Source organism: Alosa pseudoharengus, unplaced genomic scaffold, assembly GCF_046254945.1.
Source record: "Alosa pseudoharengus isolate Yale_2024_CS ecotype anadromous, Long Island Sound unplaced genomic scaffold, YU_APseudo_1.1 YU_APseudo_1.1_scf_9, whole genome shotgun sequence".
Lineage (NCBI taxonomy): Eukaryota > Metazoa > Chordata > Actinopteri > Clupeiformes > Clupeidae > Alosa > Alosa pseudoharengus.
In genome coordinates this window covers 14,462,872-14,566,318 of record NW_027468881.1, presented here as the reverse complement: position 1 = coordinate 14,566,318, position 103,447 = coordinate 14,462,872, and the positions used below count along the sequence as shown (strand labels likewise).

The window sequence follows — 103,447 nt, the reverse complement described above, 5'->3', positions numbered from 1 at the left end:
ATAGAAGTATTTGCTTGGGAGGAATGAGCAAAGGTATTTATGAGGATATGATGGTTATTGCTTTGGATTGTTGTTGATAGTGTGACCGTTTTATGTCACTTTGGATAAAAGTGGCTGCTGAATACCATAACTATAACCATATACTCCACTCCATGGCATTTCTTATCCAAACATGCCTTTATTTTCATGTTCTGGATATAAGTTTGTGGTACAGTGTCTCTGCTAAAGATGAAAGAAAGGAAATTGTTAAAAATAGTTTCACATGCACACTCAGCCACTGAGTTTCTTGGATGACAAATTTAGTTTGAAGGATAATCATGCTCATATGCTCATACAAACTACATACAAAGTTTACTTTCAAGGCTGGTTAAAAAAGTGACTGAGCATTTATACAGTTTATTTTAGTGGGGATATCTGTGTTTGTGATTTTTTTTTAAATGAAAAGAGCCATTTAATAATCAAATGGAGCGGTCCCTACGCTTCAGTTGTATCCATGTCATCATGAATTTCTTTCTGAACATTATTTGTTTGTACAACTGCAATTCTTATAATGGTATGGTAGCATAATGTTCTGATTTGAATCTGATGTTCACAAATAACATTAGTGTTGCCTCAGGCACCTTATTTTGCACACTGACACAGCAGAAGGCTGATAGCTATCCAGTTGCCCCAGAGTTACAAATCAGGAATCAATTTATACTGTCTCCTTCTTGCTCTGGATTGATTGTTGGTCTAAGTCTAATGTGAGGTGTTTGCTGTTAATGTGGCTACATGAACTGAGAAGATCTGAAAGGATGCATGTTAACTGCATATTAAATGTAAATGTAAGTTCATTGTATCCATGGATTCAAGTTTGTGACAGTTCAAAGTAGGCCAACATTTATAACATTAACAGTCTTGAGATACCTAAGCTAAAGTATATAAAGATATCAATGTGTACATACTCAAATACACACACATGGAGAGAGAGACAGAGTGTGTGTGTGTGTGTGTGTGTGTGTGTGTGTGTGTGTGTGTGAGAGAGAGAGAGAGAGAGCGAGAGAGCTGCCATGAAGTGTGTCCTTATTGAATAGCTCTGAAAGAAAACAATGTGTTATAAGGCCTCTCAAAGCCATATAAATGTTTAAATATTGTGTAGAGTTATTTGAATTCTAAAATGCATCTAAAACTAAAGCACCACTATTACATAAGTACAATTAAGGCACAGGAGCGTAGGCTACGGTTAAGATAAAGAAGCACTGAGCCGTCGTTTTGAATAATCCACCAAGATGTATGGAATATACTGTATATGAGCAGTCACAAATACCGTGGGATCAGCCGACAACACATTGGTTCTTTTTATTGTATCGTGAAGCCTATATAACAACTTTACCAATCAAATGGTATAGGATAACGTGAAAAGGCATGGACATTAAATCTCGCGACAAATCAACTCACTGCAGCATGTATCCGGGGTCTACATTCATTGGGGCAACCACGTTTCTGTGAGCGACAGCGCTGTTTTGTCGCAGTGCGAAGAGGCATATATCGGCTTACTGATTTTTAATAGGACATAAAAATAGCACAACATTCACAACATCCATGGTGCATACGTTATATCACCCTCTTTGTCTCCTTTATCGCGTCTATCCATGGAGATTCCCTTCGTCTGCGCAGAAAATGTAACCTTATTTAGACATTTTCTGCCTCAGTCGTGCGTTCAAATACTCTCGTAGGTTTTACTCGATCACCCGAAACAACTGAAAATGAAGAGCTTTGGATTCTTACTAGTGTTCCAGTTTAAAACCTTCCACCTCTGCAACATTCACTAAATCCCAGCGGAGCTGTCCAAGACATGGTGCTGAAAGTCGGCGCAGATGAGTCAATGCACCAATTTGAGCAGCGGAAAAGGAACTGACTGATGAAACATATACAGGCAAATTCGTTTACATCGCTCGGCAAAATAGCTGCATTTAGCTTATGAACATAACACTGAGAATTTTAAGGGTTCTTATTGTCTTCATTAGTCTTTGTCAGACAAACAGGTCAAATGTGTGGTACGGTAGAAAAGTTCAATGTGGTAGGCTACCAATAAAGTAATTATTTGAACTATGGTATGATGAAGGCCTAGCACATGACAATTGCATTTCGTGGGCTGCTCTGGTGAATATTAAAACATGATGATGTGGGAACTAATAAGCATACTTCAGAAAATTATTTGAATAATGCTCAGCAGGGTCATAATGTTACGAATTAAAGTAAAAGACTACACATAGGGTATATTTCTTCTTTTAATTATAAGTGAGAACATTCAATGACTGTCCCACATACTTCTCCTCTGTGCCAAGATGCTTTTGAGGTCATTTTGTAATTTGGGTTTTAATGAAACAGTAATTGAATAGGACTCCTTCTATTTTACAAGTGATCTCTCAGTTAATTATCAGAAGGCACTCAGGTCAAAGCCTTTAATCACATCAGGAGATACAGCAGCTAACTGAACACAAAAGACACACAAAATACTCCAAAATGGGGTCTTCAATTAAATATGTCTGTCATTCATAATAAGGAATTAGCATATACCTATAACATGTTGTTGTTTTCAAGTACACAGGATAATTTGCAGTTCCATAAATTGCAGCGACATCTTAATCTGTTAGTGTCACTGAACTCACCCAGAGTGCATTCCAAATCACAGAAACAAACGGAAATCACATGGCCTGTGATATTACTGTTCTGTCATCCCTGTTTATCTTGCTTGCTGATTTGGAATTAACTGGGCTATTTGTTGGATCTTGAGGAGTAGGGCACTGGTTGCATGAGGGATTTCTTCCCACTGCAAAGGACACAATTCTGGCAGAGCTGTTTCTGAACTTTACTGAGGACAGGTATGATGTGAAGGACTGTAGATTAATACTCATATTCTGTATTAGATCAGGATGCTGTCCATTGACCATTTTAAACAAACTGATCTAATCTTTGTGTGAAGTCTCCCATTTAGGCTGCATACAATATATCCTACTGTGCTGTATGTTCAAGCAGACATGTTACATCAGACTCACACTAATGTGCATATACTTTTTATTCTAAAACAGGGAATAATCTAATTCTTACTGACTCCCTGGCTTGCCATAATGTAACATGATAAAGTTGCGGTAGGCCTATAGTAGTAATGCATTTAAAAACCCTATTTGCCTTGGGAAATTGCTTCTGCTCGGCCCTTTAAAAAGTATTGACCAGTCACTTCTGTACAAGAAACCAGTTCCTTATCCACAGCTACAGTAGATTTATTCATGGGAACTGGCTCTCTGCTGTACGGCCGATATTCTTATGTACTCCTCGATGTTAAGCATATAATTCCGGGTCAGTGTGCAAGCAAATGCAGGCTGCTCTTGAATAATTGATCCTCTCGGAAAATCATGTGAGCCTCCCCAAAGACTCGTGGCCTCCACGCTCCTCTCTCTCCCCCCCCCGGCTCCTGCCTGCCTGCCAGCCAGCCGTCTGCACCTAACAGCCTGGAAGCACGCGGCCGCGGCCACCCGTAACAAGCCAGGGCTGCGCAGTGTGGCGGTGGCAAAAAGGGGAGAAGCATGTAATGAGACTCTGACCACTTACACAAACCCAAATCCTGTTAGCTGTGCTGCAATGCAGGGGTGCTATATAGAGATATGAGGCCTAGCCATTTGAAAACAGTGCGGTGGTATTGTAGTGGACTGGGAGTTTACTGTACCACTGTGTGTCCCCGAGGTCTCAATGTCCAGTGCAAAGTTGTGTTTTGAAATACAACTCTGAAACTGCTAGCAACCTTTACTGTAGAATAGACATGCTTGCAAGCTGATGTATTGTGGCACTGAAAATTAGTGTGCCCAAGTTTTTTTTGTCTGTTAAAGTCAAATTCCTTACATTATAAGCCATAAGGGTCTAAATAGACTCGTGCCCATCAGTACATCAGTGGGAACAGCAAGCTGAGCTGGCATGGCGGAACAAAACAGCATCTTTCAAAAGCTAATTCAGAGAAGGCCCACAGCGTCAGGCCACATGGCAGATTGCTGACGGTGGGGGGGCCCTGTCTGTCAGCAGAATCCTTCTCTGTGTTTTCCTCTCTCTCTCTCTCTCTATCACTCTCTCCCTCTTTATCTCTCTCTCTCTCTCCATCTTCATCTCTCTCTCTCTCCCTCTTCATCCCTCTCTCCCTATCCCTCTTCATCCCTCTCTGTCTCTCTCTTCATCTCTTTCTCCCTTCCTAGTTCTCTGTCTTTCTCTGAAAGTTTGCTGATATGCAGTAATGACTTTGCTAAACAAATCTGGGTGTGACAGCCTTTGCAGCATACCTTTTCTATGTGGATACTGCACTGCTGAAGCATCAAGCTTATCTTCCCTGTATGTTGTCTGTCCATGTTTATATTTTCATGTTTAAAATGGAAACATTTCACACTTGAGACTATTGAGTCATCTTAGAGACAATTCATTTTCCACCATTACATTTACTGTTTTAGCATGGTTGCATTTAACTTCATGTTTTTCATTTTAATTGTTTCCTATTCTCTTATGCAATATTTATAAACACTGCCAGAAATCTAAATGGCTGTATGTAATGTAACAAACATATTTGGTCATGTTTTGTGTTGTAATTATGTTTGGGCAGGAGTTGATAACATCCAACCACTTGACAATAGAAAGCTTAAGATGTTCATATGGAATAGATAGTAAACCAGTCTTGCCAAAGCATGTGCTCTCATGTATAGACCCTGTCAAGAGAGTTCCATTATCAGCATCATAGTTGGCCCCACAAGACTTCCTTTTTAACATTCCATATGTTATCTTAATGCAGAGGAAGTAGATTGGGACCCAAATAGAACGTTCAAGCATTGTTTTTGTTTTTATTGTTGAAAGGGTCTACAGTATGCAATATACTTAAGCAAATGTGGCTAATATCCAACCACTTTATAATACAGTACAGCAAGCATGAGATCCCTATATTGAAAGGATAGTAATCCGGTCTTGCCAAAGCATGTTCTCTCATATACAGCATTTTCACATGTTTGATCTAGTTGCCATATTTAACTGACACATGAGCATCAAAAGCACATTCTAATACTGCATCAATATGTGTGTGGGAGACAGCATATGTTTGGGTCCAGTGCCACACAGAGATAGTAGCTGCACTAAGGAGATGATAGCACAAGGCTACTGGCGTGAACAGACTGCCAACGCACAGGGATCGTCGTCAGTTTCGCCATTACCACTGAGTCGCAGTGTCCCACAAACAAGCCCAAGCACTGAGACAAGCAGCTAAGTGCAGAAAAGGGCAAAGCATGGCATGGGTATCCATCACACATTAAAGCATTCAGACTGTGGACACCACATTATTTTTGTAGATTATCAAAATAACAATATGATTGGATATCATACAATTTGGCCTTGAAATGCCAATACCAATCAGACATACCCACAATCAGTCAGAAACTGACCCTTAGTGCTTTTCCGACATCTGAATAACAAAATGGTCAAATGACAAAAGACACCTATCAGTCAGAGTAAATCTGGGTGTCGTCAATCAATAACCTACCCAGGGAGAGTTTTCATTAACACAAGAATTGACACTTGTGTATATGTGTATAACTGAAGAAATGCGGGTCATTTAGCAGTAGGTGGAGGCCAGGTAAGGAGTTTGTGCTCTCAGATTGCTCACCTGCTGGGTTTAGATGAGAACCTGCTTTGGCCTCTATGGGGGTGCCTGTGGGCCAATACATGCTGAAATGTATTTCCAGTCCCCCACATAAACTGTGTGACATCTCATTTGTAGTTCAATTTCCATCTTTGCAAAAAGCACTGAGATGTAAGGAGAGAGAGAGGGAGAGAGAATTAGAGAGAGAGGGAGAACAGAAACCTATGTTAAAAAACAGTCACACTGTTTCACAAAACAAAACAGTGACACTGGTCAGATTAATCTGTTTTAAAAGGCAAAGAGTTTCAAAGTATCTATTGCAATCTATATTTACATCAATCCATACTAAACTGCTGTATACTTTCATGGATATCTGAAGCTACATGGGCCAATTTCTATATAACATTTTTCTTAGAAATGCACTACTGCTTTTCTGTTTGCAATGTGCCATGAACCCCCCTGCCTAATGGGCCCAAAGGGAGACACATTTGGGACACTTAAGCTGAAGAAGGTGATCCAATATTAACAATTTAAAGAGGAGTAGAAAGACAACTCTGTGTGATTGCCTATTTGTTCCGTCACACTCCTTTTATGTTATTTTCTCTCCCCCCTTGTTTATGAGTGCTGGCAGACAAGCTAATTTCATTAAGGCAGTCATTCTGCAGACCTGGATTTCCGTGTGCGTCTAGGTGTGTGGGTATATATATATATATATATATATATATATATATATATATATATATATATATAGTGGTTGTGTTTGTGGATTTGTATGTGCCTGTGTGCAGAAATTGTTTGCTTCTCTCCTTGAACAGCCTGGTGCTGACATATTGGTGGTTGATTAGATTCAGGTGATAGAGTATGTGAGAAATAGTGGCAAAATATTGACTGTCTATGGCAGAGCTTGAAAATGTCATTCCAGTTGCTGCTACTTATGAAATATGTGTCACTATCTTCTGTCACCACACATTCAGAGTAGTCCCTTTTGTGTAGATGAAGCAGCATATACACCATTTTGACTCTATAAAATGACCATAATAAGGCCTCTAAGTCTCTAAGGCCTTTTCTGTGAAATAAATAAATGTAAAGCTGCCTTTAACTGAAATTTAAAATCACTATGAAAATACTTCATTCAGCTAAGTGATAACAATGCAAATAGTCAACAGTCTGCATATGTTCACTCAATGTAGAGAGGCCCCTTTAGACTCTTGAAATCTTATTGGCAATTCTATGATGCCAATATTAAAAACATCAATCTGAGCAACAACTGGATACTTTGCAATGAAGTGGCCTCTTGGTGGTGTAGTATTAAAATGTACTGTAAGTGAAGTCTCAATGTTTTCTGTCTGAAGAATATTTCCACATGATTCAGATAATCTGTTGATATTCCATGCACAGGGAGATTATGCATAGCAAGGGGATTGTCTTAATTGAAATGAGGAAGCAGCTAGAATTTAAAATCAAAATGGTTATACAATATAGCCATATGATGCAACTCAGTCCCTCATTATTGGATCTTGCATACAATCATCAATCAAGATCTTGATTATGTTTTAGAGATATTATCTTCATACATAGATCAACAGACGTTCATGCATAGTAAATTATGCTTATTGAAGGCATATGCAGTTATCCAGGCCTGATCTGACAGAATTGTTCTGTGCATCTATGTCACACAATTGGCAGTGCCCAGATGAGCATGCCTCGGGTGCAGAACCATTACTATCAGATTGCTTTGATGTTGGCTTTTAAACTTATTTGTAGCCCGACTATGACAGATATTTAGATTTTTATAAATATTCTGACATCAACTGTGTCATGTATAGTTGATGTGCTGCTGGTCATTAATGGTTTTGTCCTTTTTTCCCCCTCCAGATTTCACTGTGATTATCCAACAACCAGGGATCACATTCCATTGTGAGTACTTGTCTGTCCATGTTTAGGTTTTCACTATCATGTGAAATTTATCCTGACACATTATACATGCACATACTAAGCAGCATACTGGCTGATAACAGGAAGGGCTTTGCGGTCTCTCAATTTATGTTATATCATTATGCTGGTGGGTAGCTGAAGCAAGTCTCATTTTTATTACTTCAGACATTGAATTTATAGCAACATGGGTTATTCAACACATTTCCTAGGTTTGTGCCAGCAGGAATTATCTTGCCTGTGTTGAGAAATTCACAGAGTTAAAAGGGCATTGTTGTCAAGGTGTCTTGCCATATCTAAAAGGCAGAAGAAGTGCCTTATCACTGTGCTTAACAATCTGACTGTACCCCACTGCACCCCTTCTCTCTCTGTCACTATTTCCATTCATATCTAGAAGTCTTTCATATATATTTATCAGACTCACTCCCATTTCCCAGATGTGCATTCTGTCTGAAAGAGGACAATACATCTAAACACAGCCAGGTGTAAATTTATCCATTGCAACATTTCCACTCTAAATTGTTCAAAAGTTTGGCGCTGTGATGTAGTTTATTGTTAACCTATCATTTTCATGCATTTGACAATGCTGAAGTTGGAGAGATGTAGAAGTTTTCTTTTAATATAATAAAGCATAAAATATATTAACTCAAATCAACATCCAAGCAACAATGGTGGTGACACCAAATCACGTAGAGCAATCACCTTACACTATGTTCTAAAATATGTAAATCATTCACACCAAGAATCAATTCTCCTTGACAACATGTTGTAATTTATCCAAGAGCAAGACTCCCTATTGGCACTGCAGACTAGCAAAGCCCCATTATTTATTATGAAATTTGCTGTGTAGGAGTCTGATTAATTAGAGTAATTTCAATGATGGATAGTTGCCTTCACGCCATATCAGGTTAATAAAGCTCAGAAGAAATATTTTCCAGAGAGAAATTTTCTCCGCCATGCTTTATGATGCTAGACAGGTTAAAGTTTCTCTCTATCCTGGAGCTTGAGTAGAGAGGCCACCATGGTGAATATGCTTTGATAGACTGAGAGCTCTGCCTGGCGAGTGCATGTAATGTAGAGTGTTGATGTAGGACTGTATGATACAGTATATGACTTGGAGAGGTGTGTAGGGATAGGCAGCCTTTTTCTTCCAGAAAAATATATTGTTCGCCACACACAATCTAAGTTATGTCAAGTATGGTCTCACATAGGAAAGAAATAGATGTTTACTGTTCGTTCCCATATGACATGGGTGCGCCAAGAAAACAAATTGGCTGATGTTGATGTTGCTGTTTTTGATGATGCTGATGATGGTGTTGATGATGATGATGATGGTGTTGTTGTTGATGATGATGGTGTTGTTGTTGCTGTTGTTCTTGATGATGATGATGATTAGCATCATGATCAGTTTTGTTCATGATAGTGCTGCTTAGAGGACAGCGATGTTGACAAATTGACTTTGAATGTTTTTAAAATATCAATAAGGTGTTTGTAATACCCTAGTAGACCAAGATGCCCTTGGTGTGAGCACACGCTTGCTGTAGCAGAAACGGTGGCTGTGAGCTCCATCTAAACCGTCTCGCTTCATAAGTTCTTGCACTCAGCTGGGGCTGCCCATGTGTGTCACAAATCCAGCGGCGCTCAATAACCCTTAGTCACTATGATGCCGCACTAGCCCAGGCATGCAGGGCTGTTTGTCATTTCAACACCGAAATAAGAAACTGGACACAGTAATGGATGTTTCTACATTTTGCAACAGTTTTCATTTTCATTCACAGTACAGAATAGCTCTCGAGTACGATAAACCACACAAACCAGACATTACATAACAACTCAAAATATAAGAACAGAAAGCATTAGTTTATGTTCCTCCGAAGCGGTGAGAAAAACGAATATAGGTCGGCCCTTAGCAGCTTTCCCCATTTGAAAGTGGCAATTAATTATTGAGTGATTTCTCTACATTGCAGGGATGGAGGCACTACCGTCAGTGTCATGTTCTCTAACGCCTTGGTTCATTCTTTGTCAATAGCTGAGAAAATCTTTTAAAATGCAGCACATGATCAAAGGATTGATTTAAAAAAAAAAACTCTCATACAGCTCTTATCATTTAACACAGAGGGCATTCGGAGAAAAGCGATCTCATTGTACTTTCTGGTACGCCTGTAATGGCCAAGCCATTTATTGATTCCATTTTCAAGTGCTCATTGCGAGCTGTTAAGAAAGCCATCCCTCTTAAGGCAGGGATGATCATTTTTCGTGACACCATGGAAGCCTGAAGGAAGCCCTCTCCCTCACCCCTTGTGTGGCTGCTCTGTTAATGTGATGAGATCGTAGTAACAAATGCAAACCCCATTGTAGAACGAACATTTGATAGAAGCAGTATGTCTGCAATGCATGTTACATGAGCAGTGATGAAGTGCGGAGTGTGGAGTTTAGATCACACATAATCTGAATTGAGGTCAGTCACACAGGCTAAAATATAACCAGGAAATGTGACTACATTATTTAACATAAGACATGTATAGGTGTATTAGATTAACATTCCTTTAAAAGATCATAGCCATATGGTCTGAAATGCAAAAGGATAATGGAAATGATGAACCAGTGTGAGGTGCATAATAATTGGTCTGTTATTTATGTAACACAGTCATGCTCGTGTCTTCAAACATGGGAAGCATCCCTGTGAGCGCTTTCTTGCTCTTGCTCTCTCTCTCCCTCCATTCCTCTCTCTCTCTCCATTCCTCTCTCTCTTGCTTTCCCTCTCTTCCTCACACACTGCTGCACAGGCTCTTCTGCTGCAGTGAGTTCCCAGCCACTCCCCTCCCCCTTTCACTTTTTTTTTCCACGTCCGACACGGTCTCTCCCGCCTGACTCCCTCTCTATCCTGCTCTCCTCTTAACAGTCTGTCCTCAGAAATCCCCCCTCTCTCTCTCTCTCTCTCTCTTTCCCTTGCAGCTCAGTTTTCAGGTACAGTCCATCGTTTTGGGGTGGTTACAGTTCCCTGTATTTCCCTGCCATGTCAGTGGTCTTTTGACATTTGGACAATACTGAGCGGGAAAAGACTGGCTACTCAACGTGCCTTGTGCCGGTTTTAAATATTGATCCGTGTAAATTGCCCCTCGGCGATGGACCATTTCGGAACACTGCATTCTGAGCCGTGTGAGCGGCATCACCAATAAGAATCCACGAGTAAGCAAACGGGGGATGAGAAAGAACAAGTGGAGGAGGAGAAGAGAAGGGGGGGGAAAAGTCGAGAGAGTGAAAGAGAAAGAATGGAGGGGGGGGAGAGAAAGGGAGGAGAGCAGGGGAGGACCAGAGAGAGGGAAATAAAAGCAAGCAGAGGGAAACGAAGAGAGGAGAAGAGAAGAGAGGGGAGGGGAAAGAAAGGGTGGGTGGGTGAGTGAGTGGGGGAGGAGGAGAGCGTGCGAGTGTCGGAGCGTGTGTGTGTGTGTGAGAGAGAGAGTGTGTGTGTGTGTGTGTGTGTGTGTGTGTGTATGGGAGAGGGAGTCCTGCTGCAGTAGAGAGGAGTGAGGCTGAGGCGAGGAGGAGGACTGCAGTTGCTCAGGCTGATGGGAGAACAGTCAGAACACGGCGAGCTCAAACACTAAACCCCCCCAAGTGCCTTCTCTATAGTGGATGGGCCATCCTGAGACAGACGATAAGATCACAGGAAAAGGGAAAAAACAAACACTGTGGTAAGGACCAAAACCATGCTGCAGATGCTTGTCTTTGCTAGTCAGTACAGTGCAAACTGAAAGCTTTCCTTAAAGCTAAGGGGATACTGTGTCTAAGGATATGGCATAAGGGTCTGATTTTGGCTAGAGTAGCATGGCAATAGGAAGAGATTTAAACTGGCTGTTCATCTGCATTTCATGTTCATACCTACAGTACAAATTGTTTCATACAATCATAATGCATGCTGTATCAACTTGTTTGTTTTGAGTATGCTCGAATGTTATGTTAAAGCACCAAGCTTGAAATGGTTTGAACAATGACATGAATATTATTTTAACGCAAAGATTCCTTTGAACTCTCACTGTTTACTTGATACTCCTTGCATGCTTCTCTCTGAAGCTCCAGCTGGTCACTCTCTTATCTGTCTTACGGCGGCGTTTTCCGACTTTTTGCATTATGACATGTGGTCCATGTGTCCGCGTGTGAGCGCGCGGCGTAAGGCCTGACTTTAAAAGAGGAGGGTAGTTTGTCTGTCTACACATGGGTGCCTTTTTCCTGGAGAGCGTCCAGCGTGCAGGCCGCTGACAGCTGCTCAGCTCACCTGCCGGGTGATGAGTACCAACAAGCCCAGAGCCGTGAGAGCTGTGAGCTCCAGTAACAACCGAGCCAGTCCCAATCAGCACCTCTTCCCTAAGAGTGAACCAGCAACCAGTTAGTGAGAAAGGTGCATAGTGTTTCTTTACGGTTGTGTGAGTGTGTGTGTGCGTAAATGTGTGTATGTGTGTGTGTGTGTGATATTTTTCTATGTGTAATAGTTTTTGGGGTGGCTTTTATCTGAGACATGATGAAACCCCTCTGCAAGAGTACAAGTGCAGTTTGAGGCCATGTCAGATCGTCACATTTTTAATAGACAGACGAGAGGCTGTCTTGTGAAGTGTGTTGCAGCTCAAGATGATTTCAATATGGCGAGAATTAATTAATAGAGCTGTTAATATTAATGACTTAATCAACGTACTTGTCAGAAAAATAACAGATGATCTGGCTCCACTGAGGGAAAAAAAAGAATTCTCAGGTTTGCTGTGCCAGTCTATTCTGGGTGAAATAAGGCTTTGGGAGACCTTTGGTTCATGCATGGATGAACATCAGGGTATGCCAAATAACAACTCAAAGCGGAAGGCCTTTAAATAGTCCCAAAGGTGGGGGTTTACATACCCCTCCCGAAAGGATTGAGGATAAGGTCAAATATCAATGTGAAATAACTATTAAAAAAAGAAAATGTCAGAAAAGCCTTAGGCAAGCCCTGTGCAGAAACAGGAATGTCAAATCTAGGTTGTTTGCAGCACAGCCTATGCCATAGTTTTCATTAGCAATCAATCTTATCCGCTCTGTTCTGCATATTAATATGAATTTCCATCTTTAAAATATATTAGTATCTTGTGAATTGAACAGTGAGTTAAAATAACCATCCAGTGTAATATACTTTGGCAGTCCTGGCAGGAAATGAGCAGCACCACTCCTCATTATATGGTACTTCCATTTTTTTTCATTTCTACTTTGGGAAATTTAAGATGAATACATTTGGACTCACATAGACACACTTTATGCACTCTGTAGCAGAGTTAGATGAGTCATTAAGAGCTTTGGAGAAAGAAACTTCCACTGTGGACTGGACAGGACTCCTGTGACTCCTCCTTTGCACCTGATAGAAAAAGAACATCCAATGTGCCCCAAAGACAGAGCTGTCTTAGGTACATGTGTCCCATACTGTGGGGCACAGAAGAGTCCAGCTTCAGGAACATAAATATACTAAACACAAGGGGACATCTACCTCAGAGCTCACACAAAACCAGCTTGCATATGGGTAATATTACTTTCTACTGATGTGTAAAGCAACTCCAAGAGGACCCGAACAACAGAGGAACTGTTTATTTTGTTACATAAGCCAGCTATAGATATTTCTGCACGAGAGGTCCCTGGCTGTTTAAGTAATGTGCTGAATAGTAATTGTAGCCATTTCAGCCCTTGAAGGCAGGAACGTCTCTGTGATGCTCTAATGCACACCAACAGCCAATCAATCTCACGGTCATATTCACAGCGCCCCCTCGCAACAAACGGCCATGTGTATTGTATCATTTAATGTAAATCAAATATCAGTGGATCTGGCTGTGCATTCAAGACTGCCATGTCAGTTATTTTAATGGGACATTCACATTTTAGATTGGGCTCTCCAGTAGGGTTTGAAGGGTATGAAATGAATGCATATTCAGGGACTGTCTACCATGCAAACATGCAATCTGCAAAAGCAAATCAATGACTGATCGACCCACCAAAATTTCATGGAAAGTAGTGCAGCATTTTGATTCTGGAACTGCCTAACCTCTTGGATGAGTGTTCTGTTCCAATTTAAACCGACTCCTGACAACATGTTGTCAAGAAATACTTTAAATGTGCAAGGTTTCCTTGCGCCTTTGTTTGTTTTTGACTAGATAAAAAGATGTCTATTGCCATGTCTTTATAGACTGGCAGGGGCATTTTCAAACATCCTGCTCTTAACAGAGCTTAAAGGTTTCCTTTTGTTCTAACCTTAACATTTGACTTTGGAAAAGACCTCCAGTAGTTCCTTCAGTATTGTTCTACTCACTCTGTCAATGGCATTTCAATCTCAAAATGCACATATACATACAACATGACATTCTATAGAATATAGGGACTTGAGTGACTTACAGTACAATTTGAACTTGCATGCTATTACATACTCCAAGGCATATGCTTACAGTCTACAATCTTTCACACCAACTCAGGGAGTAATCAGGTGCATGCACTAGCATTCAGCGGTTCACAGATTATGATGCGTGGCACTTTAAAACTCAGTAGCACCAGTGCATATTGATATTGCGTTATGCAACGCTTTTTGAACAGCTGACACACAGACACATGCTTTGAAGAACCAGCAATTTGGTTTGGTGAATAGTCTCTGCATGTGTGAAATTCATGTGGGTGCAGAAGCTGTTGTTTTTTTATGAGCTACTGACTGCTGCCCAGCATGTGGAATGGGGTTGGTAATGGAAAAAAAACTTCTTCTTGGCTCACACCACTTTCAGAGCTAACAGCAATGGAGAGTGCTTGACACCAGTAGAGAAAGCAGCCTTTCACTTTGGGGGAGGATGTTGTCTCTTTGCTTCCTACATCCCCGATCAAAGCAAATGAGGTTTCTTAAATGCATTGAAAAATGGGTTTCATCATGTGAGCTTGATCTTTCATATCATCTTATATAAACAGTTAGTATGCATTAACCACTATCTGTTCTTTATAATTCTGTAACATATGGAATGTGGCTTCATATGTTTAATACTATGCATTTTACTGTCATTAAATCCTTCCTTTGCTAAGAAATTACGGTCTATGCAGACATCTACGGTAGTGCATCCTGTAGCATTTATGTGAATTTGTAAACCCTACTAACATTCTCCTCGTATAGCCTCTTTACTATTCGAGCTATCTTCATTGCTGCAGAAGTAATGCTCATTTGGCTAGCTTCTCCCAGCTTTAAATGAAGATTGGTTCCTATCTCTTCATCTGATTGATTAATCTGCCTGGGACAAAAGAGGGAGGAGGGAACAGTGCATATATCACTGTGGACGTCACATTCAAATGGGAGCACACCCAGCCTTACTAATGGGCCCTGATAACAGCTGCGTCACAAGCAAATTTAAGGAGCGCTTATTGTGTCTTACCCAAAAGAAAGGCATACAAATGTTCCTTTTAGGGTAATCAGAAGACAAGTGTCTACCATTTCTGAGAGATTTTTTGGGACCTGTGCCCAAAACAATGACGGAAAGCTGTCTATGTAGTGATTGCCTTCACATCGGTTGTCTTGAGTTGACACATCTATTTTCAGTCTGGAAAAGACTTTCTGGGCCTATTTTGCTGTATGCATTTCAGCCATACTCCAGGGATGATTGTGCATGTGCGAACCATTAGCTGTCATCTCAGTTAATTAACAGTAATACATTAAACAGTATCAATATGTTTTAATCTCTGGTGTGCAAAGGGACTTAAATCTAATCTGATGTGATAGGAATGTCCATTGGCTGTATTATTGATTTCAAATGAGCTCTATGCATTTTTCACTGGTCTGTCAGATGAAGCTAGCTTCAGATTTAGGATTTCAGTTTTTCTCTGAAATGGAGCCTTGCTAATTCTGGCCTTCGAGCAATTTCTGTGATTTCTCCTCTTATTTTTATTTAATCATGTCACTTGATGAAACATATGCATCTTGTGCATGTGCATCTTTTTCCCTCGTATTGTTCATTTAATCCTGTCACTTGATTGAACATGTGAGCATGGGGGGATAATCTCAATCTGTCTCACTGAAGCATATATATTGCTACTGCAGTGTTTGTAAGACCTACACAACCCCACTTCCATTGTTTACCCCCTCTATGTTGCCATGATTGCTCTTGAGCCAAATTAAATCATCATTGTGAAAGGAATGCCCTCCAGGTATTGCCATTCCAAGCCTCTTTTCAAGCTCGATTGCATCTGGAGTCAGGTGATTTACTAAATCTCCTCTTGGAGTCAGAGCTAACCCTTGAGTAAACCTCTAATGTTTGCCATTTTGTTGTAAAGCTTCACTCGTGTTTCATTTGGGTGTGCACTTGGAACGGCTGTCTGTTCCCTATATAGTCATGACTATCTTAAGTCTTCCAGACTGCTCACTGCTGCAGATGTGCATTTTTCTTTGTAAAGTATTCTCTTTATCAGATATTTCCAATTTTGTGTAATATATTATAAACAGCATTGAGGGAATATCTTGAGGGAACAGAATGGAGACAAATCCAATATCATGTCAATCAGCCAAATGTATCCCCCATCCCCCCTGTGGAAATTGGAGAAACAAAGAAATAAGATCTTTGTCTTGGTGCTCTCTAAGCACCTTGTAAAACTGTCATGACGTCATGTAGAGCCGAGTCAAATTAATCTACAAAGTGCTCCCATTGTCCAATATCATTGTCAGCCATGTCATTGCCAGGTTGTCTTTGGTTCCAAGGTTATCATTGGCCCCTCGCTGAGCAAGGTCATATTTGCTTTCACCTGCTGTTTGTTTGGTGGGTTGACTTCAGGAATGGAGTTGGTGGCACTGTGTTGTGTTTACCAAAACCCAACCACCTTTGTCTGGCGCTAGTCAAAGAGAAACCAACCAAAATGCAAACATTGTTATAGCTGTGTTTCCTCTAAATGTCAAGCAATTTGTCATAGACTGAACAGAGAACGCTGTGCATGTACAACGAAACTCTCTTATATGAAAGGGTTAAGTCTTTCATCTCTTGTACTGCAATTCACGGATAACACACTTGCAAAAATATCAGTACAATGTATGATCTCTGTGTATATAGAGGCTATTATACTTTACTGTACACTAGTACAGTTAGCATGAGTTGTAGCAAAGGCAACACAATTTGGCAGCATGCACGCATCCTTGTCAAAGATGGGTGAGAAAACACAGAGGATACCAGAAGCCTTTGGTGGGTTTGCAGCGGTACATTATGAAGGTAGGCTATTGCAGAGGACAGGCAATGACTTTGCGTAGGGATGGTAGTGCAGAGGTCAGGCAGTGATTTGTGTAGGGGTGTGATGTCATGAAGAGGAGGTACTGCAATAACTTGTGGGTGATAAGAATGAAATGTGAAATTAACTATGACGTGTATTTGCAAATGAACATGTATATTTTGCCACACAGGAAAACATCAAATGAGCACTGAAAATAAACAACTACTGACCAAATGGCCAGTGATGATGACTTTCTTAGGGAAAAGCTTGCTAGAGAAATGCTGGACTCATTTTGCTTGAGTAAGTTATTATATGACAGAGGTGAGCTTTAGTTAGTGTGTGACTGGGACCATGGGGTAATTACCGAGAAGTAATTACTACTTTTAATTAAACCAAATTACAGCTCCCTGGCTTAATGTTACTAATTTGGTGATGGGCAAAAGCCAAGGAAAGCCATAAAGGCTACATTTGGTTTTATTTTTAATAGTTTAGTCCATGAAATTAATTATTTAGATCTGATTGTAGATATACAGCATCATAGTAGTTGTAACCTTGGTGCATTAATTTTACACATTCAAAACACCACTGTAACTTTTCCTAAGCTCTGAGATTTATACGGAAAGATGAGGCTGCCAAAGCTGAGCCTTTATTCAAGTCAGAATATTTCACATCATGTTCATTTATATGCAGAATGTGTCACAAAACTGATAAACCTAATACCTGATGAAGCTTTCCACTGCGAAATAAGGCTCATATGTAAAATCAACTAATCCTCTCTCTCTCTCGTTCACTCTCTTACTCATACAGACACACGCATGCGCACACACACACACACACACACACAAATACACCTCCCTCACTGCCTGATTTATTGAAAATAGGACAGTGCCAGATATACTGTAATCTATCAGTCATTAAAATGCAGGCGTTGCACTTGTTATTTCTCCTACAACAACCCTGTGAGACTTTCCTAACAGCTGTGATGCAGAACCGGAGGCTAGCTGCTGAAACAGAAGGACAAAATGCCCAGCAGTCGGGTTGTAGTTCCTTAATTAGCTATTGTCAGGGTACCTGCACTGTAATACAACAGCTGCCCAGGATCACTCGGTTTTCCCACGGTTATGAGGGGAACCACCTAAACGAGAAGTAAACATATGAATCCTTTGGCATCTTTTTATTTGTTGGTATGACCAATAGGTCTATGTCGATTTCAGTGTGTCCTGATCATCTGCTTTTAATAAGTCTTATTGCAGCTGTTGCATTTAGTCAAACCATGCTCAGTTTGAACCCCATTGATTCAGAAATTTTGCCATTTCAGTCAGCGGTGTTCTTGTTGGCCTGAGGTGTCATTATTTTTTTACTGATTAACAAAGACAGAGTAATGCTGGCCAACCCATTCCTTGATTGTGTGTTGTTTTGTTTTTGTGCAATAGTTAGATCAGGTTAGTTCAGCTCGAGAGTGAAGCAGTGGTTTGATGAAACCATTAAGCCAGTTATTGATTGCTTGCCAACGCTGTTTTCTCAATCACCCTATACCTGTCTCAGCTTAACCTTCAGGGAGTGAGTTCCCTTGTGACTTTGTCCTGCTTGGTAGAAAACCAGAGCCAAAGTGACAGGAAGCAGTCGTCTGCACCATCACTGAGCATGTTGCTGTGGAATAAATAGGATGAAACTAGTTTTCTCGTTGTTGTTGTGTGGAGGTCATGTTGAGTCTGCTTGGAAACTTTGTCATTTTGGGTCACTTCTTTGGCCTGTGGGCCAAGATGAGTCACTCAGCGTGGCTTCCAGATGAACATCACATGATGCCTGACCATTTTCATCAGCCATTGCTTTACACACGTACATATAAAAGGGTACAGATGTACCACATAGATAGAACATGTGCCTGCAATTGTTAATACATGTAGATACCTATGAAACATTTGTTTTATAATACATGTGTTGTAATACTGTGTAATATTATATCACTCATACAAATTTACCAACATATGCTTTCCAACAATAGTTGTCAGCATTTATTCAAGCTCTGGACAAACAAGTTATCCATCACTGGAGCAGAGAATTGACAGTTGGAAAAAATGTGGCATCCATTTTGTTTGCTCATATGACTGTCATTTCAGTGGACTAGTGGGGAAAGTGGCCTCTCATTACGTTAGTCATCCCTACTTATCCTACTCTTTCCAACTCATTTACATACATTAAAAAGCCCTCTGCAGTCTAAATGAAGTTAAGTTTTTGAGCCCTTCAGTGCTCTGTGAAGGCGTCCTGCAGGGCCACACATTAATTCCAGTTATTTAACCAAGCATGACCCAGCATTTAGGACTTTCCTTTTGCCCACACTGAAAACTGCCCCTATATGCACTGGTGTGTGATTTTATTCTAGATTTTCAGTACATACAATACAATATTATCAATATCAATCTATCTATCTATATCACAAAGCTTTGGTGATTCCAGCTAAAACAGCTATACCCCAACAGATTAACATCCAGCTTGACTCATCTTCACTGACCCCAGCTAGATTGGCACGTAACCTGGGCATCGTAATTGATGACCGACTTAGCTTAGCTTGAGCATGTAGTCTCAATTGCAAAATTATGTTGGTTTATCCTTTACATTAGGAAGATCAGACCTTATCTGACACAAGACTCCACACAACTTCATGTACAGGCCATGGTTATCTCCCAGCTGGACTATTGTAATTCACAGTTACCTGGCCTACCTGCTTGTGTAGTGAGATCGTTACAACTGATTTAGAATGCTGCAGGCGCGCGGGAACCTATTTTTGACCAGGGGTGCTGAATAACAAAAATAATGGATGTCCGACGATTTCTCCCCTCCTGGACATGTTTCTGATTTTGACTGCTAAATACATCATTTAGTCACATCAGCCAAAGAGGACACATGTAGGGGTGGGCGATATCGTCTGCGATAATATCGTGATTGTTGTTTTAACGATGTGCAAATTGACATTATGGAGTATTTAAATTACTTATGGGGAAAAACACTCGAAATAACGCATTGAAGACTCATACATTCCCAGGATGTATGTGGGAGAAGCCCCTGGCTGCAGCAGAGCAAGTGTCACGTGATCACTAGTGGGTCACAAAATAAAACCAGAGAATAGACTTCTCCAGAATATATCCCGCCTCCTAACTTCCGTATCCATCCAACTTCCGGGCGTGGATTGTCTATGGGAAATAACATGGCGTTTTGAAAGATCGTACCTGTCAAACTCTGTAAGTGACAAAGTAGAAAAAGCTGCTGGGCAGATTGGCCTACACACTTCTGCCATCTAGTTTCCACTGGATTTTTTGATTTTCGGTGCCGTTTAAGTAGTATAGTCTATAGTATACTACTTAAACGGCACCGACAATCAAAAAATCCAGTGGAAACTATATGGCAGAAGTGTGTAGGCCAATCTGCCCACCAGCTTTTTCAACTTCGCTACCTACAGATGTTTTACCGGTATGATATTTCGAAACGCCATGTTATTTCCCATAGACAATCCACGCCCGGAAGTTGGATGGATACGGAAGTTACGGAGGCGGGACTTATTCTGGAGAGGTCAATGTCTAATAAGTATCAATGCTAGCGTGTTATGGGCAACAACGACCCAACCTGTAAGAAAACGAAAGGACATGACTCCCGGATTATTTCACTTTTGATTGATAATCCATATCCATTTTGCAAAAAATAAAATAAAATCTGAGGGTTTCAGTTGTTAAATAGGTGAAAACAATAAATGTAGCCATGTAGCTCCATAGGACCCCATGTATTTTGGACTCGCCCGCGATTGCCATCTAGGTGAACTCTGGTGAACTGCAGCCAAATTTGGTTTGTATGGGATTAATAGAGAGTGGGGAGGCTCTCCGTAGACGGGCTCTGCTAAAACGTTGTCTATGGCAAGCGATTTTAACATTTTCCCGCTAGACTGGATATGTATTGCAGATATCTGTAATTCAGTTTTGCCTAGTCAAAACGAACATTTTAGATATCTGCAATTGAATTGTAGATATCTGTAATTCCAGTTAGAGATATCTACAATTTGATTCTGACTAGTCATAACTCCAGTTGAAGATATCTTTAATTCACCTCAATTCAAGATATCTACATGTTCCTTTTCAGATATCTTGAATTAAGTTTTGACTAGGAGAATGACATTGTAGATATCTGTAAATGGAAATTTGACTAGTCAAAATGACGTTGTAGATATCTCAAACTGGAGTTAGGGATAGTCATAATTTGATTGTAGATATCTATTATCAAGTTATAGATATCTTGAATGAGTTTTGATTAGAGATATCTGAAATTGGAGATATCTATAACTTTCATTCTGCCTAGTCAAAATGTAATTAGGCTATAGATATCTTGAATTAGAGTTTTGACTAGGCGAAATGACGTTAGAGATAATCTGTATTGCAATGCAAATTAGGCCCGCATCCCACTTTAGGCGGAGAAGACCGTGTTGTTGTTCAAATCATCAAATCGCATATCTGTTAACTGTTAACTTTGTAATTAGCACTAATTAGCACCATGTCAGAGCAGCCAGAGGGCGAAGGAGTTTTTAATCGTCTTTTTAATGCTGCAGCCTATGCAAGACAGGAGCTGGCAGCAAAAATTGATGATTCAATGTTGCTTTAATTTTTTCGATTACAGCCAACACTATTATAAATGGAGTTTCCTGTAGATGGTGCTTGTGCATTTAGTAGCCCTACTAATTTATGTAGGCTACGAAACAGAGATCAAGCCAGTTGATAACGAGAGTCTAAACCACACGGTGTCCCTGAGTTTTAGTTATTTTAGATGTCAACAAGACATTACAGCCATGACTGCTTATTCTTCTTCCATTCATAGAAATAAGGAAATAAGCCCACTTTTTCTTCGATTATGTTGGGGAGGGGAAATTAGCTGACAGAGAATGTCTAATAAGTAGATGGGCTCTGCTACGGAACTAAAGAGCAACGTCTTGCACAATAATTTGCACTAGTCATAATGACGTTTGAGATATCTTCACCTTTCATTCTGCCTAGTCAAAACTGAATTAAAGATATCTGCAATTGCCATTTAAGATGTGTGACGAGTTGAATATTGTTTTCAATGACGTGATGACATAGGCCTATATCTGTAATTCAGTTTTGCCTAGTCAAAACTAAATTACAGATATCTCTATCTGACGTTTCGACTAGTCACAATTACGTTACAGATATCTTGAATGACAATTCCAACTATCCAAAATGTAATTGCGACTAGTCAGAAAGACGTTGTTGATATCTACAATGTTAATTCCAGATAGTCAAACTTAGCGGGTAAATGTTAAAATCGCTTGCCATATTGTCCCATGCACGCCTAATGTTTATTTTGTGCAGCGAGAGTATACTTGGGATTTTATGCGGCTACTTCTGTTCAAGTAGCATTGATGAGACAGTCACGTTTTTTCCTACACGGTATTATATGGAGAGAAAACATTAGCCTTTGAGTCAGTTGTAAACAAAGAACTATTCTCATGTAACTCTTTTGTAAATGGACTGAAGTTCGCTCTAAATATCTACGTTTACCGATTATGCTAACCGTTAGCATCTCTATGGAATTTCTCATATACATTAGCCATAAGCTAACGCATTAGTTTCTATTCTGTAACTTGGAATGCTAGCCTATATGATTGCTCTTAAACAAAACATAGAAGGAAATAACTGAGATGTACTCTGTTGGTCTGCTTAGTTTTACAGTGAATCTTATGTAAAGGTTTGAAAGGAACTTCAGCTTCAGACCATGTCATTGCCACACACACAAGTGGGGGCAGAATTGGAAATGTGTCAGAGTGACAATGCATTGGTTGATTTGGTTAAAAAGTCACAGGTTAGGTTATTGGTTATTATTGTAATGATGCTATTCATAAATAATGAGCTGTAAAGTAACTCAGACTTTAACAAAAAATATTTTTTAAAGGATATCGACTAATTATCGTTATCGTCAAAATCACAAAAAATATCGAGATATTATTTTTTGTCCATATCGCCCACCCCTAGACACATGTACTGTAACTCCTCTCCTAGTTAGTCTCCACTGGCTCCCTATAGTGGCCAGCATTACATTTAAATCTCTCACTTTGGCCTATACAACACTGACTGGATCTGTTCCCTGCTATCTTAATTCAATTATCAACATATATATCCCTAACCATCCACTGCTGTCTTCACGGCGTCTGTTGTGTCGACCAGTCATAAACGCTAGGTCAAATTCAAGACTCTTTTCCTCAGTGGTTCCTTGTTGGTGGAATGAGGTTGCCCAGTGCTCTCTGTTCCTGTGATAGTTTTGGGCCTTTCAAGAGGGGTCTAAAGATATCTGCTCAACATGCACTTAGTTTATTAAGCATTTCTTATGTGTTATGTTTTGTATATTATACTATTTATTTATTTATTTTCATTAGGCTATTGATTGAATTGATTGATTGAATTGGCATTGTTGTTTTTGTTTTACCAACTTTTACATTGTATTGTTGTTATTTGTCTGCTAAATACCATAACCATAACCATAACCATCTATCTATTTTTCTATCTATCTCTCTCTCTCTATCTATCTATCTATCTATCTACCTATCTACAGTATCTATCTATCTCTATCAATCTCTGTCTATCCATCCATCCATCCTTAATATTGTTGCCTAACTCTAGGTTGGTTCAGTGGGGGTGAAATTCCTCAACAATGGCAATGGCATGGGTTTTTCTGACTAAAATGTTACCGAGCAAAATGTGTTATTTTAGCATTCAGTCGACTTAACAGGGCCGTGTTCTATTTTTTTTTACAGGAACTGACTACAGCCTAGCCAGTGAAGATGAAGTTCAACTTGCTGAAAACCAAGCCAGAAGCCATGGTAGGCTCAGAGCCCACGGGCGCCATGACGGTGGCCCCAGGCCAAGGGAGCTCCACGCCGGCCGACAACTCCACTGCGGTCAACAAAGACATGTTCGGCGATATCAAGAACAAGTTTCTCAATGAGATGACAAAAATTCCATGTGAGTGACATGTATTGTTTGTCTTTAATGTATTTTTTTTATGTTTTTTAATGCCTAATGTCATGTTCATGTACAGTAACACCTTTAAATCCAAGCACAAGGATGGGCGGTTGTAATTAAAATGGCAAAGACTTGTTTCCCAGCCACAGTCTGACATTCAAATTAAATTATTCTGTATCGATCCATTGTTGATTGAAAAGCAAAGGCCTGATGCTGCTAATGGCTATTGCAAAATCTAATTTGTAGAAAACCCAATTATAATGTCAGAGCAGTATGGCTCTCATAACCGAGTTGTGGACTTTGTGTATGCGCATTTCTTTGTTTGTGTGTGTGTGTGTGTGTGTGTCATTCTGTGTGTATGTGTGTGTGTTGTGTGTATTTATGTCTATATCTCTATATCTCACTCTGTGCGTGTGTGTGTGTCTCCATCACAGTGCCCACCTGGGCCATTGCGGCCATTGCCATCGTCGCCGTCCTCCTCATCGTCACGTGCTGCTTCTGCATCGTCAAGAAGTGCTGCTGCAAGAAGAAGAAAAACAAGAAGGGCAAGAAGGGGAAGGGAGAAATGGGCATGAAGAACATGAAAGGCGAGGTATGGCCGGTCACCCCACACACACTCACACACACACACACACTCACACACACACTCACACACACACACACACTCACACACACACTCACACACACACACTCACACACACCGGAGAGTGTGCAAATGTGTGTACCTCACGTGATACCTGCAGAGACCATCATCGTCATTCAACGAGTCTCATAAGAGACTATTAGACAGAGTCCTGTGTTAAGTGTTCAAAAACTGAAAGCACATATGCAGAGCTTTTCATATCTTTTGTAAATTGGGTCATGCAAAAAGTGCCATAGGCTATGCCAGAATTCACTGCCAAAATATTAAGAATGCAACTACAAATATGTTTATATCTTAAGCAATACAATTTGATAGATGCTAATAAAATTGGAAAGCGTATTGTTGATTATATTCACAATGTGTAACGCACATTGAATGACCACCACTAATGACAGAATGAGATTCAAATAAATTTGAACTTGATCTTGAACTTGAAGAAGACTGTTAAAAGATGTCTTCCATTATGTAATAGCAAATATTTCATAGAATTAGAGTTGTTGTGCTTTCATTTCATCTGTGGTGTTTCGGTAATTTGTACTGCAGTGAATCTTTTGGTGGGATTGATTTATTGTGCTTTGGGGAACCAGTGAGAAATGACACCCCTCCCTGCTGATTGATTGGAAATGAGTGCCAGAACAGTAATTCCAATAAATACAGACTCAGCCAACACGCTCAACTCTCCAAGATAATGACATTAAATAGAAACATTATCCCTTCGATAGAAAATGAGATATGTTCTTACCCCCCTCCCCCACATCCCACAACCCATTATCACATTTGCAACTGTGATCTTTTAAGCTTCCACTGCCTCGCCACAGAGGCTAATGAGAAGTAATGTATCTGTGATTGCCGTTTACTGACACGCTAGGATGGACATGGGGTCATTTCTCACACGGGCCCTGCTGTGTATCTGACTGTATCTGCATCTGTTGTGATCTCCCTGATCTCTTGGTTGTCTGCTGTGAGTTCAATTTCTACCTCTTCTCTTCTCTACCTCTCTTCTTCTTCCATCCTTCCCTGCTTTTTTGTCTTTGTGTGTGCGCCATGTATCTTGACTGTGGGGGACTTCTCTGCCAACGGTAGGTTTGAACGGCTCACAGCGCCCCTCTCTGGCCGCTTGATGTAAGCGCAAACCAGGGGAGGGGTGCTAGGCTGGAGGGGAGTGGGCGGGTGGGGGGATGGGTGGTTGTTTGTGGTTGAGGGTGGGTTGGATGGGTTGTGGGGGCGGTTATGGGAATGAGTGTTATGGCCTTCTCTAGCCTTGCAAGCTTTAGGTTCTGGGTGTGCTTGACTAGCTAAGGGCGGGTTTTGAGCTGCTTCGCATCCCACTGTTATGACTTGCCACAAAGAATTGCAATGCCTTGAGAAACCGCGGAGTGTTCTAGAACTTTGGGTTGACCGAAGACTCAGAACCAAAGACTTGAGAGAGTGAACTGCATACTGTATGTTTTTTTGATCTTGATAACCCATCTATCTAGTTGATATGATAGTTTGAATGATGTGCACAAATGCAACACACCAGTATTCACTAACATGCATGTTTAAAGGGTGTGGTTGGTTATTTGTCAATTACATAAACAAAACATCTTTACTTAACATAAACCAAACCCAGCTATAATTCTGTTATCATATGGTATCCATATTATCAAACATGATTTATAAACCTCTGAACAAACTAATGATGTCCAAGGAATGGGGTTGCTGGGCGAAGCTTTTTGCATTCTTGACAAGTACCAACCCATGCCCTTTAACTAGGTACCAGTGAATGACCACAACCTGACTTGAGAGTAACTTTCCTTAATGACCCATTTGAGTGTAAAGAGGATTTAGTCGATGTGTCCCATTTCAGTTGTTGAGGCAGGTGGCATAATTAAATTGGTGGGGTGGAACATTTACATTCCGAGCCAATTAGGTGATTTTTCTTTCGAGCATATTCCATTTAATTTCCTGTCTCCCAGGCTCCAAAGTCTCCATATTTTAGAGTGTTATTTTGTTATCTGCCACAGTGACAAGACTGCCCTTGGGCCTCTCAGACATTTTGCTGCAGCGTCATTGATTTGCGTGCAGTGCATCCATGAGCCTGCATCCATTGCTGATAAGCTCATAGATGCTCACTCTAGTCAGGCCTTTTTTTCGGGATTTTTTTGGGATTTTGTTTTGCCACTGGTGTGACCAGTGACCTGAATATACAGGCAATCAAAAACAATTTGACGCCTGAGCAAGGGCAGTCTTGTTAAACGGTGTAGCAACTTCAGAATTGAGAAAGGTACTTTGAACCAAAAACACTGAATGAACTTTTCTCAAAGCTATTCTAATTCATTGACAGATATTCCAATACAGCCAAACCCTTGGCATTAATTTACTGTTTCATGTACTGATTAATTTTCAACCCTTTCTTTGCACACAAATTGATCTGACGTAGCCATTTATGACGGCTAATGTCTCCCTCACCATTTTCGTAGTCCATTTTCCACCACTGCAATAATGAATGGTTTGAGCTCCCTAAATAGCATGAAGTCTTATGAATGTTTTATGCAATTCACATTTTTAGAGGAATGCCAAACTCCTAAGGTTTGGTACTGCATTCCAGTCTTATAATGCATTACCTTTTTGAAAATTCATGTTAGATCTCATGATGATTAGTGAAGAACAATGTAATTATATATGCACTGACTTTCCCCATGTTTAGTTCTTCATATTATTTATTTATTTTTGCATTTTGCGGCTTGGCATGCACAGATATTAAAATGTAATATTTTTTGTATGTATGTGTGTGTGAGAGTATCTCATATCTGTGTATGTTTGTGTGTGTGCGGGTGCATGTGTTTATGTGCGTAGGTATATTTTTAGTGTTCTGTTGTGCTGTTGTTCCTGATGCAGAGCAGGTTTCGACAACATCAGTGATCAGTTTATGGAAGCACCAAGGCCATAGTGAGACGAGCTATATTTTTAGAATCTTTCTTACATATTATACTTTTTATACTTAGTGCATAAATAATACTTGCATAATTAGATGTACAGTATAACTAGCAATACCTGTACAAAGCATGGACAGCATCATACACGTATATTATAAAGAACTGAATTCAAAATTGGTCAGCCATTTTGGCAAAGCTCCAGCCAGTGGCTGTGCAGTAAGTGCTTCTGGCAGCCAGACCAAACTCAGCGGCGACCATAGTTGGTCAATCCTCTGACATTTTGAGTTATTTCTGATAGGTTCAGTTCTGATTGAGCATGCACTGTCCATGCTTTTTACTCATTGATATTCAATGTAGAACTACAAGTAAATCAACTGAAGAAAAGCACACAGCTACTACTATACTCTTGATTGTTTTATAAGATACAGGAGTGAGGAGTCAGCACAGTTCTTTTCGGTTATGATGCAGTTCTGTTTCTGTGTCCCATATAACGTGATGCATTTTTTTTTTTTTGTTGACGTTGTTGTTGTTGTTGTTTGTTGTTGTTGTTTTCCAGGATGGTGGGCAGGCAATCATCATGTTCAACTGATCTGATTTTCAATTTTGGTTGTGTTTTTGTTGCTGTTGTTGTTGCTTTTTCTTCTTCCATTTATATGAGTTTACTGTTTTATACCGATAAGAGCATAAACATCATCCCAGTCAGTCCAGTACCCCACAATATAGTTTGATACAAATACTAATTTTCTTGTCACTTTTGATCAAAATATTGGTCACAACAATTGCTGTGATTAGGCCCTAATTACATGGCAGAGAGGAGTCAGCCACTGGATGTCAACTGTGATAATTAGTACAAGATAATTTATTGTAATTAGGTGATTTCTACCGAAAGTCTGCATATAATTTTAAATGTAATTTAATACAATATTGGTATGAGAGTATAATTACATATTGTATTGACTTCAAACACAGGCATGTTTATGTCTGAATTAGAATTAGTGTTGAATGTGCCAGATGTGTGCATGCAATGTGTGTATGTCGTAGGTTAGATCTGTCGATCCAGTGATCATGCAAACCCTTTTCTCGCAGAAAAAAATATTTTATTCTTGTATCATTTTAGTTTGGTTTCATCTTTACCAAAATTATTTTTGTTAAAGGAAAGAAAATACTCTTAAAGGAAAATTCCGGTATTTAGCACTTTGAGTCCCTTTTCTGGTTTGTTTTGGATGAACTAGAGTGGTGGACATCGAAATTTTGATGATTGGTCCTGTCTCAACTTTTCTGACTCGTTTTAAATCGCTTTTACTGCTTCAGAGTGGCTGCCTACAGGCATGCACAAACAACTCTTAACATTCGTTTTCAAAACTGTGCAACTCACCGAGTGGTTAGTGGTGTTCGTTGATTATTAAAATCAAATATATCGGCGCAATGTATGATTTCCAGCCGTCTTATTTGCTATTGTGGAACTATTTTTTTCAGACACCTCACAACTGCGTATAAACATCCGCTCAATATTTGAGCCTGAAGCATAGACGGTGGCGCAGTAATATCAACGTGCAATGAGTCTTCCAACAGAAATCAATGGGATTTTACAAAATGCCAAATAAAACACGACAGAAACTGTATTTCGCTATGCTACTTGTTTTGGAACATCAACGAACACCACTAACCACTTGGTGAGTTGCACAGTTTTGAAAACGAACATTAAGGGCTCTATTTTGCACACCAGCGCAATTGACTTTGTATACTTGCGCTTTTGTCTTTCCTATTTTGCAGTCAGCGCATATTGGAATTTTCCCTCCATAGGTACATGTGCGCCCACGGGGGCGTTTCAGCGAAAAGAGGGGGCGTGTTCCGGCGCAAACGGTCCCTGTTGATATTTTGCAGTTTCAGAAAACAATTCCGCCACAGACCAGGAACCTCCTGGTCTAAAGTCAGTGGCGCGAATTCAGATGCTATTTTAAGGGCGCATACATGGCCACAGGCCTGCATAAATTAACGCTATGCAGACCGATCTACAGACACCCTGTGCACAGATGGAAACATTCAAAGCCTTGATAATATTTGTCCATTTCCGGCTTTGTTCGTGCATTGGTCAACTAAAAAATTAGTAACCTATATAGTACATCTACATGCAATATCTTTACAACAACAACGCCTAATTACGACCTATTAATTTGGACAACTTTATACAGCCCTATAAAGGCTAAAGTTACCTTTAGTTTTGTTCCAATTTACCGTTGTGTATGGCTTTAAACATCGTGTGTGCTTTAACATCAGCCTATAAGCATTACTCCAGCTGCGCTAAGGCTTTGACAAGCACCACAAATTTGCCTACCTTGTTGTAGCCCATCTGAAATAACTCCAAAACTTTGCTATGTTCCCTCCATCCTTTCATTGTTTTCAAAAAACGTTTTATATCCATGATGGCCTTGAAGTCTTGAGTCTGTGAATTCGCTTAAATAAGCTTATTATGTGCTGTTTACCAGCAACCATAGACAGTAAAAGAAAGCAGCAAGTAGCCTTCGCTACAATTTCTGTAGTTGCTACGTCTATTCATTGTTATTCTCTCTCCTGCTCAAACAAAAGTTGTGCATGCATTAAGTTGATGATAACGTGTTTACAAACTCTACTTTACATAAAATAAATATTGTAAATAGCCCACTGTCATTCAGTTAATGGGATACTGTGCAGAGTTGGAAAGTTAGGTCAACTTGGAAAGTGTTTCTAGTATAGCCGTAGCTTACACCTGCAGGAGCGCAAGCTTGGGCGCCTGTGTTGCGAACACATTTCCACGAATCACGGATGTGTTGATGACATAAATTAGGAAATATTAGAGGACTTAATGAGACGAACTGCATGCCGATTCCATTTAACCCAAATGCCCCAGCAGCAGCACGGGAGAGGAGAGCTTATCTGACAGATCTGCAGTGTGGTAATGTTAAATTACATTGCAAAAATATCACCATGCATTCATAAGCTCGTGATTCAGTGAGAGTGATCCCAAAACATCGGAAAGTGACATTTCTGTATTACATTTTGTCAAGAGGAAAAATCAATAGCAAACTGTTCACAATTGACTATAGCACTGTGAACCGTTCCTGGTTCCGCCTGGCAAATCCGCCATCATAATAGCAATCCGCTATGGAACAAGCATGCCTGTTGTTAAAGGGAATGTAAGATGATGCTCTGATTGGTTTATTGCATGTTACGCCCAAACCACACCCATGAATAATGTAGCTGCTACAGACCACCCCATTTTAGATTTGCGTCGGGCGCAACAGTCAATATTCTGCCGGTAAAATAGAGACAGCACCCAAGATCCGCCCACAAAGCGATTTGCGCGAAGTCAATTGCGTTAAAGTGCAAGATATAGCCCTAAGGGTTGTTTTAAGGACATGTTTGTGCATACCTGTAGCAGCCACTCTGAAGTAGTCAAAGGCGATTCAAAACGAGTCAGAAAAGTCGAGACAGGACCAATCGTCAAAATTTCGGTGTCCACTAGTTCATCCTAAACAAACCAGAAAAGGGACTCAAAGTGCTAAATACCGGAATTTTCCTTTAACCACCCAAGACATACTCTTATGAGTTCAGCCAAGTAATGGATAGAAGTAATGGAGGGTAACTGTGTATGTTTGACTGAGAATGCTGAGTTACCAAAAAATGGTGTCATGATAGGACAAAAAGTGAAATCAAGTCATGTTGCGAACAAGGTCATTGCTGAACATATGGCATATGTTTATGTATGGGTGCTCTTTTGCCAGGTAAGTTTTAGGTTATGTTGTACGAGTCCCAGGTAGGTACTGTGGACCAAGTAGGTGAGTTTAGACTGACACTGGAAGACAATATTCCTCTATGTGACCTCTAACCTATAGTTCCTCTCCTTCCTTATCCCTTCCCAAACAGAAACATCAGGATGATGATGACGACGATGATGACATTCCTGAGAAAGGGATGATGGGAGAGGAGAAGGAAGAGGAGCCAAAAGAGAAAGAGAAGCTCGGAAAGCTGCAGTTCTCCCTGGACTACGACTTCGGTGACAACAAGGTCTGTTGTTTTGTAGAGAAAAAACAAGAGAACACATGATGTGGGCCGTTCTGTTGCATAAACTTTTTCAAAGGGTTTGTTAGGGTGTAGTATTTGATGGGAGTTCATTGGAGTGTGCGGCATATTTCTTGAGGCTTGCCTCGTCTCGCCTCCACAGGACACATTATGCGGTCATTAACCCAAGTGTGCTGAATATGGCTGGCGAGTGCTGTGACTCTAATGTCGCCTGACAGCACCACCACCCCATGATGTTTCGGTGACTTTTCCCATTTTTGAGAAACGGAGGAGCACTCCAAAAATCACTAGCCTCCTCTATGCTGTAGCACCCTCACCCTGGCTGAGCATAGAGGGAAAGTGACAGCAATAGAGAAGGAAAGATGGAATAGGCTAGCAGTGGGAAGCGGGAGACAGTATCTAACACTGCAGATGCACAGGGCTGGCCCATTTTTCATGGGTGTGTGGCATCAGCTCGGTGGCTTTTCCACTACGCTCTGGGTAATCACATTGTACACTTTTGTTCATCCCATAATGGGTTATTCTCTTCCTGCTCTTCCAGCTCTCTGTAGGTATCCTACAAGCAGCAGACCTGCTCTCCATGGATAGCGGCGGAACCTCCGATCCATACGTCAAGGTTTTCGTCCTCCCTGACAAGAAGCATAAATATGACACCAAGGTGCACAAGAAAACGCTTAACCCAGTCTTCAACGAGACCTTCGCCTTCAAGGTAGGAGTCACTGTTTCCCACATAGACCTACCATTTCATGAACAAGAATATCTGAATGTTCCCTTTCACTCCTCTCCCATTTTTAAGGCACTTAACATACTGTATGCAGCTTCATAGTTTAAGGGATTAGGGCTTCTGTCATACTGATATAATTTATGCATAGTGGTTGAGCCTTTCCCATTATACTGTGCAACCTTATGTTCAGCAATCCAAGGTTTCAATGGCCTCCAAACCTAGCAAACACACCTCTGAAACTGCTGGATATGTGACCCCCAGGCCATGGTTTGGATTTCGCTTTCCTACACTTTAACCACTGAACTGTGCTGTACACATTAAATTCTATATCAGACCTGAGAACTGATCTTGAGAACAAGCATTCAGGAAAATATCAAGTTGCAATTTCCAGGCACTTTCTCCATTTGAGCATTATCTGGACAGTGAGGTGTTACAGGATTTGGAGGGGGTTAAACAGTGTGCACACACATGGACAGATCAACTTACATCCGTGCTTTTCTGATAATGCTTAACTGATTCTTCCTCCTGGTTAGATCCCCTTCCAAGAAATGGGTGGCAAGACTCTAGTTATGGAGGTGTTTGACTTTGACCGCTTCTCCAAACACGACATCATTGGAGAAATCAGGATTCCCATGAACACCCTGGACCTGGCTCAGCCCATTGAGCAATGGAGGGATCTTGACAGTGCTGAAAAGGAAGAGGTGAACACATGAAACACCATTCAAACGCCATTTTTTGCTCCAAAATGAAAATAGTAGCCTATATTGGCTGTAAGATAATTCCTTACAAAGCTGCAGATTAGCTGCAGCTAAAGGAATTATTTGAAGTTAACCAAGAAAATCAATAAGTGGAAGCTATTGCTCTTAAGCTATTAAAATAGTAGATATAAACATTGGCATAACATTGATTATCCCCTACGTTTCTCCTGGGCATTTCATTTAGCCTATAAAGAGGCTATAGGCCTGCTTATTGCCTGCTTTTGTGTCCCTATGCCTATGCGTTTACTTGATGTGAAATGACTAAAGTGACTAATATGTGCATATAAAAATCTTTCTCCACGGATCCTCCACCCACTCAAAAACTCAGCCGGAGAAACTGGGTGACATCTGCGTTTCTCTGCGCTATGTGCCCACGGCCGGCAAGCTCACTATCTGCATCTTGGAGGCTAAGAATCTCAAGAAGATGGACGTGGGAGGATTGTCAGGTAACCCACTTTTCACTCGGAGAGGGAAAGAGAGCGAACTCACTTTTCACTCAGAGATCGATCGACCTCACGTCATGCTGTCTTTTCCATAATATTACATTTTATTTCCACACAAATTGATGCTAAGCTATATGGACAGCATAGGATACATGTATAACGTTTGGTAAAATATTTTGACCTGTCCCTTACAATCGCCTAGCCTGGTCCATGTGCTTAGTGCCGTGTCCTCTGCTGCATCGCACACGTCACTACATCCCTTTAGTCTTGCCGTTACCCATGCAGAAATAATTGCACTCACGTGCTGACTCCGCAGTCCCACTCCTCTTCCTTCAACCGCAGCGGCAGCGGTCCTCCCACGAGCTAGGGTCATGTGGGCGCCATCAGCTGGCAGTATACAGAAACGATAGCACTGAAAATACTGAATAATACAATAACAACAGTGCAAGCGCGAGCGTAAATGGTTGTCCTAATTAAAAACGGCGCTAACAGTGCTAACGGATGCCAGGTTACGTTTGACGTCACATTAGAGAATTGCTGAGTTTGTATTAGCCTAAGACATGCGGGACTGGGGATTTCTTCTAACAGAACATAAAACGATGGTGCCATTTTTCGCGCACTGACTCATGACCCCTTTTGGCTTTGTTTAGATCCCTATGTGAAGATTCACCTACTCCAGAATGGAAAGAGGCTGAAAAAGAAGAAGACTACAGTGAAGAAGAATACCCTCAATCCCTATTACAACGAATCTTTCAGCTTTGAGATTCCACAGGACATGATGCCGGTAAAATTCAGTTCCTTTTAAAATATGTATTATTAGTGGTGATTTGACTTATCACATCTCTTTAGGAGTCTATTTTGGTACTGCTTATCTGGATAAAATACTGTCCTATTTTGAACAACTATAATCCGCCTAGACATACAGAATGATTTCAGTAATTTTGTTTAATTTAGCTGTGTTATAATGACAGCCTTGTTGGACCACACTGATTGCATAATTGGTATGTTGTGGTGCAGAAAATCCAAGCTGTGATCACAGTTCTGGACTACGACAAGATTGGCAAGAACGACGCCATCGGGAAGATCTGGGTGGGCAACAAGGCCACGGGCAGTGGCCAAAAGCACTGGTCAGACATGACCTCCAACCCCCGTCGCCCCATCGCCCAGTGGCACCCGCTCAGGCCTGAGGAAGAGGTGGACGCAGAACTGGCAGGCATAACTGCCAAGAAGTAACCACTCACACATTCTCACTCAACACCCTTACTCACACACACACACACACACACACACACACACACACACCTCTGCATTGCATCACCACTCCCTCTCCACCTCACTCACACACACAAACACAAGCTCAACAGTCAGTCCCTTCCAGCTCCCCACTGGCTCCCATAGATTGGTAGAGACTTTTTTCAGATGTGCCCCTGCAGAAAGAAACACAAGCATGGACAGAGCACGTGGTGGATAATCAGAAGGTTGATTACATGAATCTCTTTCAGTTGGGAGGTCAGTCAGAGTCAACTGATTCAACACTTCGTAAACAGGCCACTGTGTCATTTTTAAATAGACCCATAATTCCAGGCAAATTGATATAAGGTTGTAAGTTATTTATATCTATATGCATAACAGTATAATAAAAATATGAACAATATTCATAATAATGATAATAATAGTAAATTTAATAATAAGCAAATAATAATAATCATATAAACTGCCGCTCGTGACTCCTTAACTGAGACTGACCACATGTTAATAGCACAGTTTTTATTTCACTGAGCTTTACCTGACCATTATGATACAGAAATGTGGAGAACTGGATGTTTCTAGCAAGTGCATCATCAACCGTCAGGTGTCTATTCCACTGCCTGCAATCTACCACCTCTCACATTCTATGCTTGCAGAAAAAAAGCTCAAGAGCAATGCCTCTAGTTCTTGACTTTCTATGAGTTCTACTTCAAAAAAATTCCTGTACCTGTCTATAAGACAAAAAAGGAGACAAGCCTTGTAACATTAAAGCAATTCTCAACTGCCAGGGACGCCTTCAAATTAATGTTGTTTTACTCTTTAATTTCACATGAAATTATCATGTTTATTCCTAAAGCACTTTAAATATGTCATTTACTTATTATATACTTTTCAACATTACGAGTACACTGGAAACCTTATGATTCAGGATTCTGTTGGGTGAATTCAATCAGGATATCAGTCCACCATCTACTGCCATTTCTGTTACAGTGACCTCGGGTGGCTTATAGCGCTTAATTGAACTCACTCATGTGTTTCAAAATAGCTAGATCTGCTAAATCCTAGATATCTACTTATTTGAAGTTTAATTTTGTATGTCTAATACTGTAGATTCTACTCTTTTGTGTATACAGTGGTTTTGACATTATTTTGAATATTCATGAATTTATTTATTTTTCCCTGGGAAGGTACTGGAGTAGGGAACTGTTACTTGTGTATCTTGCATACACCAATTACCAAACTGCTGAATCTACTTGCACTACTGGATGTAACTACTGTATGTTCTGCGGGTATCTGATGTTTTGCAACATTCTGTGTAGCTGTGTATAACCAACACATACTGAATTCGACTCGTCTTTTGTCCACGGTTTTTATATTTGTCACAAAATGACAACAAAACAGCTTATAATGCTACAAAAAAGCCAGAACAAGCTTGTGGGCTTTACTTTGTAGCCTGAGTACATTTTGGCATTTTATTTGTTGCTTGGAATAATGACATTTATACATGGCTGAAAGTGTAATGTACAGTTTGCCAAATTTAATAGGTGTGAACTTTACATCTGCACTTTGGAGGTTTATCCGTGTCAATTGGAATACACAAATATTTTTCAATATTTGATAAAGTTAAAGATCTGATTAAAGATTTGATAAAATTGTTAAGATCTGTTTTAATGCCAACTAAGCGCCAAATATCTGATCACCTGAGTAAATTTATACGTTGTGCTTGATGAGTCTTCTGATGTCAAAGTTGAAGTTAATTAATTTATTTATTTAAAATGTTGCTAAGCGCTGCTCAGTGGTAATATGAGAGGGACAGTTAGGTAATTCAAGAATAATTAGTTGCAATCAATGGGTAGATAAGTGCAGTTTAATACGTAGACAGTTTTGATGGTTTACTGTATGTATCCTCGGGGACCATAAGAAAGATTTGTTTATAATTTAGTCAACCATTATTTATTTTTTGTTATAGTCTAGTTATGTTTATAGTAGTATCCCCATCTGCTTTTTGGGCAAGGGGCCACAATTCTTTAGATTCAACTCAGTCCTTTAAGTTTAGTTGGGTGTCTCCCGTCTTTTTCTCAGAATTAACACAATAAAAAGAAAACACCAAAATGCAATCAAATAACCACATAGGTGTGTAGTTTTGCCTCTATATATGCATAGTTCCTACCTGTTGAACTGCATGTTTCTATAAAAGTACTATAAAATGAGCATGTTGTAGAGACAATGCAAAAATGTATTGTGTGTTAGTAGATGTCATTTGTCATTTTAATAGCAAACTGGAGTGGGGGAAAATGCACTGTATATTTTCTAAAAAAAGAAAAGAAACTAAATCTGTATTTATTTTCCATTGGATGGGTTTAGGAGAGAATGTGAATAAAACTGATGGTCAGTTTCTATCCAGGCCTACACATCCAGTACAGTAATAAGCAAAGTTGTTTAAAAATACTAAGTGTGATTTCATGTAGGATGAAGATGTAGCCGCATGCTTGCTGTTTTTGATGTATACATTTTATTTATTGGTTTGTAACTACTTTTGTTTTATATTGAACATGATTTACAGGTCAATGTTTGTATGTCCTCTTGCCAAATATGTTCTTAAAAGTGACAAATATGTTGACGAATATGTTGATCAAAGTCTAGGGGACTCCAAGATCTGACTGTATGAAGCTCATGCAGAAAACAAAATATATACTGTATGTTTGGAAATATGTGATAGCACACTGGTTACTGCCATCTGCTTAAGTGACTTTATTAAACTGTATGGGCTGGTTGTCATGTTGAAAATAGGGGTTGATTTATCACTTATAGTATGATCTGTGCCAATGATATATCTTGTTCACTGCCATTGTTTTGACATTATGTCATTAAAAGAAGTGATTTTTTGGACCAACGTTAATAGTGATTTTCACATTGGTAATAAGTTTACCAAGTTAGCACAAGGAGACCATCCCATATAAGAAAAAAAAAACCTTGAACCTTGGAGTCCCCTTATTTTTAGCTTTTTTCTAAAGTTTATGTTGTAATTTCCTATGCTACAGACCACGTTTTACTTACAGCATTTTACTAGCCAATATACATACATAAACTTGTATGTATATGAAACTTTGTGACTGTGTGTGTGTGTGTGTGCGTGTGTGTGTGTGTGTAAATGTTCATGTGTGTGTGTGTGTGTGCGCGTGTGTGTGCACATAATGTGTGTTTAGCGGTATGTTTGCAGGTGTGCATGAAAACAAATAGTTGAATATAAAATAAAGCCATAAGATTTGAGCACTAGTGACATAGAGCTCAGTTGTGTAGATTTAATTGAAAAGTCCATTCACTAAGGCCTGTGTGTTTCGTAAACATTCCATTTTGAGTCTGTATTTAGCTTGGGCCGCACGTGCAATGAATTATTGTTCTGAGTATGATTCCTTTCCATTTCTGACTCCAAGAATGATGGAAAGGCTTTGTTTTCTTATGTATGTATTTATTTATCTATTTATTAATATATGGGATTATTTATGTATTATTATTATTATTTATATATTTATTTTGCCATGTTGAAATTTGCAAATGCTTATCATTTTGGCTGACAGTAACATGAGTAGTTGTCTATTCAGCTGTGGCTTTAGCTGTAAGAGAGATCATTCAGGATCTTTACCATGTGTGTGCTTATTTAAAAGGAGCCCTTGATTTCAATATAAGTCAGTTGCAAGTTGTCTGAACAGTCCAGGTGACATCAAATGCTTTGCTTCCAGTAGGACTCTGTATGTATGTGTGTGAGTCTGTGTTAGCTCCAATCAATAAAGCATAGGCCCTTTACAGCAAATGGTTGCAGAGCAGTACGAAAGCACTTCAACCTGCCAGTGTCAGCATGACCAAGATTCTCTTATGTGAAGCATTCCTAGATATTCAGTGGTGTGACTTTGTGAAGTTAGATGTTATTTTTTAAATGTTTCTGTCATAGCCAATTCTGAATTACTTTTTGTAAAAAAAAGAAAGCGTTATTTATATTTGGTCATGGTGGCCATGTCTACAATGCACAGTTAAGTTGGAATGTGTATCACATGGGTTGTGTTACTATAAACGGAACAGAGATGGCAAGAAAGGTTCAGAGCAGCAATATGTGTATTTTTTATATTTTAATCTCTTTGCTTTATGTCTGTCTTAATTTAGTAGTAGTGTGTTTAGTTGTAATGTGACAAGTTAGTTGGGATATAAAACAATGGAAGAAACTCTATCCCATGAAAACATTCTTTAAACATCCTTTCTTTCTCCTTTTTTTACCATGTCAATGTTGCAAAGTTGAACAGACATCTGTTAGAAATAAAGAAAGGGACATTTGCGGAGTTTTCCATGGTGAACACTAAAAAGTTATTTGAGACCTAGACCAGAAGCTACATTAGCCTGCATTACATAAAAGCTTAGCCTGATCTGCAATGTCTGTCAAACTGCAAAAAAGTGCTGAAAACTGCCATCCTTGGGAACACATTTCTGCCACTGCATCACCATTGATAGACACATTAAAAAAGTTTTATTTTTTTTTTCTTCTCGCTATACTGCCTTGTGGGGTTTTTTCTGTTTGTTTGTTTGTTTATTTGTTTGTTTGATTGTTTGTTTGTTTGTTTGTTTGTTGTTTTGCTTTTTTTTGAGAGGCAGAGGACTATTCGGCGTTGTCCTCGGGCCATATTTCTACCTGTCTAGAAGTGCTGTGGTACGTGTTTTCATGTCGGTAATGTCGTGCCTAGTGTGGATTGCATGCTTTAGCCCTTGACTGGACACTTTGCAAAAATGTTGCTCATAAACTTCTCATGACCTGGTTGTGTAGTTGACGAGCATCAGCAATCCTTGTAAAGACCTCAAGGGAGCCAAATATCTCAACACAAATCTAACATAACTGTTACAAGCTCTGTACTAAACAAATATAAAAAATAAAGGCCTTTTAAATATTTTGGTCTTTCTGTGATCATTGACTGATTTCATACAGTATTATAACAGATTATAACATACAACCTATATACATATATATTGGTAGTATATAACCATTGATTACTTGTAAAACTTTTTTTGTAACAGAGGTGGGGTATATACTGTATTTCCTGACAGAACTCAGTTTGTGTGTATGTGGGAGTTTTGCATGGTCTCTTTGCGCTTGTGGAGGCGGATGTTTTGTTGTCTATACAGTGATGTGATGTTGTGAAGGGTGGTTTTCCTCAAGAGAAGAAAAAAGTACATCCTTGATCTTCGAAGTGGTATGAATCTCTGTATGGCAGTTTGACAGATGACAAAGACAGTGTAGAAAACAAACCACCAGATGCGGATGAAGCCGGAATGAATGAGTGGGGATGTGGAGTGCTTTCTCTCAGCAGGGTACAATAGAGAGAAGAGTAAAGAAAATCACCCCAAAGTTCCCCTACTTTAACTAAAGTCTTACCTACTGTGCAATGGATGAAAAGAGTCCATTGCAATAACTGTAAAATTCATTAAAAAACTAGTCATTCATCCATTTTCAGCTTTTGTATGGCAACATGGTCAGCAATCAACATTATAACATATTACTAAAGATTACTAAACACATTGTGAGAAGAGTTTACTGTTTATGGCTCCTCTAAATTTAGTTACAAAATCCTTCTCAACATCTGTCTTGAGGAAGATTTCAAATGTAGCCTTAACTGTAATAGTTCAAACAGCCTAATTACAGTCATACTTATGAAGCTGTGAGTGTAATTTGTTTTTTTTTAAATATTGTAAATTCACACACAGTAAGTATATTGCCTGAGCTTATCTGAAGGGTCTAGTCATTGCAGGCAGGGGGCAGCAATGTTCTCCAAGACGTGGATACATTTAAACACTTCAGAAAAAAAGAACATTAGCAATGTTTTCTGTTTCTTTTCCACCAATTCTGAATGATTTTACCTGATGGTGATGATATAACACCTTAATTCCAGGTTGCACTTGAAATCTTCGAAATCACACCCACAATATTATAGGCTAATGTTCCTTTTGTCATTGTCACTTTGTTTGTATTTCAGTGGCACTCATAAGAAATGAAGAATGAAGTCATTACTTAAATAGCTTAAAGCCTTCAGGCTGAACAGACACCACAGTTTACATTGTGATTCTTTCTTCTTTTTTTATTCAACCATGACCACTGAATTATCTTTAACATTTAAGTACCATGCAAACTAAAATAGAATATTATATAATTTTGTGATCATATAATGCAGTACATTCTGTGCTTTTACATTCATCTAAAGTTGAACTGTCATATAAAACACCTTTGAAATATAAATATTTCAGTGAAAATATATTACATATAGTACACATAGAGCCAAACTCTAACTAAACACCATAAATAATCATAAACAATTTCATCAAAAGTGGCAAGTGAAATCCCCCCCACCCCACCCCATATATGTTTCAATAATTTGATTTCAATACATCTTTGTGTGTGTATTGTAAACATGAAAAGCTTATTGACTAACATAAATATGCACAGACAAGTGATAGGCCTTTTTTCATGATCAATGGTGACAATTATCCTTTATGACATGTACTATGTAACACATACACACAAATGTGCGCACACACACACACACACAAACACACACACACACACGCACACACACGCACACACACACACACAAATAGCCATACTGGATGTGCAATACACAAACTCACACACAAACAGACATACTACCATTTCAGGCCTGAGATGCTGTTAGACCTGTGATTGGTATGATCCAAATGCCAACAAAATCTCCATGATGTAGGTAAACCTTTTAAGGTGATAAAAAAGACACATGGCATTTCACCATATGCTTGTGTGGATGGTTAGATTATCCAGGATGTACCTGTGTGTCTGCTGCACTGAAGTACAATGTGTGATTGCTGGGTGATTCCATTTGCTGCCATTTTCTTTTTCCATCTTCTAGCCTCTGAGCAGCTATCAACCAGTGAAACATTTCCAATAAATGAGCGGTCCGAGGTCAATAAAAAAAAATGGGTGATACAGATACAGGAAAGAGTTAAAGTTGGTCTCTGCGCAGTCAGTGTTTGTCCCCTCATTTGGAAAGCTTGCTGATGACACGGATCAAGGCTCCATTCTCATCCTTCAGTCGCTGATTGTCTGATTTCAGTTCATTCAAAACCTGTAGAGAATAAAAAAAAGACATGGATGAATCTAGATTGAGAGAAGTCAAGCTTTGGAGATCTGTCAAAACGCTTTTCACAAACAGTATCTGTGCCCTAAACTGCACAACATGCAGAGTTACTCAAAGAAAAACTCAGTGAAATTTCAGTGAGGTAAATGGAAAAGTTGTGGGTGAAGGAAGCCATGATGATTTTTATTTTATTTCATTTTAAACCAATAATCACAAATTATACCCACAACTCCCCATTGACTATTAGATCCATAAACTCAATGTGACATTTACAGTTTTGTGTAAATGAACACTTGTGACTCAATACTGAGCGAGTGCCAGGATTCACATCACCACAACAAAGCTTCAAATCAATTAGCCCGTTTGAACTGATTTACAGAAAAACAGTCAACATGCTCATGCCATGCGTTGGAAACCATTAAAACCCAACTCTTCTAAATTTCGACCACGAAGACTCTAGCAAGAACACACACACGCACACACACACACACTGCAAAAGAAGGAAAAATTTACGGGCCTGGTATGCCGAGAAAATAATTTGGCTTATAAATTGTGTCAGTGAAAAATTCCTTTCTCTTTGTAGACGCCGCTCCCCATAATCTCACAGACACTTTCTCCACACATCTCCCATGTCATTTAAACGACACAATAGCTTTTGTGTGTTGGCTTTGACAGAGAGAGAGAGCAGCGTATTGGCACATATTAAAGGGCCAGGGCTTTCAGGCACAAGGCTTTTTTTCTCTAGAGAAGAGGAGGAGGTGGGGGAGGCAAACTTTGACATTTAAGTCCCCTTTGGATGTGTCTGACAAAGACTTTCTCATTGCATTTGAATCGTATTTTAGTAACTCAACATCCCACAGAAGCATCTGATCATGTTGCCATCAACCATAAAATACTATTTTTTTCACTATGTTTATCCATAAACATAAAACACAGTGGAGTATATAAATATCTGGCCATTAATAATGGCAATTATAAAAATATGGCAATTCTAAAAATATTAATCATTAATCTTCACATAATTGTAATCATTACTATCGATATTTACTGTATGTGATTATTTGGCTAATCGATTGTTCATTGCGGGAGTTGCCCCACTCACTCTCTCTCTCACGCACGCACGCACGGACGCACGCACACACGCGCACACACACACACACACACAAACAGGCTTATTTGAAAAGTCTTCCATCTAAGCCCTGACCCAGTTATTAATATCTCCCAGTGTGATGGCCACATGAGGAATTTGAGGGGGTGCCCTTCATCAGCTCTGACACAGAAATGGAGAGACACAGAAACTAAAGAGAGAAAGAGAGAGAGAGATAAGAAAGAGATGAGAACACAGCAACAAAGAGAGGGAGAAAAGAAGAGTGTGAGAAAGGAGGAGAAAAGGGGAATGACGGAGGGCAAGGTTGAGGTAGAGGTGGAGGTGGACATGGCCCAAAGCGAGTGTGAGACAGACAGAGCGGGACCTGCCTGTGAGGCCTGCGGAGGAGGCGGCCGAGTAGAGGAACAGCAGTGGGCAGAGGTGCCGCAGGAGGGTCAGGAGCGCTAGCTGAGGAAGACAGTAGAGGACAGCTGCAGCGGCTCAGGGAGAGTGCCAGAGGAGAGGAGCGGAGAGGAGAGAGGAAGGAAGGAGGGAAGGAGGGAGGAAAGGAGGGAGGAAAGAAGGGGGAGAGGAAACAAGCCCTAGAGGAGCCTAAAGGTCCTCAGTCTCAGGCGGAGCGGCCATCTCAGAGAGGCGGGCGAGGACGCGCAGCATGGCCCTGTTCTCAGCCAGGAGCCGCTCGTTACTCCGCCTCATGGCGTGAACCTGAGCCACGGCAGGAAGCTCCTAGACACACACACACACACACACACACACACACACACACACACACACACACACACACACACACACACACACACACACACACACACACAGACAGACAGACAGACAGAGAGAGAGAGACAGGGAGAGGCATGGAAGGAGGGGGGGCATCAGACAGGGAAAATAAAAGGAAAAAGGCAGACAGAGACAGTGGGAGAGATAGAGAGAGCAACGGAGAAAAGCAGAAAGTGTTGGATTTGAAAGATTCAGAAGTTGAAAATGCAAAAAAAAAAAAAAAAAAAAAATCAAGGGTAGTTTGAGGCAACCAACTTTTGAAGTGAAAGTTTTCCACAAGGACCTCTTGCAAGTCTGTATATGATTCTTAGGGGGGGGGGGGGGAATAAACCTACTCAAGCTAATGAAAAGAAAATCCCTGCAGTTCTGTGGTGTGGTCAGTATGTGGTCTGAACATATGGTCCTGCGGCCTGTGTTTAGTGTGTATCAGTTTCCAAAGTCCACTTTGAGGTAAGGCTTGTGGTAAACCTCAATGTAACTCCGTAGCAGCATGTTAGGAGTGACTGTGGCTGACAACGTCAATTGTGTGATTCCAAGACACAAACTGATGTTCAAAATGACAAAGAAAAGTTCATGATCAAGAGTGACTGTACAAAAAATGAGGGTGTAGATGATATTTTGCAGCCATAATACAGTAAAATGTACAGTATTTACAAAAATACAGTAGAATTTAGGGTGCAGCTGGAGAGCTGAATTAAATTCCCTGGGATGACACACAAGATACCCCTGAACACATTTAAGTAATATGTGCTGTTTAGCAAAGTTCTTCACTGATGTCACTACTTTCTTTGACATCACTGATCATCACAATATCTCTCAGCTCGTGAAGGAAACAGAGTGAATACAAAAGAGTGAAAACAGAGTGAAACAAACAACAATATGACATCTAATTTTCAGTGACTTTCAGTGACAAAACAGTGACCGAGAAGCTCCCCTGCACACCAAACAACAACAAAAACAACAACAACCTAGATACCGTGTGTGCAGCAACCCCTTGGGGCGAGTGAGTCAGTGACAAGCAGGTGTCATCTGTGTAAGCAGGTGTCTGCAGTTCTACTGGTCACACTCCTAGCCTCAACCACTCACCATGGTCCACCCCCTCTCTCAATGATCCAATAAAAGATGAGTTCAAGGCTGGTAACCACAGCGAAATGGCCGAGCTGGCTGCTGGGGCAATGATAACAGTAGAGAAGGGGTCAAACAGTCACTGCGCCAGGCCCTGATATTAGGCAGGATGCGGGCTCTTTCATTGGATGTGTAACACTGAGTTACTGACCTAACACTGTGTCGGTCATGGTTCCCACAGTGTAGGTTTACTGTTCTGTTCTGTTTATACATGAGGAGGAAAATTCTTTCTTTCAACATCTCCCTATAATACTGTCTATCTGTCTCTGTCTGTCTCTGTGTCTGTCTCTTGTCTCTCTCTCTCTCTGTCTCTGTGTGTGTGTGTGTGTGTGTGTGTAGATGTAATATATAACATTCTATTTCAACCTTTTAGATGCCAATGCAGGGGGAACACAGTAGAAGCTTCAGTTGATCATATTAGGCCATATTCACCTATCCAGGCCAAATTTAGTCTGTCGTGATCTATCCATCTAACCCCTCAAAAAAAACATCCAGCTATGTGCAATTACAACTGGAATGTCGAACAAAAGCTCGAGTGCCTGCTCCCTGTGATAGGAACACTCTGCAATATCCAGAGAAGCCTGGAACTAGGTCAGAGTGTGCTTCTGCAGCTCTGCAGTCTCTCTCTACCCCCTCTCTCTCTCTGTCTCCCTTTCACTCTCTCTCTCTCTCTATCTCTTCTCTCTCCCTCTTTCTTTCTCTTTCTATCTGAGTTTGGCAGAAGGGCAGATCAGTCTAGCTGGCAGGTAATGAAGCCTGCACTCCTCTCTGCACTCTGAGCAGACCTGCGCCACCCTTAACGCTGCCACTATTGCCATCTCTGAGCTCAATTTAAAGGGGATTATTTCCCTCGGATTCCTGTGGATCTCACCTTCAGCTCCTCCTCCATGTCTGACACCTTTTTCTCCAGAGCTTGTTTTTCCTGGCGAAAGAGATTTCAAAGGTTCTTTCATAAGCTACATCAGGAAAAAAACAATCCAGTACTACACTACTTATTAAAATAATTATGTTCAGTATTCATTTTAGAAAAGAATTATCCAGCAACAAATCTTATTTACACTTACTCTTTTTTCAGATTCATACACACCAGACCTCTCTGATATCCGGTCTTGTTTCTAAAACACAAAGTTGAAATAAACGGCACACTGAGTTATAGCTATAGCTATAGTCCTTAGCTATTGTGAAGTTGGGCAGTACTCAGAACGAAGCACATATAATATCCACATGTGCCCAAAACCTAGCCATGTCCACAGCTCAAAACAGGCAGTTCCTGTGGAGGCTTCTCAGCTGTACCACAAGAGGAGCTAAGAGGAGCTTAAGGTCAGGGATTTCAGGGCTTCCAGAAAGTCCAGCTTGAGAACACATGAGCTGGCACATAGGGATGAGGAAGTTCATTTTCTTTAAAAGTCTTTAGCAGGAGCTTGATTAGGAGACAGTCTACACAATATAAAGTAAGACATTTGTGGAAAATTACGGAAAATATACTTTACGTGCTACCTCCCTCATTTCCCTCAACCATTTTGCGGACATAGCAAACTATAACTCTCAAACGTTAGTGTGACTGGGCTTTGAAGAGGGGTACACAAACAAGCTCATAAAGACCTTATTCAAAACTCAGAACTGTTCAAACATCGAGGAAATGACCTGGTGACCTGGAGCATACCTGTGTGACTTTCTGCAGCTGATTCCGAATTTTAACCAGCTCTTGTTTACTGTCTGAAAGCCTGGATTTCAGCTTGTCATTCTCTGACAGGGCATCCTCATATAACTGGGGAAAACAGAGAGAAAAATGTGACCTTAGTTTGTGTTTTTTTTAATGATGTTAATGTTAATGTACTGCACTCTGGGAAACTATGAATTAATTCCACAACCTTGCCAATGGCAATCATTAGAAGTTATGTTTTGTGGCAGAAAAAAAATTTGGAATCTCATTAAAATAATTAGACCAACAAATAAACAAAACACAAACACATTGTGAACCTTTTTGTAGTCTCTGTTTCCAGAGTCATCCTCGGCCTTGTTTAGAGATGCGAGGCGGTTTTCCCGCCGTGTGTAGGAGGTTGTCCGGCCAAGTAGCCTGTCAGTGGCTCCCTCCCCACCACTGGAATCTGACCTGTCCACAAAAACTCCCAGTCAGTGTGGTAGACATCACATACATCACACTTGTGTAGCAGCCCACTGTTACATTGCCTAGAGTGGATTCTTGGATATGCATTCTGGTATGTGACAGTGAGACAGTGACATATTTTCCTTGTGAATGACTAAAATATTGCAGCACTGGCGGATTTGGTGGAGTGCTTACAGTCGAGTGAGTGTTCCCATTATCCAGAGTATGACCAGAACAATGTGCGTTTTTACCATATTTGTGTGATTAAGTTGTTTCAGTGTGTTCCCTGGTGATGTAACTTCTAGCCTGGGATATTTCTGTTAGTTATAAATCTCATCAGTGTGACTACCCCCTGTACTGATCCTTTTGTTCAAAATGGATTAAACAATAGCTCTGTATTCATGCATAATGTCAGAGTGAGTGGACAGGCACCCTGCCTATGAACTTTGAATAGGAAAAGTAGACAGGCCATTCCTTAGACTACCAAGTTCTTCAGCAGCAGAGTCATAATGGATTTCAGCCATTGCTGACTGGATGAAATCTCTTAGCACATCTCAGTAGGTAATATGTCATAGCTTCACATCTCTGTTGTGTGACAAAACAGTGACAAAACGTCCTCGCTATGGGCAGCATTATGATGGGCTAAAGTGACTCTAACCTAAGTGGTGCTTAAAACTTCATAAGCCTGCGTGTGTGTGCGTCGTGGCAGTGTAGCACAAGCAATGTTCATGCTGAAATTTCATACGTCATTTATTATGCATGAAAGAACCATTCAAGCAGTTACTTACCTTGAAGCCCTTTCATGCTGTAAAGACAAGAGAAAGACAGAGACAGTAATGACTTATCAGACTCCTTGTGCCTTGTTTTCAAGATGAAGGGTTTAATTTCCTTAGTGTTAGCCTACATTAAACACATTGCAAGACCATTTTTCCGCAGCTATGTCTTTGCAAACCGTAGGTAAATGTGTGCTTTCCAAAATTTCATTATGCATGCATGGATGATTCTACACAGAATTTCAAAAGATGACCCATCCACACATCTCAAGATTTTAATAATCATGCACTGTGAATATGGACCAAAATTGTGGGAGAAAAATGTGAGGGAAATTCTATACAGTGTCTTTCATCCAACAAAAAGAATCCATCATCATTATTTTGGATTATAAACTACACAATTGAAAAAAATAACTCATTTTGAAAAGTGCCAGAAGTGGTCTATCTATGTGATTTAATGTCTATGAATTTTCCCTGTGATCCCTGACATGTGCAATGTGCCCTCCGAAGTGGACGGTAAGCATAGAGGCCTTTAAAGAGTGTCATAGACAGTGTCTCTGTGCTCTTTGTGTCAGGAAATGACTATGACTTCATGTAATGACATAATGTCAAAGAGCTTCAATTGTCTCTGCACGTGTTACTCCAGCCCACCTCCGGACAGCAACAGTTCCCCAGCAACTGCACAATGCATCATTTGTATACACTTTCCATTGGATGCAATTCTCGTATCCCCAAGCATTTATCAAGGCATTCACCTTTATTTATTTACCATATCATCACTAGCTTGCTATGCGTAACTACAGGAACTCTTCATTCCAATGGCAGAGGCGCTGGCTAGCTCTTAATTCCACCATGCCATCAGAGGAATCTTTTTAAAAATGGTTACTCCTCTCCTCAACGCTAATCCTCTCCTTCTCGTTCCAGGCCCTCCCACCCTATCCTTTCTCTGGTTCTCCTGGGGGATGCAAAATATCCAGGCCTCCTCCTTTATCCACTAGTGTCCATCCCTGTGGGACAAGCCACTCCAACTCAAGAGACCACAGAAGGCATTACAGTAATGGGAAAGGCAAGGGTTGTGTGCAGCGTCTGACCGATTAAGACAGAGGACACACATAGAGGAGAGGAAGGAGGGAGAGGAGAGGAAGGAGGGAGAGGAGAGAAGAGGAAGGGAAGGAGGGAGAGGAGAGGAGAGGAAGGAGTGAGAGGAGAGGACAGGGTGAGCTGGAAGGTCACTGTTTTTTTTCTGGTGCTTTCCTGCTGGATGTTGTGTTGTGTCGTGCATTCCTGGAGATTAGGGATCATTCCCTGGCCCAGCCTGGGAGAGTGTGCGCTAACACACTCTCCCATCAGGATCTCAAGCCTGATTCCCCCAGCACAGTGATCTTATCCTGTTTGTGAACACTTTCCACTGGAAGGAAGCCTGATGATGTGTTTGAGAAGGAAACTATAGATATGCACGAACTTTGTGTGATGTAAAACACACACACACACACACACACACAATAAACCACACTCACAGTAAGTGAGTGAGTGAGTGAGAGAGAAAGAGAGCAAAAATTCAATTGCAAGGTGTTAATCTGTGATTTTAAACTATATAGACAAACTAGTCGATATCAAAACTGCTAAAATCATATCAACTAATATCTTTTCCAACACCAAATATGGGTTTCCCTGGTTGATAAACAACACAACATATTTACGAAACAGCGATGCTTGGTTGTCATACACATGAACTAATTGTTTGCTTATTTGGTGGCCCCCGGGCCCTGACATGGTTTAGTGCGAAAGAAAACAACGTCGGCAGGAATGCGGGGCTGCCGCGCCTAACAAGCCGTTCCTCTGTAAATGTTTATGCTCCACTGCCAGAGCTGCCTGTCCTTATGTGGTCATGGAACAGGCTCCGGCCCCCCCCTCCAGTCCAGCCCCAGACCTGGGATTGTAAACATGATAAATGAGAGTGAACTCCACGCTGAGCACAAGGGGAACCCTGAGCAAGAAGAACAAGGAGAAGAAGAGGAAGAGGAAGAAGAGGAAAAGGAAGAAGAAGAAGAAGAAGAAGAAGAAGAAGTAGAAGAAGAAGAGGAAGAAGAAGAAGAAGGAGAAGAAGAAGAAGGAAAAAAAAAGACCACCACCAGATCAACATCGTCTTCCCCTTTGCTTTCCCTTTCCAGAGGAAATGATATTCCAGACTGATATGGTTGATGTGGTTTTGATAAACAGAGAAGATAATGTTTATTAGGGGGTGCTATGATTTTTTCCTCTTTTGGTCACACAAAGGATTTGTCCTCAGTAGACCTCTCTCCCTGTCGGTCGGTCTCTGTGGTTCTCCTGATTAGGTATGAGATTTGGCCCCAAATGAATAGTTTCTCGATTCAGGCGAAATCAAAGGGAGAGGCTGGAAGTTTGGCTGCCCATGCAGGGCCTGGGATTAGCAGGGCATGGCCGAGGTTCCAGGGCATCTGTGAGAACCATTAAACACAGCGGCTCACAACCAAAGGCACCTGCTGGCACAGTGGTGTTTACACACACACACACACACACACACACATGAATGTAAGAGAAGAAACAGAATGCATGCTTCAGGCGCCGTAAGCCTTGTAAGGCAGAGCAGATGCCTGTGCATGGACATTCCATTCCTGGGGTAAAAATAACACTGCATCAAATTGATGGAGATGGCCCCTGAACGGTGCTGTGAGTGAAGCGCGTGCTGTGGATAAACACGGCGTGTTGTTTTATGGTGTGTCTAAACCTCTCCCCCACATAGGCCAAGTGGGCTTGCACGGTTCTCTATCCCCTTTCTCACTCCACACAGTGTGTGTGCGTTAAGTAAATATCCCCATAAACTACCCATCCGACTCATGGGAGCCAGGTCCCCTTGCGCCCACCGGATTACTACTCCATGCCGAAGCATAACCATAAAAGCACTTCTTTGCTTTTTCCTCCCTCTTTTTCACACTGACTCCCCTGCTAGATCCTCACTCACTCCCTCACTCACTCATTTGCTCCCTCGCTCACTCCCACTCTTCTTTCTCAGTTCAAAGAGCATTTAGCATTCATTTTAATCTTGGACAGCCGCTCTCTGTTTGGTGCGAAACTCTCTCTCTCTATGTGGGCCTCTGTTAGATTAGCTCAGGCGAAGACTGCCGGTCTGTGTGAGACAGATCTGAGACAGATTTGTTGGTGTGTTTACAGTGAAGCGCATGAGGGCTCTGTGCAGCTGGGCACTCTCTCTCTCCACGCACACACACACACACACACACACACACACACACATACATATACACACACACACACACACACACACCAGACAGACCAAGCCTTCTGTCATAAACAAAAAAGCAAATGAGCTAAAAATAAACACTTGCTTTCTCTCTCCCCATTACTTCCCCCCAGCCCCCGCCCCTCTCTCTCTCTCTCTCTCTCTCCCTTAACTGTTTTTGTTTTTTACTTTCCCAAGGAAAAGTTGCCAATAAGGGCTTGTTGGCGTCATGGAAACTTTATGCCAGACTGCAAGTATGGATATATTCTGGGTAAAAGGAACATGACACATTATTAGGGAGGGAAAAGCCAAACGCAAGCAATTTTATTTCTTTGGCTCATTGTATACATTGCTCTTGACTTCATATCCCCTCCGAGGGGAGTAAGGATAGCATCTGGAGACCTTTAACACCTGTTTCCACAATGCGGCACTGTAACATTGGCATAAACACATTGCCTAATTTCTGCTAGGCTTTTGAAGTGGTCCTCGCTTAATTTTCTCCATGCCCCGTGCAAACATAGCAGCTGAAGCATGGAGGAGCAGAAATGCGGTAAACAGATGTTTGTTTGGGGGTCTTGTTTGGCTAAATGTCTGTGTGATGAAGTGCACTGGACGCAGAGATTCACAGCAGGTAGTCCCTCTTGCTCTCTCCCTTCTGGACTCTAAATCGCTTACAGTTTTGGCACTGGACACTGCCACGGAGTTTGTGATTTTGGACATGTTCAAAGAGAACAGATATCCATATGAAAAAAACATTCACTAAGGTGTTAAGCAAATGGCAAAGTTAAGAACTGGCAGCTGTTAGTACCATAAGGACAACGAAAAAGTAGCAATTTTGAGAAATATAGACCACTGTTGGTAGGAAAAGCTCACAATTACTGTTGTTTATTTACTAAATTAGACAAACATGAGAAACAAACATAAATGAGGAACACAGGCACCCATGGGTGATGGAAGCACAACAAAAAAAGAAAAAGAGATAAAAAGCAGATGACAGATCAAGTCCTGGCAAGCACACAAAGAGAGTGATCAACATCAATTTCCTGTACTGGTCATTTGGGAGAACTTGAAAAGAAACAGCTACAACAGTGGGGTCAGTTTGTTTAAACTTATATGGCTGCAAATTGATAAGTAGTCATTAACGTGTGTCTTCAAGATAAGCCATTATGGCATTAAAAGAAAACACAATTTTTTTCTTACACTAACCATTTTTTTCTTACACTAACCATCTATTTAAAAGTGATCACTGGGTAAACAGCGGTTTAATGATGTAAACATTTTCTTTAAGACAAGTGATTAAAGGCGTAATGAGAGGTGCAATGGTGTCAGTGGTCATATCCAGGAAGAATTAATAGACTTAGAAGACATCTTCTTAACCTGGAACTTTTCAACTTTACTAAAGTTCATGGTCTTTTAGTCTTAGAGTAAGCCACGTCATAGTCATCACTGAACTGTTGCTAAATATGCTTGCCACTTTCGACAACAGTTTTTTTCTCAGATTTTCAGTACTGTATAACTGCATCACCACCAGTCTCCAGTTACGCTCCAGACACTACGTAAATAATAATAAAATCCCTAAAAGACAAGAACCTTCATATTCTTCTAAATCAACAATACACAAGTATGGCAATGTAGTGTAAAATCAGATAGCTCATGCTTACTCTGTAGCTTTGTGTGGTTGCAGTGGGGGAGGAGGGGGGCGAGTCCGACAGCGACTTTCTTGTGCGCGAGAGGTCCTTGTTGCGATGATAAAGAGATGACATCTCTCCAGCGTAGGCAAAAGAGGCAAAACTGTGGTACAATCCACCTTTTGGTCCAGCAATGTGCGACAGCTGCTCAAGTCCCAGAGGCGATCAGATAGACACTCTGCACACTCCCATAGCTGCCGCGCGCGACACATAAAGCATGCTCAACAGGTGTCTGATCGGCCAAGTTTAGAGGAGTTGCCGGCACTCACGACTGGCTGCTCCTGACACAGCGGCAGTCAAGACTGATCCAGCAATCTGTGGCTCCTTCCCCCTTCTCAAAAAGCACCAGTGACGGAGGAGTGATCATTAGAGAAAAAAATGAAAACAATCAAAACTGCCGTGCTGCGCGCTCTCTCTCTCTCTTTATCTTTCTCTCTCTCTCTCTCCCTCATGGCCTCCCCTTTTTCTTCCACTCTCTCTCTCTCTCTGGTCCACCCACCCCCTTCTCCGGAGTCCTCTGGCACACACACACACACACACACAGATACATAAATAAACACACAGACACACATGCACGCACGCACGCATGGACGCACGCGCGCGCGCGCGCACACACACACACACACACACACACACACATGCCAGGTATACAGAAATACACACTAATCATGTAAAAGATCCTAAGTTAATTGTGCTACAAGTGATTTAAACCTGATCCTTTCGCATTTGTAAACATTGACATGATTATCAATGAAAAACGCCATTGTTCATTCTCGCTTTGAATCTTAGACACAGACAGGCTCTCTCTCTCTTTCTCTCTCTCTCTCCTGTTTGGAGAAGTATAGAGCTCTGTCCAACTTTGGCCAAATTCTCTCACCCTCCCCTCTCTCTTTCCTTGTCCTTTACCCTCTACATCCCTTCCCCTCCTCTTTTCTCTCCCTCTTTCCTTCCCCTCTCTCACTCTCTCTCTCTCTCTCTCTCTCCCTCTGGCTATCTGCCAAAGGGCTTCAGTTGTGGGCAGGCCATGAGTTAGGCTGAGAGAAAATCATTTGGAGGAGGAGGAGGGGAGGGAAGGCAGAAGTCTGGAGTTACCAGAAAGCTGACAGTATTATGACAATTAGCCCTTTCATGTTTGCATATTTAAAATTGCTGATTCATTTAAGCTCAGTGCATGCTCTATATATAATGCCGAAAAATTAACCCGAATAATGCTCTATGCATATGCCTCTTAAAAGACGTATTCCTCTTCAAAGCATTTTGACTACATCTTACAAGCTTCTGCACTGATATGCAAATGCGCAGGCCATTCTCACTGTAGGCATGGACTGGGAAACAGCAAACAAACATCTGCTTCTGATGTTCCCTACTAAATCACAGAAGAGCACAAATTATGCTGAAATTAAGCTGTTCTACAGAGTAAGCTGGAGACACTGAAGCATCGTCAGAGAGAGGAAGAGAGAGAGAGGAAGAGAGAAAGGGAGAGAGAGAGAGAGAGACCAAATGCTTTCCTCTAAAAGTGAACTCAGTCGACCCAGGTTGAGGAGATAGGCCTTGAGAGACTTGTTTGAAGCCGTGCAGCTCGGCTGGCTTGCCAGAGCTCTTTGGAGCCGTACGGAGGGCGTGGGCCGAGTGGACTGTTGTTCCTTTATGATTTTCCACATGGAACATTCGCATCACGGGGAGAGTGTGGCCAAGGTCGGCTCCGGTCTCCACTCCACTCCGCTCCGCTCGCTCTCGCTTGGGCCATAGAAGAACAGAACCTTATCTCCATCCCTGCAGCTGCACTCGGGTTGGGCAAGGCCGCAGCTCCTGCAGCAAGTTGCACACCGGTGGACTGGCGGAGGGTTTTCATCCACACCAAGTTGTTCTCAAGGTCCGCTGTGTGCATATTTCAAGGTGTTTCCTTTCTCCTGCTCTTTTATATCATTTCAAACTAGATCATTCTCCTTTCTCCCTGGCTGCTTCCCTTTGGGCCTTCATATTTATTTCACAGCACAAAAGAACAAGAAAAAGACAGAGGGAACGGGCAGCAGAGGCACAGGAAGACATTTTGACATCTTAATCGCATCCTGTGGGAAAGGGAAATGCTCATCTTCTGAGAGAATAGTCTTTCTAATCTCCTTTAAGAAGCTAGCCTGACGAGCCAGACCCACATTAAAATGTAGGGTCTGGGCACTCACCGTTCGCAATGCTCAGTCCGAGGGGCGGGATAATCGGTTGTCTTTCAAATTCCCTCTGCACGCAATAGGACAGCGCTATGAGTCCCATGCGTTCCAAGCGGAGCTAGTTGCCTAGTTCAAACTTTTGTCAACTAAATAAAAGCTTAACTAGTGTCACACTGTTCGCCAACAGCAACATTATCTTATTTGTTTTCAACTAGCAGGGAATTCAAGCCAAACCGTTGCAACTCTGCCATCAGTCATTATGTTAACGACTCTATACATGATTTGATTGGCCTGACAGAAGTTTAATTTTTCGAGCTCACAAGCGGAGAGTTGCTAGACTAGCCCTGGAAGCAAATGTAATTTGCTGCCGCTAGGGTGCGTCTAGATTTCTAGGCTATTAAGAAGCAGCACCACTGCACTCAAACTCACAACATTTCAGACAAAACTAGCACTAACATATTTTGTCCCTTCTCTCACCTGGTAGTCCATAATGGTTTCAATTAGCCCACTTGTGCACACTGTCTATGGCTTATGTACAGATAGCCAACAACCATAGCTGCAATATACATTTGTGTCTAGTTCTTGAACAGCAGAGGGCATACCTTACTATCGTCATAAGCAGCCAGCAAAGGACAATTCATCATGTTTCCACAGAGGTGATTATCTCGGACAAATATAGGCTGCTGCATCACTACAGAGCCTGCTCATATTACCCACCGGGCTCTGTGGAGTACCAGACTGAAAACAGCTGAAGATTAAAAAAAAAAAAAAAAAAACATTCACTGAAAACTGAAAACGCCTCTGCAAAAATCCCCTTTCCCCTGCCTCTCATTCCTGCTAAAACTACACACGTGCTGAAACCAATCACACGGAAGTACATGATCTTCCTGCTTTCATGCTAATGGTCTTCCTGCCACTGTTTGGATTTTTGATACCCTAAAAATATCCCACCTCTCCTTCTCTCCCCGCCCTCTCCATCCACCACCATGTGTATTTCAAGGTGGGCTCTCTGGGTCACGCAGGGTGCAGGAAGGAATTATGATCTAATCGTTCTCATATTGCCAGGCCGTGCTTTCTGGTTGAGCTGAAAGGGACCTTTTGCCTTTGGCTTCGTTTCTAGTAGCGACTGCCTGACGCAGCTCCAAGCACATATTTAGTTCCCAGCCAATGGATGCCAGTATATTTAATATCTATAAGTCAAGGATTGAGCAGCATGTCGTATCAGCAATTACAAAGGTCAGAAGGAAAAGCAAGACATGCTGTACTGGCCATTTTTTTTCATTGGGTGATTGCTTTAGACAAGTTCAAGGCATGGCTGTAAAGGTACAAGGCCAATGCTGAGATGAGAGGAGCCAGTTAGTTTCTCCCTACATGGTATGGAATGCTAAGATACCTCTGCCATGTGATCTATGCGGGAGAAAAGGAAGAGAGTTTTGCCGAAGAGAGTAAAAGCTACTGGTACCACTATCTGCCTGGAAGATTCTGGAGAAAAAAAAAAAAAACAACTCAGAACAACTCAGATGTGATGAAATTCTATCCGTGACACAGTCATCACCAGCTGTTCCCTGTCATAAAATAAAGCACGCTGTGAAGTACACAACAACATCAAGTTTTCATGCTCACTATCCCTGCCATTTGTGTCTGACAACATGAAAATATAATGACTAAAATCCTCAGTCACTACACTTGTCTGTCTAATGCTTGCATCAGCCAGAAGTTACAACTAAAAATATGAACCTGAACATCCAACCGTCACACAAGTACCTGAAGCAAGTCAAACCCTGACTGATACTAACATAGGGAATACTCCAAGGCCAATCTATTTTTAGAATGACACATGAGCATATCTAAATGTCTATATAAGAGTGACAGTGCAGTGCTCACTATTGTACATTTGAAAATGAGTTCTAAGGTCCCATGATAAAGCAAATTGAACTCCTTAGCTGCTTATTGCAAGCCTCCGCATGAGTTCACAGATGACTCATCTCATCTGGGTTTTACTCTAAAAACATCTATTTCCTTGCCTTGAGTCATTTAGATGGTTCTAGCCATATTAACAGTGACTTGCTCAAGATCACACAGTCGGGTCATTATATCCTCCACTTCACGGTTCGGGTGTCTGTGGCCTATTTATGTGCAGGGGCACACTTGATGGAAGAAGAAAGCATTCAGGGCAGCAAGAGAGATATGCTCCTTTTGCATAATACAGATGTCTACAGATGTTTTAATGGCTTGTGAACTTGTTAGCCATGACTCAGTCTTCCAGGAGGCTCATTATTCCATCCTGACTTGCTGTAGTCTGTCAAGCTTGTGATTTCTAGTGTGCAGGTGACAGTACACCACTTATTATAGAACACCAAAAATAATTTCACCATACGACTCTGTCTGTGTGATGCACAATGTCACGATTAATAAATTAAGTATGGTCAGATCTAGAAATGCTGGGCATCCTGGAGGTCTTGCTGTTGTTATAGAACAATTGTGACATTCACAATCATACTTTTGGTCCTCTTCAGATGTGATATATTGAAATACAACAATAGCATACACATTTATACTCAGACATTACCTGTGCGTAGAGTTTGAGTCTATAATACAACAGCCAATATGTTTTCCAGCCCAGTTTGTCCAAACACAGAGATTTTATAGAGTATTTTAACTCCATCTAGTGGCCAATATGAAAAATGGTCATACCATGGAATACTTCAACAAAACAATGTTTCAACATATTTGATGTTATGGTATTGACAGCACAAGTACCTTTGCAATCTGGTAACAGGCCTGAGCTGTTGTGAAGTTGTCTGTCTTCTCCTGAGCAGCATTGAGAAGGTCAAGGGTACCCATAGGGTTCTCATTCTCATCTCTCCAATCAATACCTAAGAACAGCAGCATTAAGCAACATAAAAACAAAATTAACAATAGACAATATATTTAAGATTTTAACTAGATGCAATGCATTAACATTGATTGACATTTAGGGTAATGTCAAATTCCATAGCTGCAAACATCTGTTAAACTGCTGAAGGAGTGCTGATTTCTTCTGAGCTGAGACAGTGGAGCACATTGACTCAGACAGAACAAGTAACCTCCCTGATCAGAGAGCAGGTGACCTGCTGCAGAATGTGATGGTATGGAATGTTAAGAAAAACATTTTGGGTTTATAGTATATCTAATGGACTATAAGGCCCTGCCTGTAGGTCTGTGTGAGGCCCCTCTGGTTCTGTGAGCCGCTCTACTCTACTTCTCCTCTGGGACACTAGCATGCCTGTGGGTTGAGGTGAGGGTGGAATGCTGTGTGGAAGAGTAGGAATAACCTGTACTCATGTCTGACAGAGTGCCACCGCTATGGCTGAGCATGTGCTCTGAGTGCTGTACCAGTGAGTCAGGCTGTTGTAAATTGCTGTCAGGGAACAGGTTTGAAGGTCGGGTAAGTGACTGCTCTTACCTGCTATTACATCATGCTAATTAGTTTGCAAGAGGTGACGGGCGATGTAGAAGGTGCCTCATATGTGTGTTGTTCACTGATTCAAACAATGTAACTATGTAACAATTTTCCATGTTTTACATTTATAAACAAGCTTAAAGGTATTAAGGCTTATGTAAGAAAAATATTTCAATTAATTATAAAATGGCCCTGATATGTCACTAGACATTAAGAAATCATGTTCATTTCAAATACTTATATCACTGACAACAGTAGTCCAGCCAGGATATTGTCATTTAAAAAGTGAAGTTGCAGCCCTCAACTGATGTTGATGTTGTGTTTTGTCATGTCATGTTGTGTTTTGGCCTGATGTGCCACCCTCCACCTATCTACTAATCACGAAGTCAGTGTTTCGCCATCAGGGTTGGCAACCTCGAGTCAGGGGGGAGGGGGAGGGGATACACTGCTCTTCAGTATTTTGAAAGTGATTGCAGTACCATTTTTTGCCACAATCTTACATATGGTTCCTTTAAAGCAACTACTTTTTGGTATAATCTTCAAATGTATTTTAATGGTAGGCCTATATGGTAGTTCTGTACAGATCATCGTGCTGAAATGTAGGCCTACAGTATGAATAGCCTTATTAGCACATCACCACCACCAACCATTCATCAAAAGATGCTAGTTAGCATGTTATCAACCTTATTAACAATGCCAAGTAGCCTGTTTCTAAGGTTTTTGCAAGCCTTTTCAGATACTTGCATGGTTTGTTTTAGACCAACCTGATAATGCTGCTGTAAAGTACTTACTGCCTGAAGCAGTGTTGTCTGTGTCTGATGCATGATGGGAAGCTGTAGAATACTCAGTCTCCAAACACACACGAGCCCTCCGATTTCCCAGCTTGAAAACAAAATGGGTTTTCGTCACTGACTCAAAAGCACATGAAATATTTCAGTAATGTGCAGTTTAGGTAACATAATTAGAGTAATTTCAAGATATGTCCTCAGTAGAAATAAACGGCAATTGACACATTTTATTTAGTGTGTCCTCTCTAATGCAATTAAAAATGTTTTCTATTTGCAAACAAACCCTGATATATCAAAAACCCTTAACCCACAGAACCTCTCTGGATAGCACATTTACCTATTCAAAACAACTCAAACACATGTTAAACAAAATAAAACTGCAATTTTGACGGGATTGTGGTGGAATCCCACTCTGCTAAGAAGTCATTCTGATAATGCATTATTTGTGTTTTTAAAGATGTACTGGTGGACATAGGCTACAGCTGAAAACAGGATCAACCTACAGGGTGGAACTCAACATAAAACAAAATGATGACACAATGCCAGTGGGTGATATAGTGATGCCTGGCACCCCACTTACCTCATCTAAATCTGTGCTCCACTGGGAGCTGCTGGCATCACACTCGGTCACACGCGGTAAGATGGGCAGAGGGAGTCGGTCATCTCCCGTCTCTCTCTTCTGCAGGTGCACTCCACCGAGGTACCTGCTGCTCACATCAGGGTGTCCAGGGTCCAGGGTCTTCTTGGCCTCTTTTAACTCTGCTAGTGTCACTCCCTAGGTTAGTGGCAAAACAACTCGTCAGATGACATCTCTTATGTAGAGTATGTCGACGTTAAAACTTCAAATAGATCACTTTGCATTATAATGTACCTGGGTTGATCTTCGAGTCTGCCTTGCATGGCGAGACTTTGCCTTTCTTTGAGATTCAGCCTCATCATCCCTGACTGGAGCCAGATATGACCTGGAAGCAGACAGTTAGAGTCATTTGACACTGTTGAGCAAAATCTGAAGTTGTCTAAATTCTATCTTTGCAATGTAAATTGTTCTCATAGGGTTTTATATATATATATATATATATATATATATATTGTTTACAGCATATGATTACTGCAATAGCTTATGCATTCTTGTTTGTTTTCCTCAATTTACCCAGCATCTTTTTTATTCAGGAGTTTGATTGATGCAACTAGTTTACATATTTTCCAGTTCCAGTTCAGTTACAATCACCTATTCACAGCAGGCACATCTCACAAAAGGTATGACAATACTGTACATGACCATATTCAACCTGAGCCTAAGACAAAGCTTGAACGTCAAACTATTCATAGAACTGGGAAAGGATATTCTTAGTATGCATGTAACAAATTCAGTGGGATGAAGCTTCAGGGTTCAAATCTGGCCATCGCCGCCTCATATCACCGTATACACCACACTGTCACCTTCTGAAGACTATATATCACCAGCTGACTTCCTGGTGCCCTCTGACACACTGACACTGACACTTGGCATACTAATGGAAGATATGATGAGAATGAAGAATGTTGACCAGCGTGTGGTGTCATGAGACACATTAGCATGTTGCACTGCTAACAGTGATTCTAGATAGCACAATGAAAACACCATAGACAAAGTTCTTTGTTTTTAAGGGAAGGAGTTGCAATTATCTTACCATTACAGACTGATTTGATTAACTTTCCTGTTACAATATTATTGACAACCGACTTGTGCAAAAAGTTATGATTGTGTCGTACATTCTCATCCCATTATGGGGAGATCAGAAAATTAGAAAATGCAAAGTCAGGGCTTAACCCATAGCTGTCTAACTGAATGAGAAAAGAATATCAGTGTACAGCAGACCAGTGTTTGAACACTTGCTTTTGTTCTAACCACTTTACATGTCCTGCTCACACATACACTCACACAAATAGCTCAGTCAGATCTTGTTACAGCTGCAGCATGGAGAAAGTAGTATGTGTTTGGGTGTGTGTGTATGTGTGTGTGTGTGTGTGTGTCTGTGTGTGTGGTTAAACAACAGACACCAGTTCAAGAGAAGACTATTGTAGAACATTAGTTAAATAGAATTTAAAATCCATCAGGTGACATTGTATAATACTGTACATTACACAGTGATGTATTAGCAGTGAGCATGTAAGCATTTTTTCAGACAAATCAAGGACATTTTTGTCTAACACTGAGTCTTGTATGGCCTTTTCTGTCTTTCCAGCTTGGAGGCACAGCGTTCACAACTCAGAGTAAGACAAAAAAATAAATTTTTCCCCACAGGTCACATTTCCTATGTGCAAGCTGTTAGTGCACATAATTGATGACCACTCAATGACATCCTAACGGTTGGAACCCTTAGACCCACAGTAACCAGAAGAGCTGAGAAAGCATTTTGTCTAATGGCCGTCCTACTCTATTGAGAAAGTTTCTCCTTCCTGACCCGTCTCGTGCTGCAAATCGATCCATCCCATGGTAGCAAACACCCGAGCACTCGAGTCCTGGTAATCCTAAACCCACATGATCTTTCCTGCAACTTTGCTTTGGCAATGACAACTAAAACCAAATCATTGATATTTTAGGAAGACTTGAGATAATATTTTCATGACAATTTTAGCAGTATAAAAATAATCCATATCAGTCCATCGAACAGACATCAGTCATGGTAGCATGGCACAACACAAAACACTCTGAGATGGCATAGTACACTATGCATAGGATGACAGTATTTAAGTAGTACCAACTAGTCACACAAAGTCCTATACACAGCAGTACACCATTTGCCAAACAAACACATAAAAATGCATAAAAACACAGTATTTCATATAGTATGTTACCTCGGTAAGCAAGCTTGCATGGTCCAGGTATGAGTTTACAAGAGGCTGCCTGGCACTATCACTGAAGGGGTGAGCTCTCGTGTGAGACTGCAGCGCTGATCAGAATGGGCAAATGGGCAAAACAGCCTGACTAAGCATGAGCCACTGATTTAAAGAGAGGAGAGATTGAGAGAGGAGGTATTGAGAGAGAGAGGGAGAGGGAAAGAGGGAAAAGAGAGAGAGAGAGAGAGCGGGGCGGGGGAGAGGGGAAAGGATGAGAGAAAGGAGGGGCTGTTGTATCTTTCATACGTTTGCTGTTAGTCAGTTAGTTGAGATTTGCTGTTACATACAGTACATCTGAATATGTACTTCCATGACTACGGCATATGGTCATTGACAAGTATGTAATTGTAAAGATAAATCTGATAGCAAAACGTAAAAAAAATCCCTCTTGAAAATAAGAGGACATTTCATTTTCATAGTCTTTTTCCAGAGCCAGTAAGCTGTTATAATGTCCCTACAGCAAAGCCATAATCTACAGACAGCAAATCCCTGATGGCGAAATAGAAGAGACACATACACTGGAAACATCATCTGACAGAGTTATTCCCATTTTTCCCAATTTATGAACCTATTCCAACCTCTACAGTAATGGCCCACTATTACACACTTCCACAGGAGGTCCTGTCAGGGGACTTGAACCTCCCTGCTAAGAGGTAGAGACTAACACCATTATCTGATCTTCTGTTGGAAAGCGAGTGGGGAAAAATCATTCTGACCACTTTGCACCCACAGAGAGTACAATGCACATGAATGTTTTTCCATCACCTTTCCAAAAGAGTCAGTGTATCAGCAGTTAAAACATTTTGTACACATTTTCTAACCCATCAATATTGCCAACACTAAGTATCACATGGGAAGATGAACGAACAGTGTACATTATATTCTGTCCAACACACATGCACTTCCACAGCATCAGAGCAGATTAAAAATGCATAGGAGGAGAAAGGGCAAGTCAAATATCTCCTAAAATAGCAGCATGTTTAAAAATAAAAGAGGTCTTCTGGAGGTCTCCAAACATTTTGGTTGTGAACAGCAGTATAATCTGTTTTTTAAGTGGCGCTTTCAGTCAGATCAGAATCAGTCAGAATAATCTACTGTTCCTGCTACATGTAGATCTACAGTATATATCAAAGCACCCTTAACCATTAGAACTAGCATGCTACTTGTCTGAGGGGTAAAATGTAATAATCGGTCCTCTGTGATGCAATGGCATAATGCTTCATCTGCCTATGCTGCCACATCATGTGGCACTTAAACAATTACCCACAGGAACATAGAATCAATGATGACATACACATTTGCTTATTTTCATCTGCAATATTGTATTCATTTGCGCAATTTCAAGAGCATTCTATTGACAAATACAGTAGTTACTGCAGTTGAAGGCGGATGTGGGGTGGGTGATACTGGTGCTGAAGTGGGCCAGGGGAGAGGTGCAAAGGGAATGGAATGTTCTAGGTCTTCATGAAGTGATGTGCAATGGAAGCCTTTCTTCAGGCAACAGGAAATGGCTCTGAAGACATAAAACACGCACATTTCTAAAGCTCAAAAGCTAGACCTTACGCAGATGATACAAGGGGCACATTTTTGAGCAATGTTGCCGGGCAATGTTCCTCATTAGTGTAGTTGCATTTTGCTATTGGGCAACAATTTATTTTATGGAGAACTTTAATCATCTGCAGGCAAATCATCATGATCATCCATCAGAACACATGGTTATGTGGTTGCCCTGCAACATTGTTCAAAAAGTTGGCCCATGTATTATCACCTAAGAGAAGGTGCAGCCTGTTTTAGAGTCATCTTCATGTGTTATAAATAAATACTCTAAGAAATTCAGTCAAGTATTAAAAAGGGGGTGAATCCAGCATTTATTTCAAAACGTTTACATTTTTTCAGACCCAAGATGAAGTGTGCAAAAAGCACCATTTGATAGTGAGCCTGGAGTGAGATCACAGAACATTCTAGAAGTAAGTGAAATCAAAAGACATTAGAACCCATTCTCAGTTAGCGCATCAACCCTTTCCCTTCCTTCCCAATTCCCTTTCTGACATAGAGCTCTCCACCCAGTACTCTTACTTCCTCTACTGTATAAACAAACCTGATAGCACTGGGATGTCATTTCCAAGAGTCTGGGGTGCATCCCGTTCACAAAAAGTGCTCCCCAAAAAGAGACAGAAGGCAAAGTCATTCTCACAAAAACAGCGATCACATTTCATGGGACAGTTTGAAAAAAGTTTGGCGGCAGAAAAAGATACAGTACTCATTTTATCTAAGGGTAGTGCAGTAAAAGTGAAGTGTGATTTTAAAAACTCTAGAAAGACAACTGTGTTGGTATAAAACGTTAAGGCTTACAAGGTTGGTATTGGCACCAGAGTGTCCTGCATATTGTAAAATCCTCTGGCCAAGGTACCCTCCAAAAAAACAAGCCGTTTCTGTTCTGTCTTCGCAAAATGAACCCTCGTATGTGACCTGGTTGCTGTTTGTGAGGAAAACAAAGTTAACGCCTTCTTAACTTCATGTTTTATTGTCCTGCTAGTCTTAAGACACGTGGAACTGCCTATTCTGTCCTCATCACTGGGTTTGGTGGAAGATTCTCCTTGTGAAACCGTGTCCAGATACAGTTACTCTGTTGATGGAAAAATACAGTTAGCTTTAAGTCAGCGTTTTCATACACAATCCATGAACTGTAATCATATGACCATATAAGACGATGAAACAAACCAATAAGCATGCTAGTCCATTGAACTAATGGAAACTACAAATTCTAGAACTTGGATGATAGAATAGCACAACATGGTCACAATGAAACCATTCTCTAGACAGAAACTTACATTATTCTTCTGCAGACATGTCTTCTGCCGGCGGCTCCGGCTCTGCCTCCTCCGCTTCTACCTCTGGTTCTGAAGCTGCCATGTCCTCACTCGTCTCCGCTAACTCTTCTGTAGAAGTAGCAGCAGGAGCAGGCTCCACCTCCTCCGGAGCAGAGGCCTCTTCCACGGCTTCCTGCTCCACTTCCTGCACCACCTCCTCCTCGCCCGCCGAGGCCTCCTCTGCCTCAATCACCGCATTGTCCTCGACGGCCTCCTCGACGGCCTCCTCGACGGCCTCCTCGACGGCCTCCTCGACAGCCTCCTCGACAGCCTCCTCGACAGCCTCTGCTTCTTCGGCTGCTGCCGTTTCTTCAGTCGCTGCAACTGGTGCTTCCTCTGCCTCCACTGCAGGAGCTGCCTCCAGCACACCACCATTTTCCAGCTGGAACACAAAAGAAAGGAGTTCATTTTGATGGTCATAGGATTCATATAATTCCAACTAGCTTCCTAGGCTATTTGTTGTTGTGTGGATCAGATCAGAAAACCCAGCAAACATGCAAGAAAAGCTTTTACGGCATGACCTCACACACAATATCCCTACAAGACACCAGTTAGGACATTATACAAGCTTTTACCAGTGGCAGTGGGGATAATGCTGCTGTGTTTGCAATGTTTAATACATACTTTCTAGGTAGGTTGCACACTAGTTTTGAACTAAAACTCCAGAATGGTTCTGTAATTCAAACGATTTGATCACGTTCAAACTTGCATTTGGGAAAAAGTGAGACAGGCCTATTTGACCCACCATGTGGTATTTTAGTATTAAGGTGTGCATAGTAAGGATGCATGTGGTAGTCACTATGAGACAAGTCACAACTTGCACACGGCAAGATGCTGTGGACTGATCTATGAGTAGTGCCATTCTGGCAGCTAATCTAAAATTGTCCATTTGAGACTTTAGGAGGTAATTAGCCTATTTGCACATTGGAGAAAGAGATTCCAATGGGAAAACACTGAGCCAAAAATAGTGCAGCTGTGCCATGTGTAAAACTCTGCCTAGTATATAAACCTCTATGTTCAAGCTATTTGTAGATATTTTAACAGTACATTTTCCTGATGAATACAATCAACATAGGGATAAATAAAGGAAACCATTCCAAACTCATTAAACAGCATGAAATGCAACCTGAACATGAACTAAGCCTGACAGATGTTTTTGAAGGGACCCAAACAGGAAAGTGACAGTTCTGACCTGGGCCACCTGACTCTGAATGGCCTGTAGCTGGGCCAGGAGCTCGGAGTGAAGATCCTGGGCAGCCTTGCTCTGCTCTTTGAGGCCCGCGTGCATCACACTCAGCTGTTCCTCCACGTTAGCCTGCTGTGACCGCTGCACCCCCTCGGCCTCCAGTAACGCTCTGCTCAGCAAGCACAGGAAAGCGCAAAATGACTTACAAGACACACACACGTGTGTAACTAAATTAAAGGCACTGATGAAATGCAAGTCGGAGTACAGACACAGTAGTTGACACCTGATAAACCAGGTGATCAGGAACTAGAAATCCATCAGGCAAATAGTAACTGACACAAACATGCAAGATCCGGTTCTTGTGAATGCCAGGAAGGAAAGATAATACAAGACTTACACATATAACAAGGTTTCCTCTTCAAGACCATAAAGGTCATTTAAACTTAAGCAACTTGTTTGCATTAGCTTAGACTACTTACTTCACGCCTGCAATATCTTGAGTGCTGGTTTCCAGTTCAGCCTGCTGTGCAGCAAGCAGCTCGTTCAGGCCTTGAAGCTTAGCAGCTTGGTCCTCCAGTTGGGCACCAAGGGCCCCAATGGAGGCCGTCCTGTCGTCCACCTTCGCCTCACTAGCCGACAGGCTCCCTGAGAGGTTCTCCAAGTTCTGGGCCAGCTCTGCGCTCACCCCAGCTAGTCCTTGCACTTGTTGCTTGATGGCCTCGAACTCCTGGCTCTGCTCGCTGAGCGTGGCCTCCAGCTGGGCCAACTGATCAGACGAGACGGTGGCCTGCTGCATCTCCGCTAACCGGGCCTTCATCTCGGTGTGCAGGGACAGAACCTGGGCGGGCAGGTCCGATGTCTTGAGCTGCTCGGCCGTGGCTAGGGCCATACCCACTTGTTTCTGGGCCAGAGAGTAAGACTCCTCCAACGAGTGCAAGCGCTGCTCAATGCCCTCCATGCCATGCTGAGTCATCAAACAGAAACAGAAATAAGGAATAAGGAAAAAATAAACACTAACTTATGTATAGGAACGTCACATATTACCAACCCTCACGTATGTCCAACCTCTTATGTGTATGTGTCACTTAAAATTCATTTCTATACAAACCAAGACGGCATATTCCTATAGAAACGCAAGCACCCACACCATAAGTTTATCTTAATTAGCTATGCACCAAAAATTACATTTTACCGTGACTCGAAGAGCTGTAAACAGTGTTGTAAGGCTGCGTGTACAAATCCGCTTGGAGCTCCAGTGGAATTTTAAATTGTGACGACGAGAATTCTTGGGCTAACCGTTGATGTGCAGTGAGAAAGGTTGGGAATAAGTACTCACCAGCCCAGCACTAAACTCCGAGCGTGGTAAACAAAATCGGATATTTCAGGCAGTAAAAGCCCCGGTAAGAACCAAACTAGATTTTGTTCAAATCTACACACCTATGGCTACTGAAAAATGTAAGGTTCATTTAACAAATGTTATTTTGAAGTATTAAAAAACATCGTTGTTTTAGAATTTTTGAACGAAATGGTTGGTAATTAGCACGTTTATGATAATTCTGTAATATTGCAAAACCAAATGTCCTAATAACAATGTGATCATTTCACATAGTCAACTAATATACCTTGCAAATATATGACCAATATGTTAATATGAGGAAGTCGTGTTCCATTGGCAAACATTGGAGTCACTTTTTGCCCAGTGTTAGGCCACAGGAACTCTCTCCTTCCATTTGAATTCATCTGCAAACTGGCAGAGTGATCTGACAAAGCAAGTAGGTCAATTATGCTTTGCAGTCACCAGGGCCAAAACCAAGTCCAAAACTAAATGAAGACTAACACAGCTGCTGTATGTGAGTGCGGCTACATTTGACATGATGGGACCACGGAGTAAACATACTGAATAAGGGTCTTGCATCATGGAGCATAGGCTACAACACACAAATATGACTACTACTGGGCAAGCCCTATTGACAGAATGTACAGTAGTCATTCATTGTGGTTTTCTTTTGTCAGGCATAAAAAATCTGAAAGGAAAACCTCAAACAAAGCATATTTCCACTTAGATCAGGGGTGTATTCCAAGTAGGTGGTTAAGTGACAGATCTGGGTTAACCCAGAGGAAGTGGTCAACCTTCTAATAGAAGAACCTTTTGGCTTTGTTTAATTTGGATATTGAATCCCCACACTGTTCTACATGTAATATCAGGTTTACAATTTCCTCTGGGTCATTTTACCTACTGTAGGTATGGTACTAAACCACCTACCGGTACTTGGAATCATGACCTGGGGTGCGTTTCCCAAAACCCATAGTTACAGTAACTAAGCAACTTTGTTGGTTGCAATGCAATTCCCCATTGCCAACCAACTAAGTTGCTAACAGGTTACAGGTAACAGGTTAGCAACTTGTGAAGCGCACCCCTGGACAAGAGCTTCATCCAAAATCTCCGCTAACAGAGAGCCCATTCTAGTTATGTGCTAATAGCCTGTGAGGGATGCTTTTAAATAAGAAACTTCCTAATCATATGCATTATGTGGTGGTATGTGCTGTACATTTATTGTGCACACATTTACAACCGTTTTGCAGTTAATCAAGCTAATGACTATAAAAAACAAAGGGCTCCTCTGTGTCTACCACATTGAATCACACAACATACCTGTTCATATCAAAGGGGATTTCGGAAATTTGACTTGACCAAAAGTGTGTCTGAATGGTTTCAAAATAACACAACCCAAAATAAACCCTTTTCAAAAACAAATTTAAGCAGGTCTCTGATTTAAATATTTTCTTTGTTTCCAATGAACATACCTCACAGTATTGATTCCTGACCCTCTACAGAACATCTCAGTGGTCAACTGTCAAGTAATCTCTCCCATGAACTTCACTTCCCCAAATCTATTGAACTTTAAGGCACCGAAATACATTGTGCAACATATACATCCAACCATGAACGTGACGCATGGTCTTTGCACACTTTTGAATGAGCTTATTTGGTTTGACCTTATTGCCCATCAGTGACATTCACAGTTCATGGAATGGGGCTCCAGGAAGGTTTTGCTGCAAGATGCACAAATAACTTATTGGCAGGAATACAAAGTTCAAGTTGCTGCAATGTGTGTTAGAGGTTTAATGTGCAATCACTAGACAAACACAGTAAAGAGCATGTTCCTAATACATACATGATAAGGTGACAAGGAACCAAATATCATGTGGACTCCATGTTAAAGATCACATGGAGTACCTGGGGTCAGACCAGATAGCAGAAGTGGATTCCATACATGTATTTAGTTTGACACAGGGAAGAAACTGCATGGCAAATCTTTTGGGCAGTATATGATGAAGACAGTATCTAATACTGATGCATTTCATGTCACCAGTGCACTGATGTTGAAGTAAAATAAGGCTTCTCTCTTCAAAGTCTTTGACAAAATGAACATTCACATCTGTGGTAGACAGAGGTCTATTTTTGATCTCTGTTGACAAACTCCTCTCTAAGGACAACTGCCAGCATGGATCAGATATAAATGCTGCTGTAGCTAGGACAGCAAATGTGAGGATTAATAACGTATTAAAGACCTGTAATTTCGCCATTAAGGGGCAGGAAGTGCATTAGACCATATGGTACCTACCCATAGTACAGCCAGATAACTTGTGAGTTGAAATAAACATTCACACACTTTGGAGGCGTGATAGCCTACTCCAGAAATGCCAGCAACTGTGTGACGTTAACGTTAAACCTCCGCGAGTGGTTTAGAAATAGATTCATTTGTGTCACTTTAGTGCCACAGCGGGGGGTGGGGGGAATATGATCGTAGTTTCCCATTGAACGTTCTGATGGGGACAACGTGGATGTCCCGCGAGCGAATAAACACATTTTGACTATGTATCCTACGGGTTTGCACGAAGTTATTATTGACACGCGGGGTGCACAAGTAGAGCACTGAACTACACTGGTCAATCCCACCATGCGCGCTGGGAACTCAATGTTCTATTTACAATCACTGGACACAGTTTAATGCCCAGTAACTTATTTGCGACTCAGATGTCGGCTGATTTCATTTGGATGTGTTTAAGGGGTCCTAACCTTACTTACCTTCTCGGTTGACTTTCGCAATTCCTCCTGGAAAGACTGCAACTTCACCATTTTCATCTGCATGCCCATGAGGTTATCAGTTAAATAGGTTAGTGTTTGCTGCTGCTGGAAGCAGAACCAGCCGACGGTGGCTCCTCCAATAACGATAATGAGAAATAAAACAAGCAACAAAGCAAGGTTGTTTCCTGGCCGCTCCTCTGGTTCCAGAGAGTCATGTTTGTAAGAATTTTCTTCGTGTTTGTTGCTGCTTTTTCCTCTGCGGTGCTTTGCTGTCATCTTAACTCTGTCTTGATTTAAACTGAGGTCAGGGAAGAGCTTGCAGATTAGAGTAGCCTACCTATTTGCTTGCAGGAGCACCGACACGGCCTGGATTTTTTTCAATAAGTGTTTGATCAACTGAATGGAGAGGATAGGCAGAAGGACCTCATGGAGAGGGCATCAGAAAGTACCGAGAAGCAACGAGTGAGGGGGCCGGGTCCTCTGGCACATAAGGAAAAAGGCGTGGCAGCAGAGCTCTGTTACTGGTAGGGAGACATGTATGTAAAGACGTATCATGACCGTGACTGGCTGGTCTGCGCAAAACCATGTGTGTTCTTATCTAATGAAAAAGACACACGTGTTACCACCGACATATATGACGATAATTAACTCCTGCAGCAGCACATGCCTGCAGCGTGGCTATTTCCCCTCACCTAAACTACTGCATACTCACAGCCAGCCTTTAGTGTGTTCTCAGTGGGGGATGATGCGTTTTTGCACCGCATCCTCAGGCATATAACGTCAATTTTCTTAGGTTGTTCTTTAACCCCGGCAGTATCTCCAGAATGAGCCAGCGGGTCTCAGTGCCACTTGAACACAATTTCAAACAGCCTTATTATATGGAAAGAGGAGTCAGTTGAGTTTTCTCAAATATTAGATTTGCCTATCTGAGACTGTTGTAGCCTATTTAATCAATATGTTCTAAGGAGGACACCAACATGATGTTACGACTTTTCTTTCACTGCTAATGAATGCACATTTTATTGTCCTGATTCACTTAGATGAGAGCAGTTAAAATGCAGGTTCAACTTTATTGCAAAACACAATTGATTGGATTGCATAAGGTCATGTGACATTTTCAAAAACACCCACTGCACTCACAACCTGGTAAGAGGTGTGCCATATTAAACACTCAACCACCAAGTCATCAGGATGATATTTCAAGTATGTGGTTTAGTGACTGGGTAGTTCACTAATAATAGGATAACTGTAAATCTCCTATAAGAAGAGCCTTTAGGCTTTGATTTACAAGGCAAATGAAGCCACAATGCTCTCTTATTAGGAAGTTGTGCACTTCCTCTTAGTTAACCCAGTGTTTTTCAACCTTTTTTGTGCCACGGCACACTTTTGACACTTAAAATGTCCCACGGCACACTAAAATCCTGTGTGAAGAAAAAATAAACATACCATAGCCTAAAATTTCAAATAATACACAGATATGGCCTTATTATGGCTTCTATACAAGACCTGCTCAATAAAACAAGCGCCCTCTGTTTCATTTGTAGGTGATCTAATTTAATTGTTGTTATGAACTGGATATGTGATGATTCTGTGAATACTGGATATTGTAGCCTACAATGCCTGCATACCACAAATAGTGCAATCATACAATCAATGAGAGCATGTGTTTATAAATTCTTTGATGCAACAGTTGCTTTTCTGGACCAGTGAGTGACATTTGGGTAATTTTCTGCGGCACACCTGATGATCTCTCACGGCACACTAGTGTGCCCCGGCACAGTGGTTGAAAAACACTGAGTTAACCTACCCAGGCTTCTCACTAAACCACTTACTTTAAATACACCTCCATCTACAGCTGAAAATAAACAACAGTTTTTTTTAATTACAAAGTAGTCTAGGCCTACTCTGTCCTCAATTATAAAAACCTGACGGTCTTCTGAAGCAGTGTAATACTTGCACCTGCCTCTTTCTGTATTCATTCACTGTTTCAACTAGTGTACCATAGACTGTCATATTTTGTCATTTTGATGTCTTTATAAATAACCCAGTAGCTTTCATTTCACTCATTCTCACAACAGACATTTATGTTTCCTTTCGATATATAAAGCAAATAATATTCTCACACTAAATCTGAACTCAATAAATGAGTCAAGCAAAAGCAAAATTATATGAGGTTTGTCTACCTAAACAGAAAAAAAGAAAAGGCAGTATAGCATTAGATATGTACATGTCCTCCAATTAGATCAAATAAACATGCCAATAGTTGTGTGAAGGGTCGATGGGAGCAGTCAGTAGTAGCACAACAATGCTCCCATCCAGAATGTTGACATGATGGAAGAAATCATGATAAAAAGATGTGTGAAGTTAAAGGAAGGAAGTGAGGAGTTTCTTGAACTCCATGCCATCTCATTCTGTAAAACAGAAAATATATGACATTATTCCTTTACTTTCACATCACAACTATAAAACTGAACAGAGCATAAAATAAAACAGAATATTTGGACATGTTTTTTTACAAGTTTTAACATATCACATTATCATATTGGTAGAGTTCATTTGTTTGTTTGTCTACATTCATTTAGGGACTAAGAATATTTATAGTTTCTATATAGTATGACATCTTCTTACAAAATATCAGTCGCCATTATCCACTGTGGGAATCTTTAGCCATTGTTCTCATGTAGTAGTCACGCATGCATTTTTATACAGTACCTGTTCTAAATTTTACAATCTGACAGATACTGTATGTCTTAAGTTGCAAACCTCGAATATTGAGCTTGATGGAGCTCTCAGCCCGGCCCAGTGGGTTCTCAACCGTAATGGTGTACTCTCCCTCATCCCTGGGCCCCACCCTGAGGATGAGGATCGAGCAGACGCCACAGATGTTGGAGATCAGGTAGTTGGTGTTGGTGTTGAGGCTGACGTTGTTATGGTACCAGGTGATACGGGGCAGCGGGTTGCCCTTCACAGCACAGCTCATGTAGCATTCATAGCCCTTGGGCGCCGTACGGACCTTCAGGGGCACCAGGAAGGCTGGTGCGCACTGGAAATTGCAGGTTTTGTAGTCAGGCATGTTGACTACAAATTTGCCTGTTGGAGGTGGAATACGATTGACTCAGTATCACATCATGACACCTCTTTTGATATAGTTTATTTGATGCCATTCATAAAATTACACAATATTGCTACTGTTGTATTATCGAGATTATATGAAGTTTGAATCATCTTATACTTAAACAAACAAACAAAAAATTGTTTTACTCCTGGTATGAATTCTAGATTTATTCTAAAATCAGGCCTAGTACTTAAATAACTTTGGCTTACAGACGTTTCAACCCTGTACTTAAAAATGCCATGGCATGCCTTTATAACAAGAAAAAAACATGTTTTAGTCCCTGGAAAGTGTCAGAGTTCATGAAAATCACATCTAACTCCATGCAATACCTTTCTGCTTAGTTGTACCCCACGTGGGCGATTCGGAGGGGGAAGACAAGCCCATGTCGTTCTTGGCATAGACACGGAAGTGGTATTCACGCCCCTGCATGATATTGCAGGCGGTGAACTTGTTATTGAAGAGCCTGTCTGCGACTGGGTGCCAGGTCCGCTTGGTGGAGTCACGCTGGGACACCATGTAGTGCAGCCGGTCGTCCCTCTTCTCGTCCAGGGACGGCTCCCAGACCACAGTCACCGTGCCCGGCACATTCTCCTCCAGCTCGATAGGGCCTGGTGGCTTTGGCTCATCTGATGTCACATCGAAGACATAATTAAACTGACGTCTGATTTCACTGCATGTTTCAAGTTTGTTTTTGAAGAATGGCAATTTGATGTGACGTGACAGTTTAATGGCCTTGTTTATGAGCTTTCAGTGGCCCCACAAAATACTACTGCAGGGTATTTCAATTGCGTGCCACAGTATGGCTATATAATTAGAGGATCTTTACTAGGATTTTTTTTCAGACTCTAAAAAGTACCAACATAATGTGATGACTCTGTAAACCAGATAGAACTTTCTAGTTAACTTATTTATAGGTTTTGTGCTGTTTAAGAATAAAGGCTTATCAAGGATGTTTATAAAACCTAAAACTCAAAAGGTTGATCATAAAAAGTCCCCCAAGAGGAATAATGTAAATACATGACATGATGACCTACCTGTTACTCTGACCTCAATACTGAAGGACTCCTGGCCCACCATGTTCTTGACCACTATGGTGTAGATGCCTGTGTCGGTGCGCTCAGAGGACGGAATCAGGAGCTGAGATCCACCATCTGAGTTGCTGATGGTTGCACGTTTGGTGACAGGAACGCCATCTTTCAGCCAGTCCACGTCTGGCCAAGGGGATGCCTGTCAACAGCAGCTTGGTGAGTTTTAGCACGTTGTGGTGACAAATATTTTATTTGTATATTTTAGGGAACAGTTGCAACATGTCAAGAGGGTAATGCAAAATAAGTCAATCATCAAATGTCCATAACCTCTTATGAATTTTTTTATATTGGGAGTAACTGGAATGGCTTAATACCATTGGGACCTATAATTATGATCAGAAATGTCATTTTCCTCACACTTACTTCAAAGGCTAAATTGAGCCGTACTGTGTTCCCTGCGCACACAACCATAAAACTCTGCATGTTGCGACTAGTGAACTTTGGCCGAACTGGAAAGAACAATAGATGGATACGTAAAGGTATTTAGATACTAAAAAAAAACAATGTAAATCAGATATCACAACCACATGGGAGTAACATGAGTGTTATAGTAGTAAAAACATTGAAGATACTGTATTTGCACCACATGTCATACTTACCAGGGGGGGGTATGGCCAAAACATAGTTGTCCAGGTCAGTGGGCACACCATCTCCACCCTCATTCATTGCAATGACCCTCACCCAGTACATAGCCATGGCCTTCAGACCTTTAATGGTGTAGGAGGTCAGAATGATGGGTGTGGGGTTGCTCCTCTGCCAATCCAGGCTCTCTGCTGGCCTGACCTCCACAAAGTAGCCCTTAGCCTCGTCCATGACCCCCGGCTGTTCGTCGGGCTTAGTCCAGGTGATTGAAACAGTGATGTATGTCGTTTCAGTCACTCTCAGGTCAATCACTTTGCCTGGGGGCTCTGAAATGGTACATTGCAAAAGATATGCCTACTTATGAAGATAGAATTGACTGATATGTTGACTAGTTTGGATGTGCTTTCAGTCACTCTCAGTTCAATCACAAGGGCTCAGAAATAACAAATTGTATGATATACACTGTACATGTTAATGAAGACATCTTGACTAGTTACAGTAAATGTGCCAAAGAAAAATAATGTAAAGCCTTTACGGTTGACAGTGATACAGTGTTTCCTTACTTTTAGGGTCTCGTGCATTCACAAACTCTGATGGTGGACTGGGTTCACTAGGACCAGAGACATTGATAGCTGTCACACGGAACTCATACTCCATTCCAGCAATGACATCTTTAACAGCATACTTCTTTTCTAGAATTAAGAGGTAAAATGTTGCTTTAGCTTTTTTCAGAAGTAAATAATCAATACATCAGTCAGAATAACTGATTTCTCATTTAAGTCAGTGGTTTGATATACCTTTTTTAAGTTTAATTAAAGCTCAAGGAGCTCATACTTTTTAAATTAACCCAAATAATTTGATACTGGAAGTGAATGTTGATCATAATTCATACATGATCAAGTTTAGCCCAAAAATACACCTGGTATGAGTTCCCCTGCTGGGTTTACTGCACTCCAGACGTTGCTTCCCTTCTTGCGTTTCTCCAGGTTGTAGCCCACGATACGGGAGCCTCCCGTATCACCAGGGGCAGTCCAAGTCAAGTTGATGCAGTCCTTGAAGGCGCTTGCCACTTTTGGTGCAGCCGGCTGCCCTGGGAATGCTGGAAACCAAAACATTAAGTCAAATAAGTGTACAAGATGATATCCTTTGAGAGGCCAAAGCAGTGGTGAACCCTGCCTCAATTATTTCAGTTTGAGAGTATGAACATCTACTATTAAAAATCAGAAAAACACCCCTCACCCAAAGTGCCTGCCATGATGTCGTCTGTCTCCATCATCTCGCTTATGCCCTCCTCGGTGATTGCCCGGATCCGGTAGCAGTACTTCCTTCCGTGGTCCACATTGGTATCCTTGTAGGTGGGAACGCCGGGAATCTCTCCGATTTTGGTCCATGTGTTACGGCCAATCTGCTGGCGATCCACCATGTAGTTCTTCACGGGCGAGCCACCATCATCTTTTGGTGGTCTCCACTTGATCTCGATGCATTGGGAGGAGGCTTCCACAATTTCCACTGGGCCCTGGGGTGGTCCTGGTTTATCTGATCAGAAAAAACAGAGCTATCAGCAGCTATAAGATGCTGATGTAATAATCAAACCTTATTTCTTCCAACACAAATTATGTCACTCCATGCCTTTATTTGCATACAGTAAGTATGAAACACTTTGTGAAGGATCAACTCAGCATGTAGACATAAAGAAAAACGAACTGAATTTCTGTGGCATTATAGTCATTCATTTTCACCTTCTTGCTAAAACTAAGAAAAGTCTTAAGTCTTAGCACATCACTATCAAAAATGTCTTTAACTGATTTCATTTACATATTATTATGAAACTATAAGACCCCACGGAAGTTATGTAAACTGAACTCACCAAGGACAATTAGCTTTGAAAAGGCTTCTGTTGTGCCAAACTCGTTCCTCAGTCGGAACTTGATTTCTCCGGACTCTTTGCGCTGGCACCTGCTGAGGAGGAGCCTGCTCTGGGTCAATGACTTCTCGATTTTTACATTGGTGTCGTCCAGAAGCTCCTCGCCCTCCCTGTACCACTGAATCTTCATTGGATCACGGCCCTCAAAAGGCAACTTAAAGACTGCATTTTGTCCTACTCGTACAATCACAGGCTCAGAGAATTTGCCCAAATCATCAGAGTTGAATCTTGGTGGATCTAATGTGAAATAGGGTACAAGTTTAGTTGCAGTCAAAGTGATATATACGTACTGCAGTGTTTATGCTATATTTATTCTGATTTCTGGTACATCACACCTTCTCCCATCAAATCTGACCTTTTATATATAATGTAGCCTCCGATTTCCGACCTTCGGCCTCAAAGCGGTACCTTCCTGAGTGTTCCTCTTCACACTTGCTAATCAATAACTTATGGTTGGGCCCATCTTTAGACAGGATTACTCCATCTTCTCCATCTGCAGATAGCTAAAAGAGATATGGAGGAATGCAAAAAGTCAAAATTGGTATGAGCAGCATCCTTGATTTATACATTACTGAATTCATCCATACATTTATCCATACAGTACTGTATATGTCCTTTCTACACTATCAGCGTGTCTTGGCAGGGACACGTATCAAAGTCTCATGACCTAACCACAGGTGTGCCTCAGGGATCAGTATTAGGGCCCCTACTTTTCTCTATTTACACAACTTCCTTAGGTGAGACCAATCGCTCCCATGAATTTGACTATCATTGCTATGCGGATGACAGTCATCTTTACCTATCTTTCCCACCTGAGGACTCTAGCGTTTCCCATCGGATTTCTGCATGCCTTAAGGATATTTCAGTCTGGATGAAAGATCGGCACCTTCAGCTTTATCTCTCAAAAACTGAGCTTTTGGTGTTTCCAACTAAAACAGCTATTCCCCAACAGATTAACATCCAGCTTGACTTATCTTCACTGACCCCAACTAGATCGGCACGTAACCTGGGTGTCGTAATTGATGACTTAACTTCTCTGAGCATGTAGCCTCAATTGCAAAATCATGTTGGTTTATCCTTTACAACATTAGGAAGATCAGAACGTATCTGACACAAGATTCCACATAACTTCTTGTACAGGCCATGGTTATCTCAAGCTGGACTATTGTAATTCACTGTTAGCTGGCCTACTGTACCTGCTTGTGTAGTAAGATTGTTACAATTGATTGCAGCACGCCTTGTCAATCAGCCAAAGAGGACACATGTAACTCCTCTCCTAATTACTCTCCACTGGCTTCCTATAGTAGCCAGAATTAGAGGGGTCTAAAGGCATATCTGTTCAACATGCACTTTATAAAGCATTTTGCGTTATGGTTTGTATAGTATTTATTTATTTTCATTGGGCTATTGATTGAATTTACATTGTTGTTTATTATTGCTATTCTCCTTTATGTAGTCTTACCAACTGTATAAATTGTTTACTGTTAAATTTAACTTTATATTGTTGTTATTTGTATGTCACTTTGGACAAAAGCATCTGCTAAATACCATAACCATGACCATATAATCCTCCATTGATGCATCAATCTAGCCATCCAATCATTTTATCCAGTTCATTCATTCATTTATTCAGTCATTCATTCATTCATTCATTCATCCATCCATTCATTTGTTCATTAATTCATTCATTCACTCACTTAGTATATTTGTTTCATGATGGCCTACCTTCTTCCCATCTTTGTACCAGGCCCCCTCACTCTGCTCACTGCTGAGTTTACACGTCAGTTCCGCTGGCTGGCCCAAGAGGGCAGTCACATCCGATAGACCACTGACAAACTGAACCCCAGGATCTGGCAACACATAGTTAAAGAGTTAGAGAGCTAAACACTTGTGGATGAAACTCTTGAGTCAGACAGGAGACCCAGATTTTAGTCATACAGTTTGCAAAAAGGCTCTCTGCAGTATTCATGTGTGTGAAATAATCCTTCAAGTATTGCTTGTCAGCACTGTGGTGAAAAAAGATGTTTGAAAGGGACAGATAAAAGGGACAGTGCAAGAAGGTTTACAGATGGTCCTTGCCAATGGCAAAGAAAATGCATGTTAAACGTGCCAGCTCTCCATTAGTTGGTTCATTTACTAAAACCAATCAATCCTGTTTTGCCAATATGTTTTTATCAGGTTGCTTTTGTGCTTTTGTTATATGAAGGTTTTTTGCCTCCTTGTAGCTTCTTGCTTTCACCCATTGGGCTTGTTTCTTGTCTTCTTGATGTCTTCAATTTGTGAAGAATTTTCACTTCAAGAAATAATCAAAATGTCTCTTGAAACTTCTTGAAAAGACACATGTATTTAAACTTATTTTGATTGTTTTGTGAGAATTAATAGTTTCATTTTGTGAAAATCCACAATGTGTTTCACAAATTAGACCAGGATTACAACTCACAGATAGGAAAAGGCAGTAAAAGATTTTACAGGGATATCTTCTGAATACAGGTGCTTCCATATGTCCATCAATCTGTAAAATATATTCTTGGTTTGTAAAATACTTAAATCTTTGTTTTGTGGATCTATTTAATTTACAAAGGCATTTAGTTTTTACACGTCTGGATCTGTCATTTAAAAATACTTCTGTAGGTGTGTAAAAAACACTAAACAATTTGAAGCGGGTGACGTGTAGAAAATAAGCGTTAAGTTAGATTTCAAGTCTAGTGATGTCTTCTTAGGCCAGATTGTCCATCATGATGGTCTTTTGTGGTGTTAAATTGAAAACACGTTGCATTCTGATTCACATTCCAAATGAATACATCGATGTAGTCAGTGGAATGTAATGAAAAGCAGCTCCTGATACATTGTGCACTTTCCTTAATTTTGACAAACATGTCAAAATGTGACAAACTGATAATTAGGAAAAAAAATATTTGATCTCCTCCTTTCTATTTTCATAATCGAAGACAAGGTGATAGAAAAAGCTAAGCAAAGAATCAAAACATTATGCTGCTGGTCACACATCAAAGATACTCCATGTCAGACTTCGCCACTAGGGCGCAGTACATAATAAAGTTTGTACGTGAATTGTACCCACTGGTAGGTGGATGGCTGGTCTTGATGGCTTATTTCTCAAGAAGGCCGACGTAAACTGTAGTTTCCAAAAAACATTCCAAAAATAGACTTTGTAAGTGGTGGGTCCTCTTCTGTAGATTTTAAGTGGTAATCTGGAGTTCAATTTAAGAAAGCCTCATACATTGAATTTGAATTCAAAAATAACTTATAAATGCAAAAAATAATTTGCATGTTTATACATACAATAGCATATGCAATGGCATTTTGCACTGAAGTAGCTTCTACTGACAACTCCCAAATATGTCACAAACTACACAAACACACATGACATGGAAAACAAGAACAACGACAAGACCATTTGCATTCATGTATCTTTGTACATGAATTGGTCCTCTTTTGACAAACATGTAAAAGACAATGTTAGAACAACTTAGTAAACTCTTTTCACTCCATCTATGCATTAAAATTACACCTACACTTTTTATAGGTGAATTTAATGAATGCATCTCTTTCATGCCACCATTGACCCAATCCATCTCTTACCAATGACCGTCTCAGGCATCAGAGAACCTTGTCTTGCACGGCGGCGCGCAGCCCGTGCATCCGCAGTGCTGTCCTGCGATTCAGCTCCGTCTCTTTTAGACTGACCACCTTGAGAATCTAAATCTGTGAGGCCTCCCTCCAGTGTCCCTTTCTGGTTCCAAACTTCAACTCCGTCATCGCCGTAACCTCCAGCATCTCCTGCTGATCCTTCTTAGATGTTTTCAATAGTGTAGAACATTTTCAGTTATTGGCTGCACTTCGGCTTCATTGTGTGATGCAGTGACAGAAACAATGCAAGACATTGATATAGCATTATCAATGTACTTTTGCAAGAATTCAACCATGCATTGAATAATGCCAAGAGCCATTTAACATGGCATTTGCACATTAATGCATGATTGAATTTATGCAGTGGGTTGGACAATAATTTGACAAACAAAGCCAGCTGGTACCAAACAAATACCAGCTTGGTGTCCATCCAACTTTTCACAGTGAATTTTGACCATTCGAACATAAAATCCTGTGTTGAAATGATCAAAATGTCCATACAATGTTCATAGTCGAATAAGAAATTAATTTGTTTGAGGGACGTTAAATGATTCCCGATTTGTATGAAGTTGATGGAAATGGGTTTATATTATTTATCAGCTCACAGTTGTTGAGATTTTATGAGGCGTTCCCATTACAGTTGCCAAGATGTAACCAACAACTGTTCACAACTACTCCCTTAATTAGGAGAGTGAATTTTAATGGTTTGGGCCGAATTTGTATGAATCCACAGCTATACAAAAGACTGCAACATGGGCACAACAAGAAAGAAGCATTTGTCGAGCTCATGTTGTGCTGTCAGTTGTTACAATCAGTATTTCTCACATGGTTAGAGATTAGAAACCAGGTGATCTTACAACACTCATTCAAAGTCTGGAAAAAAGACATCAGGGATGCACATTTTTACAACTTTGTAAAAACACAAAAATGGTTGTTTATGTACTTGCAAATGTTCAGTAGAAAGGCGTATTTTAAATATTGTCTGTTGTTAGTTGATACAGGCAGTGTGCTGTGCAATTTAGGTAATTTAGTTTGCAAATCATAAACTGTATGACATATAACATTTATCAATAGAGAATATAGCGATGTACCGTTTATGGCAATAACCAGTATTATTGTGCATCTTTTGTTCATTAAAAGGAATTTGGGATCAGATTTAGACCTTGGCTAATGCAATCTATGATGAAAAAGCTAGGATCACAGTGTTTATTGTGGCACTTAGTCATGCAGTTTCAAAAAGGGGTTTGCACTGTCATGTATGCAAAATCATCTAACAATCGCAGTGACCAAGACGGATATTTAGGAGAGACGAATGTTGATGAATTACTGCAGATTTCCTTTGTTCAGAATAAAAAACGAAACATTTCATCTTTTCATTATGTTGGTTCATCTAACCAATCAATCATGTTTTGCCAATATGTCTTATCAAAAAGGCATTGTGACTGCCATGATATTACATTAGAGATTTGTGCTTCCTTGGAACTTGTTGCTTTCATCCATTGGACATAGATATTGTCTTCATGGCATCTTGAAGTTGTGAACAAATTATATTTTTATGATGTCTTCTGAGAACAGACTCTTCAGTGTATACATCAATATGCACAGCTTCAAGGTTCTTCAAGATTCTGAAATCTTTGTTTTGTGTGGTTCGACAATATTTAATTAACACAGGTCATTATCAGACATTGTCATCTCATATACAATTGATACTGCATAAAATAACTCTGGAATTCTGTAAAAAAAACCTTCTGAGAACTTGAAAGAGAACGTAATATAAATTAGTCCTTTTGTAGACGCAAGGGTTGAGAAGTTAGATTTCAGTCCAGCTGTCTTCTCATCCTTTATTTTTCATTAATGACATCATGGTAAGGCTCTTTAGTAGTGAGAAGTATATTGTACACTTTCCTTTCTGCTTCAAATCATTCCACATTAATGCATTTATCCAGTGAAACTTAATGGATTTAATTCCCATGGCGTGCAGCAACTGATAAATGGTGCACTTTCCTTGTACTTTTGGGCAAAAGTGCCTGATAAATTAGGTAAATGAATTTTACTTCCTCCTTTGCCTTTTCTTGATAAAAGAGATAGTGACACATTGAATCAAAAAACTAAGCAGCTGGTCAAACTTCAAAGATACTCTCGACTTAACCACTAGGGCGCACTACTGTATAATTTAATAAATGTAACCACCAGCGTGTGCATGGCTGGGGTTGGTGGGCTGTTTATCCACCAGTACCGATGTAAATATAGAAGCTACCAAAACATTCCCGAAATAATTTCAGTTGCTTGGAGAAGTATCCCTTCAATCCCATTGAAAGTCATCACAATTTTGTGGTTTACACAATATATGTAGACATACTGTATTGTACCAATCAGTATTTTCATTGTGAACACTTGAATTGTGAGCCCTAATAAAAAATACAGAAATATTTGAAATACTAAAATATTCTGCTTGCATAGATATTTGACCCCTATGCATTCATACTTTGAAGAGAACATTTTTTTGCTGTAACTTTCTCAAGACTTTTGAATTTAGTCATTACCAGCTTGCATATTGTTCTGTAGTGTTTTTTGCCCAGCTAGAAAACACCATGGGTTGGCGCGCGGTCCCGCACTGTAGGCTAGTGACAGAGACTCCCAGAAGGATATACCTCGAGGTTTGTACTTGTATCTAGAATATTCACTTGCCTATTTTTGAGCCAGTCCAGTATAGCTTTAGCCTTGTGCTTTGTTTAATTGTCCTATTTGTGGATAAAGCCTTATCAGATTGCAAAAGGGTTTCTTGTGATATGTAGAATTTTCATTCATTCTCCCTTCAATTATCAATTATCATAGTACCTATAGATAGGAACAGCATGCTGTTACAATGTTGACACTACTTCGCCATTAGAATGGTGTTTCTTTGGTGTTTTACAGATAGATTTACACTACCATGTACTTTAAGGATTAGACAAAAAGCTTGATTGAGGTTTCATATCACCATAACCTGTTCAATTTTACAACTCCAACAAATCCCACTCTCCTTCCACCATTTAATTAATTTTGGTGATAACATGAGACTAAAAAAACTGCCTGTTTACATGAGACTTACAGCAGCATATGTAAGGGCATTTTATATTTCATAATAGTTTCTACTGACAGCTTCCAACTATGTTACACACTAAAACACACAAACACACAAGACAAAGAAAACAAGAATAATCACAAGACCATTTGCATTCATGTGAACATGGATTGGTCTAGTTGTTGTGATAAGAGAAACATGTAAGACAAAGATCACAAAACAACTACAAGACCCTTTTAAATTCATGTACATGAATTGGGCCAGTTGTGATATGACAAACATGTAAGACAATGTTAGAACCAATCAGTTCAAACCCTTTGAGGGCATTTCTCTCTCTCTTTCAGTTCATTAAAATTCTACCCAATCTTGTTTGTGGGTGAATTTAATGAATGCATCTCATCCATGCAACCAATGACCCAGTTGCTCTCTTACCAGTGGCCGTCCCGGGCTGCTGGGAACCTTGCCTTGCACGTCGCCTGGCAGGATCCTTTCTTTTGGGATTGGAAGTTGTACTGTTACCCTGCATGCCAGCTCCACCTCTGTGAGACTGACTTCCTTCAGACTGAGTCCCCGTCTTCGCCCCCTTCTGCGTCACATTCTGTGTTCCTTCTTCCTCTTCTTCCTCTTCCTCTGAGGTTGTTTCAAGCCAGTCTTCTCTTTCTCCTGCATATCCTCCTTCTTATATGTTTTCAATAATGTAGAACATTTTCAGTTATTGGCTTTACTTCTGCTTCATCATGTGATGTTGTGACACCAAACCACGTCAAACAACAACGTACTTTCCCATTTTAGTTTTGCACAAATTCAACCATGCACTGAATGATGCCAGGTACGGAGGATTTTTGTCATAAAGAATCCTCCATAGCCAAGAGCCATTGAACAATAATGGAATTTGCACCCTAAATGCATGATTGAATTTATGCAGTGGGTTGGACAATAATGTTACAAACAATAGACAGTTGGTACATCACATACCAAACAATGGACAGCTGGGTCTTAATCCAACTTTTGAATGTGAATTTTGACCATTCAAATCATAGACTGTATATATCTGCAGTCTATGATTCAAATACTGAAAACCAATTCAACCATGAACTGAACTCCAACAAATCCCAGCTCTCTCTTACAGATCCAGTAGTGCTTATTGTACATCAAAACACTTTTTTTTTTCATAGCATTTTTCTCACTTGAGAATGTGAATCAATGTGTCTCTGTAGTCTTGAGACAGAGTATTTTCTCTGTTATTTCACAACCTTACCCTAAGACATAAATATTTTTATATCCAAATGGGCATTTCTTCTGAACTGGAAACTCTTGCTATTCCTGGTCCAAACATTCAGTAGGGACAAAAACTATGAGAATAGGGTACAGTATTGAGCTAGCAGGCTAATGCTAGAAATGGCTAAGTGGATCTATACAATGCAATCCTGTAGAGCATGCTGTCAATTTAGAATAAACCTCTCCACCAACTAATGTTAGGTTCAAAATGTGTTTCCAAATGTTGGCCAACATGGACAATATCCATACAGAGATACTCCGGTGTCTGTTTACCTCAATAAATATGAAGAAAATGCACGATTTGCATTCGTACAGTGCCTGGCATTGCTCATTGATTGCTGCATTAGCTGTATTCTGATTACTGGAAAACAGGCATTGAATCAACTTACAGTATGCAGGGACATATGGCTAGGTCACTGAGAAGAGGTCAGGCACTGATTTTACAAACAGTCAATTTATAAAAATCCTTTACACTTATAGAGGTAAACACAGATGTGTTTGTACACATAGAAGGGATTGTGTCCACGTAGGCACTTGTAACTAGAATTGCATCTCTGAGGAACTGCAAGAGTCGGCTTGATCAGGTGCAGTTCGCCAAATGGATCGCAACAGTACCTCATTTTTGAAAATCGGGCACACGGATCAAAAGTGATCTGCATTAACGCAACATCTAATAAGCCAAAATGCATAAATAAAGCGGTTGCTATGCTGGTTGCTAGGGTAATCATGCTGGTTGCTATGCTGGTTGCTAGGGTCACATTATAGTGGTGGTTGCTAGCTTGTTGCTAGGGTAATTAGCATGGTTGCTAGGGTGTTGCTAGGGTAATTAGGATGGTTGCTAGGGTGTTGCTAGGGTACATATGCTGCTTGATATGCAAAATAAACACGGTTGCTATGGTGGTTGCTAGGGTAATCATGTTGGTTACTATGGTGGTTGACATTATAGAGGTGGTTGCTAGATTGTTGCTAGGGTAATTAGCATGGTTGCTAGGGTACATATGGTGGTTGCTATGTTAAATAACACGGTTATTTATCTCTGCCATGCTGTGCGCTTGTTTGATCAAACCCACTAATGATATGTTAAGCCAAGTCAGTGGCCTAAGGGGGCATTCAGACTGACACTGTAGGGACACCTCACTGTACATCATTCACAGCCAGGATTATCCTGGTCATTTTCATTGTATGCTGTTGACAAGTGATTGTCATTGATTGTTGACGTGTCAAATCCAGTGTCGGTGCAACAGGGGGAAATGACTCACCGCGGGACAACATATTGAGTATTGTGGTGTAGCAATATTTTTTGGGAAAATAATTAATTTGGTCACCTCTGTGGCTATTCTCACATCTAGTCAAATTAGCTCCCATATTGATTTCTACCAGGGGTGTCACTAGACCTAGAACTGCACTGGGGCACAAGACGCCCTAGGGGGGTCCAGGGGAATGCTCCCCGTAAGAACATGTTGTATATTTTAACGTTTAAATGCATTAATTTGGTGCACTTTGAAAAGAAATTCAGAGGTTAGACTTGCTTATTTTTATCTATGGATGGAAATATTTGTGCTGTAGTAGCCTAAGCTATTTTGCACTTCCGAATTTTAACCATGCACAGGTGGAATAGTTATGATGATACTGCAATAAGTTCACAACTGCAAAGCATATTTGCTGAGTTTCACAGTTCAGAAAAGGTCAAAAATAGTGTACATTTTGACACTCCATGAAATTACGCAGAAGTGGTCACCTGTGTTGTCCAGCTAGTTATCTTGGTTATCTTGTTATCTTGGTCATTGTAATGGCCACTTAAACAAGTTCAAGTAGTTTCTTGTCATGTAAGTAGTAATTAAAAAGGTATACTGTGCATGTGACATGACAGTCTGGGCTACCCATATCTGAGAAAGTATGATGTAATAATATTTGCATATGTCTTACTGTATGTCAGCCTATATATTTGTGTCTTATGATTTTTTCCCCCTTAATATTGTCTGGAATCCGGTAATATAAGAACCATGATGGTGGGATACTCTATGGCTAAGCAATTTACAACAATGTATACTGACATATATAGTTTACATTTTTGCTCAAAGTTGAAGACCATGTAGAAATGTGTTGTGATTTCAAAACCAGATTACTCGGGAACCACTTGTACAGCAGCTACAGAGGAATGCTATATATCCTCATATTTGGACCGCTGTCATGCTATCATGAGAAATATTATTTTTTCGCTGAGATGTATGGCTCCCATTGACCAGTGGTACTAAATGGTTCCTAGAGTGTTGATGAGTGTACATATTGTGAATATGGATAATACAGTGTGATTTTTGAATGTTAAAAGGTGCAGTTGGTGAATAAACTCCTTTGAGAGGTGGATAAACTCTAATAAGAGGTGGATAAACTCTATTTCTGAAATCTCAGAGGTGGATAAACTGTGTTTACTTGGGTTTAGCCTCCACTACATCCCTGAACACTGTATACATATCCTAACTCTAGGGGGAACTCTAGAGTGGCCAAAAACAGGCGTATATGGAGAGAGTTTGTGAGACCTTAGCAACAGTAATGCTGCATTCCAGACAGCTGGGAGGTCCGATGTATCTCACAAGGTCCAACCTTAAAGCGTTCCAGGTGAACAATGTCGGAGATAAACAAAGAACATGGCTGATCGTGAGAAATTGACATTTGTTTTATTTTTGAAGGCAATTTGACTGTCAGCATTTCAGCCTCCTTTGCTTATATAAACCAATCAGAGACGGGAAAACAATGTACAAGGTAACAGACCCCATAATACTCTGAATATAGCCTTCTTTTTTCCGTTTCAATAGCCTCTTTGTAAACGTTTAGACGTTGCCATTATTGTGTGACATCAGATTACTGCATCTCAACGAAGTCGGGGTACATCGATCGACCTGGCGAGTAGAACCTCCCACTTCGACTGGCATTCCAATGTGATTTTCCCTTCTAGAAGGTCAGAAATTTCAGACCTCCCAGTTGTCTGGAATGCAGCATAACTAGGGGGCGGTAAAGCGGAAAGGTCCTTTTGTTTTCATTGAATGATGCGACTGACCATTGCAACTTGCCTCACATTAAAATAAACAAGGTGCAACAAAAAAGTGAAGCTTGTAAAAATGTGAGGCGCACAGAGTTGAAAATAGTTCAACTTTTAAGGTCATGTTTTTATTTCAACAATGGGCCATTGCTTGGCTGCCTGCCTTAGCTAAGACAGGGAGCTAGGTATTTAGCTAAGTATAACATATAGCAACAACATGTACATTATCAATTTCCACCTTTTAACACTCACTACTGGAATACTCACGTTTTGGACATGGAAACAGCGTGTCAGTGTGAACGGTCTTTGGTTGGCATTCAGGCTACTGGTAGCCCATGTTATGCTGTGAAGGACAGCCTTTACATATGTGAGGCTGCTACATGCCAGTAGTGTATTGTTGTTCTATCTCTATTGTGTAATTTAAGGTAGGCTTGGTTGTTAATTGGCCTCTGTGGCAGCATATGTTGTGCCGTGAAGGAGAGCCTTTTACAGGTCCCGGGTACAACATGTGGCACACTTGTGACGTCACGTCATGCTGTGTAATGCAAAATAGGCTTGGTTGTTGATGGGTCACTTTTGGAAATCACAAGGAATTTCTAAAATATGATACCAATAGTTTGTATTAGCCTGCTTATTCAATATATATTATATTGTCAATAGAAGTAAAGGTTTGCAAAGAAAATACTGACTGGGAAAATAATGTGCAAGTATCTTTGAATTGTGATGACTTTCATATTAGGGCTGAGCTACACCAGGCACGTAACTGAAGCTTTCCGTTCGCGTTGCGTCTGCTGCAACAATTAGCTTCCACTATAATCAATGGAAGTAGCTACACCAGACGTGATAGCGGCGGGTACGTTCGAAAAAAAAATAGACCATTAATCTAAAATGGATTTTACGCGTCGCGAACGGAATGCTTCAGTTACACGCCTGGTGTAGCTTCGCTGTTAGAGTTTTGAATAGAAGAAATACGAATTTATTTCTGTTGTTAGTAAGTCTCAGTGAATTAATTTTGGTGATATAACATAAGACTAAAAAACTGCCTGTTTACATGAGACTTTCAACAGCATATGTAAGGGCATTTTGCTTCATAATAGCTTCTACTGACAGCTTCTAACTATGTTACTAAAACACACAAACACACAAGACAAAGAAAACAAGAATAATCACAAGACCATTTGCATTCATGTGAGCATGAATTGGTCTAGTTGTTGTGATAAGAGAAACATGTAAGACAAAGATCACAAAACAACTACAGTACAAGACCTTTTGAATTCATGTAGGCCTACCGGTACATGAATTGGGCCAGTTGTGATATGACAAACATGTAAGACAATGTTAGAACCAATCAGTTCAAACCCTTTAAGGACATTTCTCTCTATCTTTCAGTTCATTAAAATTCTACCCAATCTTGTTTGTGGGTGAATTTAATGAATGCATCTCATCCATGCAACCAATGACCCAGTTGCTCTCTTACCAGTGGCCGTCCCGGGCTGCTGGGAACCTTGCCTTGCACGTCGCCTGGTAGGATCCTTTCTTTTGGGATTGGAAGTTGTACTGTTACCCTGCATGCCAGCTCTGCCTTCAGACTGGGTCCCATTCAGTGTTCCTTCTTTATCTTCTTCTTCCTCTGAGGTTGTTTCAAGCCAGTCTTCTCTTTCTCCTGCATATCCTCCTTCTTATATGTTTTCAATAATGTAGAACATTTTCAGTTGTTGGCTGTACTTCAACTCCGTTATGTGATGTTGTGACACCAAACCATGTCAGACAACAACATACTTTCCAATTTCAGTTTTGCACAAATTCAACCATGCACTGAATGATGCCAGGTATGGAGGATTTTCTAATATGTCACAAAAAAACTCCATAGCCAAGATCCATTGAATAATGGATTTTGCACCTTAAATGCATGATTGAATTTATGCAGTGGGTTGGACAATAATGTTACAAACAATAGACAGCTGGTACATCACGTACCAAACAATGGACTCCAGCTGGGTCTTAATCCAACTTTTGAATGTGAATTTTGAATATTCATATAGGAAATCCTGAGTGAATGCTTGGATTCCAATCAAATCTATTACATCAAATCAAATCTAATAAATTAATTCACTAGATTGACTCCCTATTTGCACATTCTTATGCGACTAGAATTTTGAGGAAACTGGTTTATTTGCATTTGTTGAGATTTATTATTGCTCACAGCTGCTCACAACTCCCTGACTAGAAGAATTTTAAATTCACCTGGATGTAAATGTGCATATAGAGTCATTTTTGTCTCAGTTGAATTTTCATAAATGTCTTTGAAATATGCAAATAAGTTGGATAGACACTCAGCTACATACAAGACAGCTGAGTATAACATGGTCACAACAAAACAAATACTAGTGTTGTGCTGACACTTTTTATGGTCAGTGTTTTTCACAAGGTTAGATCAGAAACACTCATCCAAAGCTCAAATGTTTCACTGATCAGAAATGCTAATTTTTTCAATTATAAAAATGAAGTAGTTGTTCATGCCATTACAATGTCAACATTACTATTGTCAACAGATTAAGGTAGTTTGTAGTGCAATTTATCTGATATAGCACACAAACTATAAACTCTATGACACATTCTATTCTATTCTAAGATTATATTAGCCACCAAAAATATAGCAATATGCTAGTTAGGCAGATAGCAAAAACCTAAATCAGAATATTACAAAATCTTTTGTTAATTTAAAATAATTTGATCAGATTTACACCTTGGCTATATCACATAGTGAGGCCATTATAGCAGTGCTTGTTATAGCAATAAGACCTGGGAATGGATTTATGTGTGCGTTGCTCTGATTGCCATGCTTGCATGTGCCATACTGCATAAACATTGTCAGTCTTACCAGTAACCTTGTCTGGACCAAGTTGCACCTTATTTCTCTTGGCTCTCTTGCCATCTTTTCCCTCTTTATTGATTTGCCCTGATTGTGCATTTGGGTCAATGCCATCATTGAGTGAATCTGTCAGGAGATTTTGAAACCGCCTTTCAATGCAATATATATATATATATATAATTATTTTGTTATCATTATATACTGTATTTAAAAAATGATATGATGACAAAATAAAAAAAAAAAGTATAAAAAGTAAAAAAATATATATATATAAATATATAAGTTAAAATTGCTGAAGTAGAAAGATCATAGCGAGGGACAAGCCAAGAATCTTACCCTCTTCTGCAAAAAAGTGATTATTTCAAATGATATGATTTTGACTTAAATTCAATTTCATATTGTGGAGAGATATGGTAATAGCATGTTCAAAATCACATATCAATTTGTTATTGTAATTGTATTGGTGATTGTTTCCTGGGATATAAATGCACCGATCCATTTGGTGGAATGTCTCAGATGTCCATCAGGCAAAACAGATATATGGCCTATCTACACATTGATTACAGTTAATAACATCTAAATTATGGAATGCTATGCTTTACCTTTGTTTAGGTTGTCATTTGAATCTTTTCCATCGTCTTTTCCTTTGCCCAGCCCACTGCCATCATTGGCGCCTCTCTTTCCAGATCCGTCACTGTTACCCTTCCCCTTCAGTTTGGACCCATCCACATCAGTGCCACGTCCGGAGCCATCTTTTCCGGAGCCATCTTTTCCGGAGCCATCTTTTCCAGAACCATCTTTCCCAGACCCGTCTTTTCCGGACCCATCTTTCCCAGACCCGTCACCTACCCCAGAGCCTTGGCCCTTGCCATCTGCTCCGTCAGCTGCTTCGGCGGCGGCCTGGGCTGCCACGGCCCTCAGCCTCCCCGCTTCCTCCCTGTCCCTCACCAGCTTCTCCTGCTGCTCCTGGGCTAGCTTCTCCAGATCCACCCCGGCGCCTCCAGCCTGCGTTGTCTTCCTGGCCACCTTCTTGCCCTTATTAGCAGGGTCGGAATCAGCTGTGGGAGACAACAAAGGGGTATCAGTGAGGTATACAGTATGGTTTGAAAAATAATAATAATATGCCAGTTGTGTATCTGAATTATTCTGTTACTCTCCAGACTTATGTAGCTGCTTTGCTGCATCTGAACTGATATATCAAGCCAGAAGTAAACAGCGTTACATCATAGGCACAGTTCTTGTTAACACAATATCTGAAGTAGCCTATTTAAGTCTGTTTTATCCAAAGCTTAAATGAGTTAAAAGAGTTTGGTCTTTGGTCAAGTCTCTGTCCTCTACGGAGCCCGGGAGGTGTCATTGTAAGATTATATATTGAGAGAATGTGCGCTCATTTCCCTCATCATATTTTTACTAGCTATATTGTGTGCTTGTTTTACTTTAAATTGTGTTCTTGTTTTAATAAAATTGTGTGCTCATTTTAATTCTTTAGTTTCCACATTTTATTCATAGGAACTAGGAGTTTGGTCAGTTAGGACAGTTTGGTAAAGCTGTAAAATTACCCTCCACGATCAGCCATGCACTGCAGGTTTTAATGCCTGCTATAGCGCAGTAGATGCCCTTGTCCAGCTGCATGCAGTCTTTCACCAGCAGCCTGTGGATAAGTTTGTCGTCTGACATAGTGATTGAGTACTTGTCCCCATCCTCCAGGGCCACGTTTTTGCCCAGCCATTGCATTCTGCCAAAGGGGTGAGAGAGGACACACTCAAAGAGGGCATCCTCGCGCTCTTTGGCCTTCACCTCCTGGAGTTTCACGATGAAGTCCACCATAGGAACTATGCACACAACAACAGTTTGATTAGTACTTAAAACTTCTGCCCTCTTATCCTCCTCCAATAGTATTGCCTGTTTAGGACAAATGTGTCTGCTGAATTCACATTCTTTTGATCTTGAAAAGCAAAAGAGTTTGGTTCCAAAACGCTATATCCTCCATTTTAATGAATTTTCATAAATATTTTTTTTACATTTTGTTTTGCATGTAATTTCAGTAGAATTGTAATTGGATATTTATCTTTACTTACTCAAAACAACAAAACAGCAATTTGATTGATATTACCTGAAATACACAATTAAATAGCATGACTTTTTAATGTTTTTAAAAATGGAGATATAGCGTTTTGGAACCAAACTCTTCATTATGGCCTTACTCTTAAAATCAGTAGAGAACATGTTGACCTCCTCCACATCCACCTGGTAGAGGCCAGCATCCTCAGGTAGCAGGTCTTTGACAGAAAACACCAGAGTCTTTCCAACTCTCTTCAGGCTGTGTTTAATCTCTGTATCCTCACTGTCGTCCGTGTACGGGATCATGACACCGTCCTAAAACGCAGCAGGTCAAGACATGTGAGTATGCGTCTCTAGGCATGATGGGCTCATCACTTTGACAAGTTTAGAATGATGAATAATGAATGACGAATGATGCATTGTGATACACTGTGATGTGAAATAAAATGCGGTTTGAGAGTTAGTGAGAGTGTGCATTGCTTGCTGACGTCTTAGCCAATTAGTTTGCCAATTAGTAATGCAATGTTTTCAATTTCTGGGACTTCCACTAAGGACTTTGTCAGGCCGATGAAAAGGATGAGGATATTCCAAAATGTGTACAGAACATTGAAGAACTTTTTGCAGAATATAGATGTTCATGGAAGTTGTCTGTTGACCGTAACACACTCATAATTTGGTTTTAGTCAGTGTCATCTTAATCTAAATCAGCCTCACCTTGTAGAGGAAAATCCTACTGGCAGGGTCTTTGAGCTCCAGGTCAAGTTGAAATGATGCAGAGCCGTTTGCTTTCACCTCAATGTGTTTCAGGTTAGATATAGCCTCAACATACTGGCAAGAGTGAAGGATGGATGGGGGATGCCATGGAAGGTAATGAAGGGATGGGGAGAAGATGAAGTTAGAGACCATTTTGACCGATGCCCATGAAATGGGTTAACACCATAGACTGTATATATAGAAATATATACAGTCTACGGTATACACTGACATGTGACTGTTGAGGGTTCAACACATACAGTATTTTAATGATTAATGTTGCTGTCAAACATATGCATCATTAAAACATGTTTCGAGCCAAGCCATTTGTCTTTTTTTCCCTCATTTAGAGGTAATTTGTCCATATGGCTTGTACTCATGGCGTAGCAGGGTTGCCAATTCTTGCAAAGGGCAGGAATTGTCTCTGGTATCATTTCAATGAAATCACCTGTTATAAGCAGAATGATCAACAGTAATGTGTTGAAAGACAAAACTAAATCCAATGAAACACCAACCATCTTTTGCTCCTCCTCTCTTTCCTTCTTTATCTCATTGAGTTTCTTCAACATCCAGCGGAAATTGGTGACGCCAAACTCAGCACAAATACGTTCATATTCCTTCTTGTCTGCACTCATAAGGATCTCCCAGAACTTTTCATCAACTTCTCCTGCGTCCTTCTTCTGTTCTTCCTTCTCCTTTCCTTTCCTGCAGTAGAGGAATACTGTGTTTTAAAAAATAACAGTGCACACTTAATCAAGTCTGTTTTTGCGGGACTACAAACACACAGTTGTAAATATGATTTCTGCACTTCACACTTGTCAGTTCACTAAAAATAAGAGTCTTAGATGACGCATCACCCATCTCAAATTACACAGACCTCTTTCTGAGCATCTTTCTGAACTCAGCAGGATCTGTTGAATTAAAGTTATGAATATATGAGAACAAGTATGCATTTGCAAAAAGGTCAAACAAACTTGACATGAAAAGAGAATTCTGTAAAGAAGAGACACAGATGACATACCAACTTCTGTGTCTTCCAAAACAACCTTGTTTTTCTTGAACCCAACTGATACAAGGTTAAACATGTAGAGAAAAGCAGAAGTGAAAAAGATAGAATATTGAATAAAAGAAAAAACTCAAGCATTCAGTAACATTGAGTGTAGCTGTGCATTTGTACAAAATCAGCATGGATGTACTAAAGCATTGCTATTGTATTTGTTCAATATGGGGAGAAACTGCTTCAATGATATGCACAAGTGATAAGATGATATGAAGTTTGAACGAACAGTTTTGAGAATTATAATTCTGATCTGAGAAATGTGGCATGAAGCAACTGAGAAAAACTAATAATCAGAGATGACAGCATTCTCACCTTCAATGACATTGAGTGTAGCTGTGCAAACTGCTTTCCCATATTCATTGTGAGCATAACATTTGTAGGTATCGGCCTCAGCTCCAGTTACCTTGGGAATCTAACCGCATACAGATAGTATATTTTTATCATTGAAAACAGACACACACATTCTTGATCCTCCATGCAAACTCCACAGATACTCTACACACACCGCCACCAAGTCATGTCAGAATAAAGGCTATAGATCTTACCACTAATGAATACTCTCCAGTGGTCTCATCATACTTCTGCTCAAATTTGCCTTCGTCAGACAGTTCACCCTTGGCTCTTCTCCAAGTGAGCTCAGGTTTCGGATCACCACATATGACCGCTTTGAAAAGGGCCAATTTACCTAAAGTTGACAAACATGATAAGCTTGTAGCTTCGCTTTGCATTGGGCCTAACAACACCCCTTAGCTGTTCTAAAATCAGTGGAATGGCCTTTTGGAGCTTATTGCTTAATTATATTGACTGCACACTGATGTACAAACTGAAATAGAAAGATATAAGATATCCAAATATATTAGATTGGTGTAGATTCAGTTTTGAGTCTCATATATCCACACTATCCATTCTGTTGGGAAAAGGGGGTGGAAAAGTCCAGCTTTAGAAAGTAAAGGTCCAGCCATGTATTGGTTCTACTGCACACAAGGTGATCTCACCAATTAGCTGCTTTACCTGGCAGAAAAGTTATGTGCTAATTAGAATCACCTGGTTTAAATGAATGGTTGGCACAGATATGTGGTAGGATTTGTACTTTCTGATGCTGGATTGTTCCACCTCTGAGGAAAATGCTCACAAAATGTTGCATTAATCACCATCAAAAAGCTATCTCTGCCAAGTGATTCCTTGCCTAATGCATTTACAGTTAGAGACTGTTGATGAACTGACTTTCATTGTAGTTACATTTGTTTACATTGTAGTTTACATTACATTTATTCATTTAGAAGACACATTCCACAGAATGAAGAATATTTAAAGCACAGCGTTTGGAAGCTGTTGCAAAGCTTGGCAGAGGGCAGACTCCTGTGAGGAACGAAATATCGACCCCTGGCTTACAAGACCAGTGCTCTTGCCGCTGAGCTATAGATGTTGTTGTACAGTGAGTGTATGATATGCTGTGTTTTTTGTGCCTTACCCTCCTGGATGGTTAAAGCGATGGGTTTGCGAATGAAGTCTGGTGTTGTCATCCCCTCAGGGATTTCCTCCACCCACTGTGTGACCATGACACCTGGGACTTTGGATCGCTTCTTGATGCCCACTGAAAGAATAAGCAAAGATAGTTAATACAGAACTGAAGCCACGTCAAGTGATAAGTGTTAAGTGAACTCTTCCACTCCTTCATCTGGCCTCAGGTAGCATCCTTGCTAAGCTGTGTCTGTATCCTTAGTATGTTGTTTACCCTTCTGCCAACAGGTGTCAGTCATGTCACACTAGACAAAGTAATGCACAGTGATGTGATGGTTAAGCAGATCCCAAGTAAGACATTTGATCTATTCCATTTCCAGCAAATTCTCTTGACACAGAATGGCAGAAATGTATTACAAATCTGCAGCTAATAGCCTATAGTAAGGATCTGCTTAATGGAATTGCTTTCCATTTAGGTTATGAGACATTTGTGGAAAATGTGGTTACTTGTACGGATTCCACTGGTTCCTCTGAATCCATGAGATATCCTCCAAGAGGTGGTCAGAAGAAACGGGGGGGGGGGGGGTAGCAGACTGACAGAGACTCACAGAATACATACACACAGGGAATCACATACAGTCCTGGACAGTCCTTGGCTGCAATGCTCCCTACCTCTTTTCTTGTTAGGTTTCTCTTCTTGAGGGGGTTCAGTTCCTGCTCGCGTAAAGACATGGGAATCACAGAACAGGAAAACAAGACAGAAAAGGGTTATTTCCAGGACAAGTCCAGGCTCAGGCCAAAAACTTTGCCCAAGATAGAAGAAAGACACAGAAGAGAAGAGCCATCATGGGATGGTCTGTATACACATAGACTCTGGGAGATACACAGTGCATAGCAGGGAACAGACAGACAGGTAGTATTTTCCCACCAAAAATGAAAAAGGAAGATGACATCTATTGAAATGTTTGTGTTGTTCTACATCTCAGTATAATATCTAAAGTACATTAACAGAAATGTTATCAGCCTTTGATACCAGGGAGAAACATTATCATAAAATGAAACTACTGTCGCCAAAAATGGTCAAGCCAGAGCTCATTAGTTTACTTATTCAACTGATGAGCTTAGTTTTTCTTAGTTAAAGGGTGGATTTCTTTTTTCAAATAAGATACCCTGAGGCTCTGGATTCCATGTTAATTAAAATACAATATAATTGGTCTCCTGAGTCTAATTGATAATGACGTTTGTCATAACTTATTTTGATAAATATGCTGGTCAAGGTCATCTTTTTTTCATGTTTTGGTTGACTAGCTGAACAAATAGTCAGACAGGTGCCGACAAACAACATTTAAAAATTGACATTGAAATGTCATATTGAAGAGGTAAGTAAGAATTGTGGTTATCATGTCGCAAATTAAGGTTTAAAGAATCTTCAGCTGAACATTCAGCTGTCCTTCCAATGGGGACGAGCATTCACCACAAACAGCAAAGTTAAGTGTTAGTTCCTTCAAAATATCTGTTTCGTTTTTTGAAGATGTGCCCTAATTTCATTGATGGGTGATGCGGCTGGCAACACACAAAGTCCAAGTCCGATTCTTGGGTCAGTCTAAGTGCCCACATGGGTTGATCAATGTAATGCTGGGTTGTGTCCACAAAGAGACGTGGGAGTTCCATGTATAAATGTAACGTCTTTTCCATGAAACTTCAAAATGATTTTCTGTTGGGTAGATCTACCACGTCAGTCCCCTCACTGTGCAGCTGATGCATGAAGACTATTCTGCAGCAAGTGTTGTAGGCCTACTGTCGAATTAGATATTTAGACACTAGATAAATGGAAGACACTGTATTTTGAATTCTTGCATCACACATTCTAATAACATTGATTTAAAACAAAACTGTAATTACTTTAAGCCTGCAGTTACGATTCACATAAAATGCAGAGGTGGTAAATTGTCCACTCTATTGACACACGCAAGAGCCTCTCTGATACAAGAATTGATATAAGGCAGCAATATTCACTGATTTAAGACTACACTATTATCATGGCCAGAAAATACAGGCCTATAAATAATGTAATGAGCTATAAAGCTCATCTAAAAGGGTGTACGTCAGTTATGTGTCCAGTTAAGGTCCTCTAAATCTGATGGCCAGACTTTATTGGGTATAGCCATATTGAGCTTCTGCCAGAGAGGTGGTCTTTGGTCAGTCCCATTTTAGCGATTTGACTCCATTTTGTTATCAGAGAGGAACAGCCAGGGTTCCCTTCATCTTATTTTGACAAACTTGTCTCCCACATTGGAGTTGGATGCAGCATAATTCTTTCCCTGAAAGGTATGTTTATTAAACCACCATGGAAAGATGGTCATTATGAGCAGAAATTGAGCTTTAGCTTGCTTTCAGAAATTAAGAACACTGAATTGTCCTTCTTAGAGTCCTACAATGTCAGTAAAACCTTCAGGTCTTCTTTTCTTGCCACATCTGCGGCATAAGTGAAGAAGATTCTCCAGCGCAGGACATAAGCGGTTTTACTTTGGGGACATTTACATATACAATATTTAGCATTGCAAATAGTCTGTGAAGAAAAATGATGATTACTTATTTATTGATGGCTGAAGAAATCACACAGACGTTGGGGGAAATCCTGTCCTGACATTTGAACAGAAATGCCATCCCACTGAGATAAATATACTCTACTAAGCTACAAAATATATACTATGAATACTATGAATGTATGAATGAACTATGTGTGATTCTTAATATTAATGTGTTTGGGAATCAACAGAATCAAAGGTTTAAACAGAGAACAACAATTTAATATAGTTCCAAAGTTCCCCTTAGATTCCTAAAATCCCACTCAAGCTGCTATGTCCCTGGGCATTAGTGAGATCACCACATGCATACAGTATAATGCTCACTTACTCACTCAATCAGTGACTCACTCAGTCATTCACTCTCTCGCTGATTCAGTCAGTCACTCACTTGCTCACATGCACACATGCCACATGAGATGTAATGAACATTAGAGCATAAAAGCATAAAGAGCATACTAAAGTGCCTCACTCAATCATTCACTCACTTACTCACTTACACACAAACACACACTCTCTGCAAGGACAGGAAAGAAATTAGCAAACAAATTACAGGTGTGAGGAGCATAAAAATCGTGCTAAACATGACTAATTTGTTATTGTATTGTTGTTACCCCATGAACGGCTTATTATTTTACAATCAATATTAAATCAGATGATTAGATTCAACCATGAAAAGTTTACCCTGTCCCGCAGCTGTTTGGTCTGTAACCTTTGATTTCTTTATCATCTTGGCACTTTACAATATCGGATCCAAATGCCAGAAAGTCCTAAAAATAAAACGCACGTATTACACACAACTTTTGGATCAAACATCAATCATATCTGTGTACCACCCAGTGATAACACCTGCACCCAAAACAAACACACAAACAAAGAAACCCAAGCATGAATGAAGGATTTGAATGATCACATCTATGTGGATCACAACGCCCAAGTGTAACTCAAGTGATATTGGTGTCACATATCTCTGCCGAGCTCTGACCTAAAGCTCTGAGAGATACCATATATCTGCCAGTGGAACTCCTTGATGACATGGTTTGAATTGCACTTGCTGAAAAGTCTGTAGCTGTACAATGAGTGCAGGATACAGGTGCTTTTGTCTGACTTTTCACCCCTCATGAAATGTGACTGAAATATGAAGACATACACTTGGGACTTAATATTAAAAGACAGTGTCATTGTGTAGTTGTGCATTTCCCTATATTTCTCCAAGCTTTAAACTGTTAATTTGAATGTTATTGCCATGTTGATTGATGTCATTATAAGTCACTTTGGACTAAAGTGTCTGCTCAAAACTGTACACACAAACATAAGCATAAACCTGATGGAATTGCATGTAGTACAATTCAACAAAAGTATGCACCTGTAGCACACTGCTAGTGCAAGGTGCTAATAGCTCCAAGGTCACAGGTTCAGTTCTGAAGTACTATGCACTGATCTGAAAATACCATTTTATACACACGAGTATAAAAGCAAGTGAACGGTAGGTTATGGCCAAATCAGCACTATATATTGAATTTTGCCAAGTGTGACCTGTGTTCTATCTTGCTGGGGCACAGAGCCAAAAACACATCAATCATTATTTTATCTTGTTATAAAAAAAACACTTTAGTGGTAAAACAGATGACACAGACAACAGCATGGTGTGCATATGGTGTAGAAGAGAGAGAGCAGATACATACCTGTTCTGCTGTGTACTCTTTATCACCAACAAATCCAACGTTGCCTGATGCCCACTTCAGTGTCTACTCTTTTCTGTTCAGTCAGACAATAAATCCGTATAGGAGAGAGATAGAGAGTGAGTGATAGAGATGGAGAGAGTATTTTTGGTTGTACTGCCGACCAGCACGCGTCTAGACAAAATAAGTATTAGAGGGAGGCCCGTCCCTCTATTTAGGCTAGCAATTTAAAGGGGAGGAAGACAGGAGGATCACTCTGAACATTTCACCCCGCATTGGATTTCTCAGTGCCTAATGACTGGTGACAGCATGGCCATCCTTTGCACCATATTCGCTGACAAGGCCATGATAAGTGTGGGCTTAGTCGAAAAAGGTGTAAATGTTGGATAGGTATTCACTCTCTGTCCCATCCCTGCTGTGGAGTGAACCGTAACAGCCGTAAGGGCCAACTCTCATCCACGTTTTGTTTCTTTAACATACATATAACTGTATAACTGTAAAGTTTGACAGAAATGTATGTGGATATAAACTTAAATTACACAATTGGGGTTTGTATGATTGTGTGGAAATGAAAAACAGTGGCCACTGCTTTCTGACACATTTAGCATGTCAGCAACCATGCAACCTTTTAGATCGCTTAAAGTGGCAATGATAAAATTGATTTTATGAGGCAAATATCTATAAGTTATCTATCAGTGAAAATTCCCGTGGGTAGTAAGAGTGAATCAGTGTCAAATGCTCAGAGGAACATGGATAATCAGGGTGTAGGGCAAGAGTGAACTGTAAAAGCAAATGGTGAATTGGTTGGCAGGTTCAAAATCGACCTTGGCAGAAGCCATCCAAATAGGTCAAGGTTAAGTGCAATCCAGCTATTGCTTTCACCCTAATAGACTTATAACATTACAGGTATTATGTAAGCTACTGCCATTCTGGCATTGTAGTCTAGATGTACTGTTCCTTCTGTTCTTCATGGTATTACCACATAGCAGCTGCTTGTTGACAGAAAGAATAACACCACATAGGAACATGTACATCACGATCAGTGCAACATTAATATCAATCCATGATGGCGACCCCAAATTATATTAGATATCAGTAGTTGCTGTAAAAACAGTACTTCCTGAGACTGGTCATGTTTGATCCAGTGAACTTTGTATTGTCCCGCAGTATTTGGTTTACGCTGACAGGTGGACTGTGTTTGTGCAGTTGCTGAAGGATTTCGCAGGCAGACACACAGGGGAAGGGATCAAAATGTGATGCCACTTTGGATGTGACATGGTAACGCTTCCATGTCTGTTTCCCTCACGATCATAATCCTCAACACTTAAGAAGGCTCTGTCAAAGACTTTGATCTGGGTTTTCCTGACGGGAGACAGGAACGGAACGACCTAGTCTCGAAGACTAATTGGAAATGAATTTGGAGCTGTAAAAAGCCATGACAGCAGTGGGTGATGTGTGCAACTTAGAAATTATCCACAGAGCCTTGGCAACTTGGCATAGGAGGCCTGGGATCATGTAAAGATAGAATTGTACTCACTTAATGAAAGTACTATTCTCAAGAAATAGATCAGATATTGGATTATGTAGGATTACGCCAATTTACAATTTTGACATGCATTTCCTTCTAGTATCCCCTCCAAAGAGATTCCAGCTTTCCTAAATGCTGTCCATGTATCCTTTAAATAAACAAACATGGCTTGGTTACGGCATGGGCGTGTTCTACACCCTGTGATTGATTGAAGGCATGGAGCTTTTATTTTTGGGCCCACAATCTGATGCATGGGACAAGCATGGCAGTCGCTGGCAACAGTCATGTCTGGGATGCAGGCCCCAGCAGTTGTGAACTTTGGAACTCTAGCCGTTCATGTTTAAAGGCCACAAGAGATCAGATAATCAGTTAATCTTGCATTATTATGTGTTACTATTAGATACAATTACTACGAATAAATGTGCATAAGAAAAATATAAATTTTCCTCAAAAACAAATGTTAGACAGAATCATGCCACACTGGAACTAAGTCAGGCATTAATGTTGTTAATGCTTGTTAATGCTCTGGAAAGAAACAAGTCACTCTGTATGTCTTCTCTGGGACTCCGTCCTTCTTGGAGAACCAGGCAGGAGGTCACAAGGTATTGTTACAGACAACCTATCCTCTCAGGATTAAGAGATCAAACCATCTTGCCTATCGTTTTCCATTTTCATTAAATGTCACATCGCATAGTGATCATTCCTGACACCGGCCAACCTGAGTGAGCGCTAACTAGACAGCCAGCCTGCCGGCTGCTCTCGCTGGGAACACGTGGCTCCACTCAAGGGTGACATCAGGCATCTCATGACAGTCAGAAAGGCATGGAGCTTATGAGTGAGCAAAGGACAATGTAATGTTCGAGAGCATCATATGCCAATTAACACTGTTGTTTTATTGTGATGACCCAAAAACATTGCCATGTACAATAGTGCCATTATTGATTATGAGACTATGTGACATACACAAAAAGTAGACTCATATGTTATGTAGAGCCGTATGTTTGCCTGGAGTATGCACTGAGGGCTTCTAATACTTAATTAGTTGTTATGAACAATATAAGAACTATTGAAGGACATCTAAACAAATTAATGTAAACTTAGTATCGGTATAAAATTATTTGATAAATTCACAAGTGTGAAGGCTTTTGAGTGCAGTGATGAGTATGTATACATAGTTATACATACTAATGCCAATACAAATGAGGCTTTATGAATGCTTTATAACCCTTTATGAATGTGTTGATAATACTTTATGAATACTGGGTTCATAGAAAGTATGTAGTAGGAGCTGTCTCCCTAGCCTGGTTAAAACCAGACTTATTTACTTTGTGAATAGAGTATGGGGACTCATGATTGGGAAAAGTTTCCAACACTAGCATGGTGACAAGCGTAGATTTTGCATTTACTTTGAAATCACTGGTCCAGCCTAACCGATTACATTGATCTGGGATTCCTAACGTTACTTCCTACCGCAAAACAGCATTAACGGTCAGGACACAATGTATGTAGGCCTACCTTTGCTGTAAATAAATGTACACATTTTTTCCGACTACATTTTTTGATGTTTGCACTGCAGGTGTTTCTACTATCGTTTACCACAGCCACTTTCGGTTTCGAAATTATGCCGTCATCCCCTCTCGTCGCTGATTGGCCTGACCCTTTTGAGGTCTGATGGAAACGTTAGTAAATCATGGTG

The 103,447-nt window shown here is 40.5% G+C and overlaps 4 protein-coding genes across 6 annotated transcripts; 1 reads left to right on the top strand and 3 right to left on the bottom strand.

The window, feature by feature from the left end:
• Positions 1–23,636: 23,636 nt before the first annotated feature.
• Positions 23,637–34,717, top strand: syt2a (synaptotagmin IIa). The gene is made up of 8 exons (XM_076276008.1): positions 23,637–23,817; positions 24,252–24,409; positions 31,291–31,422; positions 31,979–32,146; positions 32,695–32,862; positions 33,248–33,365; positions 34,013–34,146; positions 34,380–34,717. Exons 1-8 carry the CDS (start codon positions 23,637–23,639, stop codon positions 34,593–34,595), a joined length of 1,275 nt encoding a protein of 424 aa, XP_076132123.1. The 3' UTR covers positions 34,596–34,717.
• Positions 34,718–40,705: 5,988 nt separating this feature from the next.
• ppp1r12b (protein phosphatase 1, regulatory subunit 12B) lies at positions 40,706–53,003 on the bottom strand. 3 transcript variants are annotated; one of them, XM_076277465.1, is made up of 8 exons: positions 52,566–53,003; positions 47,661–47,677; positions 46,746–46,878; positions 46,429–46,533; positions 45,830–45,880; positions 45,637–45,687; positions 44,727–44,807; positions 40,706–41,743 (listed from the first exon to the last, which is right to left on the bottom strand). In XM_076277465.1, the coding sequence occupies exons 1-7, from the start codon at positions 52,665–52,667 to the stop codon at positions 44,769–44,771; spliced, it is 498 nt and encodes a 165-aa protein (XP_076133580.1). In that variant the 5' UTR covers positions 52,668–53,003; the 3' UTR covers positions 40,706–41,743; positions 44,727–44,768. The 3 variants fall into 3 exon arrangements, with proteins under 3 accessions (XP_076133580.1, XP_076133581.1, XP_076133579.1); XM_076277466.1 differs by having other exon boundaries at positions 44,727–44,804; positions 52,566–53,002; XM_076277464.1 differs by lacking the exon at positions 44,727–44,807 and having other exon boundaries at positions 52,566–52,999.
• A 10,715-nt stretch (positions 53,004–63,718) lies between these two features.
• LOC143114962 (uncharacterized) lies at positions 63,719–70,474 on the bottom strand. Its single transcript, XM_076276805.1, has 5 exons — positions 70,014–70,474; positions 66,403–66,887; positions 65,930–66,092; positions 64,699–65,119; positions 63,719–64,493 (listed from the first exon to the last, which is right to left on the bottom strand). Exons 1-4 carry the CDS (start codon positions 70,287–70,289, stop codon positions 64,700–64,702), a joined length of 1,344 nt encoding a protein of 447 aa, XP_076132920.1. The 5' UTR covers positions 70,290–70,474; the 3' UTR covers positions 63,719–64,493; position 64,699.
• Positions 70,475–72,419: 1,945 nt separating this feature from the next.
• LOC143114987 (immunoglobulin-like and fibronectin type III domain-containing protein 1) lies at positions 72,420–99,271 on the bottom strand. Its single transcript, XM_076276824.1, has 27 exons — positions 99,212–99,271; positions 96,629–96,647; positions 95,967–96,089; positions 95,041–95,180; positions 94,808–94,907; positions 94,484–94,501; positions 94,313–94,364; positions 93,951–94,140; positions 93,397–93,510; positions 92,826–92,997; positions 92,181–92,453; positions 91,224–91,679; positions 89,227–89,424; positions 83,867–84,112; positions 80,323–80,529; positions 78,448–78,572; positions 77,078–77,225; positions 76,666–76,959; positions 76,038–76,334; positions 75,718–75,897; positions 75,362–75,490; positions 74,816–75,124; positions 74,580–74,665; positions 74,163–74,355; positions 73,458–73,754; positions 72,777–73,103; positions 72,420–72,424 (listed from the first exon to the last, which is right to left on the bottom strand). Exons 1-27 carry the CDS (start codon positions 99,269–99,271, stop codon positions 72,420–72,422), a joined length of 4,758 nt encoding a protein of 1,585 aa, XP_076132939.1.
• Between the last annotated feature and the right edge of the window lie 4,176 nt (positions 99,272–103,447).

Bases quoted from the DNA above. Each gene is read 5' to 3' on its own strand.
- syt2a (XM_076276008.1), top strand. From the start codon at position 23,637: ATGAAGTTCAACTTGCTGAAAACCAAGCCAGAAGCCATGGTAGGCTCA. The intron at 24,410-31,290 runs GTATGGCCGGTC...CAGAAACATCAG, and splicing joins TGAAGAACATGAAAGGCGAG to GATGATGATGACGACGATGA. The intron at 34,147-34,379 runs GTAAAATTCAGT...GTTGTGGTGCAG, and splicing joins TTCCACAGGACATGATGCCG to AAAATCCAAGCTGTGATCAC.
- ppp1r12b (XM_076277464.1), bottom strand. From the start codon at position 52,667: ATGTCATCTCTTTATCATCGCAACAAGGACCTCTCGCGCACAAGAAAG. The intron at 45,881-46,428 runs GTATGCTCCAGG...TTTGTGTTTTAG, and splicing joins AGCTGCAGAAAGTCACACAG to AAACAAGACCGGATATCAGA. The intron at 41,744-45,636 runs GTGAGATCCACA...TATTCTCTACAG, and splicing joins ACATGGAGGAGGAGCTGAAG to GTTTTGAATGAACTGAAATC.
- LOC143114962 (XM_076276805.1), bottom strand. From the start codon at position 70,289: ATGACAGCAAAGCACCGCAGAGGAAAAAGCAGCAACAAACACGAAGAA. The intron at 66,888-70,013 runs GTAAGTAAGGTT...TTGATGACTCAG, and splicing joins TGCGAAAGTCAACCGAGAAG to CATGGCATGGAGGGCATTGA. The intron at 66,093-66,402 runs GTAAGTAGTCTA...CTTGCTGAGCAG, and splicing joins CAAGATATTGCAGGCGTGAA to AGCGTTACTGGAGGCCGAGG.
- LOC143114987 (XM_076276824.1), bottom strand. From the start codon at position 99,271: ATGATAAAGAAATCAAAGGTTACAGACCAAACAGCTGCGGGACAGGGT. The intron at 76,960-77,077 runs GTCAGATTTGAT...ATTTCACATTAG, and splicing joins GGCTACATTATATATAAAAG to ATCCACCAAGATTCAACTCT. The intron at 75,898-76,037 runs GTGAGGGGTGTT...TTTGGTTTCCAG, and splicing joins CATCATGGCAGGCACTTTGG to CATTCCCAGGGCAGCCGGCT.